Genomic DNA, 120,288 nt, shown 5'->3' with positions numbered 1-120,288 from the left:
TAATCACAGACAGCAGTGTTGGCAGCTACAGCTTATGGCCTGGAGGTGTGGGCACATGCCCTCTACAGGATGACTGGTGAGGACACCTCCCTCAAGTGTTGGGTGCTCAGAGGGGCACTCCCTGACAGTGAAGCAGGTCTTAAGGAAACAGAAGAAGGTAGCTTCTTTCTGACCTAATAACAGTCTGGCTTTGTCTCAGAGGTGTAGGAAGTGTCTCCCCAACATACAGCTATGATGGAACTTAAGACGTAAAGAGGAAGCTTCCTGGGATTATATAGCTGCTGTTTTCATCCAAGGGAATGGGTGGGGAGTTCTACCTGGATGAACTCTTAAGACTGCCACCTTGTGATTCAGCCGTACCTCTGAATTATTTTATCATTCTTCCTCATGACCGAATCCGTGCAGTCGGCATCACTTTGCTGTGGTGCAGAATTGAATGTTAGCTGTGCACTCAGAGGAATCTAATTTTCTCAGCTCTTCACAGAGCTGAGAGGATATGGCTAGGAGCAGGGATACTTCTTTCATCTTAATAAGGTAGAAGGTCAAGCATGTAGATGCAAGTAAGCTGGTAGATTTGGTATTGGAAAGATAGGGCAGTCTCATCTAATTGCATCTATTTTATCAATGAAATATGGGCAAGGTCATCTGCTGAGAGGGAAGTGGAGGGGGTGCTGGAGATTTTAGAAGAGAGAAAGTGTGAAATAGTTATTGAGCAGAGTAGAAAAAAGAATTTACTAGGGAACTACAGAATTATTTGGCAATGTTGAGTTTGGGGGGCATAAATTTGAAGTATACTAGTCAGCAAGATTCTGAGATTTCCTCCATCAATATTTAGCTGCCCAGGTATAGATGTGGAGAAGCTGAATTGTTAGACTTAACCAGAAATGTTTTGTTTGGTTTTGTTTTGCTTTCCAGGAAAGTTCAGTGGAGACGGAGAGGGGCAAGGAAATTTACAGTGTCTACAAGTTTGTAGTTCTGGCTATGAAGGGGAGTGGATGGATTATTTTAAAAATAAAATTAAAAGTAGTACAAATGGTTTAGAGGTCCTTGAGGCAGGAAGGTATTAGGATGTGAGGAGGGGTGTTAGGGTATGAGAAGGAAAGGCAGATGGTAAACAGAGAATGGGTTTTTTTGGCCATGCCTCACAGCTTGCAGGATCTTAGTTCAAACCCAGACCCTGGCAGTGAAAGGGCCGAGTCCTAAACACTGGACCACAAGGGAATACGTACTTTCAGTTTCAGAGGATTTTATCTGGATTGAATTGCTCCAGCTCACTCTTCTTTTCCAACCCTTGGTTTTCCCTTCTTCCTTCTTTCCATCTCTCCTCCCACCAGAGAGAGAGAGGCAATGAAGTCTGCTTTTCATTTCCTGTCTGGACGACTGAGAGGCTGGCTTTCCACCAATCCTCAGATGGATCTCTCTTTTTCTCTCTCTCCATTCTGGAAAAGGGAAGCTGATATTTGGGGGATGATGTGGCCCAGGAGCCCTTGACCTTCCTCCCCGTGGGTATCTCATTCTCTGGCAAATGATCTCTTTGGGGAAAACAAGGCCAGAGTTAGCAGCAACCAGGCTAGGAACGTGGTTTCAGCTGCAACCAGAAAGAGCACAGACAAGAACCAGGGAGAGTGGGAGGCCGTGGTGTGGAGACAGCCTTCAGGGGAAGAACTTTCAACACCAGAGAATCTGGGAAGTGGCCCAGAGACACTGAGCAAATTAGACAACCCTCATCCTGGCTCTCCATCACCATACATGAGACTTGGGGAATCAAAGGGACCCGGGCTCACACAGTGAAGACAATCCCAGGATGCTCCCTTCTTGTTGGTTTGGCCCAGATGGTCACTCCAAGAGACTGGAAGCACCTCAGGAAAGCCCTCTGAGTCTTCCCAGGGAGGGCCAGACCAACCTGCCCCAGGGTCCTTGGAAGGAAAGGACTATCTGAGAACTTTGATAGGCAACTAGACTCCTGGCAGGGAGTGGGCCCTGAGCCTGGTCACCATGACCTACCCTATTGTCCCAGGAAAGTGTGGGAAACTTCCCCTCCACCCAAACCTCCTTTTATACCCCTGGACTTCCAGACTCTGTAACTGATCAAACCCTTATAGACTTTCCCCCCACAGCTATGTATTTACACATATTGTTTCTTCTTCCCAGAATTCTGTCCCCCATTTTTCTCCCTAGAAAATTCAGATTCTTCTTTTTTCAAGACCAGTTGAAAGGTTACCTCCTCCCTGAGGCCTTCATTGAGAAAGTTAGTCGCTCCTTTTTCTCTGTTTCCCCGAATGTAATTTATCCATTCTCATATCACATCACATGTTTATACATGCGTCTGCTCAAAGGCAAGGCTCACTCTCTTTTTTTTAATATTATTTATTTGAACCAATTTGGCACTTTATTCATTTTAGTTGGTGTGGCATTTATTTTACTTATTTATTTTCCCTATTATTATTATTATTATTATTATTATTATTTGGCTGCGTAGTGTCTTAGTTGTGGCATACGGGATCTTTGTTGAGGCATGCGGGGTCTTTTCCTTACAGCAAGCGGTCCACTCGGGTTTCTCCCTAGGTGTGGAGCGGGCTCCAGAGTGCACGGGCTCTGTATTTTGAACCGCGTGGGCCCTCTCGTTGAGGCACGCAAGCTCTGTAGTTGTGGCATGCGGGCTTAGCTGCTCCCGCCCCGGCATGTGGGATCTTAGTTCCCCAGCCAGGGATCGAACCCGTGTCCCTTGCATTGGAAGGCGGATTCTTAACCAGTGGGCCAGCAGGGAGTCCCAAAGCTCACTCTTTTTTTTTTTTTTTTTTGCGGTAGGCAGGCCTCTCACTGCTGTGGCCTCTCCCGCTGCAGCGCACAGGCTCCGGACGCTCAGGCTGAGCGGCCACGGCTCACGAGCCCAGCCGCTCCGCGGCATGTGGGATCTTCCCGGACCGGGGCACGAACCCGTGTCCCCTGCATCGGCAGGCGGACTCTCAACCACTGTGCCACCAGGGAAGCCCCCAAAGCTCACTCTTTAATCATCTTGGTATCCTCCAAATTTAGCAATCTGTTAAATACTCTATAAATATTTGTTGAGTGAGTGACAGTATATTGTACTCAGAACTAGACACCTTGAGGTATATATAAAAAAGACAAAACATAAAATGCAACCCCTTACAAGAAATTTACCTATTAGTTAACAATAAGTTAATTTAATATATTTATTTGATAATAATAGATGTACCATATATGTGTCATTTAATAGTGCTTACTATATCCCAGACACTGAATCACTAAATTAAACATACATACCCAGTTGTTAACTTCTCACAATAACATGTAAGGTAAGAATTGTAAAAAAAAAAAAAAAAAAGAATTGTTACTATCCCTAAATTACAGATGGGTAAAATTAGGCTCAGAGAGATTAAAGAATTTGCTTGAGATCTCAAAGTGACTGTCAGAGCCAAGATTTGAATGCAGGCATTTCTGATTCTAAAACTTGTGCTCTTCACCATTAAACTATGATGCCCATGATAAGTTTTGTATAATACTGTTTCTGTCATCACTATTACAAGATGATGTAACAAAACACAAAATCATATGGCTCAATTGGAAAAGAAACAATTTTTTTAATAAATTTATTTATATTTTTTATTTTATTTATTTGGCTGCATTGGGTCTTCATTGCTGCGTGCAGGTTTTCTCTAGTTGCGGCGAGTGGGGGCCACTCTTCGTTGTGGTGTGCAGGCTTCTCATTGAGGTGTCTTCTCTTGTTGTGGAGCATGGGCTCTAGGCATGCGGGCTTCAGTAGTTGTGGCACGTGGGCTCAGTAGTTGTGGCTCATGGGCTCTAGAGCACAGGCTCAGTAGTTGTGGTGCACGGGCTTAGTTGCTCTGGGGCATGTGGGATCTTCCCGGACCAGGGCTCAAACCCATGTCCCCTGCGTTGGCAGGCGGATTCTTAACCACTGTGCCACCAGGGAAGTCCCAGAAAAGAAAATATTTAAATGAGGTTATTAATTCTCTGGTACATATAATAATTGCAAAAAGGAGTTAGACAAGAGAAATATGTGTAAGTGTTGAGGTAGCCAGAGAAAATGTTGTGGAGACAGAACTTGAACTGAGCTGGGTCTTGGAGAGTAGATCAGAGGAAGGGATCCAACATTAATGTCCTTTGTGTATAAGCACTATGTGTACATTGTCTCATCTGATCCCTAACAAGAAGCTCTGTTCTCCCCAGTTACCAAGGGGAAACCGAGGCTCAAGGAAGCTATATAATTTGCCCAAGTCCATACTGCTAAATGTGAGCTGAGACTCAAACCCAGATCTCTTTTCCACTCTGTACTTCCCCTGGTTGGTAAAAAGGGCCAAGGAGAGCACTCTGGTGCAAGGGGGCAGGAAGAGCAAAGACAGGAGGCTGGAATGAGCAGGATGCCTGTTTAAAGGAGGAAATAAATAGTCAGGCATCAAGCCTTCCATCCTCTAAGGAGCAGAGGGTGGGACTTCCTAGGCAGCTCCGCCCACTGCAGAAGATTGCAACAGGGTGGGGTGGGGGTGGGGGTTTTGGGGTTCCTGGAAGGTGACTGAAGCCCGTAAGGCTGGCACCATGCCCATGGTGTGGCTACAACTGGCCCCGCCCAATAGTGCTGGGGTGGGAGAGCCATGGTCCCACAGCTAGTTCCTGGAAGTGTACCACCCCTCCCCCCCAAACACTGCTGCATCCTGGTCCTGGTTCTCTCCCAGAACCAGGCTGCCTACCGGCTTCAGTTCTGGCCCAGGTATCTCTCCACCAGAGTCTGGCTTCCAGATAGACTGTTCTCAATTCCCAAGCCCCTGAGGCACTCTGGCCTCCAGGTTTCTAAGCTTCTATCTCCTAATAATAACAGACTCACTTTCTTATTGATCTCTTTTTAGCTTCCCCAAAACTCCCTTTATCTTCTCCCAAACTCCATTATCTCCGTTTTCCCCAGTGAGGAAGCAAGGCTCAGAAAGGTTGAGCTGCCCAAAGCCACGTAACCTGTGAATGCAGGGACTCAAGTCGAGGTTTTAAGGTTCAAGATCTGACCCTCCCTCATTCTCCTCTACACCATGCAACCTACTCCTCTCTCTCGATTTAGAATTAAGCTCCAGGGGTTATTTCTTCTGGACTCTTCTGGACTCATTTATCAGCCTTCGTCTGTTTTGGATTCCGTGCGGGGCTCTGCTAGCAGGGCATAACTCATAGTCGCCCAGGTCTGGGAACCTCAGTCCTACCCACTCTCTGGACCCTTTTGGCCTGAAAGTGGGGCTCAATGTCCTCAACTCCTGAGTCAATCCTCTAAGAATTCTTATCTGTGGAAAGGAACCTCTTCAAAGACTTTTTTATTCTATCCTCACCCAAACCAGAACACAAGGAAAAACCAGTGGATGGCTTAGGAGATCTGTCTCCACCATCTGGGCCTCTGTTTTTATCTCCCTTTTCTTACTTTAGTAAGAGGGGCCTCACTATTCCCTGGTCCCAGACCCCCTCCAAAACCTCCCCCAGCCATCCGGGGTAACCGCCGGGCTCTGCAGCCTAGGATAACGTCCAGCCCTCCCTTGCACCCTGTGGCTGCCTCCCTTTCCGTCTGTTGAGAGAGGAAGCCAGGGGGTGGCGGGTGCAACCCTGCAGGGCACTGATAAAAGGGCAGCCCTGCCCCCGCCCCCTGGGGCCACTGCGGTCAGCCCAGCAGGCAAGCAGGCTAGGCAGCCACCTCCCTCCGGGACCTGTGGCCCTCCCCAGGTTCCACCTCTAGCCACCCCGCCCTACTCGGGAAGCTGGTTGCATAACCCAGCGGGGTGTTTGGCAACACTGCTTGTGGCTTGCCCTGATGGTGGTGGTGGTGGTGTGTGCACACGCGCTGGGGTGAGGGTGGGGTGGATTGGCAGGGGGTGATGACAAGTCAGCCTTTTGGGGGTGCCTGAGCAGCATAGATGGAGAATGGTATAACAGTAAAGATATGTGGTCATGTTTTTCTCCATATTCTGTCTCTGCCACCTTTGCTGAAGCAGGAGAATCTTAGGTATCCCATTTTAGGGATAGGAAAATCTTAGGTATCCTGGCTTGCCCAGCCGCAGACACTATCCAACCCATTCAGGCTCCTAATCCCCTGCTCATCTTACATCAAGCGAAAGAGATTTAAGATAGAAGGAGGTTGACTCTGGACCTCAGGGATCTGAGAGGAGGGAGCTAAAGGAATCATCCGCACCCCCGAGGGCTATAAAGAGCGTTCTGGAGGCAGGACAGAGCCTGGGAACCGCAGTAACAGCCTCTTCCTATGGGAGGGGAGTGGAGTGAGGTGGGAGAGACGCTCTGGCCCGTTGCCTAAATGAGGGCTGTCTGTTCACTTAGCTCAGCCTGCACGACCATGCCTGTCCCCGCAAACAAGAAAACTGCTTCAAACACATCTATGACCCTCGCACGGGATGAAATACAACCTCCCTAGTTTAACTTTCAAGGCTTTACTATCTAGCCCCAGTCAAATTTCCCAGGCTTACCTTTTACTACTTGCTACCTCACACCCCATCCTAGGAAACCCCAAATACTCCTCTGTGTTTGATGCTTCTATGTCTTCACACCTTTGTTTGGAATACCCTTCTCCCCTTCTTTTCCTGGTGAACCCTGAGTCATTCTCCACAGCCCAACTCAATTGTCATCTTCTCTGTGAAGCCGGCTATGAATTTCACCAGCAGCAGTTCAGCTCCACAGCACTTTATATAGACCTTTATTACTGGAATTCCCTGCCTAGACTGTTAATGAGGACACAGACTATGTCTTATTCATCTTTGTGTTCCTGGAGTAGGAAACATGGTAGATACACAATAAATATTTGTTGAATGAATGAATGAACGAGCAGACACTCAGTAAATATCCACTCATTCATTGAACAACTTGTGTTATCCATAGTTGTATCTGCAATGCCACAAATAACGTCCTGAACTGGTAGCTTTCATTCAGTAAATGTTTGTCGACTAGCTGTAACCCGATATCATTACTGAATCAGTCACAAGTGTGACTATCTCCACCCCTCATCCCCTCTGAGGGGCCCAAATAAGTATATAAATGAGAAAGCTATCTGAATGCTCATGTATGTGACCCAGATTCATACCCAGGTCATCAAGAGATTCTGAACCCACTTGTAACATGCAATGAAGCCAGGGGTCACCTCCTGCCCTACACAGATCACGCCTGTAGAATTATGATCTCCTGGGATGGGGATGGAATTCAAAACACTGAACCATGGGTTTGGCATGGGTGTTGATCAAAGCCCCACACACAGGCTGCAAGGAGGCTGCAAAGAGGTGGGTATCACACTGCCTCTTGAGTTGCTTGGTTGGGTTATTGGGTTGTGGGGGTGGTCCTGAGAGAGAATCGGGGTGGCTGACATAGTGGTGGAATGGTGGGGACACTTGGAAGACTCCCAGAAGCTATTCTTCACCAACAGGGACAGAATATTTTCATTATTTTAATAGTGAACGCAACCCTCTAAGAGAATGCTGGCTGAATGCCAGCTCTGCCTTAGGGTGGCACCTGCCTGCCTCCCCAGTCTTTAACTGTTTCCAATTTAACTTGAACATCATAAGAAGAAAAAATAGAAAAAAAATGTAAGCTGCAGCTATAAGGAGTGAAGCTAGACATAGGAAGGACTTTCCTTAGAGCTGAAAACCACTAAAAGCTAGGAGGAAGCAAGGCTTTTCTCCTAGTCTCTGCAGAGAGATCTGTTTGGCCTGGGACTTGGGTTGTGAGTTTGAGGCAAATGGATGAATGACTGACTTCTGGGGTGTACTTACTGGTCTGCCCCAGAGCTGCCGTGGGTGCTGGGGGATGGACCTGATATCCTACACACGTGTCCTGGTCTGTCCAGTGTTTGTAGCTGCCATGTGGCTGGGGTGCCTTGCCTGGAAGAAAGAACAGAGGGCATCTAGGGTCCCCTTTAAGGGAGGTGAATAATGTCCCTGCTGGGAGCCTCCCCCACCCCCAACTCCCCTCACACACTGACAACAAACCTGTCCAAGAAAGAGGCCTTTGTCCTAGGACATCTGAGGCTGCAGGGGGAGGGGAGAAGGCTACAGGTGAAAGGACACATCAAAGCAGCCGGCCCCTCCTCCCCCCAAAAGCTCCCCTACCCCTTGCCCAGAGCCCAGGCTTTCCTGAAATTAAAGCAGTGCCCTGAATGCCCACCTGCCTAACAGCTGGGTTGCTAGACATCTGGTCCTTTTCTTCAGCTGCCCTCCACCTTGCCAGGACTCAGTTTCCCTGCCCCTCAGAGAGTCAAGGGGGCAAAGAGAAGGAGGTTACAACTTGTATAAAGTCTAGAGGTCACTCTGCCACGGATCATCAGGTTGGAATCCATCAGATGCATGGGAGAAGCGCAGAGCTGGCTGGACTCCTGGGCTCAAAAGGAGGGCTGGGAGAGGCTTGGAGCCATGCGTGCCCCCGCTGGCTGGGAGCAAGGTGGGGGTGGGGTGCGGGCAGAAACCACACCGGGCTCAAGTTTCCTCTCTTGGCCAGAAGGGGCAGGAGGAGAGGAGGGCCACGGGGAAAGGGGAGGGTTGGAGGAAGGACGGAGAACTCAGGCTGAGGGCTTCAGAGAGGAGGCTGGTGTGCCGGCCCCTGAGGTCCCCTCACTCGGGCCCGAGCCTACACACTGGGCACTCAGCGATGGCCTGGGCGCAGGGCACGGCCCTCCCCGGTTCTCAGAGGTAGCAGGGATCCTCACCCAGAAGGTGTCAGCCCAGGCCCAGCCTCCCCAGAGACAGCACCGGGAGCCACATCTCTCTCCTCACCCTGCTTGGACCCTGCCACAGGTGCCTGAGGGGCAGGGTGGGAGGAGGATTCCAGGGGGACCCAGGGGCAAGCTGGGGAGGTGAAGGAGGCAGCGGGAGAAAATAAGCAACTTGCCGTGCATTCCTCGGAGATCTCAGACCTTTCCAGGCTGCCTCTGGTTCAGGAATTTGACATCTTTGGGAATTTCTCTGGGAGAAGACCTAGATGGCTTTTTGAGCCCTCTGGGATTCTGGGGGTGAAAGGCTATGGATGGGGACCAGACAGTGGTCCCCTGAGGCACGCCTGAGGGGCTGGGGAGTGACACTGAGTAACCCTTCAGCAGGCTGGCTGCCCTGGGGCAGCCAATAGACTCTCAGGTATATGGTACCCTCCTTTCCCCTGCTCCGTCCTATCCCACTGCCCCGTCCAGCCATCTGGGAGGTTTGGGGAATGCTAAGGAATCCGAGACAGTGGATGCCTGGATTGCTGGGAGGTGTCGTTGCAGCAGGATGGGCTGCTAGGGGTAGAGGGTGCTGAGTTCTCGCCTCCCTTTGCCCGTTCTCTTCTCTGGGCCTAGGGCAGTAGCTGGAACTGGAAGGGAGAGGAAGGCATCCCACCCCAGCATAGTTTCTTCTGACTGGAAATCTTGGCAGCTTGGGAGGTAGAGGGCTGGGAAACAGTGGAAGAGAAGAGGTCAGGTATCACATCTGCTGGGGCTGAGATTCTCTAGTCACTGGCCCCCGAAGGACTGGAGTTGGGGGGTCTAGTGACCAAGTGACAGGATGGCAGAAACTTGTCCCTCTCTCCCTTGTTCCATGCACCTGTTCGAGTCATGTATGTCCCCAGGAGACTGAACCTTACTGTGATCAAAACTGGCCCCCCACCTACCCTGTTCGTTCACTCTCCCTCCGCACCTCTCTCCCCAGCCCCTTTTCCCTCCAGGCTATTTCTTTCTCTCACTTCTGTGTACCTCTCCCTCCTTGGGGATTCTTCCTAACCTTTCTGAATAGGCTGCTCATCTGCCTTACCACACCCCAAGTTTTACTGATCCCTCCCCATCCTTTCCCTGCCTCTATTGACACCTGGAGAGGAGGGGTTGTCTAGTAAGCCTCAGTACACGGTCCCAGACAAACAACAACAACAGCGTCCCAGAGGCGAGCCCTTTCTGTGTCTCTCCCCCTTGTCAAGGTGTTATAGAGCCCTGGGCTGCTGATGAGGCCAAATATCTTCCTTTCCCCAGCATCCCTCCCCAAATGGCCCTCATTCTGTATCCTGAAACGTAAAGCTCCCATGTCATTCTGTGTGTACTGTACTCAGGGATTGTGATAAGATCTTTCCGGGTAATCCCATCAGGATGAGAGTAAAGAGGGTGGGTTAGAGTCTCTGGAGATGGTGTCCATCCTACCTGATGTGCAATGTTGGGGAGCAAGATGTCTGTGTGACCTCAAAGTGTGGGCTAAACTGGAAAGTGAGAACCGTCTGTTGTAAAAGAAAAGGGACACAGGGAGGCATGTTCCACTTTCCCAGTATCTCTCCAGCTTCTGTACCCTCTGTGATGTTCTATTTGATCCAATTCTGACTATACCCTCATACCTCTGGCTGCCAGCCCCCTGGCCCGTCTTCAGGAAGGGAGACTCCTAAGACCTGTTGAAGGTAGACTTCCTGACCTTGCCTGTTGTATAGACCACCACCCATCTCTGAGTGTCTAGGGAAAAACAGACTACTCCTTTCTGGCCTGGTGCAAACTTGCCACTGCACCAGGGAGCTGGTTGCATTTGAACCTGAGGCTCTCCTTAACTGCCTCTTTCCTAACCTCCCACCTCCCCCAGTAGCCCTTCTGGATTCTCATTTCCCTGTCCCAGGGAGAGGGGAAGATTAAATTCCTGGTCTTTATGAGGAGGGGCTGATATCTAGTCTCAGAGACTAGGGCAGCCTAGAACCCAGCCTTGCCTGGGTCAAGGGTGTGAAGCTAGGAGAAGTCTGGAGATTACTTGCCAGGTGCTCTTCTGCCTTTGCATTCTTTTAAGTCCATATGGTTGGACCAGTTTAGTAGTTTTCGAAGTAGGGTGGGCCTCTGGCATCAAAAACACCAGGCCACTTGTTAAAATGCTGATTGCGGGGTACCTGCGCCTATGAATTCAATTCGATAGGTCCAGGGTGGCTTTCAGAATTCTGTATTTTCACAAGCACCCCAGGTGAAGGCAGGCCACAGTAAAGTTTGTGACTGCCTGAGCCAGATGCAATCTACTGCAAGGAGGTTCTCCAAGTCTGTCCCCATTTAATAGGAGAGTCTGAGTAAGAAGCGATTTGCCCTAGATCATGCATCTGGAAGGCTAGAGAACCTGGTCTCCTGCCTCCTAGGACAGGATCTTTGTACTGCACCTAAGAGTCAGATCCGGGAAACTATGAGGGACAAAATGGGATGTGTGTGTGTGTGTGTGTGTGTGTGTGAGAAGGACTGTGAGGCAAGAGTCATCGTCCCTGCCCCCTAAACCCCTTCTCCATTCACTTTGCCTTTGGGCAATTTCCGCCAGAACCTGGGTGGGGGAAGGTGGGGTTCCGGTGTTGAAATGGCATCCTGGACAGACATAAACACCCCACCCTCTGCCCACTTGCCGAGGGCCTGTGCCTATACCAACTCCCAGCTCTGGGGATGGCAATATAACAAGGGTTAGGGTTAGGGTTAGGGTTAGGGGGCAGGGGCTAGGGGAGATCCTCCTTTGAAAGGACAATTTAAAGTTCTCACCAATTTTGTGGTGAGTCAAAGAGTGGATCCCATATTAAATAGCTGTGATAGGCCAACCTTGTGGTGATCTAAGGTCATCCAGTCCTATGCTCTGTCCTTCTATAAGTCTCCCTCACCCACCCAGCCTGCCTGCCCTCACTTACATGGAAAAGGTAGGGTGTGGTGTCTGGCCCTAAGAGATCAGGAGGTCCCTGTCACATCTACTTGAAGTCTCTTGCCGAAGGCAGGGAGAACAGATGAGGGTGAGATGGGTGTCAGGGAATAGGGAGGTGGGATGAGGAGAGAGGTTGACAGAGAGGAGAAGATGAAGGTGGGGTGAGGGGTTACTGAGAATGTTGAGCTATCCAAGCAGAGAGGGACCTCCAAGTTCAACTTGTCTCACTCCCTGGTTTTACAAATGAGGAAACAGAGGCTCAGAGAAATGTGATGGCTTGCCCAACATCATGCTGCTGCCCTGTGGCAGAGCTGCAGCTAGAGCCCAGATCCAAAGAAAGGGGGCTGGAGGGAAGTGTGTATTCAAGCCTCTAAAGAAATATTCTTTAGAAGAGAAAAGACACTGAGATTCAGAACTTCTCTGGTGGCGCAGTGGCTAAGAATCCACCTGCCAATGCGGGGGACGTGGGTTGGAGCCCTGATCGGGGAAGATCCCACATGCTGCGGAGCACCTAAGCCCGTGAGCCACAACTACTGAAGCCCGTGCGCCTAGAGCCCATGCTCTGCAACAAGAGAAGCCACTGCAGTGAGAAGCCCGTGCACTGCCAATGAAGAGTAGGCCCCGCTCGCCGCAACTAAAGAAAGCCCGTGCGCAGCAACGAAGACCCAGTGCAGCCAAAAATAAATTTAAAAAAAAAAAAAAAAGAGTCTGAGATTCCACAGAAAGAGTTGATTGATGTCGACCGCCAATAGAGTCTCGGCGAATGGAGGAGACATGGGAGCAGGATTGGGAAGGCGCCTGGAAGGTGGGATGGGCTAGTGGAGTCGGCAACTCTAGGTACCAGACCTGACTCTGCTATTTATCAGCCTGAGTCTCAACTTCTGAATGGAACTTACAGGATCTTTGTGGAAATCAATCTCATAAACGAGTGCTTATAAACCACCAGCTCGGTTCTAGACAAATGCCAAATAAGTCTTTGCTGTGGTTATTATATGACCTCAGGAGAGAAAAGACCCCTGGTTGTGTGGAGTGGGGTATAGCCAGGATGACCCTGTGGGACACAGGGCAGAGGTCCAGTGTCTCCAGAGACCATTCCTCCTCTGCTGCCTGCTGCTGATAAACCTCTTATCTGGCCCAGGCAGGGGAGCCCAGGGCCAGGATAGGAGCAGAGGGCAGGGCTGCTATCAGTCACCAGGCCTGGGCCATATCTTAGAGAAGGGGAGGGGCTGTCTGCTTGGCTCTTCCCACAACACACTCCTTGGGGATCCCCAAGCACTCGCTCTCATCTTGGAAAGAAAAAACTGAGATCCTAAAAGTGAGGGCAGAGGAGGAGAGCAGGAGTGATCCCTGATGTTGCTGCAGGAAACAGGAAAAATAAAAAACACTGGATGATGTGACTTTTGTCCTGGCCAGTGATACAGTTTTGAGGAGTAAGAAGTAGGGGAAAGTGAAGGCATCTTGTCCGAAAAGAAGATAAAAACCTACTGTGCTCCCAAAGGAACTGCCTACAGCCATAGCGGGTGAGATACAGACAACACGGCAGAAAAAGGCTTTCTAGCTTCAGGAGTTTGTCCGATGATGAGTACAGCATGAATGGGGGTGGGGTAGGGCGGGGAATGAGGCATCTCCTTCCCTCAGGTGAAGCTGGAGGGAGCCTCTCCATGGAGGAGGACAAAATTGCTGACCTGTGGCAAGAGAGGCCCTAACTCCTGTTTCTCCTTTGACACAGACTGCTGGGACCATTTGGGCTTTCGGGACCTTGGACCAGGCCCTGGCCCAGTAGGATGCCCCCGTGTCCTCCCCAGCAGAGCAGGAACAGGGTGACACAGTTGCCCACTCTGGAGCTGGGTGAGATGGAATTGACTTGGCAAGAGATCATGTCCATCACTGAGCTGCAGGTGAGTGGGGTTAGGGGGCAGGGGTGGGGGGAGGGAAAAGCAGACAAACAGGGAGTCTGGCTGGGACTGAGGCCGGGGGCTGGAGCAAGCAGAGCCCAGGGTCTCAAGATGGAAATGTTCCAGGCACTGTGAAAGGAAGGGCTGGAGTCAGAGGGCGATCTGGATGGAAGACCAGAGCGTTGAGGGGGAGGGAGTGTGGATGAGCAGGAGATAGGAGTGGTGGGGAAGGAAGGATCTGATTGGGGGTGTAAGCTCTCTTGGCAGTCACTCTGCTTACGTCTCTCTGCCCCACCTCCTGTCCCGCCTTCCCTTCCTCACCTTCTTCTGTTCTGACCTCCTCCAATCCTGCCCATCTTCTTCCCTCACTTCCTCCCCCTGCCCTCAGCAGCCGGGGCGGGGTGGGGGTGGGGTCCCCTTTCCCTCAGGTAGCAGAGCTGTAGTTCTGACCTTGGGAAGGGGGGTCAGACTATGCCGGGGTCCTCTCCTCCTGCTAGTTGGACAAAGGGGTGTCTGTTGGCCTAACAATGATGCCTTTGTCCCCAGCTGGGCTGGAGCAGGGTGGCTCCCCGATGTGGGTTGGGGGCCCTTTTCCAGCACGTTCTCTCCTCCTCTCTGCACCTGGGCAGGGACAGAGGGACTGAAGGGGAGAGGGCAGAGCTTGTGCCGGCTCCCCAAGGTAACTCTCAGCCCCAGACCTGGCTCTGTGCCCACCCCGTTCTCTTCCCTGCCACCATGCCTGGGCCCTCAGGATCTGCCCTAAGCCCTCTTCCCACACAGCAGCTCCCTCTGCTGGGCACCCAGGGCATGGCCAGGGTCTGAACTTGACCCTTTGACCCTAGATAGTGGCAGCAGGAAAAGGGTTCCGAGGGTCATCCTGGAGACACTCCTTGTCTTCCTGAAGGAAATAAAGGGACATGAGCCATTTCAATACAGTAAGCACTTCTCCTGAAGAGGAGGGGATTCCATAATTGTTGCGTGACTTCCCTTCTTGTTTAAGCCACTTTCCTCGTGAACGAACTGTATCACAACTTTGCCAGAAGCTTTCAACGATACTCAGCACCGTTCTCTTCCCTTGTGCTTATCTCACTGGGTCTTTCAGGGGACCCGGCTTGGTTCTGAGAGACAGCTGGTTTCTTCTCTTCCTCAGCCTGTCTCCAAACCTTTTGGTGTCTTTTCTTGCAGGGCCTAAACGCTCCAAGTGAGCCATCCTTCGAGCCGCCAGCCCCATACCCTGGACCCCCGCCGCCTCCAAGTTACTGCCCCTGTTCAATCCACCCGGAGGCTGGCTTTCCCCTTTCTTCACCACCTTATGAGCTCCCAGCACCCACATCTCATGTCCCAGACCCCCCATACGCCTATGGCAACATGACCGTACCAGCCTCCAAGCCGCTGACCCTCTCGGGCCTGCTCAGTGAGCCCCTCCCAGACCCCTTGGCTCTCCTGGACATTGGGCTGTCAGCGGGGCCATCCAAGCCCCAGGAAGACCCAGAATCTGACTCAGGATTATCCCTCAACTACAGTGACGCTGAATCTCTTGAGCTGGAGGGGACGGAGGCTGGTCGGCGTCGCAGCGAGTACGTAGAGATGTACCCAGTGGAGTACCCCTACTCACTAATGCCCAACTCCTTGGCCCACCCCAACTATGCCTTGCCACCTGCCGAGACCCCCTTAGCCTTAGAGCCCTCCTCGGGCCCCGTGCGGGCCAAGCCCACTGCACGGGGGGAGGCGGGGAGTCGGGATGAGCGTCGAGCCCTGGCCATGAAGATCCCCTTCCCTACGGACAAGATCGTCAACTTGCCAGTAGATGACTTCAACGAGCTGTTGGCACGGTACCCGCTGACGGAGAGCCAGCTGGCACTAGTCCGGGACATCCGAAGGCGGGGCAAGAACAAGGTGGCCGCCCAGAACTGTCGCAAAAGAAAGCTGGAGACCATCGTGCAGCTGGAGCGGGAACTGGAGCGGCTGGGCAGTGAGCGGGAGCGCCTCCTCCGGGCCCGAGGCGAGGCCGACCGGACCCTGGAGGTCATGCGCCAACAGCTGACGGAGCTGTATCGTGACATTTTCCAGCACCTGCGGGATGAGGCAGGCAACAGCTACTCCCCTGAAGAGTATGCATTGCACCAGGCTGCTGATGGCGCCATCTTCCTGGTGCCCCGGGGGACCAAGATGGAGGCCACAGACTGAGCTGGCCGGAGGGTTGGGGCTGGTGATGGAGGTTTCCTTCATTCTCTTCTGATAAAGGTGCTCCCCAACCGTGAGGCCCAGAAGGAGCTGAGTTCTGTAGACCAGGAGGGACCACAGTGGGAAACCTGGCATTTGGAAGGTCCAAGGTGTGTTCAGTGAGGCTTGCCCGGAGGCGAGGACGTGAGGGGAGGGCTGGAATCTCTCTTCCGTGATTCCGTTTCCCAGGTCTCCAATCTCTTGTCTGAGCTTTGGTATATAAAGCACTCTACAGAAACAGCTTTCCGCTGTGTCTTCCTTCTCGAGGGAGGGTGATGAAGGGGGTGCCCTCAGAGCTCACTGCCTGCTGGTGGCAGGGAGGTAGTTCTGCTGAGCTTGCTTCTTTCCCCTACGGCTCTGTATGAAGACGTGTGGATACATGACGCTTGGGCCTGAGCAGTGTGATATCTACCACCTTCACTCCCCTTCTCAGAGCCAGGGGCCATGGGTGATTTGTGGAACCACACCTTCTCGGGTGGCCCCCTATTTATAGAGCTGGGATTGTTGCCAGAGCCGAGTAGACCCTCTGTGAGAGGTCCCTGAGTGTTAGGCCACTCCTTTTACAAACTTTGGGGCACTGGAATCCTAGAACGCCCACAGGCCGTTTTCCCCTCCTCATGCCTACTTCTACAGGACTCCCTCAGCCTGGGCCCTGATATGCCAGAGCTCTCTCAGAAGACTGAGTGAGCTGCTCTTGATTGCAATGAGAGAATTTGATTGGACACCCAAGTTTCAGGGGATTTCACACCCAGGTCTGGGTACCAAGTCTGCTCCACAGTGGAGCACAGTATGCATTTCAGTGAAATCTTCCATCTCCCTGGTTACATTAGATAGAAGTTACCCAATACTTGTTTCGGTGTCTCCGCCCCCCTTTCTAGATCCTTGAAGATCTAGGGCCTTTTATTAGTATATTTTTTCTTCGAACACGACTAAGTTTCAGAATTCTTAGCTACATGGATCAAAGTCCAGTCAAACCTCCTCCACACACCTTCATCTCCTTGCTTGGAATTGCGGTGGTTCCCACTCTTCCCAATCACTGAATTATATAAATTACATTTTGCTTCTTTACACTTCTATTCAATTTTACTAGCTCCATTTCAATAGAGAAACCTTACTTCCAAGTTCTGATATTCATTAGTTGAGACAAAAAAGCAGACAGAAGTGATCAAACTGGAATCTTCATGCCTACAGATTCAGGAAAAAAGTGGTCTCTAGGGAATGAAAGCTTCCCAATAGATCTGAAGACAGTCTAACCTGTCAACTTTCCAAAAACCTGAACATGTGGGATCAAGTGGTAATGAGATTAGTTGTTCAATTTGACTAGTTTGCTTAAGGGATATCAGAATGAAGTTTTTCATTCTAACCAAACTCACAAAGATGGTTAATTCAGAGGCAAATTTAAACATTCATTCATTCAACCAATATTTACTGGGCACCCAATAAGCTGAGGTATTATTCTAGGCACTGGATAGTCAACAGGAGACACTTCCCATGGAGTACACCATAGCAGGCAAGACCCTCAGATACACATATTTAACAGTACCTAAGGCCAAAGACGGAAGGGTGGTCACAAGAATTTGAACAAGGTATTAATCTTCCTACAGGTTATTTCCTCATTTGAAAAATAGGGAATTTACTTTTAAGCAAACTGGTAGTCTCAGTTCTATCCCTCCAAACCATTGTTGTATGGACTTCCTTTACCTTCTTACCCTTGGCTCAATATTTTTGAAGCCTGAAATAGACCAATTAAATGTTCATTCACCCAAGATGAGATCCACTATGCCCCTCAGGAACTGAACAGATAAGCAGTTTCAGAAGAGACTCAAACTCAACAGCTGACCTTCACTACAACTCCATTTTCCCTTGCCAGGAGAGCTACAAAAAAGACCTGTTCAAGAGGAGCAGTAGCGAACAGCTCACTTCTGGGTCAAGATTTACTCCTGCAGTGAAATTAAACCAGTTTCTCTGATTTCACTAAACCATGGATGCTGATGGGACAAACTTTAAAAAATAGCAATACACAGCATTAGAATCACTTCCAACAAACCCAGTACTTCCTCCATCTGAATTAACACGTGGCTATGCTTGAAACATGTATAATGCGGTTTTCTTTAAACAGCTTACAGTGACTACATGGAAACACTGGTAAGGAATGAGGGTAAAATTCTTCTGGTTTACCATTAACTCCTGCATTTCCCATTCTCAAACTTGACCTAGTAAAGAACATGCACTATCTCAAGTTATTTACCATAAACATCATGAAGACGACATAGAAAACAAGAACTAAAACCAAGTTAAATGCATTTTATTTTTAAAAAGTCCATTCACAAAACTGAATGATTAATTCAAGCTGCGCAGCAGCTAATGACTACTGCATGGCAGTGAAAATGAAGTGCACAGTGGCTCAGATAAAGGTCCTCATAAGGATGGTCCTGCAAAAAAGAAAAAAGCATATACATAAGCAGGTGAAAGATTCTACAACTACATCCATTCTCTTTACTGAGAATCCAATTGCTTTAATAGCTTTTTGCCAGCTACAGTCTGTTAGATAATAGAACAATAGATCTTACTTTTTTTAGTTCTGAGGCACAGCCTGGCATTTTACTTTAGGAATACTAAGCACTGTTACTTTATAAAAACCTACCTTTTAGCCATGAGCTTGAACTGGAATTTTGTTTTAAGAGTTGCTAAGCCTGTGGTAGCACACTCCTCCCTAGAAAAGTAAACAGCCTTTAAGAACTAGCTTTTCTCAGAGACAAGGTCCATCTCAGGCTAAGCCCTCCCACCCCCCACTAATGGTCCGCCCACCCTCCCACCAGCATTCTGGGGAAGATTCTAATATATTACTTTGAGCCATTGTTTTAATAGGTCAAAAGATAGGAAATATAGAAATTAAAGGGTAAAAATGTATCACTGTAGAAGTAATTAAAGTGCTGACTTCCTTCAGTTGGGAGCCGCCAAGAGTAGGGTGTCAACTTAAGCAATTCATTTCCAGAAAAACCAAGTTCAGCTTAACTGGACTAGTTTTGGCTCAATATATTAAAGAAAATATAAGAGAAAGCTGGATTTTAGAGAGCTATATGGATGTAAGTAAAATCTGTTCTTACCTACCAGCATAGCAATAAAACCTTTTCTCCTGGTTCTGACTGCTAGTCCTAAGAGTCAGGTGTGCCTTACTCTTGTCTGCCTCCTTCCTTGCGATGGTCACTGAAACTTCACTCCCTCCTAGCTTTCATGGAGCGTGCCGTGGCCTGCCCCTGGCTTATCTGTACTCCACATACCACAAGTGTCTACTCTCAGCTGTAGAGTGTCTGACCTCGGAGCCATTCGCGCTATACTTGCTAGCAGTTCCTAGTAGCTGAACATCTCTCCTGGATCTTTAAAGGCATTGTCACGAATCCTGAGGTATCTGCAAACTCCCTCAATAGTTAAGGTTCCACCTGCCATTGCAAACTCAGCCAGTATCAAGCCCATGGAACTATTACCCACACTTTCCCACCCACCTCCACCTCCCACCCAACCCCACCCAACCCCCTCCCCAAACTTCCAAGTAACACACCCATGGGATGGAATACACAGTCCTAGTGATAAACAAATCTCTATTCTACTAAGTACAATGGCACTGAAATTGAGGGTACCAAAGGGAGGGCTCAAAGGAAGCTATGTACAAATAACAATGATTGGATATTAAGTAAACTGTTATAAAGGTTTAGAAGTCATTTTCTATACAATCAACATTTTAGAATGTTTGTGTCATCTTGTGCCGTATTTAAAGGAAAACTGCAGTTAGCATGAATTAAAGTAAATAACATGGCTCCTCACCATACCCAATTTTGATCTCCATACAGATAATTACTAGTGTGTCAATCCAGAAACCTATATATACCCACCCAACCGGAACAAAAACTGCAGTTTTCCTTTAATGTAAACCTGTTTTTGTGTTAAGAGTAAATTCCTTACTGATACTGGTCAGTTTAAAAAGGTCTCCCCAAAACTTCTAATTTGTGGATTTATGGGGTGGCATTAGCCAGCATCTGGTTTCTATTCCCTGGCAGAGTTTTGAACTTGAACTGTGATAGAAGCATTCAACATTATCAGGGGTAGTGGGTAGGGAAGGTCCAAAGCTCTGCCAGTCCCAAATCCATACAGTTGTCATTCCATTCAAGAGGGTATTAAATTGTTTATTTATTACACATGATAATGGATGATACACAAGCTTCATTCCCATCTATATCTGGTACCATAATCCAATTTAGATATATTGCATAGGATGTGCCAACAATCATATATTAATAATCAAAAAACTCCATGACTTGGCTTGGGTGACCCTTTTTCACGGTGAACTCCAAGGTCACAACGCAGTAACTGTCAGTTCAACTACACCAAGGTTTCAGAAGACAGTAGCTTCTCCACCAAAGCAGGTTGTAAATAAATTTTGAATGGAACCTGGCATCACCCTGAAGGAATACTAACTTCACACTGTTGGGGTGGTTTACCAAAATGGCTTCAGAGTAGACTAACTTTACACAGCACATTTAAAAAAAAGACACATTTATTCAGCGTCACGATCAGACTATTACATTTAGCAATCAACAGCATGGGTGCAAAAAAAAAAAAATCTACATTAAAACCCTTTGTTGGAATGCTTTACACTTTCCACAGAACAGAAACTAAAATAACCTGTTATACAATTAGTCACAAATACAGTCCTCGAGTTTTTTTGCCCATACACATGAGTATTGTCTAAAACATGTCTTCTTTGTAGCAGCTAGGCCCTGCCACCACTGTGCTTGGCTGAGTTCACAAATCTGTTGTAACCTGTAGCTTCCCTGTCACTTCTCTGGCTCTCCTCTCCTGCTAAGCTTTGTTTCCTGTTGAACAATATGGAATAAAGTTGTTAATCTAAACATATTAAGACTCAAGGCTACAATCCAATAGCAAGTTGTTTCCCACAAATTTTGCTGATCTGAATATTAACTTAATATCCACAATTTTACTGTAATTATAATGTTAACTATGTTTCACTGCTCAGCTACATTAGGGTTACTGTGTTCATTATCAATTACAAGAAAATTAAGTGAAAACAAAAAAAGCTGTTCACTTACCTGGCAGTAATCAAAACCTTCTGCCACTGCCATAGCTACTGCTGCTGCTGGAACCACCATAGCCACCTAAGAACAAATTTGTTCCCTTAAGCTTTAGGAGTATGAATAATAACGGTAATACTTTTTATATTTGGGGCTTTCATATTTGTATTATATATATAAGTTCAAATTCACAAGTTTGGGCTCACATGATTTTCCTAACTGAACTACAAGTTACCAGTCACTTAAAATTGCCTCAAGATTTTAAATTGTCAGTTTTCCTGCACCTGCCCTGCCTAAAGGTCTAATATTTTCCTCAACGGTACTAGTTTAGCCCTCCCATACCACATATACACCATACCTTGGTTTCGGGGTTTGGCAAAGTATTGGCCTCCACCACCATAGGGGCCAGAACTTCTGCCTCCAAAGTTTCCTCCTTTCATGGGTCCAAAATTTGAAGACTGATTGTTGTAACTGCCAAAATCGTTGTAGCTTCCACCACCTCCAAAATTGCTTCCTAAGAATGGAAAAGAGGACCTTTATCTGTTACTCGGGGAAAATGATAAATTCTGGTGTTCAAAGTAAAAAAGTTGCTTGATTTGCCTTGCTCCCAAAACTGGTGGCTCCAATGTTTATCTTTGTATTTTATCCCTCCTGGGCAAGGCATTCAGTTGAATAATCCAATAATTAAAAAAAATTTACCCAACTCACGACGGTATAGCAAATAATATATCCTCTTGCCTTGAAGACCTTTACCCATTCAGGGGCACAGCAAACACATGCTGGATACGTCCGTCAACTAAGTGCCTAAGACCCCAAGAGTTAAGACACTAAATCCTGCTAGAATCTAATCTAATTCCAACTGAAGACACCACTATCCACTTATCCATCTATCTATTTGGGAGTGAGGCGGCCCCAGCTTAAAGCTAGGAGGAGGTAGCATTGCAAGCCCGTTAATTAAAAAAGTACCATGCAGCGTAACACACAAAAGCATCAAGTCCCCATACTAAAAGGCTAATCTAGCTATTGCACCAGTACTTGGATCACTGGATACCTACCACTACCACCGCCAAAGCCGCCTCCGCCTCCTCCGTTGTTATAGCTGTCACTCCCGCCATAGCCACTGCCCTGGTTTCCATAACCCTGTCCACCACTTCCATAGCCTCTGCTTCCTCCAGAGTAACCAGGGCCGCCTCCTCCATAACCACCTACAAGAATACAATTCTTCTCAATAAGACAAAAGTATTCAACAGTCAAATTCTGTGATAGCATGACAGCTAAAGGCCTGCTCACAACATGCTATTAGGTCAGAATTGAGCTTATCATGCACTAGACTTTTAATCTCTATTAGCCTATTCTAAAGGTTGCCAAAACTTTTAGTCTGTGGTTCCTTAAATAAAACAAAACTTACCATCATTACCGAATCCATTATAGCCATCCCCACTGCCACCATATCCACCACCACCGCGGCTGCCACCAAAGCCACCTGGAGAAAAGCAGAATTAAAACAAACAAAAACCAGGTTTGAAGTATGTGGATCGCATACAAGTCACCCCCTTCTAAGTCTAAATTTTAGGAAGCGTTAAATCGGTAAATTATTTCCGTATGCAAGACTAACTACCGGTTAGTGAGAAGCCAGAACTACATCTGGATTAAAATGTAACTTGGGATAAGACATCTGGGGGTAATTATAATTTTACCATTAACTCTCATTAGTAAACTATAACCACACAAACCTCGACCGCTGAAGTTTCCTCCACGACCAAAGTTGTCATTCCCACCAAAACCACCTCCACGACCACCACCAAAGTTTCCAGAACCACTTCGACCTGAAGAGACGAGTTTTAAGTGTTAGGTTGTACAAATTGGAATTGCTCAAAATTATGTTTAAGGTTTAATTAAGTAACAAACTGACCTCTTTGGCTGGACGAAGCACTAGCCATCTCTTGCTTAGATAGGGCTTTCCTTACTTCACAGTTGTGGCCATTCACAGTGTGGTATTTCTGAACTGAAAAAATTTGGAGATAAAGAAAACACCAACACAGCATTTAGAATACAGCATGGATTTCAAAACCCTTAGCAAATGCCAGCCACCCGATACTTACTGACAATCTTGTCTACAGAGTCATGATCATCAAAGGTTACAAAAGCAAAGCCTCTCTTTTTGCCACTGCCTCGGTCAGTCATGATTTCAATCACTTCAATTTTCCCATACTGTTCAAAATAATCTCTTAGATGATGTTCTTCAGTGTCTTCTTTAATGCCACCAACAAAAATCTTTTTCACAGTTAAGTGGGCACCAGGTCTTTGAGAATCCTAACACGGAAAAAATTAAGTTAACTTATATTAACAAAACCTATCCCGAAGTTAAGAATTTTAAGTTTGTTACACCCCTAAATGTTAAGTCCCCCTAGTGGCAACACTTCCAAATGACTAAAGGAAGGGGGGGGAAAAAAAGATCACTTACTTCTCTTGAGACGGCCCTCTTTGGTTCCACAACTCTTCCATCCACCTTGTGTGGCCTTGCATTCATGGCCGCATCCACCTCCTCCACAGTGGCATATGTGACAAACCCGAAGCCTCTGGAGCGCTTGGTGTTTGGATCTCTCATTACCTTTAATGTTTAATACGTGGTAAGCCCCCAGAAGCTATTGCCTTTTCTACCTTAAGTAAGGCAATAGGAGACTTTATACCAACCCTTTGTATGAAGCCCTTCACTTTCCCACTAACCATCTAAAGCTAATCAATTGGGAGCTTTTTAATCAGTTAAAGCCACACCTTACTTGAAACTATAATCCCATTAACATTCAGACGGTAATACAGCAAGCTAAGCCAAAGAAATCAACGAGTTCTACGGTCCTTTGTCTCTTTCAAGTCTTACCACACAATCTGTGAGCGTTCCCCACTGCTCAAAATGGCTCCTCAGACTCTCATCGGTTGTTTCAAAGCTCAAACCTCCGATGAAGAGCTTCCGCAGCTGTTCGGGCTCTTTGGGTGACTATGAGTAGGGGAAAAAAAAGCGGTAAGTGGGGCTATAACGCAAAACACCTTCCAGCTACAAGAACCAAAACTAAAACTAGATAGCAACGTACGAAACACTTATTGTTCCTTCTGGTCGCAGCAAGCCACGTGCTTCTCCGCACTGGGGGAGGTTTGTTGGGTGCTGGGTGGGCCGGGAGGCGCCGAGCGCATGCGTCCCTCACTCCCTTCGACGCACGCGCAACAAAAGGACTAGGAGGGAGGAGTACATCGCCAACATCGACTATAAATGCTCTTTAAGAAAGTCGCCCACTGAGACAAGGTAAAAAAAACATATTGAATGTACTTAAGAGTTTTGCAAGGTGGACCGAGCCTGCGTGATAGCTAAGGGTTGCAGGACGGCAGCCTCATGGCGAAGAGGACAAAATGGCGACCTCAACTTAGGGAGGGGTAGGCCCTGGCAGAGACCGAAGAACTGCTGAACCGGCTGGGGCAAGCAGCCAAACCAGGCCGAACCCTACTGAACTCAGGAAGGCGCGAAAAAGAAAATTTAGGTGGAGAGAGCGTCCTACTCACCTCTGACTTAGACATAACGGCAGTGGAGGGTGGGGGGAGACGTCAACGATGCTTACTCGGCGGCGTCCACGAGCAGAAAGAAGTAAGCTACCGAACGTATCTGCCAGCCTACCTTCGGCCTCGCTCTTTTATCCCGCCTCCTCGCTTTCAGCATTGGTAGACTCCGCCCCTGAGTAGCTCTGATTGGATATTTGAAATTGCTCCCCCCCTACTATTGGTCTCTGGTACTGCAGTGCTGTGTAACGTCATCCGTTTGGGCTTTCTACGCAGTCTCCACCCCTCGGGGGGGGGTCTATGGGTTCCCGAGTAATATTATTAACTAGTCTGATAGGCTAGTCAACCAATCATTCACGTTTGAATGCACTTAGGTTATTTAGGTAACTTTTTAATTCTCTACGTTACGAATTTTACGTTCAGCTCATCTGTCAAACCATGATTGATACTATGAATCAGAAAAATAGTTAGCATGTAACAATTTTTTTTTTTTGGCAGCGACTGCCTGCTGAGCGCATGTGTAGTAAAATGGCGAGTTTACGCAGGCGCGTTAAGAAGTTCCGCCTGGCGCTTGGAACACGTGAAATGGCGGGCAGGAGACAGCGGCGAACCTAAGGCGCCTGCGTAGTGGCGGGAGTTGGGCCCCTTTTTGCGCAGGCGTAATGGGCGGGGAAAGGGTCCAGTCCCAGGATTGGTCGCGCAGGCGCAGGGAAGGATCCGTTTTGGCGGGCGGTTGGCGTTACGCAGAACGCGGCGGCAGCGGTGGCCTGTGGTCCGGCCTCACCACCGAGGAACAGGGGAGACGTTAGCGTGAGTGATCGGTCTCGATCCCGGGTAAGTGGCGGACAGTCTTGCCTACGCATACGAGGTCTTGAACCGACTCTAGTTGGCCCCGTTATTGTGTGAAATGAATGGACCGCGGGGTGGGGGCTCGTGAAGGGGGAGCGGTGGGTCCACCCAACCAATGGAAGAACAGGGGCGGGATGTTTTATTCCCGTAGTTTCTGTGGAGCTTTGCAGCCGAAGAGTTTGACTGGCGAGTGAATAGGCCAATTGGAGCCTCCTTTAGCAGCCGACTGACCGGTCCTTGGGCCATCGGTATGTGGGAGGCGGGCTTTCTCTTCCTGAGCAGCGGCTCACTGAGCCAATGAGCACGAAGCGCGCGGTAGGTTGGGCTCCTCCAAGAGGCAGCGGTTTGACTCCAATGGGGGATGCGGCAGTCGGGCGGTTAAATGGATGGACCAAATCTGGAGCCAGTAGGCGGACAGCTCACGGAAAGCGCTCGGGCTGGCCGTCCAATCAGCGCTCCAAAGGAGGGAGGTCTTAGATTTGGGGATGCAAGGATGGGGAGTCACTGCCTGCGATGGCGCGAGGGGGTGGGTATTTTATTCACAATGACTTGAACGAAGCCTTTGGGTCTCTAGGCCACACACTTCTCTGGTAGGGAACCTGTAAGTTTGCTCCTATAGTTCTCGAGTTTGGCTTTATTTCCCCATGTAGGTACATCCCACCATCCAGCAATGTTTAGGTTTTGCGGGGGGGCAACAAGGGAGGTCTTTTGACTTTGAGAACTCGCTTCTTTAGGAAGACGGACTTGAAATGTTACAGCGAATAGGATAAATCTCTTTGTATTGTTGTGGAAAGGTACCGAAGAAAAATCAACATAATTGTAATAATGCATATTTTCACGGACAAAGAGATTTGTAAATCCACAGAAAAAGTTTTGGAAAGCTACATACCAAAGCGTGTTACCTCTAGGGATACAGTGGGATGGAGACAGGTCCGATTTCCAATGTTTAAATCTTTTCAGGGATAATAATTTGTGATTCAAGTTAAATTTAAAAGCCAATTGTTTTTGTGTTTTCAGTTATAAGCAAGTACTTCTCAACACCTCCTTACACCTCAAAAAAGTTCTATTTTTCAGTTAAGAACTAAGGTGATCCTCTGTTTAAAAATACAAATTTAAAAAAGGTAGCTTTTTTTGAGTACTTAGTATTGATACCTGCTAGGCATTATGCTAAATGCTTTGCAAGTATTGTCCATGTGCCTTTATCTTAGGCTCTTCTCTGTGGAACTTTTCTCTCCATATATATCTCTTTCTTTACACCATTACAGATCTCCTAAGCCCTTTCTGCTGTTCTATTGAGGATATCTGGATTTGGATAAAAAGGAAGTTGCTTAAGGAGGATGATACTTAGGGTGTTGGAGACAGGAGGACACATTCATCACCTGGGTTATATTTTTGCCTTTTGATTATATTTCCTTCAAAGTATTTTATATGCAGTTCATATCTTGTTAGTAATGCCCATTCGTATCAGTCGAGTGTATTTTAGTAAAACAGAAATTTTCATTGCATATTGGCTATATCAGAGTCTATACTGTACTAATATTTACTGATTTATTTAGTGTCAAGGGAAAAATGTTTAAATACTGTAATAAGTTCAAATACATATGAAGTTCTCTTATGAGTAGAGACCTTTCTGACATTGTACAAAAGGAAGATGATTTTAGATGAGCTTATCGTGAACCAGAGGAGAGATTTTTGTGTTCTCTGGCACTTGCAAAAGGAAAACCTATTTTGTATTTGCTTCTAAACTATTCGTAGGTATGCTAATAATGCAGCTACTTAGTTTATAAGAACTAAAGTGAAATAGATTAAGGGTATCTGTCCCTAATTTATTTAGGTCTGAAAGGAATACAATCTTGATCTACTACAGGGTTTCTCAAGCTCAGCACTATTGATATTTTGAGCCTGATAAATGCATCTCACCTCCCCCCACACCGCCACTTGTGACAATCAAAATGTCACCAAATGTCCTGGGAGGGAGGGGTGCAAAATCTCCACTTGAAAACCATTGACTGAAATGACAGATGGTAGAGTTGATTATCTTGACAAAATCTTTTATTTTGCCAATTGGAATTTAGAGGGAGAAGATGGGTGAAGTGTTCAGGAAGTGTCCTTTGGTAAATGGATCACTAAATCCTCATGATTATGTCTTCAGATATAGCATGATCATTGTTTGATTGGATAAAAGGAAAATTTCATTAAGGTTTTTACCATTTCTTGCAGTTTGAACGTTGATTACATCTTGCGTTTGTTTGGCTTCCTAAAATAATGGCAAATATGTTTTTGAAGGAGGTAGACTTTGCTTCAGGTGCTTATTACATTCTCATTTGACTTAATCCTGTTTCCTTTAAAGTTTCATTATGCAAATAAATGTGCAAAGCACTCTGACATTTTCCTTTTTTTTAATAAAATTTATTTTATTTATTTATTTTTGGCTGTGTTGGGTCTTTGTTGCTGCACGTGGGCTTTCTGTAGTTGCGGTGAGCGGAGGCTACTCTTCCGTTGCAGTGCGTGGGCTTCTCATTGTGGGGGCTTTTCTTGTCGCGGAGCATGAGCTCTAGGCACGCAGGCTTCAGTAGTTGTGGCTCATGGGCTTTAGAGCACAGGCTCAGTAGTTGTGGCGCACGGGCTTAGTTGCTCTGGGCATGTGGGATATTCCCGGACCAGGGATTGAACCCATGTCCCCTGCATAGGCAGGCGGATTCTCAACCACTGCGCCACCAGGGAAGCCCCTCTCTGACATTTTCTCATCTATAGTACTCTATTTCATTTTCTTAAAAACACAGGTCGATTTCTGCTGATCTGATTTTTCAGCTGTGTAGAGACTTGTACACTGGGGGAAAAGAAATACTGACTGAAAAATAGGTAACCAAATCATGCCACCCTAGATTACTCCGAGTAGATTCATCTCATTTCCAGCCCCACCTACTTGGCTGTAATCAGTGACACCTTATTTGATGTTTTTAATGGTATATTTTAATCTGAAAAATTTCAGGACTTGAAGCTAGACTTTTTGGTTTACTGTGGTGTGCAAATAAAAGTTGTTTGTTTTATTGTAACTTCCCTTACAGTGTCACAGTTAATAGGTCTGATAAACATTTCTTTCTGGTGGGTAATTTTTCATTGAAATTCTGAAACTATCACATTGAAAATCCTAAGTTTAGACTTATTTCTTGCCTTTGGAGAACTTGGTTTGGTTGTTAATTTGTTCCTCTCTGTTAACAATATAAAATGCTGAGCCTTTGTTACAAAAATTAAATTTCAGGCACTTGCACTTAGAATTTAGAAGCATCTTATTGCATCCAAACATGAAATATTATTCACTAAAAGGGAAAATAACACATCTTCGCTGGTCTGTCTGAAATACAGTAAGTAGAAAGCTTCTGTCTGGGCAGGAGGTGAGCAAGATGATAACTGGGGAAAGAGAAAGAAAGAACATACCTCTGAAGTGACTGGATTTTTATATTGTCTAGGGAAGTTCTGGTGATTTTCACTGCCCTTGACAGTACCTCTGGAAAAGAGAGAAAGGTATCCAGGGTACAAAGGTTTCCAAGGAAGACTACTATTTTTTGCTTTTATCAAGGTATTTTATTTTACCATATAGCATGATTTATATATCTTATTGAAATAGCCCATTTAACATCCCCTGGTAAAGCATTTTTTCTTGTCCTTTTACTTGGTCTATTTTTATTTCCGTTTACCTTATGTGAAACTGGGCCTAAATGCTCTGGATGTTGATTTAAAAAGCAATAAATTACAGTGTGAGATATCACAACTGACTTAGTATGGCTGATATTTACACATTGTTATCAATGAACTTGGACTCTGGGCAGTTGTCTTTTTTTCCCTGACATAAACTTTGATTTTCCTTCCCTCCTTGTAGAGGATGGCTTTAGCTGATCATCGTACTAATGGGAAGGAGTCCAGGTCATCCTGAGAAGAGTTGGCTTGTGCAGAGTCCAGGACGCAGATTTGTTGGATTTCTGTAAGCCACTCGAAGCCACGTGTTCTTTTCTGATGACAACTTTACACTTGTGTTGGCAGAACACCCACAGTGACAACTGTTGCCCATGTTTAGTCTGTTCGGGAGCTCTACCAGATAGCATGTTTGGGGGAAGACCTACACTGTTCTTGTTGGAAGCTGTGTAAATATTAGATCTTTCTGAATTTATCTTCTCAGATCTGCCATAATTTTAGATAAATTGCATCCTGTGATTGCCTCAACTTACCCTTTGAAATGAAAGATTAAAGGGTTTAGGCATTCTTTGGGTCATTTAAAGCACAATTCTTTTTGTATCAGTAATTGGTTTTATATATGTCTGGTTTATGATTTTTAAAATTTTATTTCCCCTGTGTCTTGGTTTCCTGTGGCTGCAATTACCACAAACCTGGTGGCTTCAAACAACAGGAATTTATTCTCTCACAATTCTGGAGGCCAGAAGTCTGCAATCAAGGTGTTGAGCCCATTCCGGAGGCCCTAGGGGAGAGTCCCTTTCTTGCCTTTCCAGCCTCTGGTGGTTGTCAGTTTTCTTTGGCTTATGGCCTCATCTCTCCCTGCTCTGTCTTCATGTTGCCTTCTCTGCGTGTCTGTCTCAGAACTCCTGCCTCTCTTAAAAAGATACATGTGATTGCACTTAAGGCCCACTGATAATCCAGGATAAATTTCTCCTTTCACATCTTTAAATCACATCTTTTGCCATGTAAAGTAATATTCATAGGTTTGAGGGATTAGGTCATGGATAACTTTTGGAGGGCCATCATTCAGACTGTTATACCCTGGTTCTCTAACTCCTATCCAAATAAATTTTACCTAATTCAAAAAGGAAAGGTTATTTTTAAAAATGAGGGGCAGCTGGGGGGCGGGGGAAGGCTCAGGAGACCCAAGTGAGCCAATTGCCCTCTTCAGTCCTTAGTTTCTTTTTTTTTCTTTTTTTTTCTTTTTTTGGCTGTGTTGGGTCTTTGTTGCTGCACATGGGCTTTCTCTAGTTGTGAGCGGGGGCTACTCTGTTGCGGTGCGTGGGCTTCTCATTGCGGTGGCTTCTCTTTCTGGTGTGCAGGCTTCAGTAGTTGTGGCACATGGGCTTAGACGCTCTGTGGCATGTGGGATCTTCCCGGACCAGGGCTCAAACCCGAGTCCCCTGCATTGGCAGGTGGATTCTTAACCACTGTGCCACCAGGGAAGTCCCAGTCCTTAGTTTCTTATATGGAAGAAATTGGATAGGTGAGAACTAATAGCCTTCTGGACCTAGGACTTTTATGAAGTGACTCCTAAATTGTCTTGGAGTTTATTTTTGAAGTTAATTTTAAATGCAAATCAAGAACTCATTCTTATATTTTGGGCCAATGTAGTCCACTGGTGGTTTTGCCTAGGACTTGAGGGACAGAAGACTTCGTTGGCTGCTTGTCAACTTCTCAGGATGTTAACACAGGATGACAAACTGTACTTGTTAATTGTGTGTGATTTTCTAAAAAGAATGTAATGGACTAGCTGGGCCACTTTTCACTCTTTCTAATGAGGCTGTGGACTGTGTAGTCTGGATTTCCTATCCAGTAAGAATAGTTCATCAAATTTAAACACTTACAATCAATTATACCTCAATTTAAAATTATTTTTAAAGAGAGGGGAGTAAGCAGAATTTTAAGAAAAGAAAATAGCACTGACAGATTTTTCTAACTGAAAATAGGTCATGGACCTAGTTTTAAAATTTTTCACATGCAGTCCTTTTTTTTTTTTAAACCAATTGGCATGCCGGATCTTAGTTTCCTGACCAGGGATCGAACCCGTGCCCCCTGCAGTGGAAGTGCGGATTCTTAACCACTGGACCACCAGGGAAGTCCCAACATGCAGTCTTATTCTTCAGACTTACTAAGTGCCTGTTCCATTGTGTTTCATTGCTAGGAAGGACACCAGAAAGCATAGGATTGAGATGGTGTCACTGAAAGGACTACTTTAAGATCAAGTTTCATAACACACTCATTATTTATTTCTTCCATGGAGAGGAGGAATCAAATTGAATTCAAGTATTTCTCTGATTGTAATCTACAATTCTTAGAATAAAGCAAGTTCATATCTGAGCCAGCAGGCATAATTATGTTGGAATAAAATGCCCTCTGCTAAAGAGATCAGCCAATAGGCTGGGAAATCTATCTTAAGTTTGGTTTCTGAGGCAAATCCTTGTGCCTTGTTTCTCATCCCTAAATTAGTAAGACTCAGTTACTACCTCACAGGGAGTTGTGGAGGGTAATATACTGCTAATTTGTTCAGTATTTCACAATAAATTATGTCTAGGAATCTGATGAAACATAGGCAAACCTCATATGTGTAGTTAGAGACAAGCATAGGTGAAACTTACAGATAGTAAGCAAATTCATTAAAGTTATTTTTAACATCCAACATTTTACCTTCTGTTTCCTGTATATTCTCGAGTGTTTTCTTGTTCTTTTTCCGTAATAGACATGAGGTAGGTAGGGCAAATAGCTAACAGTAGGTTAGATGATAAAAGGATCAACTCATCAAGAGGACACAATAAAAAAAAAAAAGAGGACACAATAATTCTACACAACTAATAATAAGTGTCAAAGTACAAGAAAGAAAAAAACAATAGAACTAAATAATAGACATCTGCAATTATGCTGGAGACTTCAACACCCTCTTTTAATTAAAAAAACAATAGAACGGAAATAGTAGATATCTGCAATTATATTGAAGATTTCAACACCCCTTTTCAGTAATTAATAGAACAAGTAGACAGAAAGTCAGTACGGAATAGACTTGAACAACACTATCAACCAGGCTGATGTAATTGACATTCATAGGATATTCCATCCAACAGTAGCAGAATACACATTTTTTTTCAAGTGCACGGGAACATTTACCAAGACAGACCATCTTCTGTCATAAAACAAATCTCAAAATTAAAAGGATTTGATCATACAAGTATGTTTTCTGGCCATAATGGAATTAAATTAGAAATCAGTAACTGAAAGACATCTGGAAGATCCCCAGATATTTGAACTAAACACACTTCTAAGTAAACCATGGATCAAAGAAGAGATCACACACAGAAAATTAGAAAATACTTTGAACTGAATAAAAATGATAACGTCAAAAAAAAATGATAACGTCAAAATTTGTGGATATAGCCAAGGCAGTGCTTAGATGAAAATTTATAGTATTAAATGCTTTAATTAAAAAGGCAGAAAGATCTAGAGTCTGTTTCTATCTTAAGAACCTAGAAAAAGAAGGGATAAGAGTGATGGTGTTTAAGGGTACAAACTTGTAACAAGTAGTAAATAACCCTAAAGACCTAATGCATGGTATAGTGAATATGGACAATAATGTTGTACTGCAGTTATGTAACATAAATATCACTACATTGTCCACCATATTACAATACACAAATGTATCAAAGTAACATACTCTACACCTTAAACTTACAGTGTTACATGTCAAATTTATTGAATTAAAAAAAGAAGAAGCAAATTAAACCCAAAGTAAGCAGAAGAAAGGAAGTAGTGAAGGTAAAAGCAGTAAGTAGTTGATGAAGTATAAGAAAAACCAGTAGAGAAAAATCAATGAAACTGAAAGTTGGTTTTTTGAGATGATAAATAAAATTAACGAGCAAGTCTGATCAGGGGAAAACGTCACAAATTACTAATATCAGGAATAAGAGAAGGGCTATCACTACTGATCCTGCAGACAGTGGAAGGGTAATAAGGGAGTATTATGAACAACTATGCCAATACATTCAATGTCTAAGGTAAAATGAATGGCTTCCTTGAAAGACAAACTACCAAAGCTCACTTCAGAAAAAATTCAGAACCTCACTAGCCCTATGTGTATCAAGGATAATGGAATTTGTAGTTAACACCCTCCCCACAAAGAAAACTCCAGGTCTAGATGGCTTCACAGTTGAATTTCCCAACTTCTACGGAAGAAATAATATCAAATTCTACACAAACTGTTCCAGAAAATAGAAGAGGAGGAAACACCAACGTGTTCATTATTTTTAACTACGTGTTCATTATTTTTAACTTCATCTACTATTAACTTCCCTGCTTTTTATATATATTTTTAAAATAAATTTATTTATTTATTTATGGCTGTGTTGGGTCTTCGTTGCTGCGCGCGGGCTTTTCTCTTTAGTTGCGGCGAGCGGGGACTACTCTTTGTTGCGGTGCACGGGCTTCTCATTGCGGTGGCTTCTCTTGCTGCAGAGCATGGGTTCTAGGGTGCATGGGATTCAGTAGTTGTGGCTCACAGGCTCTAGAGCGCAGGCTCAGTAGTTGTGGTGCATGGGCTTAGTTGCTCCGCGGCATGTGGGATCTTCCCGGAGCAGGGCTCGAACCTGTGTCCCCTGCATTGGCAGGCGGATTCTTAACCACTGCACCACCAGGGAAGCCCCTGCTTTATATTTTTAAAAGTGTTTAGTTTTTTTACCCCCACAGCAGACCTATGAGATAAGTAGGGCAAATAGCTAGCACCCTTAAAGTTAAGTGAACTGTCCAGTTCAACCTTTCAGTGATCTAGTTGGGATAGGACCCACATCTCCTTATTCCTAGTCCTGATATTGCCACTGTTAACTAGTTACCCCTTTAGTAGCTTTTTTGTAATAACCTTTGGGGATGGTGCTAACCAGTGCTGACTTAACTAAGGAGAATCTTAAAATCCTTAGTCCTTAAGTTGAAGACTGGGCTAGGCTCACTGCTTATGCAATGCTTGACACCTATTTGGCCCTCAATAAATGTCCCATAACCAATTTTAGAGCAAGGATCAGTATTACTGTATCATCCTTTTGGCATCGGATCTAAATTGGGATGATGGTTGGAAGCTAGACAAAAAGAGAGAAACATCTTATTTGGCATAAGCAATGTGTCAGAGTGCTCAGTGGAAGAGCTGGGTGGTCTGAGATTGGCCATCCCTTTAGCTGTTTATCTGATGGCCTTTCTTTGCATTTAACTATCAAGATATCTGAAGTGTAGAGCACACTTTTATGATATTGTGGCATAGTAACTCACACTTAAATGTCAATAGAGACGCTTGCAGAGACGTACAAGGTTCAATAATTTCTGGTGTAGGTTTGTTTCTCCTGTCACCACCCATTATGTATTTTTTTTACAGCTTTTAAATTGCCACAGAGAGAAATTGGTCAGGATCATAATAGATGGCCAAGGAGCTGCCAAGGATACCGTTGTATGGGATGGGAAAAAGTTCAATACTGGCTTGATTTTATTTATCTAAATTGTAGGCTATGACTTCAATATAATTCATGTTGCTAATACACCAAGGTAATGGCAGAGCACAAAACTATGCCATATGTTGAAGGAATGCTCTCTTTTACTCCTGAAGTTTTACAATCTGAGATATGTTTCTTATTCCAATTATATAAAAACTCCTTTTTTTGTCAGGATGTATTAATCAGGTTTTAGCATATTGATTTAAAGTCTAATACCATCTCAACAGTTAAGAGATTTTAGTTTGGTTATGCAAATTAATTTTTATGACTCTTGAATGTCTTTGCAAAACTAAGACTACGTTAGAATGTAAATTGTTTGCCATAGTAGAAGCTCTTCCTTCAAATAGAGGTTTTGTTGAAATGACCTGAAGGGGCCCTTGTAACCCTTAAACTGCTGATGGCCAAAATCTGTACAAGCTAGATAAGTGTGAGTCTTAATTTTATGGCTGTTTAGAAACTGCTCTATGGCCATAATTTTATTTGGTGTGGATACTTCAGTTCTCTTTTAACCCTTCCATATTTTGTGAACATGAATTGCCAAAGTGGTATGTAAAAATCTAAGATTCGTGGTAATCTACTCAAACGTTGCTCTTAGTCATTTTTCTTAAGATTTATGATGAAATTGCTAGGTTCTTCATGAAAGGTGACAAGATCTACTAGTTCATGCTTCATCACATTTAATTAATAGAGAGGAATGGGTGTGAGATTAACACTCACTAGAGACTGTGGTGCTTTGAGATGAATTCAATACATTCCAAGGATAGAGTTGTTGGAAGCACCATCTGGAAGACATTTGCCCATAGTGATACAAATTCTACTTTCTCATGAATCTTGGAACAATTGACTATCTAACCTCTTGCCCAGCGATGGGTTTAGGTGTGCCCTAACTAAATTTAGAGAAGATGGACACTTGGGAGAAGAAATTCAGTAGATTTGAATAAAGGAAAAAGAAAAATCTCATGTAAAATTATTATTTTGTGGAATTGTGATCTGGTAATGAGTTATCAAGAATTTGTGTGTTAGTGGTAAATATACCAATGAACCAGACTTAACACTTTGAGCAGTTCTGAGAATTGCTATAGCACACATTCATTTATATTTTTTAATGGCATTCAGAGCTTGGAGGACAGTACAGTCAAATGAAATTTATAAGGCACCCTTTATCTCCATTTATAATGTAGATGTTTTAATCTAAAAGAACAAAAGGCTCTTTACTCCCTTGCTCGCTGGAGTGGGAGGCTTAGATAATCAACAAATAGGATACTTTGCCCCCAGAATAATTCTGTGACTGGTTGAAGCAGTGCCTTGGCCTGATTTTTGAAGGATCATGAACTGGAGCTTCTGCTAGCCAAGGGAGAACCATTTCCTCTTTCCACACTCCTCTCTATTAATAAAGTTTGTGTTCTCTGTATGTGGCTTGTTAATGACAGGGGTGTTAACGACCACAGTTAATCTTCCTCCTCAACTCTTTCCTAACCCAGTCTCTTAAATAGACATTTAGAAAGCTTTTAACTCCTCTTGAGTTGGGTGCCCATAGGCTTTTGGTGGAGGTGGAGTGATAGTTAGCAGCCCATTTAACAAAACCTGAGACAGCCGGGACAGCTGTAATGTGCCGTCCCTATGCTGTGTTTTTGTTAAAATGTCACATGGCTTATACTTTGGAAATCATAAATCTAGTGGAAGAAAACATCTTTATAGAGGGTATTTTAGTTTTATGCTGTATGTGTTACAAACCTAAAACCATTGGTACTTCTAGATCTATAAAGAGCAAAGAACACAAACCAGATTAAAATGGTTCTGTAAATTTGGTTGCTTTTCATCTGTTTTATTTGCTGCAATAAAGCTATAAAGAGGATGCCTTGAAGACAATGTTGTAGCTGACAGTTTAATCTTCGCATAAGCCACCAGCTTTCCCCAAGGGCCTTAGGGGAGAAATGGGAGTTTCTCAAGCCTAGACCAACTGAAGTCACCCATCAGTGGCATATTAATATATGTGATAGGGACCTTTGCATATGCCCTCGCCCTTTCCTACTCTTTAGAATGACTTTCTTTATAGAAGATTTTGCCTTTTTAGTGGGCTTATAAAATTTATATTGAAACTCTAAAATAAAGAGCTCATTGATTATGCATTTTGACATTTGGTTTGACTAATGTCAGTTTAGTAGGTAGTTCAGTGAGGCAGCTTAGCCGTCGGTTTCATTACTTTTTAAACAATACAAAGAAAACTTAGAGAAAAACTTAGAATATATAATATATATATATATATGCTTTTGCTCGTAAGTCGTGATGAAAATACAGTGTGCTACACCGAGATCTAAGAAAAGCCACCAGGACAGTTGACATTGAAAAGTAGTGACTGGAGGGACTAGAGCAGAGCCTGAACTAGACAGAGTAGACAGATACCAGGGATCTCATGTGGGTGGTTCTCTGTTTCCAGGATTGACTGGTTGATGCAAACAGCTAATCTTTATGTCTCTTGTTCTTCTGGATTGCTCCGGCTCTCAGTAATGCCTTCTCTGTAATTTCTGGGCACTGGCAGTTTTTACCTTTTTTTTTTTTTCTTTTACCCGTATAATGTGTGGGGCTTTTTTTGTCCCTCTCTTTCTGCTTCACCTCCTCACCTCTTCCCCCCCCCCCTTTTTTTTTCTGGAAGATTCATGTGTTAAAGAAGTTTCCTGTCATCGACTTGGAATGTGGGTTCTGACTGTGCCTGACCGCAAAGCTCTTTGATGTTTGTCCAAGGCTGAATTTTCACCAGATCCCTGGTTTAGGTGTTTTTCCCCCAGCACTCAGAGGCCTGTAAGGTGAATTTGCCTTGTATCGTTGATATGAAGAGTTGGTGGGCCTGCTCTTTCTCGTGATCTGATGGGCCATTAAATTGCTGGATTCTGTGGTTGTTGATGCCTTTACCAGAGAGTTCCTGTGTATGTTCAAGAAAAGGCTGAGAGCTGTTATGTCTGAAAGACTCTAGAAACTTGAGAAGCTCACCCCTTCCCATGGAGATTTCCATAAGGATAATAAGGTTGTGCTCAGAGGCTCAGCCTCTCTTTCTCTGTCATGGTATCGGGATTCTACCTTAATCAAGCCATCATCCTGCCAGCCATGTCTCATTTCTCACACTGGAATGCTCCCGTCCAAGCTCAGTGTGAACCACCAGTCTTGATGCTTTATCTGGTCCAGGCTCTAGCCCTTAAATTGTCCGTCTGACTCTGTGTTTCATTTGACCCTAATACACTGGGTCGCACTGTCTAAAAGAGAATTATGTCCCCTCCGGTGTCTGAGTGCATTTCTCATTTACTGCTGCTCCTGAGCAGATCTGTAACTTCAAGGTTAAGATAAGACACATTCCATCAGAACTATGTCGTCATCCTTGCCAGCTTCTGGTCTGTGACTGTCCAGGAGATTTACAAGACAATTGCATGCCATTCTTTACAGAATATTATGGTTGGACTCTGACTCCTGGCATAAGGCCCAATTTGATTTGTCAGCTGTTACAAAACCCATTTCCCAAAGAGAAAGGGATCTTAGCCATGTGCCTTTTAGGCAGTTCTTAAAAGAGTGGGAAGGAGGGAATTGATCTGGCTCTTTATTTCCTGATGTTTTAAGGAGAAGGATGGACACCTGAATGTTTTTGTCCCTTTCCTCCTTGAATTCCCTTGTTTCGCCTGAAAGGTTTCGCTAAAATGTCCTTTATCCCTTTACAGAATTGCTGTTAAGTCTTTTCATTCTGCCATCTCCAATGCTTTCCTGAATTTTAAGGAGTAAGAATTTTGCCCTTGAGAGAAAGGGTTACCTGCATTTTCTCTGAAGGTTTATTAGTTTACCAGCACCTGGTTAACAAAGACACAGTTCCTCCTTTCTTGCTCTCTAACATGTTGAACTGCAGGAGTTACTGCATGTGATATGGTTTAATGGCTTAGGAATTTGGAAGGTCACATATTTCCTGCTGCTGTTGTATTAGGCCCTGTAATATTTTTACAAAAGCTTCTCGTTGGGGGACTTAACAGCCCTTTGGTTTCAACATAAACTCACTCTTTCCCTAGGTGGTAGGCAGTGGGGATTTATTTGGCCCACTTTAGTGATTCTGGGGTTAGAGCTAAAATTTATTTACTCAAGATCACACATGGCAAGTTAATCACAGAATCACAACCCTGATCTAATTCCTTTGGCATTGTTTTCATATCCCTTAACTACAAAAAGTTTTAAAAAGTTAGGAAGAATCGAGAAAGGCAGTTTTTACTCAGATTTCCTGATGGGTCTATTCAAGGTTGAAGAAATCCTCGTAGTTGAAAACTGTCCACTTTGCCCTCACACCCTACAGTTTCTTCTGTTTGATAACCAAAATAATAACCAGTCTTGATGCTTTATCTGGCCCAGGCTCTAGCCCTTAAACTGTAAAAGAACCACCATTCTTTTTTTTCCTCAGTCGGGTTCTTTGCTTTTGATTGTCCCTTTTTCTTAATCTCCTATGGCAGCAGCCTCTATCTCTAAAAGACCCGTATCTGTAAAGCAGAGAGCAGAGTTTTGGAGCTCTCTGAAATGTTCTTAGGGCCAGGAGAAAGGAATTCATGGGACTGCAAGTCTTAATTCTCTTTTCTTTATTTCAGTCTTCCTTTTTTCAAGTATTAGGGATTCTTAATATACAAAGTTTTAGATTACTATACTGTATAATTAATGTTCCAGGTGGGTAATTATTTGAAAATTTGTTTTATAACATTACAAGAACAACTAATGAGAAGTGGTTTTAATAGTAATGGTTGTGACTGGACTGCTCCCTCCCTTCTCTTTTTTAAAACTACTTAAGAATTAAATTTTTTTCTACCTATAATTTCAGCTGAAAGGTTCTTTGGTAGTGCTTCAAGTCGCTACATTCTGTTTCTGTATCCAGTAATTCCCCCCAAAGGGGAAGTTGTATAGCATCTTTGAAATCCTTCCCTTCCCCCTCTCCGGTTAGTCCCTGCACCCCACCCCCACCCCAGCAATCTTAATTAACTGTTCAGTGACAGATGGTAGAAAAGGCCTTGTCTAAAGTGCTTCTGGTGGGCTGGATTAGGGGGTGGGTAGTTTGTACTGATCTTGAAGAAGGAGCTAGCCTTTCCCCGCCTCCCGCCCCCCCCCCAGTTGAGCTATAATCCTGTTAGATCTTAAAATGCTATTGATTAATTCCCAGTGCTCTTAGAGGAATAAGCACAAGTTTTGGGTTTAAAATCCAAGCGCCAATTCCCTAGAGCTCTGAATGCCTTAGCCTTGAGGCCAAGGGAGGTACCTTCCAACTTCTCCACCCAGTCTTCACTGAAAAGAAAAGTTAAGCCTTTTAACTTTTCCGTTTGCCTCTCCCCCCTGCCCCTCCCTTAGTCTAGTAAGGCTGCCAGTTGCCATGGCAACGGACTGGGACAGCTGCGCAGTGGCGCCTAGGCAGCTGGGTGGGGGCGGGGGAGCTGCCAGCCCGCCAAGCCCCAGACCTGGGAGGGGAGGCCCCTTCTGTTAGCCCAGAGGGAAAGAAAGAACTGGGGCGATCCGGTAGGTAAAGGAGAGAACCCCCATTCATCTGCTGCCTCTGGGGCTCCTCTTTTGCATGAAGGTGTAAAGGTAGATTTTCCTCTTTTCTCCCTCAAACTGAAGAGCACATATGTAAATCCTTGTTTTTCCTTGTGAGGCAGGGGAGGCCATAGCCACAATGCTTCACTGCATGCATCTAACCCGGGGCTGGTTTTAACCCTGGCGCTCTGACCTAAGCTGCTCAGCTCCCGGAAATTCCAAGGTGAGTGGGGGCGGGGGTGGGTTACTCTCCTTGGAATATGACATTTCCTGTCTCTAGTGAGGTTGGAGGCTGCTTTTATTTTAAATAAATCAGATTTTTTTTCTTGAAGCTTAGGACTTTCCCCTGAATTCATGGAAAAATTATTTTGAAACCCCTCACCTACATTACCCCATCCTCCCACCCCCTCTTCCAAATAAAGTATGTTAATGAAGACATAGTTTTATTACGAGGCAGTAATGGGTACAAACAGTTTTTTGGGTGGGCAGACCTATTGCTAGTAAGTTTTGGAGATATGGTTTCCAACTATATATTCTGGGAATAATTCCCTAAAATTTGCTAATTTGAAGTAAATTGATAAATGCAACTTTTTATGCTACTCGAACAAAATTCCGAGATCAGTAGCGACCTTCCCTATTCCTGGGGTGGTCTTCTGATCAGGATGGAAATATTTTTAGTGCTGAAAAAAAGCTTTAAAGGTTACAGCAAAATAAAAATAGAGTTCAGCTAAGAAAACAATTCCTGCTACTCTGTAATCCAGACTCTAGGCACCATTTAACATGGTTAAGGAAGAATTCTTAAAAATGATTGTGGGAATTTAAAAAACTAGACTCTCTGTTGAGTACCCCTGGTTGTGCATATTTCTGAGCTTAACTCAATTTCCATTTGTGTTGCCTTGCTTCAGCTTTCCTTGGGCCTATGAATGGTTCCTCTGTGTTTTGAGGCTTCATGTTGATGTGAGTCTGGGACCAGACTTCTTTTTCCTCCTCTTCTTCCTTTGGCCCAAAGTCAACTCCAGTTAAGAGGAGAGGTGTACCTCCTTAATAATTGGATTAGTTGAGCCTTAAGAATTATTGAACAACTCAATGACTAATTTTGATTTTTAGGACTCAAAAATCTTTTTCTCCTTCCTGCCTCCCTCCCATCCCCAAATGAAAGGGGAGGCTTAATGTGTTTGAGATGTCAGCCTTGCTTTTGTGAGCTGATGGATGCTCAGAAGGGACAAGCTCAGTTTGTTTAAGGGAAATGTACTGAGTCACTGAAAATGTGGCGAAAGATGCCTGAGCAGGACTTTTTTTGTGCTGCTAAGAGACTGTTCAGGATGCTCAGAGCAGAGGAAAGTTAGATTTTGGTGGCTTTTCTTATTACTTTTTTTTTTTTCCATTTTTATAAAAAACCTTATTAACCTTGGAGGGAAATGTGTTAATTCTATCACGGTTCTTTTAACTGAAGGTTTTCCATACTTGTCTTTGAGTTTATGACTTGTAAACAGTTATAGAATTAGCTAGGAGTAAAATCCCACACATTACTTGTCTTATGGAATCTGAAATTAGAGGAGTTAGATAATTGTGCCATCTAATAATTTTGATCTTGTCAGCTGAAGAGAAAGTGGGGATCTGCCCATTTTTGATTAAACTCTTAGGCCTCATCTGTAGGATGCTTTAAGATGCAAGAAAAAGGTACATGGCAACTTTGTGTTATACCCCCTGCATCCCATCCAGAACAGACAGTTTTAACTGCTCACATGGATTCTGACCATTTCTGTCCTTCCCATTTGCAGGAACCCGGTGGCCTTAGTCCTTCAGGTGGAACAGCGTGAGACATGGGAAAGAAAACCAAGCGGACAGCTGACAGTTCTTCTTCAGAGGATGAGGAGGAGTACGTCGTGGAGAAGGTGCTAGACAGGCGTGTGGTTAAGGGGCAAGTGGAGTATCTACTGAAGTGGAAAGGCTTTTCCGAGTAAGTGCCTTCTCTCAGGCTTTGGGACTCTGCGCAGGTGGACACAGACACAGGCATTTCCCTGTGAACCATCACCATCTTTTTCTTTCACCACTTGCACTCCTTTCTAAGAGTCAGAAGACACAGCAATAAACTAAGCAAAATCTCCTGCTTCTTGGAGCTGATGTTCTAATGAGAATGCTTTTGAGAGGCAGTATAATGAACTGGTTAGGAGCATAGACTGGGGACCAGATTGCCTGGGTCTAGATTCTTGCTCTACCACTTATGATACGAGCTGGGTGACATTGGTGAAGTTCCTTAATCTTTTTTCTTCCTCAATAAAATAGGGATTAGAAATAGTCTATATCATAGAGACATTGGGGAGATGTGTAGAGCCTGACACATAAGCTCAATGTAAGTATAAACTGCTGCTGTTACTATTCCTTTGGATGTAACTAAGCTAAAGCACATACATTTAAGCAGAAGAAGTCGTAGTTGATCCCATAGCCCATAGCTTTCGATAATGATCCTTGGACCTCAAGATTGTCCTAGGATGAAACACTCATCTTAATGAGAGACTTAAATCTGAGACCTCAGTTTTCCCCCAATATTTATTTTTAAAAATTTCAAATATACATACAGCTAAGGCAAAAGAAATTGAGTGAACACTCAGATACACACCACCTAGTTTCTACAGTTAACATTTTAATATAATCTATCCCTTTATCTCTCAATTTATCTTTTATTATTATAAAACCCTCTTTTTAGGTCAGTGAGCTTTAAGAATGGTACTGAAGTGTTGACTATTCAGAATTAGGCAGTAACTGACTTTATGTTGAAGTGCTAAAGTAGGTTATTCTTTCCTTTGGAATAAGTAGAACTAGACACACAAGCATAGGAGAGGTAGCTTGAAAAGTGAAATACATGAAGCTGTGTAATCATTAGGCATTTTGCCTCAATTTCTCACTAATTCTGTTCTCAGGATGCCTGATAACAAAGAATGGGTTTCTGTGACCCCAGTGAGCTTTTAGGAACTGGTTTAGGCTCCTCAGAGTGGTGCTGTCCAATAAAAATGTAATGCAAGCCACATATGTAATTTCATATTTTATGGTGGCTACATTAAGGAAAAGTGGAATTAATTTTAATAATATATTTTATTAAGCACACTACATCAAAATGCTATTTCAAAATTAATTAATACAAAAGTTATTGATAAAATTTTACATTATTTTTCATGCTTAAGAATTCAAAATCTGATGTATATCTTACATTTTGTAGCACGTCTCAGTTCATAGCAGCCACATTTCAAATGCTCATTAGCCACATGTGGCTAGTAGTTACCATACTGAACATCACAACTTTGAAGTGTGAGACTTAAATATGATAAAAGATTGAATGTTTTGCCAGTACCTTTGGAGAAAGTTATGAACAGGAGCCTTCAGAATATATTTAAGGTTATTTTACTGTGTGAATCAAGTTTCTCATCTGGAGCACTGCTGGTGTTTTAGGTGGGGCAGTTTACGCACTGCACGATGCTTAGCATCTGTAGCACACATACACAGCACTAAATGTGGGTAGCACAGCAATCAGAATGTTCCCTCCATATTTCTAAAGAGGAGTGGTATCACAACATCTTCTAGAGACGTGAACTATAAATTTGAGAGGCCTAGAGCACCATGAGAAAGGAATTAAAATACACCTAAAGACTTTGAGGGTGTTTATTTGGCCCAGTGCATCACCACTGGAAATTGTTGGGCATTTTGAAGAATTTCAAGACTATATAATTCAGCTACTGGTACCTTACATACATAAAAGAGGAAAAGAAAAGGTTTAGGGTAGATGGATTAAACCTTTTTTTTTAGTATTTATTTTTTTTGGCTGTGTCGGGTCTTAGTTGGGGCATGCGGGTCTTTCATTGGGGTGCATGCGCTTCTCTGTAGCTGTGGTGCGTGGGCTCCAGAGCATGTGGGCTCTGTAGTTTGTGGCACGCGGGCTCTCTTGTTGAGGCGTGCGAGCTCAGTAGTTGTGGCGCACGGGCTTAGTTGCCCCGCAGCATGTGGGATCTTAGTTCCCCGACCACCACGGGTCGAACATGCGTCCCTGCATTAGAAGGCGGATTCTTTACCACTGGACCACCAAGGAAGTCCCAGATTAAACATTTGTCCTTACTTTGTCAGAAATATCCAGAGTTTATCATTAAAGACCGGAACAGATTGTGCCCCTTCAGCACTGTCTACAACTAAGTACCTACTGTTTACTAGGCAGTGGTCATATTCTACCTCATGTGTTCTCTTTAATTCTCATAACAGCCTTTAGAGGTATTTTCAGTTTACATATGAGGAAATTAGTTGTTTGCCAAAGATAACAGAACTGGTACGTGCTGAAACAAGGACCCAGCATCAGATTTCTTTGGCGCTAAAACCCAGATTCTTTATAAATTATACGGTGCTATCTTTTGGGTGAAAATTGATTGATGTAGAAACAACAATACCAATATGGTAGGAAAAGGGATAATCTCATTAGAAGACTGGCTTTCCTTGCTAGCAACAGAGATTCTCTCCTACCTCTGCATCTGCTTACTTATTATGCTACAGTGTTGGCATGTCTCTTGATTTTCGTGCCTTAATTTCTCCTGGGATAGTAAACTTACATATACTGTGGATTTAGGAGAAAGTTATTGTATGAGGAAATTGTTTTGGTTTTTTTTTTTTTTTTTTTTTGCTGAAAGAAGAGCTATGAGGAAGAGGCTTTTCCGGTTTTGGCTCAAATGTTTTAGAAATAAATTTTGTTTCATTCTTAAGCTGTTTTTGCAGAAAGTTGAAGTCTAGAGTAAATATCTCAGATTTTCCCATCATTCTGCTACTTAGTTATTATGGCATGTGTTCAAACCATTCCAATTTAAAGCTACCTTATTCAAAAAACAAAAACAATGAAGGATCTAAAATGAATGGTGCATAAACGTAAAAAAATTTTCCTCAGTCAATGAAGGGATTATAGAAACTGCTATGATATATTTACAGATATATCTTAATGTAGCTAATTTTTACTATATAACCAAAAGAACCTCTGCCACTGGCTAGGAGTGAAGAGGATGCCTGGTCTAGTTTTTCCCGTGTAGAGACATTTCTTGCTTTGATTCCATAAACTGCAGATGGTAGTTGGTTTGCTTTTCTAAAACCTATGCTGGGGATACAGAGAACAACTTTGTGAATACCAACTATTTGTTTTCCTCATAGTAGGACTCCCTTGATCCAAGTTTAATTAGACACAATTTTTTTAATTTGGATTGTTTTTGCTTATTAATATAAAAATGTATTTTGAAAAATGTATACCTAGTAACGATAGGTTGAATCCAGAGCATTGAATTAATGCACTCCAAATTCCAGTTTTGAGTCTTTTCCTTTTTATGATTCGTCTGTATTCTAATGATTTAAGCCCTTACTACCTCTTTTCTAATTATTTTAATCTTCTAATAACTTGTTGGAATTTCTTCAAAATATAAGTAACATATTTAAGACAGTATAAACTGGAGTGCATTTAGAATTAGGTTGTCTTCTCTTCAGCATTTGCATAGATGATTATATGTATGAAATCACATTATTTTGCTACTTACAAAGCAGAACTTATATTTGAGTGTTTAACAGCTTTATTGAGGTATAAGTTACATACCATAGGATTTATTTATTGAAAGTATAAAATTCAGTGATTTTTAGTAAATTTACAGAGTATGCAACCATCAGCATGCTCCAGTTTTAGAACATTTCTGTAACCTCCCAGAATTCCCTTGAATCTAAATATTTGTATGTAATCCCAAGCCCTAGCCACAGGGAACCACTGTTCTGCTTTCTGTTTTTAAATTTGTCTTTTTCCTAGAGGTTTCATGTAAATGGAATCAGACAATGTATAGTCTTTTGCATCTGTTTCCTTTCACTTAGCATGTTCTTTATATATATACATATATATATAAATTTATTTATTTTTGGCTGCGTTGGATCTTCGTTGCTATGCGCAGGCTTTCTCTAGTTGCGGTGAGGGGGGGCTACTCTTCCTTGTGGTGCGCAGGCCTCTCATTGCGGTGGCTTCTCTTGTTGCGGAGCACAGGCTCTAGGCGTGCAGGCTTCAGTAGTTGTAGCACGCAGGCTCAGTAGTTGTGGCTCACGGGCTGTAGAGTTCGGGCTCAGTAGTTGTGGCGCACGAGCTTAGTTGCTCCACAGCCTGTGGGATCTTCCCAGACCAGGGCTCTAGCCTGTGTCCCCTGCATTGGCAGGCGTATTCCTAACCACTGCGCCACCAGGGAAGCCCACTTAGCATGTTCTTGAGGTTCTTCCATGTTGTAGCATATATTAATATTATGTTTCTTTTTGTTGCTAAATAGTATTCCATTGTCTGGATATACCACATTTTGTTTATCTATTCACCAATTGATAGACATTTGAATTGTTTTCTGTCTTTGGCTGTTAAAATGCTGCTATAAGTAATTGTGTGCAAGTTTTTTTTTGTGGATATATTTTTTCTCTTGGTTAGATTCCTAGGATCAAATTTGTTATCTCCTTTAAGCCAAGGTTCTTTCCTTTTTGCCTACTTGTCGTCTTTAAAATAAAGGCATTGGATTCCCTCTCCTCCCCGCCCCCCTCATTTCTTTCCTTTTTTCTCCATTCTTTTTGCCCAGGGAGCACAATACTTGGGAACCCGAGAAAAACTTGGATTGCCCTGAGCTAATTTCTGAGTTTATGAAAAAGTATAAGAAGATGAAGGAGGGTGAAAATAACAAACCCAGGGAGAAGTCAGAAGGTAACAAGAGGAAATCCAATTTCTCAAACAGTGCTGATGATATCAAATCCAAAAAAAAGAGAGAGGTAAGCTTTATTTCTCCTTCCCCCCCCCCCCCCCGCAAACTATTATTCTGCCTCCCCCAATCCCCCTCCTTCCAAAACAAGGGCATTATTTTGGTTATTTCTGTTCTAAGGATGGCCTGCAGGGTAAATCGTTGAACAAAAGAGCTTCCAGGGAGACATGTTGATCGACCACAGCGCCCCCTCCTGGATGAGTGAGAAACGTAATATGTGTTCGCTGAATTGCGTTAGGGTGGCAAAAATAAATCCCATAAAACGTTCAGCTACTCTGTGCCTTATCCAAGAATAAGTGGCTAATTATCTTAGAGAGGGAGAGTCTTTGGTGAATTTTTTTAAGGATATAAAGAAGCTTTTAAAAAGCTTCACTTTTCTTTTGTTCCAAAGGTAGCACTTACTTTCAACCCTTTATATTCTTTCTTTTTTTAATTAAGGTGAAATCCACATAAAATACAATTAACCATTTTAAAGTGAACAGTTCAGTGGCATGTATATTCTCTTTTTATCCTATTATATTTTTACATACTCCAAATAAATTTTCATCTTCCTTTTGAATCCTTTTATTGTTCAGTTTGGAAAAGTGTGTTTATGAAATTTTGGTTTGATTCAGTTGCCTTAATTCTTCTGAATTTTAGCTCTCAAGTAACTAGCCATAAGCAGTTATTGCCTCTCTCCTTTTTTCGTCTATATCTTTTCCCTCTGGGCACACATATACACATACCCCACCCCTCAGCTTCCATTCCTTTCATTTATTTCAAGGTTGTGAAGCCTTTTGTGGTGAAGGATGTACTGTACCCTTAAAGTTTAATAAAATAAAAGCGTAAGTCTGCTTCTGAATCTTCTAGCATCACTGCCATAAGCATCCTTATTTATCTTCATTCTCCTTGGATACCCATCTTTCTAGAGCATCAGTTCTCAGCCCTGGCTGCACATTAGGATCATGGCAGGGGACTGGGGGGTTGCTTCAAAAATCTCCAGTGCCCAAGATGCACCCCAGACCAATTAAATTCAGATTTCTGTGGGTCAGACCTAGGCATCAGTATTTTCTAGAGACTTAACACAAGTGATTCCTGGTCTCCCGAGGAAAGAAAATGGGAGACCAGCTTTCCAAAAAGAATTGAAATAAGAGTGAAAGATTGGAGGCTGCCAGTGGAAGTGGACTCTAGGTTTTTGTTTGTCTCCTTATTTGTTTCCCTAGTTAATTTTATGTTTTACAGTCTTATTTTCAAAACTGCCCTATTCTGGTGAGGTGTGTATATCATTGTGATACAGTGTACTGGTAAATAATTTGAGAATGCCTTCCCTTCTCTAAGGAGCTAGGACTTGTTTCTTTCCTTTTTTTTTAGCCCTTTGTATTCTGGCTCTTGTCATTTGATTCATTTTCTAGCTAAGTAAAAAGACCAAAAAATAACGCAGGATAAGACTTCTGTAGCTATTTGTGACATATAGTGTGTATTGGCTCAACCTAAGGCTTCTGTCCTTTTCAAAAGAAGCGACCTGGCTTTGAGACGCTGGCCAGTGCAGAGAGTTTTTTTCCTAGGCCAGGTTCTGTTGCTGCTGACCTTGAGAACCACCCCACGTGTCCCTTACATTGTAATGTTCATCTGGGGGCCCATAGCATTCTCAGCAGTGCTGGCGGCTGTCAGGTAGGCAGCTGGGAAGATAGGTGATTGTGTATCTTAAAGGTGCAGGAGGGGATTTCGTTTCTTTCTTTAGACCACTGCAGAAGAACTTTGTTAGCCGGCGTTATGCCTGATGTAAGATTACTGCCTGTGTAATGATTTTAGCATTTTCCTCACCTCGCTCCTTTTCAGCAGCTTGAACAGTTTTCTTCCCTTCCCTCCCTATGTGGCAAACTGTTTTCAGCCGCCAGCTACGATTTACGACTTGGTTTGTGCACCAGCATTCCAGCTGTGAGCAGCTGTGTGCACATCTGGGAACCTCCTCCCTTTCAGCACCCCCAAAAGAGGCTATGCTTTTGAGTCTGTATGTCCCCTGATTCATGCATGGAATTTCCTTCCCAGTGTGGGTTCTGGTATCTTTGGGGACCACCTGGATGCTGAATGTATCTCTCAGAAGAAAGCAAGGTGAATGTCAGATCAAAGAGATTTTATCATGAAAATCAGAGATTTCGTTCACTTAGGCAGTCTTTCTGAATCTTTTTTTGTGTTGCCACTAGATAAGTGGCATTATCCTCCATAATGAGGTTTTTAAAATTACCTGGTTTGTATAAAATTTCACCATTTTGCTCTCACCAGTGCCATCACACCTGAATCAGACCCTATGCTCCTTATCTAGATTGCAGTTTGACCAAGTTTGGATAATCCCCTACGGAATTATCAGTTTGATTTAAATCACTGTCCAGTTCTGCTCTCTAAAGCTGATGACCTATCTCCATCAGGAGGGGACAGGCACAGATCAGGGCCTCTTCCCCAAGTGTGTGGTTATTACAGTATGTGAGCTCTGAAAGAAGTTTTCTATTTTATGGTAGTGCCTTGAATCATTCTTATCTCTGTTCTTTCATAAATATAGATGACTATGTGAAAAGAAGTATTAAAAATATTGGTCAGTGTTAGGTGAACTAAAAGTCTAGAAAATAAAGATTGAGAGGTGCTATATTTGAAGTTTATAAAATGAAAAAGGACTTAGTTCAGGTGGGCTTGTTTATCATCTCAGAAGCAACAGTTTAGGGGTAGTCTGTTTATCATATCAAGATTAGATTAGGGGATTAGAGAAGTTACTAGATGATGACTCCAGAATATTTTAAGGGATATTACGCAGTTTTAGGGACCACTCCTAACCCTTTGAAGGAATACTTGAAGGACAACTGCATCTTCCTGCAAAAATATCTTTTAGCATCATTGTCACTGGCTGACCCAGTATTGTATTTAAGTTCTAAGAACTTTATGAATTGGGTGACAAAAATGGTGTCCGGTGATATTAACTTAGGTTGTGCTTTGTTGAGCTGAGAAATGGGGAGGTTTTTTACTCTTATCTCCAAGCTGTAACCTTTCTTCATCTTCTGTTTATAGCAGAGCAATGATATCGCTCGGGGCTTTGAGAGAGGATTGGAACCAGAAAAGATCATTGGGGCGACAGATTCCTGTGGCGATTTAATGTTCCTAATGAAATGGTGAGAGACATTGGGCCTCACTCTGCGATTGTGTTTCCTTACCAGTGGCTTGAGTTCGTATGGAAGATAGGGAGGGAAGACTGAGTATTCCCCAACTAAGAATTTTGATCGTCAGTGATCTAAATTGTTAACTGATACCAACTGTCAGTATTAAATGGGAATTATGGTTCAGAATGGATTTAAGACATTGTAAAGCTTTGGTATGAAGCCTAATTATATTAGCCCACATACCAGAGAATGGTAGAATTGAGGTAGGAAGCAATATAAATGTGACCTAACCGTTTATTTACACAGTTCTGAATCATTTACCGTCACACCATGAGCCTGTGGCCATGGGATAGGAGTTGAGTGAGGCTTTCTGCCATCGTTGAAGACCAAGACCACTGAATAATGTCTAAAAGAGAAAAATAATCTTAAAGAAAAGCATTAAAACATCCGGTAGAGGGAATGGCTCTTAAAGGAAAGTGTGGTTACTTCCCTTCAGTTTGGTTTCTTAAAGACTAAGTGATTTATGGTGTGGCCCTCACTACCTCTCTGTTTCCAAGTGTTCTGGGCTTGTGATTTAAGTTTGGTCTCTAAATAGAGGGTTCGTGCTACAGTGCCACAAAGGAAGCTAATTACATTAAAAGTTGTATAGTCAAGAGGTTTAATATTTTATCTGATCGAAATTTTGCTGGTAAATTACCCAGAAGTCTATATTTAAAGAATCACTATACTCTCTCTGAAGTAAGGAGCTGTATTGACTGCTTTTCCCACTCAGCCATATATGGGACTTATGACTTACATTCACATATTAAGTAGCTTTTTCGACCACTGTCCAAATTTGGGTAGCTGCTCTGAGCTGTGTGTTTTCCCCCATCTCTTCTCATCCATAATGCTCACCTCTATGAATTCAACATCTCTGTCTTCTAGAGAAGGAGTTAGTTGTCTTTGCTCACATCTCAGTGGAATTTTAATTTAAAATTTTTTTTTCTTGTTTTGGAATCCTGGTTAGTTAAGGAACTTGCTAGATTTTTTTGTTATACCGGAGAGTAGAGCATGTGTAACTTGGGTACTTGAAATTTGCAGCTAATTCCTACATTTCATTTTAGTGACTAGATTTTACGTTCTTTGATGACTTAAATTTCTGTTTTCTTATTGTTCCAATCCACAGTTCTGACCAAAAGGATGAGTGTTTAAAAAGGCCACAAGATGGGGGTTAGGACCGTTTCACGATCCAGATGATGCAGAAACTGGATTGAGCAATTTGTGCATAATCAATAGGGCTGAATGTAGGCTTGATCGTGTGTGCATTCACATGCTCGTACACACAAATAAAAATTATGGGAGCAGAATTTATATAGTAGTTTAGTCTTCAGCCTTTTGTTGAAGCCTGCTGTTTTCGATCTATTCTAGCTGCAGACTTCTGTTTCTTTCTGATGTAGTGGTTAAATGATATTTACTGACAGTTTGATTCATTTACTTAAATTTCTCCTTGAAAGTGTGGAACTGTTAGGATCCTTTTCCCTTTGAAATCAAGATGGAGAGGAAATCAAGTCAGCTAAATCATAATTTAATAACATAAATCTATGTTTGGACAGACTCTCGCTCTTCCTCTCGTTCTGAAGTCTCATATTCTTTCTCTCCAGGAAAGACACAGATGAAGCAGACCTGGTTCTTGCAAAAGAAGCTAATGTTAAATGTCCACAAATTGTGATAGCATTTTATGAAGAGAGACTGACGTGGCATGCATATCCTGAGGATGCGGAAAACAAAGAGAAAGAAACAGCAAAGAGCTAAAGGAGGGGGTGGTCTCTGCCATTTCTCTTTGTACATAATACATTCACCTCCCTGCCTCCTCTCCCTCTACCCACCCCCTTCTATCCTAAACACATCCATAAAAAATGTGCTTATCACTGTGCTCCACAGGAGAAATGTCGGTATTGGTTCTCTTGTAACATAACTGACGGTCTGATTCATGATAGGTGTCTCTCTGTGAAGACCAGGCATTTGCATACTGTGTGTAATTCTCACCAGTTTTTCCTTTGCCCTGCTCTCTTCCTTCTGCTCCCCTGTGACCTCAAGATGAGTTATAACTTTTTAATCACCTTAGAGTCTTGATCTTTTCAGGGTTGGTCGCTTTTTAGTGGGGGATTTTGCTATAATGATGATGAATTTTGGTTTCTTTCTTTGGCTGTTGGAACATGTTGATGACCAGCTAGGCTTTGTTTTGAGATGTTGGGTTGGAAAAGATGTTGCCCATCTTTTTAAAAAGCCAGTAGCAACTGCCTACGTGTTGGGGCTTCCCCAGCCTCATTCAGCTGTACCCAGGAGAATACAGGGTTCCTCGTGTGGTCTTCTGGGCCACCCTCTGTTGTTCATCCTCACCCATCCTCCCAGAATAGCTCCATCCTTTGGAGGGCTTGAAATTTTACATTCAGATTTGTCAAGGCACTCCTTTTAGCCCCAGGACTTTTGGCCTTGTCTCTCAGCGATCCCTGATTCTGCTTCTGCAAGTTGGTGTAGGCTGTCATAAAATGACAAGATTATTGACTGTGGAGACTTGTAGCTATTAGTACATGAGGATGACAGGGTAGGGTACAATTGTCTTTATGATCACATATGGTATATATGTATTATTTCCTTCCATCCCTCCCATTTGGATTATCTATTTATGTAGGTGTGAGTGACTGCCTGGTGCTTGCTTGTGCCAAGGTGCTAGGCACCCTCCAGCCCTGCCAACTTTTGTGGCCTCCCAAAGCATTCCTGTTACCAAAGAGGCTTCAAACCTGACCCTCACTTCTCAGTGGACCCAAGTTTCCCTCCATGCCATTATTTTCAGTGGGGAATTCTTAGAGGGGAGCCATTGGCCACAGTATCAATTTTAAGTATTCATAGTGTTTATAATCATAAATGTCCTGCTTTGATGACTCCTGGATTTGCCACCAAGAGTCCCCAAAGTATTAACGCTCTTCCCTTTCTCCACCCTCAAACTCTTAGTTGTATCTTTTTTTTTTTTTAAATGCATTTCCATGGAAGACTATCAACCTCAGAGAGTGACAGGCCCCGGCAGTAGCATGTTGACACGACCTCTTCCTACTCAGCAAAATACTTCCCTTTTGGCTTCTTCCTGCTTTACCATTATATTGAGAGATTATTTTTCTGATTATATCCTCTGCCTTTGTTCCCCAAGAAACACCCTGCTTCTCGTTACCCTTTTTTTCTTGTAGTTGAAGGGGGCTAGAGAATCAAGACTAAAAGTAAAGAAATAGCAGGGTTTTGAGCATCCTTGTCCCAGCCCAAAGCTGAGGAGATAAGAATAAATGCTTGAAATAGCCTTAACTCTGGAGTTCACCAGCCATTGAGGTTTTTGTGGTTGCTTTTGATTTTTAAAACGTACATAGCTGTCTGGCCAGGAGCATTCAACCATTTCTAGATTATTCAGAGTAACGAGGGGAATGGAGAGATTGCTCCAGTCCACAGATGAGCCGAATAATATGCAAATCATATACCCATTCATAGCATTTGTTAACATTGCTTCCCTGCTCAGCTGCTGATTGAATTCTGTGTGGTTGTATAAATTATGTCAAAAATTATACTGCACGGTTGAGAAGACAGCTGTTGCTGCAGTGACATGACAGACTGGAACAATGAAGCTTTTGGTTTCAGCCATCCAGGAAAATCCTTCTGAATGGTAATGTGATTGGGTGAGAACGCATAACCCATACCTCAGGTGGGTAGGGGTTTCATCTCCATCTTCCTTAACTCTGAAGGAATTAAAGGCCTAGGTCAAGTGCTGGATAGTTGACAGTTGTTAGTACTTAATCTGATGGGCATCTGAAAGAAAGGATAGTCAGAAAGGAGATTTTTCATACAAGTAACTAAGGATATCAATTAGGGTATACCAGAATAGGACAGAAGTAGGCCAGAGCCACTGAGGAGGTAATCCGGGTCTCTTAAGTTGGCAGGTGGAGAAAATGACAGCTTATCCATGTAGCCAGAGTGTGTCTCCCAGGAGCAGTGGGTATGTAAGCAAAGTACAGTGACCATATTTTTAGAGCCCAAATCTAGCCTGTGGACAAAGAACACAACCGAATTATTTGGTACTAAGACTGGTCTTGAGAAACGTGGGACACATAGTTGCCAGGGTTGTAGGTAATACGTAAGGCATTCATCAAAATCAGATTTCTTTTAACAAAAACCCCCAGTATCGTCTACTACTCATCACCCCTTTAATACTTCAGTCTTCGCTCCATTCATCTTTTTCTGTCCACAGTTTACTGAATCATGGTCTTGTACTGAGTGCTGCCCAAACAACTTGTTCTCTCCCTGCCTACCCACTGCTACTTCTGTAGGAACAGAGGGAGCCAAAGGCCAATACTGATCTCAGCCCTCAGCAGAAAGGAGACGGATGCTTGCCTGTTCTTCTGGCATTTGTTAGTGCTGAGTAGCTGTCCAGGCCCTTGGAGGATTGCAGCCTCAAAGAGAAACCTGCTTTCATGGGGCTTTCTCCTCTCAGAAGAGTCAGTGGCCCTGGGCTAAGCGCTCTTAAACATCTAGGTCTCAGGTGCTCAAAGTATATTTTTCTTATGTTAAGTCCTCTTTCAAAACATCTTTCTAATGCTGAATTTTTTCTTGAAATCAGCATTCAAGGATTTCTCTTTCCAGAGAATGTAGCAGAGCTTTGACCAGCAGAGTCTACCAAGGTCAGCATAGCTGCTTTTCTGAGCCCTGGGCTGGGCGGATCCCCTCACATTAAGATCAGCTGTTAGAGAACGTCAGCCCTGATGGAAGCACCCATTTTTAACCTGGAGAGAGCCGTATCATTTTTCCTCCTGCAGTCCGGTTTTCATCTGCTCAAAGGAGCATTTGGACCTGTGGTGTTCCTTAATGCTCGAAAGTCTATGGTCCTCGGCTGGCCCCCAGCCGTATATCCGTACTACTTTTTTTTGTTGAAGAAAAGTTGGTCTTTTTCCTGTAGTTCCTGCAGTTTTAGATTCTTCTTAACTCTTCGTACTTGTGCTGTAGCCTCCCTGCAATCCAATTTCCTTATCTTTAGGCCAAATCCTTTGGCCTCAGGGAAGGTGCCTGTGATTTTCATCTTGTGGTTTTGTCTGATCTGTGTGTAGCCCAGCTTACCTAAGGTACAGTGAGGGATCCGTGTTTGGGCTGGGGAGTGATTGTTTTTGCCTTTAGGGTTCAAATTTGAGGGCCTAAAATAAGTTCGCAGTGACCTGAGAACTTCAGGAAGGGTTATATCATTAGATTTGAAATGTGGAAATGGTTTCTCACAAATTAGGTCAAAGGAAAAGCTCATTTTGCACCCATGGCTCCATCCTTTTGGTTTAGGTTTTTAGAGTGTTGAGATCTGTACCTTTGTAATTAGACCACCAAGCAAGCATACCTGTGTCAGGTCAGAGAGAGGAAAGGTCTGGACCCAGTGTATTTGTTTCATTTTGGCTTTACCACTAATCATAAAAGTTTTCAAAAATAGAGATGTTACCAGCCTTGCCCCCAAGAGCACATGCTCGGAATTGCCTGCCCCCCAACTAATCATGGTGGATTTCTATTGAGCCATCCACATTCCGGCCACCTTACTGTACATCAACATGCGTTTCATTCAACGGACGTTTTTTGGCCCTGGGGATACCAAGTTCAAACAGATGCAGTCCCTGACCGCAAAGAATCTTCATACAGGTGTGGGATGAACTACTACCAGTTCATTGTAGTAAATGCTACAAATGGGCACACATTTTATATTTGAGGGCAGAGACAACTGACTGGTTGGTATAGTTTGTGGCCCTAAAGTAGGAGGGTGACAACAGGTTCGTGTGTAGAAAAGACGTGATCTTGGGTGAATTGAACTAACTGGCCATAGATGGACCACAACAAAGGGTTGTTTTATTCCAGAAAATAAAGATAACGGGTTTGGTTAGAAATGCTACTACAAGAGAAAGGTGAGTGGAGGTTGAGAACCCCTGGTTTCAGTCCCTATTTGAGGCTCTGCCAAAGTATTTAAAGGTAGTTAATCCTTGCTTGTGGAAGGTATTAACTATGTTGCAGATCCAGTTACGTGTTGTTGCTGTATTGTGGGTTCTGTAAAATGTATTCCTTATGGATACTTCATCAGTGTTGCTCACACCTTTTTCAGTTTCTCATCCCTTTTGAAGGAATTAACATGAGGCTGGCTTGAAGCCTAAAACAGGGACATGCTTTCCAATGACAGAAGATTTGCCAAGAAGAAGAAAAAAAAAGGCTTGGGGCACATCTGGTAACACCTGGGCATCTATTCTGGGCAGTGTAGTTTTATTTAACACCTCAAGATGGGGATTTCTAAGCAGAGACTTGTGGCACTTATGTGGAAACCTCTCCCAGAAATACACATGACCCAGAGTTTCGGATTTAATCAGCCTAGGGAGGTCCAGGGTGAGGCCTGTGAAGAAACAGTCTGGCCTTAAGAAATGTCCTAGTTCTGACCATGTGATCACAGGAAAAATGCTACTTTGCCTGCATAATTGAGAGTTGGATAATTGAAAGTTGACTCAAGTGTGAAGGTTCCTTGGATAGCTTCATAAAAATTCTAGTTTCTTTTTGCTTGCGCTGGATTTCTTGGATTTTAAACTACCTCATCTCGTCTTTTTAGAGTTACTTCAGGCTTGTCGTTGCCACTTTAACATCATGCTTGACTGTGGTGGTTTTCTAAGATGGAATGTTTCCTATTCGTTGAGAGCGTGTTTTCTTGCTTTTTATCCTGGTCCTCATTTCACCTAACATCATCACATGTTGCTCCTCTGTCAGAGAAATATTTTAAGATAGTTTAAAATCTTGGTTCATGGGAAGAAAGAGACCCTCCAATGCTATATTTGTCTCTGAGGTCAGTGAGAGAAGGAGTTAAAACAAGGTGGTGGGGGAAGGGACAGAACCTGCACTGGAGGCAGTCGACAGGGGAAGAACCATTAATTAAAACAATTTCAAAGTCAACTGATTGTGATCATTAATGTCACAATAGATCAAAACCTAATTATCACTGCCTAGGTAAGAGCCATCAGTATTAATCAGAAAATCTAATAGGAAACTATTATCAAGAAATTAGGCCAAATTGAATGCAATGAAGTTCTTGCCATTCTCTCTCCTCTCCTTTTTTTCTTTTTTCTTTTTTTTTTAATTTGGCGATGTCCCCTGGCATTGGCAGGTGTGACCCTCACAGTTGACCCAGGCCCCAGTGGCCAGTTTGTCATGATTTCTGAGAAATTCCAACACAGACTGAACCTGAACTGTCACTGCTGCTTTAATCAGTCTTGAACTTTCTCATCACCTGGTCTCACCCAATGTGATCAGCCATCAATGAAAAAAGGTTTATATTTAGGTCTTGGAACGGTTGGTCCTTCCTGGAACTAGAGCATCCCTGGTGAACATTATACTGTGTGTGTTGATTAATCATTCTTCGAGCTCCTGAGGTACGTAGGGTCCTGTTGCTCTGGCTACTGCAAGTAGGTATGGAGGAAAGGAGGGGCTTCCTGCCTGGAGATCCTTCCAGAAGACCTTAGAAGATAGAGTTTCATCATGTCACGGCCCTTTTAAGGCTCGAGTCACTGTTTTGCAGTTTCCAGGAGCTTTAGGATTTGATTCTAAACCAGGACTGTCTGTGGTTTTAAGTTTTTTTCCCCTTCGTTTTAGGGTAAGGGTCATAGTGATTTCTCCCAGAATCCAGTGTAAATCCAAAGGAGGGGGGAACATGTTTTTTCTTTTGCCTTTCTTTTGTTAAAGATTTATGCCTCTGGCAGGAGGTAAGAATATGACAAGTGTCTTCTGACTAGTTATAGAGATCACTTTATACCCTCTCCCTGAATGGAAGAATAAGTGTCACCATCTATATTCTTAACTGTTTTTGAAGATACTGCAATTCCTGAGGTTGAGCTGAGGCAGAAAGATTGGAAAGATGCTGGCCCTGGGTATTGTGAGGAGGGATGAGTAGCAGCAGGGGGTGTTTGGTGGTGCTAGGGTTCCTAGCTTAGCCTGTAGAGAATGTTGCTGCTGCCACCGCAGTGGCTGGCCTTTCCCCACCAACCTTGGAGCTCAGAGCACTACCCAGACCACCTCTGAGGAAGTTGTTCTTAGCTTTCTGCTTGAGTGTGGTCTTGCTTCACTCTGAATTTTAGGAATTTGGGTTACTCGGTATAGAACTTTGAGAAATTGGTGTGACTTAGTCCTTCACCTCTTAAGGTAAAGTGAGTATTTCTTTACAAAAGAATTCATGCCCTGGGCTTCCCTGGTGGCGCAGTGGTTGGGAGTCTGCCTGCCGATGCAGGGGACGCGGGTTCGTGCCCCGGCCCGGGAGGATCCCACATGCCGCGGAGCGGCTGGGCCCGTGAGCCATGGCTGCTGAGCCTGCGCGTCTGGAGCTTGTGCTCTGCGACGGGAGGGGCCGCAGCAGTGAGAGGCCCGCGTACCACAAAAAAAAAAAAAAAAAAGAATTCATGCCCTTAATGTTTAAACTGTAATTTTATTTTCAAGACACCCATTAACACATGACTTTCAGAAGCAACTTCTTTCTTCAAGGTTCCTTGCGTTGTGCTAGATAAATAATGGGCCATCAGTTAATACTTGTGGGTTGATTGAGTTCATCTGGTTTGCAGGGTGAGGTGTGCTACTGGCTTCCTTTTGCTCCCAAGTGCACTCTTAAGATGTAAAGTGCTCCGGGGATGGACAAGAATTGAGTGGATGCTGACTATGGTGCCAACCTCCTCAACTGATTCATAATGGCTGACCTTGGGCAAGTCACTCCTTTCAATGCCTCAGTTCCCCATCTGTCAAATGGGGATAATAATACTGACCTACCTCACAGGGGTGTTGTGAGGCATTGTAAATCAAAGTTGCTAGAATACTTTAGGGTCCTCGACGGAGGATGCCCTGAGCCGAGGTCTAGGCCTGCCATAGGCTTTTGTCCTCACTGAGCTGTCCCACGGTTGGAACTACTTAGTGACCTTGGCAAATTCTCTGCCCCCCACCCCTCATCAAAGCTGCTAGTTCAGATGTTGACAGTGTTTCCATGAATGTTGAAGTCCTAATAGTGCAGACTTAGGATGTTACGGGGGAAAGCACTTAGTCTATTTTATGTCTTGCATCCACAAAGAGAGCCTGTTTGAGACCCAAGAGCATTGGATTAGGGAATCAGGGATGCTGCTGCTGCTTTCTCTGCTGGTTGGGAATTAAGGTCCCATACCCCATGGGCTTGGGACAGACTTGGGTTGTCTCGGGAGCAGAGCACACACAGTGGGTTTGATTTATATCTTGGCTTGCTGCTCCCTGAACCGATCCCAGGACGGCTGGGTCACTTCACCCCTTCGTGGTATCTGTACCCGAGCCTTTGCCTCCCCATAGGAACCAGCTGGTTCAGTAAGCATAACCACTTCTTCCATCCCCCACCAAAAAAGAGCCACATGTTGGAAAATTTTTTTCTAGAGATAAGCTTAACACTCAGAATCGGGCAGTGATGCTCCTGAAAGCTTCATCCAGTTCACTGTATTCAGCATCTGTCATCTCTTTCTCGGTGTCCACTGTCTGAACCTGACTTTGACCTTTCTTCCCTCTGGTTTGGGAAAGCTTTGGACACTTTGTATTTGCCCAGGTGTGGGCCCAAGAGCCTTGCTCTCCGTCTCAGTTCAGGGGCTCGGCTGGCTCCTCTCCCCAACAGGGCTCTTTCTCCTTTCCCTCTCCTTGGCCCTAGATGTGTAACCCCTGAAAAAGCACAAGGTCCTGGCCCCTTGCTGCGGTCACATTCTGGTTCTCATTGTTTAGTGGACTCTGCTCCTCTGTTGACTGCACTGGCGGCACCAGGCGGTTCTGTGGAGTCCTGGAGGATGGAGAGAGCACGGTCTGCCATCCTGCCAAGTAGCCAGGAGTTGATTTGCCCACGGCCACAGGCCTTCTCACCCCTTCCCACAGGATGGGATCTGAGAGATTCCAGAGGCTGGGTTTCTTTCAGCACTCGGTGCCATCCTGAGTAGCAAAACAGATCACACTTTGTAGCCAGATTTCTGAATGGAAAAATGGGAAATTGAATTCTCTATGGACCTTTTTGGTTTGTGGGGGAGTTTTGGTTGTGTTTCTGGGTTTTATTTCAGCCAAACATGTCTGCTTTTGATTTTTTTTTTTTAGGATAAGTGATATATATATATATATATATATGTTCGCCTTTTAAATGTAAATGTTTAAAAGTAGGCAATTTATGTGTTTCCACAACTGACATCTGATGCAGACCTCATTCTCTCCCCCTCTTCCACTCTCCTCTTTTCCCTCTTTTCATACTCTTGTATTGGTTCTAATAAATGGTTGCTTTTCAAATACGGATACTGAGTGGTGGTTTCCAAAGTCTGGGTCTTACACTCTTTCGTTAATTTGGGCCCCAAATGTCATCCAGTGGCTGCGCATGCGTTTGTGACAGAGCTGGGAGGCTTGGAGAGCAAGGGCTTTTTTCTAAGGATTGTCGGTCTCTGACTTCGCGCAGATAGCCACAGGGTGGCGCAAGCCTGAGGGAATAAGAGAACGTGTATCCTGTTCCCTGCTCCTTCCGGTAACCCCTTCAGACTGTATGCCTTCCTGGTCTTGGAGCTGGTGTCTCCTCGAAATGGCTCAGAGAATAAACATTAACCCTTAGGAACCCAGGGGACCCCTAGAAAAGTCAGCCCCTAGTTATTAGAATTTGTGGAACACCACATGGACAAACAATCTGAATCAGGTTTGAAAATCCCAATACATGTGAATTACGTTTATGAGCTGTTACGCTTTTGATTTGATTTTGATTTCACAAATACCAAAGAAACGGAGGATCTAATGACTGTGGGTCATGGTGGGGGCAGTTGGAGGTTGGATTAGGAAGGAAAAAGAGTGTGTGGATAGTCAAGCATTTATTGCGTGATACAAGCCTGATGCCGTTCTGAATCTAATGGATACGTGGGCAAAAACTCACAGAGGAGTGAGAAGTGAAGACGGAGGGATCCCAGGACCCAGACATCCTCCCGGGAGGCACCTCCGCTCGTTTTCCACCATCTCTTATCTGCAATTCTCCCTCTTGTTTTCCCTTCTTGCTGCTGAGTTATAGGGTCTCCCCAGTCTAATCTCGTAAAGTCTTATGAAGACATCTGTAGGTTGGCTAGTTTAATGGTCCATGACCCCATAAACATGGGACAGGAGAGCCATTTGGTCCACTTCAGAGCCAGACCTTTCTGAACGTTATTTATTTCTTAACTCTGAAGCCTGGGACTGCTCACCCCCTTCCCTTTCCATCTTTTTCTAGTCCTCTCACCATTGTGCCACTTTGCGTTGGGCTCATCAGGAAGCACGACTCTGGGGTTTTGACACCCACTCCCACTCCTAAGCAACTGTGTCTCGGTTTTTGTTTCCCTCTGACGTGTCAGAGGGTATGCCTGCCTGGCCGTCACTCAGATGAGCTCCGCACCGCTCCTCTTCTCCCGGGAACCCTGCCTCTGTGTGCTGGGCCAGGCCCCCGCCGGCCAGTTGTGCCTTCCCTTTTGTCTCCGCTAAAGGGCCGCAGAGCTCATGGAAGTCCAGGCAGGCCCAGACAGCCTAAATGGAGGGCTGCAGTGTGGGAGTCTGCGCTTAGCGCACGGCTTGAAATCGCCCTGCTAGGAGGAAGCAGCCCCCCAGGCAGCCTCCGCCCTTTGGAAGGAAGTGTGAGCTGGGGGCTGAGAGCCCCACTGTTGAGAGCGGCTACACAGAGGGGAGCCCATTACAGCCTGTGGATACGCCGAGCTGATCCCCGAGCCTGGGGTGTGACCTGCGGGGTGGATGGGGGATAAAGCAAAGCTGGGCCAACTGGTGTTCGAGCGTGCCACACGGTACGGTGCCCTCTGCTACTCCAGCAGAGCTGGGGGTAAAGGATGAGTGAGAACCCTCACGGACTCCCCTGCTTAAAGTCGTGGACACGGTGAAGACACGTGAATGGAAGGGTCTGGCTCTCAGCTCCGTGGCTTCTCAGCCTTTGTTTTATCCTCCCCCTTGCTCTCCTGCTTCCCCCACCGCCTCTGCAGCTGTAACATCTTGCTTTCCAGGTGCCAGCTCCCTCCTCTCTCAGCTTCTGTCTTTATTTGTGCGTCTGTATTCTTTTTACGGTTCCTCCCCTTTGTCTGCTCCATCGTGTGTGTTTTTCTCTTTCTTTGTCTTTTTTTTCTTCTCATTTCTGGTCTCCGCACCCCATGTTCTCTCCACCCCCTTCAAAGTCCATAAGCAGCCTCAATTTGGACATTTAATTTCAACCCCATCAAATTATTATCTTTCTTGCAACAACCTGGGACTCTGTACGAGCTCTTTCTACCCCACACCGCCTCTGGAAACAGGTGCATCTCTCCGTACAATGTGATGCCCCCTCCCAGACTGGGGGAGGTGAGGCCGGCTCAGCGGCTTCATGCCCCTTCTCAGCAGAACCTTGTGCGATCATTTGGTTATGAGCCAAGGGGAGAGAAAGAGCTGCCGAGAATTGAGCTTGCTGGTAAATATGGGGGCTGCTGAGATGAAAAGGTTTTTGGGGTTATTATTGCACCCTTTCCTCTCCCTCCCCCTTCCTGCCACTGCTGTCTTCTGGGGAAGGAAGCTGGTGGGGAGCCGAGGTATTGGCCACAGCTGCTGCAGCTTATGAAATTCTGCTTCTACATCTGCAGCAAGGGTGGGAGTGGGGGCAGGTGAGCTCCGTAGGGAAGGGGAGGAGGGCAGGGGCGCCAAGCCCCTTGCCTGTGCTGTGTGGGAACGGCATGGACCCTTCCTTCCTGCTACTTCCAATACCATGCAGCACCTCTCTATGCAGCCTGTTTCCGCCCTAACTTCTCACCCCTGCTGTAACCCTCTGCTCCTTTCTGTTTCAACTCTTCCGGGCAAAAGCCTGGAGAGCCAGCTCTCAGAGACCTGAGCCTGACTGTGCTCCTTTGTCCTCTGTCACACACACCCTTTCTCTAGTTCCTGCCTTACCACTCCAGTCCCGTCTGCAGGAGAAGCTGGGTGGTAGAGGGGATGGAGCTGCTGCTTTGAGCCCTGGGAGAGAGCAGGGCTGGGGCTACCTGTTCCTCAGAGGGGATGGGGAGGGTGCAGGCACATCGGCTCCTAGACCAGGACACAGGATGCTCTCTCTCCATGTGTTCTCTACCCTTCTCTCCTCTCCCCAACTACCTGCCTCTCTCTGACTTTTTCTCCTGTTCATCCTTTCTCTGTTCCTGTTTTTCCCTTTTTTATCATCAGTTCCTTTTCCCTTTTTTCTCTGTTTTTTACTTCCATGTTACTAAGAGTAGAAGTAAGTAAGGGGGCTTGAGGAAAGGGGTTGAGAGGGAAAGAAAAGGACACGGGTTTTTTTTTTCCACTTCCCCTTTGGAGGTGTGGGGATGAAGAATATCGCCCGTTTTTCTCTTTCTGGGGATTGAAGCATCTCTCCACCCTCAGCCCTTCTGATTTTCTCAGCAATGATGTCTAAAACAGGGATTCCTAACCTTGAAAAACAGTCTCTATTTTTATTTGTTTCTTTATGATTTTGTAGATGAGCGAAAACCTTGCCATCCTTACAGTCAGTTCCCCGTGTGATATGTTTCCGTTAGAATGTTTAAGATGATCACTTTGAGAATTTCATAACCGTGTTGAGATGACTGGAGTCTGGGGTGTTGTAACGAGGCAGGAAGTCACTGATTTTTAGTGTCCAGCTCAGCCAATTGGATCCTTATTTCTGTGTGAGTTTGTTGCAGCCTTTCAGCATGGGAGTAAAAACTTTCTTCCTGGCGGACTCCCGTTGCCCCATTCCTCAGCCTAGGGGATCATGGGGCAGGTCAAACCCAGATGGGTTCCCAGTTTCCCTTCCTCACCCTAAAAGGCAGCCCAGTCTGCCTGTAGAGGGAGGCGAGGAACAGTGATCTGATCTCTCATCCCCTCCCTTTACTTCACCCCACGCTTCTTTCAGTCATTGAGAATTTGAGGGTTTGGATCAGAGAAGAGGGTTTCTGGTTTGGATTAAGGAGCTGGGCTAGGAGGGATGGTTGGGGGTGAAATTGCAAGCTTGGATGGAGGAGGTGGGAGAGAGAGAGAGGGAGGGAGGGAGGGAGAGAAGCGGGTACAAGGCTGTCCTTGTGAAAAACTGGGAGACTGGAATGAAATGAGGAAGGATGGGAGATGAGAGGCTTGGAAGAACACGATGTGCAGGGGGCGCATGTGCCATGTGCCAGAACAGATGCGAGGAATGTGGATGCTCACAGAGGGGCCTGCAAGGCCCTCCGAAGCTGCATCTCCTGTGTCCAGGCGTATCGTCTTCTTCGCTCTGACGCAGCTGGCTGGAACTTCACTGCTGAAGAGCTCTGGGCAGTGAATCAATGTAGTGTTTACCCTCATGTGTTCTGAGTTAGAACAGTCTTTGCTCAAGACTGGATGACCACCCTGAAAATCTAGGAAATGTTTTCAGTTACTTCGGAAGGCCCTTCTGCACCCCGAATGACTTCTGTTTCCACACTGGCATGGGAGGTGGAGGGCCTGCAATCCTGGTATTCCTCCCTTCAATCCCCGATCCTGCTTCAGGCGGTCCCAGGAAGGGTCTGAGAGGAGAGTGCGCTGGTGGGGGGGCGGGGGTTGGCCATACAGGGGCCCCATTGGCTGCAGATAGGGGTGCACTAATGTTCATTAGAGATTCAGAACTGAATAGCTATTGCTACCACCTCCAAAGAAGGGATGGGGCAAACAGCTCCAATTTTGCCCCCAAGGAAATGGCGGGTTTGTGTGTGTATGAGAGTTGGAGGGATGTGTTAATTTGAGTATAACTCTCTGAATATATGTTTTTGCTCATCTGAAGGTGTTAAATTCCATGGCGTCCAACTTCAGTCACTCTAACGGCGGGGAAGCAATGGCCTAGGTAATTCCAGGCAGCAGATAACCCCCAAAGCATTTATGAATATGATTGAAATGTGCTTTGGACTGTGCTAGGGACGGGCTTTGGAAGGTGCCTTGTGGGCCAAGAGGAGGAAGTCATTAATCGCGGCAAAGGAAAGCTGCTCTTAGCTCTGCACCAGGACAGCCATACAGATCAGAGGCAGAAAATGGCAGGCACTGAGTCTGTTCAGGTGGAAAGGCAAGGAGGCCAGTAAGGGCCTCAGGGGCAGCATGCTAGTGCAAGGCTAGTAAGCATGTGGGAAGGTCAAGGGCACAGAGAGTGGCAGGATAAAGTGTGGATTGAGAGAGGTTAGGAAGCAATAGAAGCTCACAACTGACCTTGCTCTGGGGCCAAAGCACCAGCCTAGGAACAGCCCGGGCACTGGAAAAAAATCATTAGGTGAGAGTTCTATCAGGCTTTGTCTTTCACAGGCTGTGTGATATTGGTTAAGTTAATTTTCCCTTCTAGGTGTCAGTTTCCTGAGAAGAGTCAGCTGAAATGTTGAACAATTATTTCATTTTTCACTAAATAGTTTATCTTTTCTTATAATCATAACAGAAAGTTGATAAAAGAAAAAAGTGGAAAAAGCATAATCCTATCACGTTAATACAATACATATTTCTATGTTTGTGCGCTGGATCAGATCTTTGTCCATAGGAGACAAATTCCTATTTTTACATTGTGTACCATTTTGTATGTTTTCACTTATCATAAAATAGTTCCATAGCACTATGTATTCTTTCTTTTTCTTTTTTGTTTTTGGTAGCCCAGGTGGGATGCAAGTAGCACTATGTATTCTTAACAATTATTGTTTAAAATTATTATGAGAGAAACTAAGCCTGTGCGCCACAACTACTGAGCCTGCGAGCCACAACTACTGAAGCCCACATGCCACAACTACTGAATCCCGTGCACCTAGAGCCCATGCTCTGCAACAAGAGAAACCAGCACAATGAGAAGCCCGTGCGCTGCAACAAAGAGTAGCCCCCACTCGCCGCAACTAGGGAAAGCCCGCATGCAGCAACGAAGACCCAACTCAGCCAAAAATAAATAAATTAATTAAAAATAAATAAATAAAAATAAAATGATTATGAATGTATTACATATGAATTCTATCAGGACCTGGGGTCTGGAAGGCCCCTTTCTACCTCTCTGGCTGCTTCAACTCAGCTTCGTACCTTCGAACTAGTGGTGGTTCCCGTGTTCCACCCTCAACACTTGTTCTCATCTGTTTCCTCCTCCTGAGATAGCTCAAGCACTCTCATAACTTCAACCATTACTTACGATAAGGCTCGTGAGCCCCAGACCTATAAGTCTGGGCCTCAACTGTTTCTCTGTCCCCTCTGTGTCCACGTGCCTCCTGCTGCCTCCTCCTGAGTATCCTGAAGGCTTCTCAAAGCAAAGAGCTCTGCGGGTGGAGTACATGTCGTCCCTGCCTTCTGACTTCACAGTCCAGGACACGGCTGGTGCTGGAGGATGGTCATCACACACTGACTTTCTGAAAGATGGACAGTGAACAGGATGTGAACATAATTTAACGAATGACATGATATGACATCGAGGTGGGTTGGATTTGTCTCCATCGTCACCAGCAAGTGTGAAACTCACCAAGAACACCAGCGTGGTTTGCAAGACCCTCACTGCCTGGACTGTCTGGCCCCAGCTCCAGTCCTCCTTCCTGCCCTGCTGCTTTCTGCATGGGACTGTCTCGGTCTCAATACCCTTATCAGTGAGGCTGTCCCAGCAGTGAGGTTGCACATTATGTCCCTTGAAGCACCAGAAAATGTTGGTTTCTGAGTTTGGGATCTCCAAAAATGGCTCCTAAATCCTTAGTGCCCTGGTGGTGTCTCAGGCCTGGGAGGGAAGCGCAGAGGACAGAGGTGGGTATTGGAGGGAGACAATGGAGAGCTCCCCTAGGAGAGCAGGGGAAACACTGGGATGGAGAGAGGATAGGCTTTCTAGAGGATGGGAAGAAACTAAGTCGAAACTAAGTCCCAGAGGAAAGAGGAGAGAGGAAATAGAAAAGTGGGTGTATAAAAGGAGAGGAAAAGAAAAGAGTAAAAAGAAAGGTGAGAAGGATGGGGTACGGTGGAGAGTGAAGGAAAGGCACCACATGAGGGAGAGGCACATGAGTTGTGTCCAGCACCTCCTGGACACCATCGCCATAAAAGAAAGTTGATGAGAGTCTTGATGGGGACAACTTCACCAAATGTCCTGTCTGTGGAATGGGGCGGGGGAGGGGTATGTGTATGCAAGACGATGTCAGAAAGATGATGGGTCTTGTCACCAGTTCAAGGAAGTTGAGACCAGACAGGAAATAGGGCTGGTATGAGGGATCCTTCTGACTCTGCCCAGGGGCTGTTGAACAAGATACCCACAGAGCAAAGTAGAGCTTTCCATGCAATGAAGGCATTGACACCTCACAACTCTGAGAGGAGACCAAGCCCTTTGTGAATTGCCTGAGGTGTCGCAGTTGATTAGTGATAGGGTCAGGCCTGGAACCCAGGTCTGTCTTCCCCAGAACTTCATGCTGTGTTTTGTTCCCAGAGCTTTTAGTTGTGCCCTCCTCAGTCCTGGGATGCCTACTTAGGGCAAGATTGGCCATGATCAAGGGGAGGCCGGGCAATTAGGGGGCCTGGGAGCCTGCTGTAAGTTGACCAAGAGAGCATGAAACCACCAAAAAAGACAGGAGGCACCGGGAGAGGGGCGGGGGAGACAGGAGAGGGGATGGTAAGAACAGACAAGAGAGTCAGGGACCAGGACTCAGTTCTGAGGTTAGCCCCGGAGGGTACTTGCTTCTAGCGGTCAGGCAGCCTGATGTGATTTGGGGGTTTGTGCTGCCCCCTGGTAGCCATTAGGGGAACAGCAGTGAGGACGGCCCTCATCAGACAGGCTGGTATGACCTCCACCCTACTTCGCCGAAGGTCTTGCTGTCCCAAGCGTTCCTGCAGAACACACACTGGTGAAATCAGAGGCTCTGGAAACCTCCATCCCTTAAGCTTCTTGGCTTAGATTGTTAGCGGATGTGCTCTCTTCCCCAGGGAAGGGACAAGATGGATCCTCGCGTCATCTGCCTGGAATATCAAGGAATCCAACACTTTTTAACACAGAGTAAGCATTTCATGAACGACTTCATTCAATCATTATGAAGTCTCTATTAAGTGGTCAATATTATTCCTATTATTCCCAGTTAAGGAAACAGCCTCAGTGGGAGGAAGTTACTTGCTGAGGCCTTGCAGCCCTAGAGTTTGACCCTAGGCCCCATGACTCTGAGTCCACTGCTCTTTCACTCCACTGGCTCTCCTCTCAGAATCCTGGTTTCTCACTCCCCACAATCTTTCTGTTGCTTGGAGGTGCTTGGACCAAAAGGGAATGGGGTGGGAGCAGGAACTCTCCTGTGGGCTCACAGATGTCATGTAAAGGATGCTTGGGACCAGCACAGTGTCTCAGCTGTGTCCTACTCCGAGTGCCTGGGGCAATTGCAGCTTCATTCATTCATTCATTCAGTATTTCTGAACATCTCCTGGGCAGGAGGGCCAGGAACTTGGGAACTGGGACACAGCAACGAACATAGTCCCTGTCTTAGCAATCTGGTGGGTGCAACTGACCAAACGTTTATACTGTAAGTGTTAACAGATGTCATCACAAATTGCCAAAGGTGAGAGAAATGAGGGAGGGAACTAATTTCTCCCGGAGGAGGGGACGTTTTAGCACCGATTTAAGGATGTGTTAGTCAAGCAGACAAGAGGGAGGGGCAGTCTAGGTGGAAACGAGGAGCAGGTAAAGGCCAGGCAGAGGAGGAGAGCTTCTGAGGAGTTTAATGACTCTCCTGCAGTTTTGTGTAACTGAAGCACACGCTGTTGTGTGCCTGGGTCTGGCTACGATGCAGAAGACAAGGCTAAAGGTAAAGAAGAGAGATGCCGGTACGATGTGAGGGGCTTTCCTTGGTGAGAGTAAACAATATAAGCTTTATTTTGCAGCCTAGGGAGTCCACAGAGTTTTAAGCTGCCGACCATAATTAGACCTGTTTTTTGGCAAGGTGCCTCGGGAGGCCGGACTACCACCTAGGAGGCTACGCACTAGTCCTGGCAGGAAAATCCGCCCAGAAGCCCCTGGCCCGAGGCATCAGAGCAACGTGAATTCGTTGCTTGACCGGGTCGCGTCACAGAGAGACGGAGAACGGGGATTTGGGGTTTTAGGCCTGGCCTGCGCCTGGGGGAGGCAGACAGATGCCCGGAAGGTGGCGCGAACTGGGGGAGGTGGCTCAGGGAGGCGTGAGAACCCGCTAGCGCCCGAGGCGTGAACAGGCACGGCCGAGATGCACGGAGGGAGCGCCCGCCCAGCGTGGAGCCCGCTCAACCGGAGCCACCCGCCACGAATTTATGGCCCAAAACCGGATGCAGCTGTGCGCAGCTGGGTATGCAAATGTATGCAAATTAACACTGCCCGGACCCGGGTTTGGTCGCCAGGAGCGTCCGTGGGGGGGGAGGGGCGCAGCCTTGTGAGTGCTCTTCCGCTCTCTAAAGGAATTCAGAGAGGGTGTGTGCGGGGTGCATCTTCCCTGCCCTGACGGTCCCCCCTCAGGACCGTGACAATCTATTGTGACGAACGTGGAGTCCCCTCCCTGTCCCCGACGACCTTGTGCCCCCCCACCCCTAGGGCGTGGGCAGAGGGACCGTCCCCGGAGGGGACGCCACCAGAGCATCCTTGCTGGAGAGAGCTTCCTTAGTGCGGAAGCAGCCGCGGGGCAGGGGCTGATAATCCCACACCCGCCTCCTAAATGTTTCTGTCCTCGCCGCCTGGGAAGGGGAAGGTCGGAAGGCATGTTTCCTTTCATCCTTTCATTGCGATGTCCTCTCAACCGCTTCTAGAGAAGTCCTTCCAGAAGTCTAACCACGGTCACACGTGCTCCTGTTTCTGTCTTATCTTTCCTGTGATTTAGTAAGAAAACTATTCCCGAAGTCCCAGTTGTTGAGTTTTTACGGTGTGGAAATGGGATGAAGGATTGCTGGGAACAGCCGCTCTTCCCACGGCAGCCACATGGGGTCTTCCTTGCGCTAAGAATGGAAAATCCAGCGCAAGGCCAGAGCGCTGGGAGGCTGGGGCGCCTGGCGCAGTGTCTTCTCTGCGGCCCCGGAGCACTCAGACCCGCAGGCGTCCGACCAGCCCCGCCCTACCCCGGTGGCTTCACTCGGCTGAAGATAACCTTCAGCTCTCTCACCTCGAGCTCCAGACTGGAGATGGGCACTCTTGGATCTCCCGCTGCTTCCTCTAAGCCTAAGGAGCAGCGGAGGGCTGCAAGTGAGTCGAGGCGAGGAACTCGGGCCGGACACAGAGTAGGCGCTCAATAAATGCTTTCGAGATGAACGAAAGAACGTGGCGGTGTCCTGTTCAGAAGCTGGCGGAGGGACCCTCACAAAACACGAGGGCGCCACAGAGGCAGCGCAACTCCCTACCGGGGAAACTGAGGCCATCTATGGACCCTGGCGAGTGGGACTTGGATAGCAGTACAGCTGGGGAGGTCCTGTACTGAGAGGGGATATTAGAAGGGAGGGGCAACCAATCAGAAAACACCTTGGATTACTTTGACCACGAAAGGCAGGAGAAACGAAGATCGCGACGACCGCTAAAGGGAGGCCTTGTCAGGATGGGGAAATAGGATGTGGAAAAGGGGCTGGAGGCTTGGATTGTTTAGCTAAAAGAAGGAAAGTTAAAGCACCCACTTTAACTTGTTAGGTTTAGCTGCAGCAGGAGGAATGGTGGTCAGACACCAGGAAGGACTTCCCTGTTGGAGTCAGACCTGCGCTGTATGGTGTAAGGGGATGATGATACCCCGTACCCAGGGGCTGGAGGCAAGTTACCCGAAATCATGGAAGCCCGTCAGGGGTTGTTGGCATGCGAGAGGTAATAATAGTTTAAGAGACACAGTTGGCAGAAGCCTAGGTGGAGGCGGCCAACCTTCCCCGACGGAAGAGGCTGCAGGATCCGAAGGGTAGGCGGCGTCCGACCAGGTGCTCTCACTCTGACTACCCACTGGGACAGACTCAGGGTGGTCCTGCGACCCGTCCCCACCTGGGGCTTGCTGGGGGCCCATCCCCAGCCGGATGCGGCGAGCTGTGTCTGGATGAGCTCAGGTTTCGAGTCTCGGACCGCACGCTGGCCGCACAGATCTCCACGAAGGTCTGCACACTGGCTCCCGCTGCACCTCGGCCCCCCGCACCCCCTCCTTTGGCGCGTTCAGAGCACTTCCTTAAATGTCCTCTCTGTACCCTTGGGAAAGGGCTCCTTCGGGAAGCTTGCCCCGCCAGCGCCAGCCGGGCCGGTATTCCGCTTGGCACAAGTTTGTTTGCCTTGTGACCCTTCATCTGCGAACAGTGACCACACCTTGATAAGCACATAGTAGGGACAGCAAATATAGCCTTGGGGTGGAGGCCTGGTTTTAAAATTTTGTTCTTACTAACTGTGTGACCTCGGTTTGAAGCCTCCATTTCCCCATCTGTGAAATGGCGATGTACCCCCTGTCTTGTTCACTTTCCAGGCGGTTGGAAAGAAGAATGGATGAGAAAGTATTATTTTACGTAAATTGTGAGCTATGGGAGTTCAAGCCAGAACTGGTTGTCTCAGATCTAGGATCCAATATTCTAGGGCAGGACCCCAGTTCCCTGAGGGATTCTGGGTGTAACCCAGCGAGCGCGGACCTGTAAACCAGAGATGGGAGACCCCACTGTGGGAGCCGCGAGTCCGGGCCTCCGGGACAGGCCCCCAGCAGAGGGCGCCCCGGCCCGCGCGGCCACCTCAATACTGTCCTCTCCAGATTCGGCCTGTCTCCCGTGCGCCCTCTGCTGGCGACGGGGGGCACCGCCCCTCCCCTATGCCCACCCATTGGGCGGGTTTCTGCTTATCTCTGTTCTCATGGCCACGCCCCCTGCTGAAGCCGGACTGAACTCAGAAGTCTGACCCTTCAGCCAGGCCTGGCTCTAAATTCCCCTGTTCCCCAGCTCTGTGGAGGAGAGTCCGGTTCATCCCCAACCCTCAGCCCAGGTTTCCTGCCCATCTCCGCTCCCATGCTGGTCCGATGGCTGTGGGTGGTGAGGAAAATCGCCGCAGCTCGAGGCTTAAGAGTATCTATATCCAGACTCATGGAGGCTTGAAATCTAACCTGCCTGCTCCCAGCTCCCGGGCCACTGCCTAGTCCTAACCGGCCAGACCTTCGGGATCTCTCAGCCGGGACATGCTTCAGCCTTCTAACTGGACCCCCCTGCCTACCGTCTCTCCTCTGCACCTTCCATTTTCTCTTTCCAAAACACAAATCAGGGCAGGTCACTCTCCTAAACTCTAGTAGCTCCCCACTGCCTGCAAGAAAAGGTCCAGACTCCTGCTCAAGCCACCTCCATCCTTGATGATCTGGCCTCCAGTCTTATCATAGGTTGCCTCCTTGCCTCCCTACTCATAACTCTCCAAGCACATATTGGTCTTCCATGTCTTTGCACATACTTTCCATCTACACTTGGCAAACTCCTACTCATTCCTCAAGGCCCAGTTCAAATGTCCCCTCTTTGGATTGTTTTTCTCTGATACCCCCAGGTGGGAAGTTTCTGTGCTCCTGTGGATTTTATAGACACCTCTTTTTTATGGCACTTATGGGGGGGGAATTATCTATTTACAAGCCTGTTTTCCCCCCAACAGGAACTTGAGCTCCTCTAGGGCAAGGTTTGGTTATTTGTCCTTGCACATACTGGCAGTCTAATATAGGTCTGAACTTACAGTGAACGGCTGACCCGTAGCTCAGCCCCAGACATGGAGAATCCCTGTCTTGTGTCTGCCCCGCTGCCTGAATGTAGCAGAGGTACCCTGCCTGTTTAAAGACTGGCTGGATATGCCAATCGTCTCCCTCCCTCAGCCCTGGGGCTGGATTCTGCCTCCCTTCCCAGCCCCTAGGAGACCAGCTGTCCTCCTTTTCTCTCTGTTATTTGCTCCCCTCCCTATTGGGAGGGGTGTGGTCCAGACCCTGTAGGTTCTAGGAACTCAATTCTAAGTCCTGTGCAGAGATTTATTTCTCAAGAGCCCAGAAACAGATGATAGGGGGAGGCTTCTCCCCTCTGCAGAGTCCTGGAGACACCCCACTGATTCTTGGACCCCACCCCAAGTCAGCCCCCTCCCCATCCCAGGACTCACCTGGTCCTTGCATGTTTAGCCTGGGGCTTGGGGGCAAAATCATAAATTTGGGAGACAAGAGGCGAGATAAAGATCATTTGTTGAAAATGGTGTCATCAGTCATGTGCTGGAGAGAACACATCCAAGATTTCCCCAAAGCTGGGTGTTCAGCTACCCACCCCCAATTCCCGGTTATGGTTTCCTCTCCTCCCCGCAAAAAATGTGCTCCCCCCCACCCCATCAGCTCCTTCCAGGGCTTGAAGTTGCCTGATCAGTTTGTTTCAGCCCTTCCCATCTGCATTCTCAGAAAGCCCTCAGGCTCTCTTCTCTTCTACCTTGGGAGGGTCTCAGGATGGAGATGTCCCATCCCCCATCCTTCCTTACTCACATTAATGATCACATTTCTGAAAGAGCCTGGAGGGGAGATTCCCAAACTCCTAGTTGCAGAGTTTCAGGTTGAGGATGAACAGATAAATAATGGCTTGCCAAATTAATTAATTATTTTATTAGCCTGAGTAATTATTAATCAGGTCATTAATCACCCAGCTGTGCACTATGAATAGTAATTGTGCGGTGGTGGTGGGAGCAGCAGTGGAGCAGGTTATGGCTCTAAGGTCTGCCAGTGTCTGGACCTTCTACTGGTCCTAGGAAGATTTGGGAAGGTTTATAAGGCCCCATCATTCCCCCCACCCTCAGACTCCTGCTTAGAGATTAGGAACCGAATGGGGTCTACCTGGATGCCTTTCCAAGGGCAGGTACCAACTTCATCCTTCTCTTCCTGATTTCCAGAGTTCAGATGGATGCAGGACTTGGCTGCTGGGAATATGCACACAGAGGTGAAAGGAAAATGAAGACAACTTGCACTTATGAGTGTGTGTGTGTGTGTGTGTGTGTGTGTGTGTGTGTGTGTGGAGGGGGGACAGGGTGAAAAGAGAGAGGGACCTGGTGTGGAGAGACAGAGAGACAGAGGCAAGTCCTAAATGTGCCACATGTCCCCACAATCTCAGTCTGACTGGTCAGTTGATATAGAAGAACGAAGCTGGGATGGACTCAGAGTTTTGCCTTTGAACCTGATGCTTTGGAACGGGGTGGATGCCACGGGGTGGAGGAGAAGTAGAGGAGGTAGAGACCAGAGGAGGGAGGAAGGGAAGGTGAGACAGGAGAAGGGAGGAGGGAGGAAGGGAAGGTGAATGGCTGGTTCTTTACCTTTGGAACTCTGCTGGCTCCAGCAGTCCGTGTTTTGTTCTTGCCGGGGTGTCTGATGATTCCCTTTGTACCTTCCTTTCCATACCACCCACCCTACTCAGGACCTGGGGTCTCCTGAGGTTTGGAGGAGGCCTCAGCTTCTGAATCTTTCCCCTTGGCTACTTCCTGGGACTCTGCCCACTGCCCTGTGGGGTTGGAGGGAGGGGAGATGTGAGGACAAACAGAAAAGGTGAAGTGGTGGCAGATGACTCTGGCCCTTGACACCAGGAAATCATTCTGTAAGTCTCACCTCCATCCTTCTTGCTCCATCATCTCACATCCTTGTGTGGTGCCCCGTCAGGTAGCAGTAAGCTTTTGTCGCTCGTGCTGTCCCTTCTCTGGGCCTCCTTCTCCCTGGGCCAGGTGCTCTCGGGTCCCCTTCCCGTCATGGCTCACTTGGGAAGGGGTCAGTGATCATGTTTTTAGCTACCCCAGGCCCCTCTGTCATTGTCCATTTCACCTTCTGTTTATGGTGAATTTCACTCTTTATTTGCCATAGTCCTGCTTTGTTTATGACCTGCTTAGGGTCAGTTTCGGTTCTGCATCTCCAGTTTCTCTCCCATGCACTGTGTTTATTCCTGTTCTTGATGCCCGCCCTCTTTGTAGGCCCTTCCTCAAGACCCTCCTCTGAAAGGGGTGAGGCGGGGGCTCTCGCAGGCCCAGCTCCACCTGTTTGGGGCTCAGGCTGCTGTGAGGATATGAACCCCACACTCTTGAGGCCCCGGCCCAGCCCGGGGAGGGCCTGCCTGCGGGGCATCCCTGTTCAGTGTATCCTCTTAGCAGAGCCGTGGGGGCAGGGCAGGAGGTCAGGCGCAGGGGCAGCTTCTGACAAGACAGAGCCTGTCCTGAGATAAACACAAACACAGGGCCTGGAACCCAGCCTCTTGTTTGGAATTCTTGACAGCTGGGATGGTGGTGGGGTGGGGAGGGGCTCGTTGGCGGGAAAGGAATTGGAGGGGGGAGAGCAGACCTCCTGGAGGGTCTGGGGATGCAGACAAAAGGGACTGCGGCCCTGCAGCCCTTGACATTGCTCAAGGATTCGTTGCTGATGACTTTGAGGAAAGGTCTAACACCTAGAGTCCCCGAAGGTTGACCTCCCTTCTTATGAAATTGCCCAGTGGTGGGTATGGGTGGGTGAGCAGAGGATGGGGAGATCCGTGGATTCGCAGTGCCTGGGGGCCAGGAAGGGAAATGCAGCGCAATCAGCCGAGGTTACAAGTTTTTCCTCTTGTCCGACTTCCTCGTTTCCCTCGGTAAGGGACTGGGGGCGTGGTGAGGGGGGAGGGAGAGTGGAGGAGGCCAAGTTCCTGGCTCTTCTCTCCCAACCCTCCCCGGGAGTTGTTCATCTTCAGCCGGGTTCTGAGTGTTATCTGGAAGACACTCCAGGGAACCAGCTCCAGCTCTGCCGGTGTCTTTATCTTGTCTGCAGACAGACTCAATTAACCTCTTCCCATCCTTGGAGAGTGCGCGAGGGCGTCCTCCTCCCAACCCTAGTGCCCGCCTTTCCTAGCGTCTCTGGGGGCATCATACATCCCTCCCAATCCATGTCCCCCCCCCCACCGGCCCTGTCTTTGTCAGGTGGGCACGTCGCTGGAAAGGAGCTGTCTTACATTTTCTCTCATTCCCTTCCCCTAAACCCTGTCTCCCTGCATCACTGGGAAGCCCTTCTAGAAGACTTTCCTTCCTCCCTCCTCTTCCATTCAGTTTCATCTGCCCAAACTTTTCCCTAGAACACAGACGTTCTAGTCCTTGACTCGTACTGCGAAACCTCTCTGAGCCCTATTGCTCTTGGTCCTTTTCTGGGTTCCACAGAGGTTTTCCCTGATACTTGGAGCACTGGGGAGAACCTCTGCACCTCCCTGGCTCTTCTTTCGTTCCTAAGCCTCAGGTTTCTAGGCCCCAGAGGGGAGAGGAGGCTGCAGTTCTGCCCACTGCCAGCAGAGGGCAAGGGCAACACACCCAAGCCCAGGCAGAGGGTGTGGAGGCTGAAGGGTCTGGGGTGGGGCCCACCGCGGTGAGAGGTGGGACAGAGGCAGCTTGTAGCATAGGGACTGGCTTGAGGGTAGAATTAGTGGAAAATTTCTAGGACCACTAAATGGGGTGGGAATCTCTAGTTCTTTGCCTTATTTACAAATTCTGTAATAGCTAATAATAGCTACAATTTGGGGCAGACACTATATATAATATGTCAAATTCTCAAAATAACCGTGAGGTACTATTATTTTCATTTTACATAATGGTAAACTGAGGCTGGGGAAGGTTAAATCATGTGCCCAAGGTCACACAGGGAGGAACTGGCAGAGCTGGGATTCGGTCCTGGGATTCGGTCCCTGTGGGGTGGCCCATGCCTGGGAGTCTGCATCCTCCCCCCAGACACTCAGTAAGGAGCTTGGAAGGGGCCTGGAAGGGGCCCTTGTGGCGCTCACCCAGTTCCCTCCTTCCGGCGCCCAGCAGGGTTCAAAGGAGGGGTTGGGAGGCTGGGCGGGGGCGGGAGGGGGGACCCCTGCCCCCATGAGCCTCCCTCAGCCTGGCCAGATGCCTTTGGGGCCTGGAGACAAGGGCTGGAGAATGGGGCTGCCATAAACAGTGTCCGGCAGCACCGCAAGGCTGTAAAACCAGCCCGCAGAGGCTGGAATGTGGAGGGATCCAGGAAGGATTTTCCGGCCTGGTTTGACCTGATAGCATCTTTGGGGCCCTGGGGTCAAAGGGGAGCCCGCCTCCCTCCCCTCCCTCTCCCGGCCATCCTGCTGCTCTTTCCTTTCCCCTCCCCGCCTCCTCTCCTGCGTTTCTGTAGCTGTGTCCATGTGTCTTTCCCTCGACTTGCTCCTTCTCAGCTCCTTCCTCTGAGGGTGGTTCAACCTCTGTGAGCCTGTTGGCTGTGTAACCATGTGACTCCTTTGCCTTGATCCCCATCTGTAAAATGGGGAATCGCGCTAGTGCCTATCTCAGAAGCTAGATGAGGTAATATCTGTAAACACTTAGGACAGTGCCTGGCTCATATGAAGTGTTATCTAATTGTCTGTTAATATAATAAATATTAGTGTGTCTGGCATTTATTTCTGTTTCCTATTTCTGTTCCCTGCCGAGGGATCCGAATTAGCCAGTGGGTTTTCTTGTCCTCATCTTTTCTCACAGCCTTCACCTGGATCCTGGAATGGAAGCAACTGAGGGGGAGTTGACTCTAAAGGAAGGGTGCCTGCTGGACGTTCTATCTCCCCTTCCGGCAGGCCCCCAGGGCGGCTCTGCGGGCCAGGCAGCCATACCTTCTCTAGCCAGCAGGGGGCAGCAGACGCTTGACTGTGCTGCCTGGGAAGGGGTGTGCCCAGCTCACCTGGCCCTGCTGAGGGCAGGGGCCAAGGAGGGCCACGAGGAGAGCCCAGAGGTTGTGTGTCTGTGGCACCGCCAGGCTGATTCCAGAGTGTCTCCTTCGTGCCCCTGGTCCTCTGTGTGTGTGTGTGAGAGTGAGGTGGGGAAGGCAGTGTCCTGCTCTGTGGTTACCCGTTTTGTGACATTCCCCGGGGGCAGGTGTATGTTTCTCAATGTACCAGAACCACCGAATCAGAATGTTACAATCAAAAGGGACTCAGAGATTGTGTAATGGTCCAGTCCTCTTCTTCAGATGAGGAGGCTTAAGGCACAGAGAGAGCAAGCTGCTTGTTAAGATTTGCGCAGCAAGTTTGCCGCAGAGCTTTCAGACTCTTACCCCGTTGCTATTACTAGTGGGTGTACCAGCGTGATCTAGGGGCACATACAGTCTCATTCAGAAACGGGGCTTCAGAACAAGTGCCTGCTCGGTCCCCAGGCACGGTGGCTGCCTGCTGGAAGTGGTCCTGTCCTCCCTTTCCTGGCTCCCCTTCCAAGAGGTTCTGCCCCAGCCTCTTCCTCGTGACTCAGCTGGGTGAAGAAAGCTAGGTTTCTGGACATCAGAGCTCTCGCAATAATAACAGTAAAAATATGTCAAGGGACTTTCCTAGCGGTCCAGTGGTTAAGACATTGCGCTCTCAGTGCAGGGGCCCCGGGTTCGATTCCTGATTGGGGCACTAAGATCCTGCATGCCATACAGTGGCCAAAAAAAGAATTGGCGAATAAAAAAATGAAAAAAAATTGTCGAGTAGTTATTGCCACATGCATCAGATCATTCAATTACTTAATCTTTCAATAACTTTACAAGGGAAGCACTCTGACTGCTTTCAATCTACACGTGAGGCAACGGAGGCACAGAAAGGTTGAGTGCCTTGCCTGAGATGACACAGCCAGCAGGTAACCAGGCTGTCCCAAGGAAGCTCCAAGCGCTAAGGCTAATGTATCATATGATGGTGCGAGCCCAAGTTCCAGTAACCTGACTGCTTACTGAGGGCTCACCACGGGCCAAGCACTGTGCCAAACACTTCTCATTCCAGGTGGACTCCAATCCTCGTGATGACCCTGCGAAGTAGGTTTTATCATCACTTTGCAGAGGAGGGAATGGAAGCTCAGTCAGTAAGCAGAGGAGCCAGGCCTGTGTGGGTCCATGAAACGCATGCACTTGGCCATCTGCTGGTGGTGCAGCGCTCTCAAGCTTTATATCACCTGGGGATCTTGTTAAAATGCAGATTCTTGGGAATTCCCTGGCTGTCCAGTGGTTAGGACCCCACGCTTTCACTGCCGAGGGCCCAGGTTCAATCCCTGGTTGGGGAACAAAAGATCCCACAAGCCACTTGGCACGGCCAAAAAAAAAAAAATGCACTTTCTGGTCCAGTCGGTCTGGGGCCAGGCCTGAGATGCTGCAAGTCTATAAGCTCTTTACAGTGGTGCACAGATCGTACGTCGATCACTAAGGGTCTATGGCTAGGCCTGGTCCTGGCATGATGGACTTCCTCTGGACCTCAGTGTCACCATCTGAGAAGAAGAAGAGGCTTGTATGCATCTGGATTCTCAGTTCAGGCTCTTTCTCTCCCTCACCACTGCATTATACCATCTCTAAGCACTTGGCATCACCGTCTCTTGGAGTGGCGGTGGAGGTGATCTTTAAGACCTCCTGGTGTGCCCGCTATTTTTTTTTTAAATCAGTCTTTTTTTAAAAAAATTATTTAATTAATTAATTTAGTTATTTTGGGCTGCGTTGGGTCTTTGTTGTTGCACACAGGCTTTCTCTAGTTGCGGCGAGTGGGGGCCACTCTTTGTTGCTGTGCGCGGGCTTCTCATTGCAGTGGCTTCTCTTGTTGCAGAGCACGGGCTCTAGGCACGCCGGCTTCAGTAGTTGTGGCACGTGGGCTCAGTAGTTGTGGCGCACGGGCTCAGTTGCTCCGCGGCATGTGGGATCTTCTCAGACCAGGACTCAAACCCGTGTCCCCTGCATTGGCAGGTGGATTCTTAGCCACTGCACTACCAGGGAAGCCCAGTCTTCTTAAAAAAATATTTATTTATTTATTTATTATTTATTTTTGGGTGCATAGGGTCTTCGGTGCTGCACACAGGCTTTCTCTAGTTGCGTTGAGCGGGGCCTACTCTTCGTTGTGGTGCGTGGCCTTCTCACTGCAGTGGCTTCTCTCGTTGCGGAGCACGGGCTCTAGGCACGCGGGCTTCCGTAGTTGTGGCACCTGGGCTCAGTAGCTGTGGCTCGCGGGCTCTAGAGCGCAGGCTCGGTAGTTGTGGCGCACGGGCTTAGTTGCTCCGCGGCATGTGGGATCTTCCTGGACCAGGGCTCGAACCCATGTCCCCTGCATTGGCAAGCGGATTCTTAACCACTGCGCCACCAGGGAAGTCCCTCCCTGCTTTTTAACAGCTGGGAAAACTAAGGCCCTTGTGGGGGTGGGTTCTTTCTCAAAGTCACAAAGCACATTCATGGCAGATCCTGAACTAGAACCCATATTCCTGCCTCTGTCAGGTGGCCTGTACTCTTCCTGGAAAGGGTCTTGGGTGCTCTAGGAACCCACAGGGAGGCCCAGCCACTGGACACTGGCAGGGCTGGGGGGGTCCCTTGCAAGGCTGCGTGATGAGTCCTTGTTACGGGTAATGGCATCAAAGGGGAAACTGAGGCAGCTGGAAGCAGATTGCCCTCCTTGCATTGGTGCCGTCATGTCTGTTTTGCTTTTTCTCTCCTCTCTCCCCATCTCTGTCCCTTGTTGTTTTTGCTGTTGCTAAGCCCTGGGTGTCCCTAAGCTCACCCTATCTCTAGTTGACTCTCTCCCACCTGTTCCCAGCCTGCCCGCACGTGGTTACAGGGGTGACTGTGAGTGGCTCTGACCAGTTGGCTGGACCGCCCCACTCTCTGTTTCTCCTGCTCAGTCGGATCTTCCCACGGTCTGTGCCCGCCTGGCCTTCTGCAGCAGGAGACTTTTGGGGTGGACAGACCCCCTGAGGTTGACAGTGCGGGACCTGCCTATCTGAGGGGGGGGGGGCTAGAACAAGAAGGTGTTCCCCTCCTGGCTACGGGTGGACCTCCTGCAGAAGCTGGCTGGACAGGGCTGCTGGCGCCTCACCCCTGCCCCGAGCGGTGGCGTTCAGGTTGGTCTCTCTCTTGGCCTTTGGCTCGGGGGGGGGGGGGGGGGGTGGGTGGAGCACGCATAACCCTTGGTCTTTTCATGCCACCAGCCCTGCCTGGTCTCCCGAGAGGTCTCCTGACCTCACGTGTTTAGCTAGAGGATGAGTAGACCAGCTGCTCCCTGCCCCAGGTGGGGCTGGCTGAGAAAGGACCGGGGGTCGAGGGAGCTGGTCCCACCTCCCTCCAGGACTTAGACTGGAGGCAAGAGATGCCAGCAGCTTTCTTCCTGGCCTTTTCCCAGGGACTCCAAGGAAGTTCCTGACCCCTGGGTGGAGGCCGGGAGGGGCTAACTGATGGAGTCATTCATTCTACAGATGTCTACTGAACACTTCCCATGTGTTAGGTGCTGGGGTGGACATCAGAGACTTGGGCCCAGCTCAGGTCCTGGTGAAGCAAGAGGCCCTGGACACGGACCAGAGAGAGGGACGGAGGCCCCCATGCAACAGGACTGAGAGGCAAGGCCAGGAAGACCTTTCCTGGAGTCTGCAGCCTGAACAGAAGAGAGAAGCTCTCCCTGCCTGCACGTGTGGGGACCGGTGTACAGATGGCGACTTGGACAGTTTGCTCGGCCTCTCCGGGCCTCATTTCGCTCCCCTGGAAAATGACAGCATGAGGCTAAGTCAATGGTTCTCAGGTGCCAACTCAGAATCACCTGTGGGCTGGTTAGAATTCACACTCCTGAGTCCCTCTGACCCAGGAGCTCTGGGTCAGGACCTACATTGTTCCCCTGAGCTCGCCATGGTTTGATGGCCAGGTGATGGGAGTGGAGCTGGAAGGCGGCGGGGCCTCCCAGGGCCCCTCCTGTCTCCTGCTCTGATCCAGTCGCCGGCCTGCACTTGGGAGGAAGCCACCGTGCCAGGCACTGGGCTGCGTTCATTTAGAGCACAGGCAGGTACTGTTGCTCCCATCTTGGTGAGAGGGGAGCAGACGGAAGCCCAGAGTGGTTAAGGGCAACAGTCCTATCATAGGTCCTCATCACTGCAGGGCTGTGGCACTCGTCTCCACTCCGTGTTGGTTTCTCTTCTTTTTTATGGAAGAGATGCTTCCCTTTTCCATCTCCTCACCTCTTCCCTTCCTCTATCTTTCCTCTCTCTCCCTGTCATCTCCAGTTTGTAATAATCTAAAATAACTTCAGACTCATCAGTCCTTTTCTCGGAAGTCCTCCCTGTCATCTGCCCCGAGTCCCCCCTCCAAGGGGAGTTCATAATCCCCATTCCTTCCTCACGAATGGGGAGGAGAGAGAGTCCTAAACATCACCGTCCTGACCGTCACCTGCCCCACCTGACTCCCCCTGGCCTCCTGCGCCCTCCCTCTCGTCCATTGCCAGTGCCCCCTGCCCCCCGCCTCACTTCCTCTTCAGGTTTCAGAAGTGTTTGTTTGGTTCATAACAGGGGCAAAAAGCCAGAGTAATCCTCAGGAAGGAATCCTCTCTGATCCCAGAAGGAAAGATCGAGGTTAGATGCTTGGAAGGACTTCCAACTAGCTAAAGGGAACAGTCCTGAAAGGAGGCCGTGGATCCCTGGGGGAAGCCTGGTCTCTATCCGGGCTTTGACCCTCTCCCTCTCCCCACTCCCTCTTCTTCACACCCCCCAAGCCCCTGTTGGGGTGACTGTGTACCCATCCTCTGACCTCTTGATGGACACTGGTGTGTGTCGGGGGGTAAGTGGTCATGTGCTCCTCAGGGCTCCACTGGTGCTGAAGGGTGGGCTGGGGCACACTTCCACCCTGGCCTTGGCCATCGTCCCTGCTCTGGGACCTGTGCTCTCACCACCCACTGCAGCCTCCCTCGCCTTCTCAGGACGGGAGCGACGGAGAGTCTGCAGGAGCTGCCTCTCAGGAGATCTGTGTGTGTGTGTGTGTTGTTACATCTGTGGAGCCAGGGGTGTGCATGGCCGTGCGTGCATGTGTGTGTATGCCTGGCTGTCCCCCTGTGGTTTTGCATCAGCCCTTGCCCCAGAGCTGTGGAGACCCTTTGGTCTCTGTCCCCACCTTGTCCCTGGGGTTAGCTGGTGGGTGTGATGAGCTCAGGGCTGCAGATTGGGCCTCTCTCCAAAGGTGGGGCACTGGGGGCTGCTTCCCTGGATCAGGGCTCCGGGGTCTCCAGCCCCGCCCTCCTTTGGGGCAGCGGGAGGCAGAGCTGCCTGTCCTGCCTGCATGTGGCCACAAGGGGGCTCTGGGACCAAGTTTTCCTCCTTTCCTCTGGAGCGGCAGCGATTCCCAGCAGGGCAGGCACCCCGAGCTTTTCTGGGAGTGCGGGCCATCCTCCTGCAGCTGCCACTAAAGGGTCTCTGCCAGGCTGGGAGGCCACCGGAGGGGGACACTGCCTTTGCCTTCATAATCCTATTCTGTCAGGAAGTCTTCAGCTGTCTACCCTCCATTTCTATTGCTACTAGGGAGAAGAGATGGGGCTGAGTGAGCTACCCTTCCCCCCTCCTTCTCCTTTTTTTTGCATTACTACTCTTCCCTTTGCCAGGCTTAAAGTAAAGAAGTTATTTTCTTCCATAACGCCTGACCATTAGAGTGCAGATTCTGCTCTGTCACAGCCAAGGACAGGCTAGGCAGCAGCAGGAAATACGTAAGCTAGACATCAGGAGGGACTTCCCAACCAAGAGGGGCATGAGCCACTGGGCTTGGTATCTGAGGGAGGCTAAACACAGGGAAGTTGCCTGTTCATCTGGGGTGAGGCTCTGGTTCTGTGGGGTTGGGGAGAGTCCTCTGTGATCCAACATTCCCAGCTCTACTTCCCTAGTGTGGGTTAGAGAGGATCGCTGGGTACAATGGCTTGCCCCTGGGCATCTCCGAGCCTCAGAGAACCATGGATGTTGCCGGATCCTTGGGCTTTGGGGATGGGAAGAGACCTGTGAGGGGTCATTCAAAGGAAAACACCTGACTCACTCCTTCCACTGGCTGGTGATCACTGGCAGAGGGAAGGATAAAATGACAGAGCAGATTGAACGTCATCAACCTACTAGGCAAAGACTCCATTGATGCGGGATGGGGGGGCCCTTCCTGGAGTGGGAGATGGCCCGCACTTCACACTCCTCCGTGGGGTGTGGAGGTGACTGATACCCTTCTGTCCTCAGCACCTCGACTTTCCAAATGGGGTGTGAAATGTCATCTGCCCCTCTTATTTTTTAAAAAATTTATTTATTTTATTTATTTATTTTTGGCTGTGTTGGGTCTTTGTTGCTGCGCGTGGGCTTTCTCTAGTTGTGGCGAGCAGGGGCTACTCTTTGTTGCAGTGTGCGGGCTTCTCATTGTGGGGGCTTCTCTTGCTGTGGAGAATGGGCTCTAGGTGCACAGGCTTCAACAGTTGCGGCACGCGGGCTCAGTAGTTGTGGCTCACGGGCTTTAGAGCACGGGCTTAGTTGCTCTGCAGCATGTGGGATCTTCCCGGACCAGGGATCGAAACTGTGTCCCCTGTATTGGCAGGCGGACACTCAACCACTGTGCCACCAGAGAAGCCCTGCCCCTCTTTCTTGTGTGTCTTCAATGCCAAGAGGGCCCTGGGGTTGTGGGGAGAGCAGAGTTTTGGAGTCTGACCCCAGAGCATGGAGGCAAATGGCATACCTCTCTGCCTCAGTGCCTCCATCTGTAGGGTGAGAATAAGCACTCCTGCCTCTCAGGCGAGATGTGTGAGACTGTGTGTGAAGGGCCTCAGGGCTCACAGCACAGCAGGTGCTTCTGTCCCCCACCCGCACCCCCACTCCAGGCTCACTTGTTCTTGGAGAAGGAGAGAAGTGCCCGGATGGGGGAAAGGGACCCAAAATGATACTAGGGCCCAAAGCTCGGGGTCTCTGCTGGATGTGCCTGAGGCTCTTCCCCACTTTCCTCACTGCCCTTCTCTGACCCTTCTTCCCTCTGTCCCTTGTCCCACCTCTTTTCTTCCTGTTCCCCCTTTTCCCCTCAGCTCTATTCCTCTGTTCTTCCAACTTCATCTCTCCATGCAGCATTAAATTAGGTGAAAGGGATTATTTAGAAAACCAAGAAGTGCACATCCTGTGCCCCTGGACCATCTCCTGGGACTTCTCTTGCATATGGTTCCGACTTCTTGGGTTTTTTTCTTGACCTCCCCAAGAGGTTGATGCTTCTGTTCATGGGCTGGGCTGGGGAAGGAAGGTGGTAATGAAATCCGGTCCAGTTAAACAATGTGTGCTCTGAGGAAAGAGCTGAACGGGTGTGGTGATCCCTGCCCTTGAAGGACTCTCAGTTAAGGAGTGAGGCTGGGGCGTCAGCAGCAGGTGACAAGTGTTTCCTCAAAGGCTTAAATGTGGTGCTGGGGAGCCATGGAGGAAAATCAGGGAAGGCTTCACCGAGGAGGTGATAGTTGAGCTGGGTTTTGAGGGATGAGCTGGAGTCTTCCTGATTCATAAGGGAGTGGGAAGAAAGACAGACCTTTCAGAGGGATCCACCATGGGCAAAGACATGTTGCTAGGAAGGGGAAAGGAGAATTCAGGAGACTGCTGTAGTAATTCTCAGGGAGCTTTTGGGATACTAAAATCCCAATCCAGGAGAAGTTAAGCAACAAGATCTAATGGTTTGCTCACCGGCCAGACAGGAGGGTTCTTCCAGAACAGGGCGTTGCTCCCCGATAAATGAATGACAAGGAGAGGGTAGCACAAGGGACATTGAGAAGAGTGTGCTGGGCTTGAACTTCCTCCCTGCTTGCTGCCTATACGACCCTGGGGAAATTACTTAACTGATTCTGGGCCTCAGTTGCCTCATCTATAAAATGGGGGTAGTGATGCATCATCTACCTGAAGATGGGTAAGACAATCAGTGGGGTTTCTTGAGGTGCCTTCCAGCACTGAGAACTGTAGTATTATGATCACTCTGGGCTGTGTGACCAGGGAGGTCTTCATGGAAGAGGAGGGCTTAGTGCCTGCTCTTAAAGGATGCTAATATTGAGCTAAACAGACAGGAGTGGGAAGGCTGGGGGAAATGTGGGGACAAAGGTCAGAGGCAGGACAGTGAAAGTCATGTCTGGAAGACAATGTGTGGCTGGCGAACGGGGTTGAGAGGCTAGCTCTAAGGTAGGAGGGAAGTTGCCTGTTGGCAGGGCAGGAATGTGACTTGTGCTGGCAGGGGGTGTTGGAGAAAGACTCACGGGCACCAGCGTGTGAGCCCCACCCTCACTCCTGCCCACACTCTCTCTGCCCCCCGCCCTCCTAGGGACCAGACTGAGCTGGAGGCAGCCTTGAATTGGAGAGACAGGGTCTGCGGGATGACTGGGAATCAGGGACACGCAAACGCGACGCAAACGGCATGTAAATCAGCCGCTCTCCCCTAGACCCACTGCCTTAGGTCTGCTTGGTCTGAGGTTGAGTCATGGGAGGAGGTGGGGGCAGAGGGTCTTTTCACCTTCCCTGCCAGGGCTCCTCCTGCCTCACTGGCTAAGCCTGGCCAGACATGGGGACACATGCTATGCTGTTCTTTCCCTTCTGCAGGCCTGGGAGCTGTCCCCCGCCAAGCTGGAGCCCTTGCCCATCCTGTCCATCCCTGGAGGATTGGCCTGGTTCCTGTGGGAGACTCCCAAAGCCCACAGGAAGTGTCTGAATCTCTCTGAGAGGGCGAGTGAAGGGCAGGTCAGAGAGATGACCTGGGACAGAAGGAGCGACAGGGATGCAGCACGGCTGGGGAGACTGAAGGGTAAGGGACAGGGCATGGAGAGGCCTGAGGAGAACACACATTCCCAGGAAAATGGATAGATGCGGACCCAGTGGGCGAAAAGCCCCAGAGACCCTGACTGACAGAGGCAGACGGAGAGAGCCCTTCTCATGTATCCAGTCTGGGACACGCTGCACCAGTGCCTCTGTTGGCTTCCTCTCACCTGTCTGCCTGTTCCAGGCGGATGGTCCCTTTGTCTGTCTAGCTCTTTGTTTGTCTCTTTTTTTACCTGTCTCTCTCCCAGCTCCCCCTTTTTTCCCCCTCTGCTGTCTGTCTGTCGGTCTGTCTGTCTCTCTATCTGTTGCTGCCCTCTGCCTCGTCCATCTCTCTATGGAGAGAAAACTGTTCACTGGGACTGTGGGACCCCTGGGTCCTTGCCTTCTGGTCTCAGACAGGTTCTCGCCTTTCCTCTTCTTGAATTTGGGTTTCAATTTCCTCCTTTCTAGGGTGGCCCCACCCTCTGCCTCTTATGTTGCTTATAAGACTCAGAGGTGTGGGCCAGTGACTGTATTTACGATTGCTCAGGCACTGGAACAAAAGGTTTAATTCACTTGAGACGTAATACTGCTTTTCAAACTTCTAAGGACAAAGCAAGAAGAAAATAACGATTGCAGCATGAGGCACAGTGGTTAGACATTCAGAAGGACTTCCCAATAGACAGGTATGGGAAATATTATGACAGGTCAGCTAAAAGAGATTAAACAACCACCTTCATAATCTCCTGCGGAGGAGCCCCATGGGAGGGGGTGTTGGGCAACATGGCCTTCCCTAGTCTGTGCAGTCTAAGAAAAGGTCTTCTGCTGTTGTGACGTAGCAGGCACTCACATGAGGACGCTAGGGTACCAACTTACCCTAGGGTCCCACCTGCGCAACTTCCCAGGTGGCCGGGGGAGAGGGTCCGCGGGGAAAGTGGCATAGAGGAAGTGCTATCTATCTATCTCCCCACCTCTACCCTGTTTCCCCACCATCTTCCCAAGCTCAGGACCACCCCGCCCCCCGACAATCCATGAGAGATGGCTGCTGGGGACGGAGTGATGTATGTAATGCAGATAAAATGTCAGCAATTCTAAATGGGTCCGGAGATGCAGCCATGGGCTGGGGGTGGGGGGCGGTTGGGGGGCGGGGAGGGAGAGAGGGCGGAGCAGGGGGGAGAGAGGAAGGGAAAATGAGATGTGGGTCTTCACCAGGATGGCGGCAGGGGCAGACACCCCCTCCTCCCAGCAAAGGCCGGAGGAGGGGTGGGCCCAGGCAGCAGGAGCCCAAATGAGATTTTGAAGAGGGAGCTGGAGGGTGGGGGGTGGAGGAGAGGAGGAGGCGGGCGGGGGCAGCGGGGCCGGAGCTGCTGATGTATAGCGGTTTCATAACTTCCTCAGTATTAAAGGCAGGTTCATGGGGAGGGCAGCACCATTAATCATGAGGCTGAATGGGGCTGGGATTTGCTGAGAGGCGCGCTTGCTGTCTGTTGTGCCCGCCCGGCTCAAGGCGGGAGGGGACAGGCAGGGATGCCCATCCTGAACTGAGGGATAAGACCCGAGGAATCTATTTTGGGTGTTGGGCAAGTGGGTCCTTGAGGGTAAAGGTGGGGGAGCCGGGGACCCTGGTAGGAAGGAGGAAAAGAATGGAGAAGTTTGTGGTAGGGGCCAGGGGCTGGGGGGAATGATGCGGGCAGCGGCTGAGGGGACCCTGGGTGGGGAAAACTGGGGAGGGAGGATTGCGCATTTGAACATGAAATTGATCACATGTAAATACAATGCAAATGACATGCAAATGAGCACAGGATTTCTCTGCGTCCATAGCTCAGGCATTCTCTTCCTTGGACTGAGAATTGGGGCCAATTTGCATCCAGTTCCATGCCCAGTGCCTTGTTTCTTTATTATTAATATTTTCAGAGGGAAAACACAAGGTCTCACTTGCTAAGCGGGAGAGGAAGCCAAGGTGAGGCTGGTCCCTCTGGGCTCCCTGGGAAAGGGCGAGACCACTCCCTCTCCCTGTTGGGAATGGTAGCATCAGGAAAATTGACACGCCTGAGTGACAGTGAGGGAACTGAGTGGTAGGACTCCTGGGCTATGCACCCGAATTTATGGGAGTCTGAGAGGCAGAGGCTCAGCAGTGAGGCAGAAAGATGGAAAGAGACAGATCCCCGCAGCTCAGAGACAGGTACGCGGATAAGATGAGGATGCCTCACATGTCCTGCGAGGTAAGGCATTGGCATCCTCTCTTCTAGGTGAAGAACGAAATGGCCGGCCCAAGGTTCAGAGAGGTGATGAACTTCCTAAGGTCACACTGCTGGTAAGTGCCTGACCCTCAGCTCCGAGGTTCCTTGAAAGCTTGGTGATGTTTCAGCCCACCATAAGAGCATCTCTGAATGAGATAAAACTAGAGAACAGATAGTCATCTTTTCATCAGGTGTTTATTGAGTACTTACTTGGTCCAAGGCAGTGGGCCTGTGCTCAGAAGAGAGAAGACTAAAGATTGATCTCTCAAAATATACAGTCTAGCAAGGTTCATAAGCATTTTAGCAATAAGTGAAACTGAACAGTTGGTGACAAGGGTCACCAGGGAGGTACAAGCAAAGGGAGGATCAGGGAATGCTTGCAGGGGGAGGTGGCATCTGATGTGAGCCTTGGGGAATGGGTAGAATGTATTCAGTGACAGAGATGGGGAGGGAAGAATGTTCCAGGTGAGGGGGCCAAGATGGGCCGTGGCGCAAAGGCAGGAGAGGATGAGGGAGTCAAGCTCTCTGACGTGTGGGAGCACGGAATGTGTGGAGAGGTGTGAGGGAGGTTAAGCTGTGATGGTGAGGGAAGGGGGGGTCAGGACACAAGAGAGCTGGGAGGCCACTCCTGGGATGTGGATGTTACCCAGCTGGAGGTCAGCCGGAAGTAGAGGAGAGGGTAAATCATTCATTCAATCATGAATTCAGTAAATAGAGATTTATTGTACATGAACCATATGCCAGGGCTGCCCTGGTAGCTTGGGATGCCAAGCTCAGGTGAGGTCCCTCCTTTAGGAAGTTGGGTCAGCGGCAGTGTCCTCATCAGTACATGCAGATACGAGAGCATGTCCCTCACGGTGTTAGTGTGAAGATTAGATGGGAGACTCCACATAAGGTTCTTAGGGTGCTGTCTCACCTAGAAGGAACGCTCAGTAAAGGTTTGTTCTTGTTTTCAGCCTTGTCACTACTCTGAAAGGTATGGGATGGAGGACAGAGGCAGGGAGAGGGGTCAGCTGTCCACTGCAAAATGTGGGGAGAGATGGAGTGTGGCAGTGTGGGTGGGAAGGAGGGGGCAGGTAGAAGGCTGCAGGGACCAGAGAAGACAAGTGACAGAGCCAGAGGCAGGGGCAGGGAAAGTGTGGTCTGGAAACACTGTAGGGGGAGGAGCTGGGCTGGGAAGACTCAGCCTTGGTCAGGTCCCTGCTCTGGGGCCAGTTTGCTGGCAGAGCGGGGCAGGGCAGGGGAGGGCCTGGGTGGTAGGTAGGCTGGAGGCTGGGGTTCTTGGGTCCTCTTCCCACTTGGCTACTTGGACCCTCTTCCAGACTCATCTTGACTTCTCAGTTGCTTAATTTGGCTCAATCTGTGGGAGATGCACCTCCCACTCTGCCCGAAGTGTAACTTTCATCCTCCTGCTGCAGGATCTAGCTATCAGACGAGTCCACTTGGCTGTCTGTCTGTCTGCTATCTGTGTGGTCCCTTCAGGATAATTGCTCTGGACAACTCTAACACCACTCAGACAGATTGTCCGGCCTCCTGGCCCCGACATCTCCCACCACTGCATCAAGCCAAAGTACTCAGCCCCCCCAAGCCCCAGGCTCTGGTGAAATCCGATTAGCGAGGAGAGCGCTTCGCTGAGCTGACAGCTTCTCCGATAATTGCTTCCCAAGCAAGCGATGCAAATCAGCCCATCCAGCCAGTCCCCGCTCCTCTCCTGAGGACCCAGGCGTCCAGGCCCCAGGAGAGGGAGAACACCTGAGTTGGAGAGACTTTGGAAGCCGTCGCCTGCCTCCAGCTAAGTAAAGAACACCAATCCATAAAGCTGGTCTGTGCTGCCTCTGGGCTGAGGAGGGGGCAGTGGGGTGGGAAGGCTGGGACGGGGGCCCCACTGGCTCTGCATTTCTGTCTTACCTGAGAAGGCGTCATTCTGCACCTCACTCTCGCCCCTTGGAGAAGAATCCTACGTACCCATTTCCCGGTAAGGTAGATGAAGGCAGAGATAGAGAAGACAGAGACAGGGAGATGCCTGAACCTGTTAAGAAGTAAATGGAATGGGGCTTCCCTGGTGGCGCAGTGGTTGAGAATCCGCCTGCCAACGCAGGGGACACGGGTTCAAGCCCTGGTCAGAGAAGATCCCACATGCTGCGGAGCAACTAAGCCCGTGCACCACAACTACTGAGCCTGTGCTCTGGAGCCCACGTGCCACAACTACTGAAGCCCACACGCCTAGAGCCTGTGCTCCACAACAAGAGAAGCCACCGCAGTGGGAAGCCCGCACACCGCAACAAAGAGTAGCCCCCGTTCGCCACAACTAGAGAAAAGCCCGCGCGCAGTAACGAAGACCCAATGCAGCCAAAAATAGATAAATAAATAAATTTATTTTTTTAAAAAAAGAAAGAAACAAATGCATGAATTCACAGCCTACCTCCCCTCGTTCTCCAGGTGTAGGAAGGAGGTGGGAGCGGGACCTGCAGGACTTACAGATAGCTTTCTCCATTTATGAATCCCCTCCCCACCAGCCTGGGGGAGAGACATCGAGGGTGAAGTCCCCGCGGAGCTCTGGGCTGCGGCTGTGATATGATGTATCTTTGGAGGCGTGGGGAGCCTGATCAAATCCTGAGACTTCTGAGACTTTACCAAGGAGGACGTGTCTTTGGGATGCTTGCTTGCCCCGTGCATTGGGGACTCCCTGCCACTTCCCTAATTCAAGGTCCTTTTAAGAGCTTGTTAATGTCTCTTCCTTAATGCCCTTCCTTCCTACAGCTTCCCCTCGTCCCATCTCCTGCTGACCTTGGAGGCCTGAAACCACTTTCCTCGCAATCCTGAGCTTCCAGCCCCCAAACCTAGCTCACATGGGTCACTGTTTTTGTGGAAATCTCCAGGGACGAGTTGCCCGGTCTTGTCCTCATGCTTGTGTGTCTGATGTGGCTCTATGGCCTGGATCTGGGGTCCTCAGACTAGCGTCTGCCTGAGACCCTGGCACATGGCCATAAGAGCAACACAATTAACCTTTATGGAGCACCAATCCTGGGCCACCCCCTGTACTAAGCACCTTATGTAATTAAGTCACTTAATTATCACAAAAGAAGACTTGGATTACAATGATTATCCCATTTTACAGTTGAGTTAACTGAGGCACAGAGAAGTTAAATAACTTGCCTCAGGTCACCACTAGTAAATGGCAGAGCTGGGATTCAAAGGCAGGTGGTCAGAGTCCAGAGATCACACTCTAAAGGCCTCTGCTACATCGCCTCTCCTCTCCAATGCTCTTTGAATGTTTATTGGGCTGACTGAGAGAGGACAAGTGAGACAGCGCCCACTGTGGTGGAGCAGAGGGACACGGCTACACTGACAGACAAACACCTGAAGCCCTTTGGGGTTCCCAAAGGTGGCAGGAGCCAACAGGGTGATACCTGTTACTTGGGGAGTGGGAAACATGGCCTTCACCTTCTCCAATCCACATATCTATTTTCTGCACTGGAGCCCTGTGCTAGACAGCTCCCCTTCCCTCCCCTAGGAGCCTGGAGGCAGGGGAAGGGCTAAAGATCAGCCTAGAAGCCCAAGTGATCTGGGAGTCTGGGCTAGGACCTCCAGAGGCCGATAGATGGCGCTCGTGGCCCAATACAGCCCAGGCAGCCCAAGGAAACCAAAGGAAAACAAGCCAGCAGGTTAACCCCTTCCCGCCTGGGTTCCAGCCCCAGAAGCAGGCTGGTGGGCAGCTGAGGGCGCTGCCGCAGACCTGGCTGGCCCCTAGGGAGTGACCCAACTCTCTAGGCTCTGTCCAGGTCACCTCCATCTTCCCTGAGAGGGACTCACCAAGCGGGGAGGAGTAGCATGGACTAGAGGCAGAGAAGGCCCCCAGGCCCCTACGGGATCAGCTACAGCCACTCACTGGGGGTTGCCCAAGATTCAGTTTCTCCCATGTTGGGACTCCCTATCTCTGGGGTCTCTGTCTTACAGGGACAGAAACATGTATCCAACACTTCCAGGAAGTGGGAATTGGGGGTGGGGGTCCTGGGGATCTCTGCTTGCCTGTCACTCACTTCACTCATTACTGTCCTGTAAACAGACTTGGAGTGTGGAGGGGCTGCCACGATGATAACCTGATAGTGCTTGGCAGCAAGGGACAAAGGCTGGGGTGGCGGGAGGGTTGTCAAAGGGTTGGTGAGGCTCCTAGAATTTTTTTTTTTTTTTTTTTGGCTGCACCACGCAGCTTGAGGGAACTTAGTTCCCTGACCAGGGATTGAACCTGGGACCACAGCAGTGAAAGCGCCAAGTCCTAACCATTGGACCACTAGGGAATTCCCTCCTAGAATTCCTAAGCAATGAGATAACACCACCGGTGTGGTTCCCCTTCCCTCCTAATTTTTGTTTAGAAACACACAAATGCATAGATCTATGGAGATAGAGGAGCCTGAGCAGGGACCTGGCTAGTTCAGGATATTCTTTTATTTTTTTTCTGCGTTGGGTCTTCATTGCTGCGCGCGTGCTTTCTCTAGTTGCGCGAGCGAGCGGGGGGCTACTCTTCGTTGCAGTGCACGGGCTTCTCATTGTGGTGACTTCTCTTGTTGCAGAGCACGGGCTCTAGGCGCGCGGGCTTCCGTAGTTGCAGCACACGGGCTCAGGAGTTGCGGCGTGCAGGCTCCAGAGCGCAGGCTTCAGTTGTTGTGGCGCATGGGCTTGGCTCCTCCGTGGCATGTGGGATCTTCCCAGACCAGGGATCGAACCTGTGTCCCCTGCATTGGCAGGCAGATTCTTAACCGCTGCGCCACGAGGGAAGTCCCCAGGATATTCTTATTTCACTCATTCCAGAGAAAAAAGCAGAGATAGGGAGGTAGATGTACACAGAGGGAGAGAGAGACACACAGATACACAGCTATACGAGAGACTAGCGATAGAGATACATTTACATAGGCAGAGAGAGTCAAAGACACAGAGAGGGAGAGAATCTAGCACAAATGAAAGCTCAGGAAATAATGGAATTTGTTGAGGTGGATGATTAATTCAGTTTCCGAAGTCTTGCCAGGGTAGGGGTGGTTTCTCACCTGTGGTTCAGAGGCTCACTGCTCACAGTTCCCTGAAGCTCCTCCTGCATCCTTTAAGTTTTTGTCTGCTGGTAGGAGAGCAGGGGAGGCTAGGGAAGGGGGTAGCATCCTTGTTCTCTCACCTCTTCCTGTTCTGGGATTCATTGGTCTCCACCTGCAGGGAGACTGCTTTCCCTGGTCTCAGTCATGGCTGTGCTGGAGTATTCAGGGCAGGGGGATGGGAGGAATCTACAAGATAACAGGCCTTATGGTGTTTACAGTCTAATGAAAATATTATAGTCAAGACACAGAAACAGATCCAGAGACAGGACAAGAACAAAGCCAGGAGTGGGACAGCTTTGGATATTAGTATTGGGTTGGGGAGGTGGGAGGGAATGAACTGTTAGATGAGGCCATGATATTGGTCTAGGAAGGTGTGCTGGACAGAGTATTCGAGGGGGAGGATTGGGAAGGATGGGAGGTCATAGAGCTGGGTAGACAGCAGAGCAGAGTAGGGAGAGAACTGAAATGGTAAAGCCATGGAGACAGGGGTTTGGACAGTAATGGGGGATGCAAGAGTCTCAAAGTCATTACTAAGGAGTTGTTAGAGATGCCAGAAGTGCCTCCGTGGTTGTTCTATATACAGTCCTTGGAGAGCTGCAAAGGAGAGGTCTCTTATACCTGGGGCAGAAGGAGGGCTAGAAATGGTCTGTAGCCGTTGTTAATACCCTCAGGTGAGTTGAGAGACTGCGGATAGTTGAAGCTCCTTGATTGACAATTCCTTTGGGAAAAGTGTTGTGGATGAACTTTTGGAAAGGTGATGCCCTTTACGGCTAGAAAGGATCTCCAAGATCCTTACAGAGCTTGGCTTCTCACTTCTCAAGTCTGCAGAATTTAGCCCCGCTGTAAAGAATAAACTACAATCCCCAGCGTCACTTAGGGCTAATTTAGCACACCTTCCGGGAATTTTAGTATTTCCGGCGGAAGTGGCCGTAGCTACGCCAATCGCCTTCCCTAAACAAAGTAGACTACAATTCCCACAGCCCTCCGCGCCCAGGGGCGGGGGAAAGGAACCGGAAACCGGATGGGGCGCTGGACCAGGTAGGGAAGTGGGAGTCTGGGAACTTGGGGCTTTGGGGGCGGGCTGGGAGCTCCACGGGCTCCCCGTGGGTGGCAGGCGGGGAGTCGGGGTGTCTGTGTTTCGGGGCCCCTCGCTCCGTCAGGGGCTCGCCCGGCGCAGGGAGAGCCGAGCCCATGGAGCCGCCCGGAAGGCCTGCGGAGACGAGGCTTTCCCGTCGGGCGGAGCCCGCGGGCGGAGGTCGAGATTTCTTGTGGAGCTTAGCCGTCAGCCCCCTCGGAACTAGGAGGAGAGCTGAAATGTTGTTTCGGGGTCCATGCTCCATTATTATTATTGTTATCATTATTGGTTTAAGGATTTGTTGATTGTCCCTGTGGATTCCTGGAGTGCCCCCAAGGGACAGGGGAGTGGATAGTGTCTTGGATTCCTTCTGCACTTGCTGTGTTTAGTGTCAGAGAGCCTGGGTGGCCAGACGTATCGGTGGGTCACCCTCCATTTCCTTCGCACTTAATGTAATATGGCACTGTCATTTAGAAAGTATCTGCCTTTCTTAAGTCTGTGGCCCTGGGTGACTTTCGATAGGACATCTAAGTTTCTCCTTTGGTGGGCTTTCATGGTGTTTTGTTCAGGACATTAAAGCTGGAATCACAGTGTATAACAATTGTTTATCTGTCTTGTCACAGTCATTTATGAACCTGGCTTACATTTTATTCATTTTGGACTTCTTCCCCACCAGGAGACTACCACAGTGCCTCTCATGTAAGAGACTCATAAATATTGAAAAGTATAAATAAGTTAACAGCTGGTGGTAGGTTGGATGGAATTATTTCATAGAGAAGAGAGGTAAATGACTTAAGAGAACCCTAGAGATAAAACCAGGACTAGAATTTGAGTCAGTTGACACATAGCCTGCAGCTCTTGCCATCCGGTCAGGCTTTGAAATTCTGGAACACTGAAAATAAGACCTTGTCACTGTTTTGTGTACCCCCAGCCTTGCTGTCTTCAGCATGGGTCCCTAAAGATCAAAGGTAGGCTCAACTTAAGGCCTGAGAGAGGTTCCAGACTTGGAGCAGCCAACCTACTAATGTTGGCACTGTGTGGGGAGATGCAAATCAAGGGCCCCTGAGACTATTGAGTTCTCCGCAGCTCCCTTCTCAGCTTTTGTTTGAGTTCAATTGGCCGTGGGTAGCCACCCAGACAGATCAGTTAAAGACTTCTGAGATCAGTCTAGGGAAGGATTTCCTAAGTTTGGCCCTGATTTTTTTTTAAATTTTTATTTTATATTGGGGTATAGTTGATTTAAGATTTTTTCTCTCTCTTTCTCCCACTTTCTCTAGGCTAGGGTCAGAGAACAGGTTGATGGATCAAGCTGTTGTGTCAACCTTGAGGTCCCATCTCGGGGAAGAGGTTACTCTTGACCTGGGCAAGGGGTTGAGAGGGAGAAGAACCATGGTCCCTGCCCTGTGGGAGGCCCAGATGTGATGGAAACATGCCAGAGCCTGGCAAGCCCTCAGAAGCAAGCAGAGGGCAAAGCAGGCAGCTGAGCCTTGAGTGGACTCAGGATGTAGAAGTGGAGAGGAGTCCATCAGGAAAGGCTCCTGGGTAGAAGGTAGTTTTATTTATTTTTAAATTTATTTTGGCCGTGTTGCACAGCTTGCAGGATCTCAGTTCCCCAATCAGGGATTGAACCTGGTCCATGGCAATGAAAGCCCGGAATCCTAACCACTAGGCCACCAGGAACTCCCAGAAGGTAGTTTTAAACAGGATTGAAAAAAGATGGTATGGATACAGCTGAGCAGGTGTTTGTTGACTGCCTAATAAAAGCTAGGACCTTGGAGCTATGGAGGAAAATTAAACAGGGTCTCCTCTCTGATCTGCCTCAAGTCTAGTCTGAGAGGCCAGGTGTGAATTCATGAAGAAGCAGCTAACCATGGTGACGTGCAGTGGTTCTCAGCCGTCACCAACAATCAGCATCACTTGAAGAAGCCTGTTTAAAATACAGATTCCCAGGCCTCACACCAGCCGTACTTGGGTTGGGCGAGGCTGGGAAGGTACAGCAAATGGTGCAGCATCCTGAAGAGGGACGGCTTTACCAAAGGGATAGTTGGAGCTGCATCTGGAAGGGGATGTATGATTTGGATGTGTGGAGGGGTAAGGGACTCACAGTCCTGCTTCACTCAAGGAGTCTGTGAAAAATTGGGTTTGTAGAAATAGCATGTGCAAGGTTTGGGGAGCTGAGGTAGGAAGGGCGTTTTGAAAGTGTGAATGGAAAGGTCAGTTTGGACCACTGGGTTTGCATGGGAGTGATTAGAAGGAAGATTGGAAGGAATGGCCTCTGTGGGTTACAGAGCTCGCTGGGGTGCTCCCTCTTCCTGCTTCCCCCCTTCCCTCTTCCTCATCCTCTTCCCTTCCCCTTTTACCTCCCCCGGGCCGCCCTTTACACACAATATCTCATTCCATTTCTTATATCAATATTGTTAGGTGGATATTGTTTTTCTTAGTATTTGGGTGAGGAGACCTGAGGCTCTGGCCAGGGTTACCTAGCTTGTAGGAGTCTAGTGTGAGTCTGGTAATCGTCTCACTCACCACTGAGGATTCTTGAACGTGGGCAAGAAGCTGGGCTGTGGTTGCGGGGTTGTAGAATTAGGGTGGCCGATGGAACCGTCTAAAGCGAGATGGGTGTGGGTGGTGATGCGCACAGCCTTGAGTCAGATGGTTTGGGTTCAAATCCCAGCTTCGTTATTTGCCAAGTGCGTGACCCTGGGCACGTTGCTTGATCTTGCTAAGCCTCAGTTCTCTCCCCTGTAACGTGGGAACAGTAATACCCACCTCGTGGGGTTGTCGTGCACATCAGTGAGGGGTACCTGGCACGGAGCAGTTGCTCACCACCTGGAAGCTACTGTAATCCGCTCTGTAATTAGTCTCTGGGCTGTGGCTGTGCACCTGCATCCCACCCTTTAGCACATTGGTTTCCAGGACACAGTCCCTCCTGGCTGGGCTTGTTTTAGGTGCTGCAAGTTTGCCATGTAAATATTTATTGAAAACCTAGGCGTGGCCTAGGAACCAGTGACTCAAAACCTGTGCCTGATGGAAAGGAGGTTTGGAGTGGGGGATGGTTGGTGGTTATGGGTTGTGCTCACCAGGTAATATATAAAGAGAGAGGATACTTGAATCCAGAAGAGGAAGGGCCCTTCATTACCAGGAGCTGAGATGAGCGAGAGCTTGCCTGGAGGCTGGGGGTGACTGACAGTCTCTTCTTTTTTTACTTTTTTTTGCGGTACGCGGGCCTCTCACTGCTGTGGCCTCTCCCATTGTGGAGCACAGGCTCCAGACGCGCAGGCTCAGCGGCCATGGCTCACGGGCCCAGCCGCTCCGCGGCACGTGGGATCTTCCCATACTGGGGCACGAACCCGTGTCCCCTGCATCGGCAGGCGGACTCTCAACCACTGCGCCACCAGGGAAGCCCGACAGTCTCTTCTGAGCCCAGGAAGTGGTAGTAGGGGCCCTGGCCAGCCTGGATCCCTCCCACGCTATGACTGGGGCTGTTGGGGCCTCTGTCCATCTCTTTTCCAGGTGACAGTGTCATGGCTGTGCCCCAGGCTTTCCCGCCAGGGCCCCTCTGTGAGGGGGGTGCTCTGGTGGAGCCCCAGCCCTCCCCTCGAAGCTCGGCTGAGGGCTTCTTGGAGGAGGAGCTCCGGCTTAATGCTGAGCTGAAGCAGCTGCAGTTTTCTGAGCCCGTGGGCGTCATCTACAATCCTGTGGAGTATGCGTGGGAGCCGCATCGCAGCTACGTGACCCGCTACTGCCAGGGGCCCAAGCAAGTGCTCTTCTTGGGCATGAACCCAGGACCCTTTGGCATGGCCCAGACTGGGGTAAAGAGGTCGGCTTCCTCTGTTGGGTGGAGGGGGAGGCTTCAGGGTGGATGCTTGGCTGCGCGGGCTGTGGGGAGCCTGTGCGCGGCTGTGGACGTGTGTGGGCCCCCCCGCCCCACACACTGGCTCCTGTGGTCTCAGACACTCTCCCGGCCTCGCTGCCCCTAGTTAACCAAGCACATTAATGGTAGTTCCGCTTCCCCTGTGAGCTGTCCACTAATTGCCTCTGAGAGCCCTTCCTTCCGCCAGCCCCATCCTTTCCTTACCCTGCCGGATCTCCCCTCTCCCTAGAGCGTGCTTGAGTTCAGGAGAGGGACCAGGACTTATGGGGTCCGTGGGGAGACGGGTTGACTGGGGTGGGTAGGAAAGAGATGCAGGACTTTCCGGCAACCCGGGTTCTGCTTCTCAGCTTGAGGAGAGCTTCGGAACAGAGCAGACTCCAGGGCCTGCCTGCTTCCCTTGCAGACCTCCAGATGAGTGACTGCCCCTCCGTGCGGGTGCTCGGCAGGTGGGGGAGGGGAAGAGGCTTCAGGGCAGGAGGCTCAATTGCTTTTATTGATCCCAACTGGGGGCTGAAAGGTGATCCATGATGATCGATGGAAACGACAGCTTGAGGCTTGGGCTGAGAGGGCACCCAGAGAGCAGTGGTCAGCCCTGTCCTTGTGCCTCCTCTAGCTCTGGCCGCCTTTCTGTCTCGGGCCATCTGTCTGTCCCCCCTGCTACCCATCACGCCCTGTGTGGGACCACATATCCCCCATGTGCTTCCTGTACCTGGTCCCAAAGGCTCGTGGGGTAGAGGCAAACAAATAGATCCTCCTGGACCGCAAGCCACACGAACAATTGGAGAAAGAGGGACAGGCTCAAACCAAGGGCCAGGAATCCTTGTCTCAGGCCCTTGGGTGAAGGTGGTTGGAGTGGGGGGTGAGTGGGGTGCAGCTAGATCCTCTTGGAGGGTGGAGGGGGCTGGTTGGTGCAGAGCCCAGGCGTCAGTTCTCCAGTCTGAAGCCCTGGTGTGTCTCTCCTTCCCCACAGGTGCCCTTTGGGGAGGTGAGTGTAGTCCGGGACTGGTTGGGCATTGGGGGGCCTGTGCAGACCCCTCCCCAAGAGCACCCCAAGCGACCAGTGCTGGGGCTGGAGTGCCCTCAGTCCGAGGTGAGTGGTGCCCGGTTCTGGGGCTTTTTCCGGAACCTCTGTGGACAGCCCGAGGTCTTCTTTCGTCACTGTTTCGTCCACAACCTGTGTCCTCTGCTCCTCCTGGCTCCCAGCGGCCGCAACCTCACCCCCGCCGAGCTGCCGGCCAAGCAGCGAGAACAGCTCCTTGGGGTCTGTGATGCGGCCCTGTGCCGGCAGGTGCAGCTGCTGGGGGTGAGGCTGGTGGTGGGCGTGGGCCGCCTGGCCGAGCAGCGGGCGCGGCGAGCTCTGGCCAGCCTGATGCCCGAGGTCCAGGTGGAGGGGCTCCTGCACCCGTCCCCTCGCAACCCGCAGGCCAACAAGGGCTGGGAGGTGGTGGCCAAGGAGAGACTGAACGAGCTGGGGCTGCTGCCGCTGTTAACGAAGTGAGCGCCCCTGCGGCCTGCACAGGATGTGTTCAAGGTCCCCTGGGTCCTTCGGGGCAAGCAGATGGCCGCGTGCCTCCTGGACTGGAGCGAAAAGGTCCCCCTCGGCTCCCTGGTTGCTAGGACCTGCCGCGGCAGTTTGGACACTACTCCTGCTTGCCCTCCCGATTCCTGCCCGCCTCACCTTCCTTTGAGCGTTGCTTCTTTGGTCTGTGGTACCCAGCTCCACAGAGAGCCAGCACCTGCAAACTGCTCCACCTCAGTGTTTCCCTGGAGCCTCTCTTCGGCGGAGAGTGACCTGAACAGTGACTTCCGAGGTCATATTTGCCGTTTTAGAGAAAAGCTTCTGCCAGGATCCCCACCCGTCCTAGAATGGCTTCCTTCAGCTCACCCCTTGCCTCACAGGGACCAGGACAAAGCGTGGGTCATGGCTGCTGAGAGTGAGCTTCTGATGGGAGACTGAGGCTGCGTCAGAGAGAGACAATTCAGTGTGGCAGCGTGGGAACGGCCAGAAGACCTGGATTTCCATCCCAGCTTTGAGACTTGTGAACTTTATGACTTTGGACAAGTTGCTTGACCTCTCCAAGCCTCGGGATCCTCATCTATAAAATGGGGTCCCTGCCTCATGGGGCTGGTGTGGGGATTAACTGAGGTAACCCTTAAAAGTGCCTTGCGTAATGCCTGGCACGTGGGTGCTCCTTACACCTTTTCTAGCTTTCTTGCCCCCAGGTTGGGGAGGCACTGCACTGCACTACACAGGAAGCCCCTCTGACACAAAGACCCGGGTGGAGGTAGGGGCTGGGCCTCCACCTGTAGCCTGAGTGATGGGCAGATTCTTGCCCCACCAGAGATGGACTAATGAGTTATGACAAACCCAGCCTGTGATTTTTCTGTCTAAGCATTAAAAGCTCCTAAACACTTTTGTGTTGGCTCTTTTTCCCTCCTGCATGTCAGGTGTAGAAGGTGGTGGTTTATGTTTTCCCATCTCTTACCTCTTCCTGTTTGCAAAGGGTTCTCTTGGGTACCGGGGGGTGGTATGAACAGTCTCTAATTGCCTTGCCAAAGCTGTAGGGTCTCTGTTAGGGCCCTGTCCAGTGGTTTGTCTGCTACTTGGGGCACTGTGATGGGTGGATGGGAACCTGGTATCTCCAGCTGACTCATTTCTTACGTCTGCTGAATGGCTGCCCCTTTAGTAAGGGCTGGGAGAGTGAATTCAGTTGGGGGCAGAGACCAGCTTAATAAGGAACACATGGTTGGACTCTAGCTCCTAGGACAGGTCATCTCCAGCTCTCAAATAAGATTATTTATTTATTTATTTATTTATTTATTTTTGCGGTACGTGGGCCTCTCACTGTTGTGTCCTCTCCCGTTGCGGAGCACAGGCTCCGGACGCGCGGGCTCAGCAGCCGTGGCTCACGGGCCCAGCCGCTCCGCGGCATGTGGGATCTTCCCGGACCGGGGCACGAACCCGTGTCCCCTGCATCGGCAGGCGGACTCTCAACCACTGTGCCACCAGGGAAGCCCAATAAATCAGATTTTTAATACGTGTCCCCCCCATTGTATAATAAGTAATTTGAGTGGCCTCCATTCTTGGTTCTTGGGAGGGAGCCTCTAGATCCTCAGAATTTCCCAAGTGCTGGGAGTTTGTCATCCATGGTGGGACCCTCAGACCACACTTGAGGTTATGCTGAAATTTGACTCAGGAGGGCTGACCATTCCCGAAAGACCAACAGTGTGATTAGAGGGCTGGGGCTTCAAGCCAGGTGATATCAGCCTGCCCTCCAGAGAGAGGAGGCAGGACTGAGGCTGAGCTCAGCCGCATGGTCAATGATTTCAATCACTTATGCCTGCATAATGAAACCCTAATAAAGACTCTGGACATGGAAGCTTCAGTGAGCTTCCTGGTTGGTGAACACATGGATGTGTCAGGAGGGTGATGTGTCCTGACTCTGGGAGAAAGGACGTGGAAACTGGGAGCCTGCCAGATCTTGCATTATGTGTCTCTTCATTTGGCTGGTCCTGATTTGTATCCTTTATAATAAAACTGTAATTGTAAGTGGAGTGCTTTCCTAAGTTCTGTGTCATTCTAGCAAGTTATCGAGCCTGAGGAGGGTGTGGGAACCCTTGAATTTGTAGCCAGTTAGGCAGCAGTGCAGGTGGCCTGGGGACCTCCAAACTTGAAGTTGGCATCTACAGTGAGGGCAGTCTTGTTGGGGGCTCTGCCCTTAAACCTGAGGGGTCTGTGCTAACTCCGGGTGGTTGGCGTCAGAATTACATTACAGCTTTGCACCCCCATGTTCCTTAGACTCCTTTCCTCTCTTTCTAAGTAGTTATTGCCCCAGTTAGAGCACTAGAACTGGGCACTGGAATAATTGCACAGAGATAAGAGCCATTGTTCTCTTATGTATTTAGCCAAGGTAGTCAGGGAGAGCTTTCTGGAGGAGGTGGCATTTCAGATGGCTTTAGAGACTGGGAAAGTTTTGGAGAGCTTAGTGAAGAGCATTGTTCAAGGGCTGGCGAGTAGATTAATGTTGACTTGGCCCAGTTGGGAGAACAAGGTGGAGAGCTAAGTTGGGGCCAGCTTGTGAAAGGTCTTGAATGCTAGACTAATCTTTGAGAATTTGCAGTCCAGTGAAGGAAGTGAGATGCACAGAACATGCACTTAAAACACCCAACAGATGGGGGATGGAGGGGCAAGCCATACAGGAGGCAGTGTAGGCGCAGTGGGGTCAGGAATGGGAAGGGAGGGGATTAGTGTGTAGGGAAGATGTCTCAGGGGGATAGAGTTGGTTGGGGTGAAAGCCTAGCATTGGGGTGAGAATCACAAGGTCGTGGAGGTAGCGTTGGGCAGTGCGTAGAGGCTCTTGAATAGTAGTGACCAAGATGATGACTTGAAGGCTTAGGTGTGTCAGAGTCACTGCTGGATCTGGCTTCTAGAGGGTTGTTGCCCTCAATTCTTGGGGTGCATCTTTTCAGGGAGAGGCTGAATAGGGTCCTGGGCCTGCTTTTTCCCAAGGGCACCATGTTAGTCTGCTAGGGCTTCCATAACAAAATGCCACAGACTGGGGGGCTTGAACAATTTATTTTCTCACAGTGCTGGAGGCTAGAAGTCCAAGATGTAGATGTCAGCAGGTTTGATTTCCCCTGAGGCCTCTCTCCTGGGTGTGCAGGTGGCTGCCTTCTCGCTGTGCCCTTCATGGCCTTTTCTCTGTGTGCACCTGCCTGATATCTCTCTTCTTAGAAGGACACCAGTCATATTGCATTAAGGTGCCACCCACCCTTATGACCTCGTTTAACTTGGCTTCAGTAGGAGTTTGGGGGAGTCACAAATCAGTCCATAACAGGCACCTAAAATCATGTCACCGCTTTTTCTTCCCTGACCAATGTCAACCTCTAACGAATGGGTACTCCATGCCTTTCCTCCAGTCTGGGCATGGAGGCTGGTGTGGTGGCTTAGCTGGCTAATAGGCCTTAAAATACCAGACTGGCCCCTACCCCCCAATCCATTTTAGAACAGTTTCTTCAGTACATGTGAGAGTGTCCTTAGGGAGGGGAAGCTCATTGTTTTCTCCTGGGCCAAAGGGCATGGTGATGTCAGCTGCTACCAAACAATATTGTAAGGGAATTCCCTGGCTGACCAGTGGTTAGGACTCAGGTGCTTTCACTGCCCGGGCCGGGGTTCAATCCCTTGTCAGGGAACTAAGATCCTGCAAGCCGCACGGCGTGGCAACACCCCCCACCCCCGCCACACACACACACAATGTTGTGAGAAGTATTTTAAAGCCAAATTGAAGTGATTTGGGATCATCAGGAGTTTTGCAGTCTGATATGTTGGCCACTAGCCATGTGTGGCTGTTTAATTAAAATTAAGCAAAATAAAAAATTCAACTCTAGTCACTTGCCGTATTTCAAGTGCTCAGTAACCACACGTGGCTAGTGGCTACTGACTGGACGATGCAGATGCAGAACATTCCATCCTCTTGGAAGGTTCTGTTGGATAGAACTGTGAATCAGTTCACCTGTAGAGGTTTTAAAAAAGGCAAGCATCCCAGCTCCACTTTAAGAGATGTTAATTAGGGAGGTCTGAAGTATAGCCTCGCATCTATTTTTCTCTTTGTGCTGTGGATATGCAGCCAAGGTGAAGACAGGATTGCCCTGGATGCCCTGAAGGCAAGGAGAGAGCCTCATATTCCCTTCCCCGTATGTAACCCCACACCTGGCACAAAGTTGGTGTCCAGGACGAATGCACATCTGGGTGCCCGCATCTGGGTTTGGAGATCTACCCCAGGGTGCCCATCCAGTAACATGAGTATCTCCAGAGTTTGTTGTGTTTGCCCAGTGATGGTGACGCGAATTCCGGTTCAGAGAAGTGATGGGGTCTTCAAGGTCCCACTCCAACATGTATGTATGCGCACACACACGCACACAATTACACACACTCAACTTGATAGAAACCAAGCTGTGCTTGGGGTGGGAGTGCTTCTGAGACCTGCAGGATGGAGTGTGTTGGGGAGGAAAGGGGCTCTTCCTGTTTTTTTTTCTTACTGAAACAGGATGGCCTAAAGCAAGATTGAGTCTCTTTTTAAAAATAAATTTATTTATTTATTTATTTTTGGCTGTGTTGGGTCTTCGTTGCTGCACGCGGGCTTTCTCTAGTTGCGGCGAGCGGGGGCTACTCTTCGTTGTGGTGCACGGGCTTCTCATTGCGGTGGCTTCTCTTGTCGCGGAGCCGGGCTCTAGGCGTGTGGGCTTCAGTAGTTGTGGCTCGTGGGCTCTAGAGCGCAGGCTCAGTAGTTGTGGCACACGGGTTTAGTTGCTCGGCGGCATGTGGGATCTTCCCAGACCAGGGATTGAACCCATGTCCCCTGCACTGGCAGGCGGATTCTCAACCACTGAGCCACCAGGGAAGACCCAAGATTGAGTCTTGAGTTTGACCACTGTGTGGTCCTTGACTTTCCTTTCCCAGTTTGACAAACATTTATTGATGTCTGCTATGTGCCATTCCCCACGCTAGACACTGTAGGGAGTGACAGAGGTGAATTAGATGATTCTTTGCCTTCATGTTGCTCACTGTCTGGTGCTGGGAGATACAAGCATATAATTATAGTATAAATCAAACAGAAAACGTGCTGTGAGCAAGTTCTAAACACAGTGCTCTGGGCACACTGACTGAGGAAGGGATTAGCCCTCAGTGTGGATAGGAGGCTGTGTGCCACTGAGAGAGGGCAGTGATTGGAAAGTTCTTCTCTCATCACTTGCTCAATCTTGCCACCTCCATGGCATGGGTGTTCGGAAAAGGAGAACACCCAATGGTGTCAGATTGCCCCAAGAATTTCTCAGCCCCAACTGCAAGGTTGCGGGGAGGGGCTCAGGGGCCAGGATTGGCCGGAACCAGGTGTTGGGCGTGGCTCTATGGGAGATGGGAAATGGGGCTTCCTTTTTGATCTCTTGTTCTGTGAACCTCTGGGATGGAAAACAGCAATAGCTGTGTCAGGGGGTGTCCAGGTGCTGAAGCAAAAAAGGCCAGAAACTCAGCCTGGGCATTGCCGGGCAGAGAAGATGAGTGGAATGGAGGGAGGGAATAGAGATTGTGGCCCGGCCCAGACTAGGTCTCAATTCTCCAAATATTCCTGTTTGGGAGGATGTAGGCCAGCTGTTTTCTATTTTTTCCTAATGCCCCAAAGAAGGAAATAATTTCAGTGGGAGCATAAGACATTGAGGTTAGACACATGGATAAACGTCCCAGCTATGACCATCAGGTGATACAGAAATAAATTGCTTTGGGGGAGGCTGAATTGCTTTCTTCTTCAGAGGTCCTTATGCCAGCCTGGCCACAGCCCAAGCTTACCAGTCAAGGTTGAATTATGTATTGGGGGAAACTTTCTCTCCCTTTTTCTTTTCTCTCTCCTTGTTTTGGCCCTCATTCTGTCAAAAACAAAACAAACAAAACAACTGCAATAGAATTTTCCTGCACATCTTCTTGCCTGTTCTTCTGCCCCTAACTCCTCCTCAAGGATCTCAGCCTGATGTCAGTCTCTATGCCCAGCTCACAGAGGGGGTGGCTGAGAGCCCAGAACAGTCCTCCATGGTGGCCTGCGCCAAGCCGGGTTGCCATTTCCATTTTCATTAATTGAAGCATCTTGACCCTGATCATTTCAGGCCAGCAATTCCCTGTCGGCTGGTTGGGAGTGTGTGGGGGACATGCCTCAGCAGGTCATTTTGTCCTTCCATCTACCTTGATGGTGCTGACTCCTGGTCCAGGCTGCAGAAATGGGTCTCTTATTGCAGTTGATAGGGGAGAAGCCCAGTCTCACCCCTTGGGATCTCAAACTTTGTCTTCTGAGGAAGGCCTTCCCCGTGTCTGTCCTCAAGCCTACCTGTTGTGATGTTGGCTCAGTTTTGTTTCTTTGTTCGGTTTTAGGAAACTTGATGACTGATGCAGTGGCCTCTCAGAACCTCATCCGATGATGCCTTCTGCTGTGCACTGGGAGAGGAACAAGTCTTTGAAGAAAGGGTTTGCCTTCCAGCCGTGGAAAGGCACCGCAGTGGAGCGATTGGGGTGTGATGGTGGCTGTGAGTGTGAGAGTGAACGTGTGTTTTACTCCTTACCTAGCTTTAGGAAGGGCTGTGAAAGTCACTGAGTTAGCAAGATCTTGTCCCCCTGTGTGGTCGTGTCACTTCATAAGAACCATTCCAAGGGGTACGGTGATGTGTTCCCTACAGAGCGTGGGTCTCCAGTGTATTACATGCATTTGTGTACTTTTGTGATCCCTGGGGATCTTCCTTGTCTCTGCATTTTGAAAAATCTCCCAGATGGACACTCGTGTAATTCAGTGTGACCCATTTTTGCTGCCGTTGGGCCTCTGTGCGTCTGGAGTCTTTTTATGTAGCCCCTGCCTTTTCACGCATCTTCCGGGGACTTGTGTCTTTCTGAGTGTCCTCTGGCTCCGTTTGGGCGGGGGGAACAGAAGAAGGACCCCAAACGCAGAGGGGAGCCGTCGGGCTGGGGGAGGAGGTAGGGAGGGGGTGCGCTGCAATCTGTGACTCGGAATACAGATTTGTGGTGGAGGCAGCAGCCCCTGCGCGCGGCGTGTGCGGGGCGGGGGCGGGGGCCGCTGTGGCCCCCAGCTCCTCCGCAATCCAATTAAATAACATTTAAATGCATAACCAGCCCGCGCGGCGATGAGTCTGGAGATTGGAGCGGCTGCGGCGGCGGGCCGCGCGGGCAGCGTTTTGTGGAGCTCAGCGATTCTGGCGGCAATTTCCCCGCTCGGCGCGGCTTTTACGAGCCGGCTCCCGGCGCCCGCGCCCGCTCCGCTGCGCCCGCCCCGCGCCCGCCGCTTCCCGCCACTCCCGCCTCCGCTCTTTCTTCTCTCTCGCCTTCTTTGCAGCCTTCTGGTCTGTCCGTGCATCTCTCCATCTCTTTGGGTAGCCTCTGCCGCCGTCCCTCCCCGCCTATAGCGGTCTAGCTCCTGCGTCTCTCTGTCTCTTTCCTCTGGTCTGTCTCTGTCCGTCTGTCTGTCTCTGGGGGTCAGACTCTCTGTTGCACCCCCTGTCTCCAGCTCCTGACGTCTGTCGGCTTTTGCTTCTCTCCCCATTTCTGCTTCTGAGTGTGACCCCCATTTTCTGGCCGATGCCCTCTCGGCATCCGTCTGGATCACCATCTCATCACAGCTTCTGATTCTCTTTGCTTGTTTCCTTGTCTCTCTGACCTCTGCAGCCTCCCACCCCCAAAGCCTTCCCCTCAAGTCTACTTGCCTTCCCCCACGACTTGGAGGCCCGTGGCCGGGCTGTTCTGGCCTCATCACACCAGCCTTCATGCCTCAGCCTGCCTCCAATGTGTGCTAATGGGGCCCTGATGATTGGGAGTAGCAAGGCAGGGCCGAGGAGGGAAAGTAAGCAGAGGTTAAGAAGACGAGGAGCGGGGGACTTCCCTGGTGGCGCAGTGGTTGAGAGTCCGCCTGCCGATGCAGGGGACATGGGTTCGTGCCCTGGTCCGGGAAGATCCCACATGCCATGGAGCGGCTGGGCCTGCGCGTCCGGAGCCTGTGCTCCTCAACGTGAGAGGCCACAACAGTGAGAGGCCCGCGTACCGCAAAAAAAAAAAAAAGAAGGGGGGAACGGTGATGGACTTGATGGGCTCAGGCCCAGCAGGACGGTGGTGGAGATAAGTGTGTCTGCGTGACTGATTGGATGAGACCGTTCTTCCCCACGTCCTCTGGGAGCAGAGCAGAGAGGGTTGTCCCATTCAGCGTCAGGGGAGTGAGATGTTTCCTTTTCAGGAGGTCCACGAGTCCTGGAGGGATGTGGTGCCGTTGGAGCTTGAGGCCCTCCTGAGGGTGGGATGGAGAATGGGGTGCTTCCTGAGGAGCCAGGGTGGAGCAAGTTCCCCATAAGGAGGAAGACAGAAAGCAAGATGAACCATTTTGTTTCTTGTGTGGGCCCAGACTCCATTATCATCTCCTCTTCCTCCTCATGCCCTTTCTTATCCCTGCTCAGGCCCCCAACATACGGAGCCTGCCGTTTACCAGACGCTACGGCCCATGCAGATTTCTGGGGGAAGAGCATTCCTGACAAAGAGAACAGCAAGGGCAAAGGCCCTGGTGCGAGCGTGTCTACTGTTGGAGAACAGCTGGAGCAGAGGGAATAAGGGAGAGAGTGAATGGTGGGACTGAGAGGTAATGGGAACCGGATCACGTGGGGACTAATAACCCCCGTGAGGCTTTGGCTTCAGCTCTGAGTAAGATGCAGAGTCACTGGAAGGTTTGGAGCAGGGCAGAAGGTTTGACATGATCTGCCTTGTATTTGTATAGAAAATTCTTACTGTTCTGTTGAGACTCGATTGAGAAAACAAGGGCGGGGGGGAGGGGGACCAGGCAGGAGCCTATTGCAGTACGAGGTAAGAGATGATGGTGGCCTGGACCAGGGAGGTGGCAGTGAAGGTGGTGACGAGTGGTCAAATTCTGGATGTACTTTTCAGAGAGCCCAGGGATTTGCTGATGGGCTGGTTGGAGGGTGTGAGAGAAAGAGGGGAGTCAGCATGAGACCAAGGGATTTAGCCTGAGTGACCAGAACCATGGAGATTTGGGGAATACTGCAGGAGGAGCTGGTTTGGGGGGAGTCAGTTTGGACATGTCAGGTTTGAGATGCCTGTTAGGCAGCCAAGTGGAGGCATCTGGTAGGCAGAGGGATGTACAGGTCTGGGTTTCGTGGTGAAGTCCAGGCTGTAGATATAAATTTGGGGTCATCAGTGTCATTGAATGAGATCCCCTAAGGAGTGAGAACAGATAGAAAATAAAGGGCATCCAATGACTGAGTCCAAGCATTTCAATATTTAGAAGTTGTGGAGTTGCAAAAACTCCCCCAAAATGCTGAGACATCACAGCAAGGAAAATGTGGGCATGGCATGTGTGGGGCTCTTGGCTTGATCATTTTTCTTCATTCCCAGCTACCCTGGTGGGTGAACTCTCGTTGACCCATATCTAGATGGTTCCGACCCACTCTCTGGGTCTCGGCTTCATTCCCCTCCAGACTGCCCCTCCAGACTCTTGGTCTTAGAGCCAAGGAAAGAGGATTGGGGTGAGAAAGGACTGAAGATCTGAGACCCTGAGAGACAGTGACTTGCCCAAGGTCCCTCTGCCAGAAGGTGGTCAGGGCTCCCAAGACATAGTTGAGTGCTTTTTATACCACCCTACCCTGCCTTTTGGGTCACTTCTCAACAAGCAACAAATCTTTACTGAGTACCTGATTAAACCTGCCATGTGCAGAATATCAATGGAAGACCCTAAGGGATCCAGTGGAAACAGATGATGCGATTCTTGCCCTCGAGAAGCTTGAACTAAGGACCCCTGAATAGTTGTTCCCTTCTTTTCCCATCTCTTCACTCTCATTCCTTATGACTAACCAACAGGGACTCTCTTCTTCCCCACTTTATGCCCTAGGTCTTTCCTTCCCTCCAAACCTTGCCCCAACCCTTTCTTCTGGAACCCTTCCCAGATCACCTTGGATTACCCTAATCTGACGGGTAGCTCAGGCCCATCTTCGTTAACTCTCTTTCCCTCGCTTCTCATACTGAATCCATATGCAAGTTCTGTCAGCCTTATCATCCAAGGAGATCCCAGATCTGACCACATCTCACAATCTCCACTTGTACAATTCTAGCCAAGACACTGGCTTGCCTGCACTGCTGAGCACAGGGGCCCCCGATGGGCCTCCCTAGAGTTCATTCTCGACACCGCAGTCCCTTTCACCTGGGGCCCCACCCTGTCTCCTGAGTCTGTGTGCTTCTTACCATCCCTACGCCATTCCAACCAGTCCCCCTGCCGTGGACACTTCTCCTCTGGGTGTGACCTATCTTCTCCCCTCTCAGCCCCTGGGGTGGAGGGTGCTGGAGGGCTGGGGTTGTCCTTCGTTCATGGACCACTGAGGACCCCTGTTGTGGGAGGCCATCTGCCTGGAGTTGGGATGGGGCACGTCCTGGAGGGGGCACTCAACAGGGAGCTTGGGAAGTAAGACCGAGTGTGTCTCTGCAGTGGCCGGCAGGGGTGGTTCAGAGAGGCTGTTGTGGACTCACTTTTCCTCATTTCCATCCTCCGTTTCTTCCCGCTCAGCATTCTCCCTCGTTCTCATCACTCTTTCCCTTCCATCTCTCTGACTGATTCTCTGTCTTTGTATTAGGGAGTGGGAGGGATCCCTCACCAGCCTCAGGGTCTTGAGAGAGTCTCCAGTGGAATGCACCCCTGTTCCTGATCTAAGCCCCCCAACTCTGGGGAGCTGGGACAACCAGATGGGGAGCACTGATCTCACCCCCTCCAGCCTGTGTACCCGGGGCTGAATCATTCACCATTTCCTCCCCAGTGCCTAGCACCGCACTTTGCACCCAGTAGGTGCTTATTAAATATTTATTGAAAGGATAAATGAATGAACAGCTGAAGCATTCAGCCTCCCTGTTGGTCCCTGGGCCTAGCTTTTCTGGTTCTTTAAATGAGTCCTTTCAAACTTTAATGTATACACAAACCACCTGGGGATCTTGCTAAACTGAAGGATGGGACTGACCAGTCTGGGCTGGGGCCTGAGAGTTGGCATTTCTAGCACATTTTCAGTGATGCTGTTGCTGCCGTTCTCAGATCACATTCTGAGCAGCAGAGCTGTAAGGGGAGGTGTCTCTCGGGCAGAAGGAAGCCGCTGTCTAATTGAAAGAGAGGATGATGACTATTGCGAGGGACTGAGAGAGAGTGACAGAGAGAGGAGCCAGAGGAAGAAAGGAAACCCTCCACCGCTGGTCTAACGGCCCCTAGAGCCCCTCAGCAGTGCCCGTCCCAATGGTCTCAGGAAGCCTAGGAGCACCTGTAACGTCTCCCGCAGCAGCCTCCGTCTCCCCAGGGTCCCACCCTGACTCGGGGTAATGGGGCTCTAGAGACATCAGCCACCTCTGCGTCCCTGATTGGCCTCCTTATTTCTGAGACCACTGTGAGTCCCAGAAAAGAAAGCTCGGCTGGGAGCAGGTTTGGAGTTTTCACTCAGTTCCACGAACGTTCCCCAGACTGCCTCTCAGTACCAGGCACACGGGTGAACAAGAGCCAGGAGGCCCGTCTAGTGGGCAGGGAGACAACTTGCGTGAGTGAAAGAAGGTGGGATTTGCACTTGCCCTGGAGGAGGGTGGGGAGAGCTTTGATGAGCATACGGGAGCTCCAGGAAGTGGTGGAGAGGGCATTCCAGGCAACGTGGGCCGGAAGCAGGATGGTTCAGGACATGTTCCTTGAAGCACATCGGGATCAGCAGCTGGGGAGAGGGGAGGTGATGGAGGAAGCAGAAATTGTAGGAGCTCAGCATGGGTCTGTATTAAGGAGGGCTCTAAATGTTGGTCTGAGGAATCAGCGCTGTGGCGTGAAGGCAGGTTTATTCTGCATGCGTTAGGGAGCCGTGGAAGGGAGGTCCGTGTATTGGAAGAGGTGCTTGGAGGAAAGGCTTTGCCATCTCTTGGTTTACCTGGCCTACCAGGGAGGGACTCTGCTCTGGGAGTTGCCTTGTTCGTCTCTGTTACTCGCTGGAGGCTTGGTCAGGCTCTGAAGGTGACAGTGGTGCCTGGTTTGGGAGGAGCTGAGGGTGGTGGTGTTTTTTCCCCCACTGTGGGAAAGAGCTAATTTTGTTCTGTGGGAAGTTTAATGATCTTCTGTCCTAACTCCAGGTTCTTTTACCCAGGAGTCCCTGGTGAGGACAAACTATGCTTCAGGAAAGGGAGCGGGAGGGGAAAAAGGAGGCCGGTTTTCCATGGTGGCTGAGAGGTGAAGCATGCGTGCTCCGAGCTGGTGGACGCTCGGCCCCACCTACCTGCCCAGGACTGTGCTTCGGTCTTAAGCCACACCAGCCACTCACAACGCCTCGAAGCATTTTAAGACATTGGAGTGGGTGCCCCGGGCGGATCACCAGTGCCATATACTTAGGTACCTCCAGCGCGGCCCAGGCCAGGTGTCAGCCTTCCTAAGAACCAGCTTTTAAGTTTACCACGTATGTATTTCATCCACAGACACGTGTGGGTGTAGGCCCTGTTTTGCTGGCTGCTGGGGAAGGGGTAGCATCTTTGTGATTGTGGAAGGGTGCCCCCCCGCACAGATCTGGGGTTTCCCCTGACAGGGGTCCATGTCTTTCCTCCCTGCATGCCCCTGTCCTCTGTCACTCTCACTGTGCTCACCCTTCCCGCAGGCTGGAAATCGTGCCAACACGGAGGGCAGATTTTGTTTCTGTGGGAGAGCATGGAATATTATTTTCGTCTGATTTATTTTCATTCCTGATGATTCCCATGCTGATGCGCTAACGAGCAGAAGTAGCCAGGAGCAGGCGTCACCAGCGTGGTGTGCAAGGTGGATGGATTAACGGGCTGGCAGGGGCCTCATCCCAACAGGCCACTCAGGAAAGGGCTCAGGGGCAGGAAACTCAGGGCTGCCACTGACACACCCCAGCCTCGGTTTCTCAGTTCTGGGACAGTTGTGTGGGCCCTTCCTCTCCCTGCGCCCCACGGCCTCTGACCTTTGCAGCCCTCACTGCTCTCCACCTCATTCAGCCCAGAGTCCTGTCAGTTCTTCTACGGCAACTGCACCCAGTGCGTCTCAGGTAAAACCTCCTTGAACCTGCAGAGTGAAAAGTCCACGTCCTTGGCGTAGATCACGTCTTTGATCTGTGGCACACAGTGGGTGCTGAGTTCATGACCAGTGAACACGTGAAGGGATTCTGGCGGAGGCGAGGAGGATTTTACCTATTCCCTGGTTTCATTTATTTTCAGTGTTAGAGAGCTGAGGGCTAAGTTTTTGTTTCCTCGGTGGTAATTCTCCAACCTTAGTTTCCTTTTTGGGGGACATTCTCTCACCCCGACTTGTTGATCTTGTCTTACTCTTTCATGTGTGTTTTTTTTTAAACAGGTTTTAAAATTTTATTTTATTTTTGGCTGCATTGGGTCTTTGCTGCGCGGGCTTTCTCTAGTTGTGGCGAGTGGAGGCTACTCTTCATTGCAGTGTGTGGGCTTTTCCTTGCGGTGGCTTCTCTTGTTGCGGAGCATGGGCTCTAGGCACGCAGGCTTCAGTCGTTGTGGCACATGGGCTCAGTCGTTGTGCCTCGCGGGCTTCAGTAGTTGTGGCTCGTGGGCTCTAGAGCGCAGGCTCAGTAGTTGTGGCGCATGGGCTTAGTTGCTCCGCGGCATGTGGGATCTTCCCGGACCAGGGCTTGAACCCGTGTCCCCTGCACTGGCAGGCGGATTCTTAACCACTGCGCCACCAGGGAAGCCCTTTCATGTGTGTTTTTCTGTTTTATGTGTCTTACATGCTAGATCCTCTCAGGTCTTTTGGAGAAGAATGTGGGGGAAAAAACAGCAGCTCTGAAGACATTGTCATGTTCACTTCCACTACCATGTGATTTCCTTTTTGTCCCTCCCTGTCAGGTGGCCCCTCCCAATGAAGGGGCTGTCAGTCATCTGTAATCACACCAGTTCCTGCAGGTCACTGTGAGGGGGGAAGTGCCTGGAGAGTGAACAAAATGCCAAGTTGAAGTTTAATGAGGCAGCATGATTGGAAGAGGGGAATCAAGGGAGGGCAAGAGGAGATGAGAGAATAGAAAAGAGGGTTGAGCAAAGCCGGGAGAGATCAGAGATGAGGCAAAGGGGTAGGGGCAGAGGATCTAGGCCCCAGCTTGTCATCTGTAAAATGGGGATAATAGAGTTGTTGTCAGGAGTAAGAGAATATAGTGCTTAGCAGGTTGGGAGCACTACAGAATCCTTGATGATAATGATAGTAATACATGGGGGTGATATTGCCTACATCACAAGGGGTGCTGGGAGACTCGGGCTTGTAAAACACTTTGTAAACTGCAGACTGCTAATGCTTTAGCTGCTGTTATTATTATTCCATTCGTGCATTGCTTTCGGCCACTGTCTTGTATTTATGCTGATGAAGGGGGAAGCCGCCAGAAGCCGGGGAGGACCCCCAGGTTCTGTTCTGCTTTGGGGACTGTTTCCTTCCTCTCCTCCTCACCGCCTGGGGAGCAGAGCCCACCCCTCTGCTGCCGCATCTGCCCCCGGGCGAGGTGCTGAGAAGGTAGAGGCTGGCAGGAGGGTGCAGGAGGGAGGCCAGGGGGAAGCCAAGCTGAAAATGAAAGCCGAGGAGTGGGCAGCTGAGCAGTGCCTGGAATCATGTTTGCGTAATGAGCTGCACCAGCCCGGCTTGCTGTTTCTCCAGATACTGCTCCTCCTCCTTTGTCTCTCGGCCTGCACTCCCATTGCTTTTCTTCTTTCTTCTCTCCTCACTTCCCTTGCCCCTCAGTACTCCCCACAGGCCTCTTCTCCCCCTCCCACTTCCCCGACTCCTGCTCTGAGGCCCCGTCCGTTTGTCCCCTTGATCTGGACAAGCCCCCCACCCCCAGGGTTCTCCTCTGTCTCCCTCCAACTCCCCCCCATCTCTCCTTGTCCTTCATCTCTGTGCCATTCCCTTTTTTCTTTCCGCCTCCAAGTCTCACATCTTTACCTGCCTGCTTTTATCTTCCCTTTCCATTGTCCGGCCCCTTTTCTCCTTACTGACCCCCTGCCCCCACCCCCAGCCTTCACCCCCTCTCCTCCTTTCTCTCCCTGTCGGCTTCACTGCTTGGGGTTAGGATCCACTGTGTAGCCATCATTCCCTTGATGAAATAACAGTAATAACAAAACAAAAATTTACTGAGCACTTACTATGGACAGCGCACCACTAAACACTTCAATTATGTCTGATCTCATGTAATCCTCTCAATAGCCCTGTGAGGTGAGTGGTATTATCAGCCTCATTTTACAGATGGGGTCAGTCAGGTACAGCGAAGTGAAATATCTTGCTGAAGTTCTCATGGTTAATAGGTGTCGAAACTCGAAGGCCAGCCTGTGTGACCCAGGAGCCTGTGCCCCTACCCACAGGAATCCACTGGGAGAAGCTGTTCGCACTTTCTCCCTGGGGTTAAGAGAGCCCTCTTTCTTTAAACATCATCTTGGCACCCCCAGATTCTTCCAAAGGTCCTTTGGTCCCTTCTCCTTTCTCTGCACAAGACCAGATCTAACCCACCCTGGACAGCTTGTTGTGTGTGACGGTACAACTAACGCTACACTGTCAGGCACTGCTCCAAGCACTGTATGCCTGTCACCTCATTTAATCAGCCCCATTTTACAGATGGAAAAACTGAGGCACAAGGAAGTGAGTAACTTGCCCATTTCACACAGGTAATCAGTGGCAGAGCCAGGATTTGAGCCCAGGCAATTGGGCTTTAGAGAACCTGCCCTCCTAGGTGGTGACATTGCTCCACTCAGCTCCTGGGAAACCCGGTTTTGGTTTCCCAACCACTGTTACTCACCCAGCTGCTCTGAGAAGTCCTCGTGGCCCAGCCCTGGGATGCAGCCTATTTCTGTGGGCACTGCCCGCCGTGGTGTAATCTCTGCCACCAGCACTGACAGCCCTCGAGATCTGGTCAGGCCGCCAGCCCTAATCGGTGCCCGAGGGGATTTATTGGCTGCTGCCCCCAGGGAGCAGGGACAAGTGTTTCCCTCTCCAGCCCTGCTGTGCCTCCTCTGCAGCCCGACAGCTCCCGCGTTCCGGCCCATCGCAGCAGCTGATTTACCTCTGTGGTTGGGGGATTTAGCTGCCGTCCTGGCTCCTACTATAAATTCCCGGGCAGATCACGGAGCTCTGCATCAAAGCGGCCAACAGGGGAGCAAGCGGGAGCAGGTGGCCGCTTTGGCCATGGGGTGCGGAGGACAGGGGCAGGCGGGGAATGCTCCGAGGCTTTCTAGTCCACCCCTGGCCACAAGGCCAGGCCGTGCCATCCTCAGGCCCGTGGGTCCCCCTTAACTTTCAGAGGCATCTCCCAGCCCCCAGCACCCCCAGGTTCTGGCTGATGTCTAATCTTGGTCCTCTTGCTGCATCTGAAGTCTATTTGCCTGTTCGCTCGGGAAGGAGAGAGCCGACTACCACTCCTGGGTTTGATTAGGCTTCAAAGACTCAGGCGTTGCTTGGTGTTCTGGGGCACCATATGACACATATTGGGCTTATGTTCTGCCCTCCAGAAGGAGGCTCAAGCCGAGGCAGGAAGTGGTAGGACTTTCAGTGGGAAGGGGTGAAAGACTCCAGGAGGTAGGTGACCTAGAGCGGGGGCTGAGGGAGACCTCCCCCGAGTAAGTCCGAGTCAAGTTGGGTGAGCCCCAAAGGATAGAGGCATTTCCTAAAAGTGAAGTGGGGAGGCCTGTGGTAGCCACGGTCAGGACGCTGAAACCTTCCACACGGTGGCTGCCCGGGGTCCACGCTGGAACTGGGGCTGGCTGGGCCTGGACGGAGTCAACCCTCTTTCAATGCCCCCTGTTTTTCTGGCTTTCTCTGACCCCTCTTTCTCTGGTTTCTGCAACACCTCCCGGCCACCCCTGCCTGCTCCCCTCTGCTCCTGTCCGTTTGCCTTATCTTTCCTGTGGTGCCGTCTCTCGTACCAGAAAACACTTCTCTCGCCCCACTGGACCAGCCGGCGGTGGTGGGGTTGGTCTGAAGCTCGGGGCTCTGGTTCCGCTCCCCAGAACCTCCCTCAGCCTGGAGCCCGTCCCTGGTGTCCATGCCATTTTGTTCTCCTACCCCTCATCCATCTTCCCCGTCCCCCCTCCTTGCCCCCCTGCCATGGCCGCCTCCGCCTGGGAGATTACAGACACTGAATCAGCAGGCAGCCCCAGCGTTCTGCTGACAGGGGACTTTCTGCCTCTGAGGGCTCTGTGGTGGGATCAGGGCCCCTCCCGGGGCCTGGGGATTCGGGATGGGGGGAAGAAAGGGCCGGGGCGGAGAACAAGCGGATGGAGAGGGAGAGGTGAAGGGCAGAAGGTAAAGAGAGAGGAAGGAGGATGGATAGAGGAGAGGTGGGAAAGAGGAGAGACTAGAAGCAGAAAACACTGGAAAGATGAAAGAACAGTGAGGGAAGTGGAGAGAGAAGCAGAGGGCAGGGGGATGGGAAAGGGGGAGAGAGGGAGAGAGGGAGAGCGTGGAAATTAGGTGGAGGTGAGCCTGTTCGCCAGCCTGCAAGCCCAGGCCCCAGCTCCGCTCTCCCCTCCCCGAGTGCCCACCCAGGCAGGCCCCTTGGAGGCCCAAGTTCATGGGGACCAGGCTGAGGGGTGCGGCCCGGGGCCCCCTGCCTTGTGCCTCCCTCTCTCCCTCTCACGTGGTGGTTGGCAGTTCATCTTGTTTGCGGGGCGGCTGGGCCTGCTCTCGGGGTTTAATGATCTGTGCCATTATTTATAGCTTTGAGCGCCGAGAAACACACTGAATTTATCGCTTGCTTCTATAAATAACCCTGGCAAACGGGTGCCCAGCGAGGAGGGCAGGAGGGGGAGAGAGAAGCAAGGAAAGGAGAGGTGGGGGGTAGGGCGTGGGATGTGTCTGTGGACTCTGTCCCCAAGGTGGGGTGACGCGTGTGCTCAAGGACGGCGGAGGCTGGGTGTGGGTGTGTGTCTGAGGGCAAGTTCACCTAAGTCACACAGCGTGTGACCCTGGGATGAGGGTGACTGCACGTTTCCGAGGGCATGTGTGAGCTGACTGTGTGTTGGTGTTTGTCTCTGGTGCCACGTTGGTGGCAGTGAGGTGAATAAGCACAAGACAGCCCCGAAGAGTGGCTCGTCTATAAATGGATGTGCAATGGGGCTGAGAGGCAGCAGCTCTGGACTAGAATCCGGCTCCTTTCTCTATGGCTGGGTGACAGAAAAAGACGACAAGGGTTCAATGGCACAGGGGGCAGGAAGTGAGGCCTAGGAAGCAGGCTGAGCATAAGTCTGTGTGTCGGGCTGCGCCAGTAGGAGGGAGGAGGCACCTGGTGTCCTAGAGCAGCAGCCAGGGTCACCTGCTCCCAGACCTACAGGGACCCTGGCTTTGGGGCTTTTGGCTACGGCCCTCCTCAGAGGACCCTGCTGGCAAGTCCTGGCTCAGGGTGGGGGTAGGGGACCAGGCAGTGCCAAGTGTCAGAGCTGTGCTTTCTGATACTGCGCCGCCTGCCCCTCCCACGGGCTCCCCCCGCGCCCCCAGGACTGCCCAGAACCAGGCTTGCGGAATGAGAGCCTTGGCCCTGCTCAGCCAGCGGGCAGTGGTCCTGCCCCTTCTCCTCTCCCCCAGCCGCAGTCCCCAGCTCAGCACTTCCACACAGAAATGGCTGCAGCAGCCATTAGCTCAGGGAAGCGCTCTGCATCTCTAATGAGGACATTTGCATATATGACGAAGAACCTTCACACGTGTTGGGGAAGCTGCCCCTCCTCTCTTTCCCCTTCTTCTCTCCCACCAGCTGCCACCCTGACCTGTAGCTCTGGGGGTGGGCGTGAGGGTCCCTGCCCACTTGGCTGGGGGATGTGCTGAGGGGTCCCAGGCACAGACAAATTGCAGGGGGTTCCCCTCTCTGGGTCAGACACAGGCAAGGTGAGAGCCCATTGTGGCAGTGTGCTCGAAGGGACCCAGCTGCTTGTGAACAGGAGCCTGGGCACATGCACAGAGAGAAGGTCAAGGTCAACCCACCCACCTCTGCCCAAGTGCACTGCAGCACATGGTAAGGTAGCCGGCTCAGCACAAGTATGCAAGACACGTCCCAGGCTGCACCCACGCGATGCGCCTGCACACTCACGCCCTGGCACCAACACAGGCAATTGGAGAAAAATGCACCTGTACCAACACTTCCTCCATCCAAGCAGGGGCCCCTCTCTCCTTTCCCCCTCCTTTCCTTGCTCCCTTCAAACCCTATCCACAGTGTTTCTCATAGCGTCACCAGCCCCTGTTCAGGCCAGAAAACTACCGCCTCCCACTCCCACACGCGTTCTCAGATCTATTAAGCACACAAGAGGCCATTTTCCTTAAAAAAAAAAAAAAAGAGAGAGGGGCCCTTGCACCCTAGATAGGTGGTACTGAAGGAGGAGAGAAAATGCCAGGGCAAGGGCAGCTGGGAGGGCTGCAGGTTAGGAACTGGGGGAAGGTGGGGGGCGTCTAGGGAGGAGCAGAGACTGGGAGCTAAAGTCCCCACAAGGTCATTCTCAGGTTATCCCCGACAGCCCTGACTCCCCCCGCTGCAGACCAGCCAATCCCTGGCCCCCACGGCCTCCCCCGCCCTCCTGTTGGTCCTGCTGAGCCACGTGACCCTCCCCTTCTCTGGCAGCTCCCCCCCCCATGATGGATGCAGCGGCTCAGCTGTACCTGTTGGGGGACAGGGACTGCACAGCTCCTAATTACCTCCTTCTTGAGCTTGGGCTGGGGGCAGGGCTGGGCTGTACGAGGGCTCCCTGCTCGCTCGCTCCACTGGGGCTGGGGCTGACCTCCTGCGCTAGAGCCAGGCCTGGAGGCAGGCAGTCCCTGAGCTGCTCTGGGTTGATGGGCGTGCGGGGGGCACTGGGTGGGGGTGTGGAGTGGCGGGGAGCTTCTGGAAGGCTGATAGAGGGAACGAAAGCACATCACAGCTATAACATCAGCGACCTGGGAAGCTGGGATACTTTGAATAAACGACCTTTCTCCAAGTCTGTCCCACCGAGAGTAAGGTTCAAGTTAAATATCGAAGAGAACTTTCTGGCAGTCAGGGACAAGAAACACTTGCACAAAAGTCGGAAATGTGGAGGCAGA

General features: G+C 48.9%; 4 protein-coding genes across 11 annotated transcripts; 3 read left to right on the top strand and 1 right to left on the bottom strand.

Annotated features, from left to right (window-relative positions):
* Positions 1 to 8,771: 8,771 nt before the first annotated feature.
* NFE2 (nuclear factor, erythroid 2) lies at positions 8,772 to 15,739 on the top strand (the record flags this gene model as incomplete). The annotated part of the gene is made up of 3 exons (XM_082665106.1): positions 8,772 to 8,798; positions 13,387 to 13,555; positions 14,738 to 15,739. Exons 2-3 carry the CDS (start codon positions 13,442 to 13,444, stop codon positions 15,737 to 15,739), a joined length of 1,116 nt encoding a protein of 371 aa, XP_082521232.1. The 5' UTR covers positions 8,772 to 8,798; positions 13,387 to 13,441.
* Positions 15,740 to 18,071: 2,332 nt separating this feature from the next.
* HNRNPA1 (heterogeneous nuclear ribonucleoprotein A1) lies at positions 18,072 to 24,528 on the bottom strand. Of its 4 annotated transcripts, XR_014297424.1 has the most exons (12): positions 24,415 to 24,528; positions 23,741 to 23,857; positions 23,327 to 23,473; positions 22,965 to 23,175; positions 22,775 to 22,867; positions 22,596 to 22,688; positions 22,271 to 22,345; positions 21,918 to 22,067; positions 21,221 to 21,376; positions 20,881 to 20,946; positions 18,420 to 18,488; positions 18,072 to 18,207 (listed from the first exon to the last, which is right to left on the bottom strand). XR_014297424.1 is itself a non-coding variant. In XM_082665704.1 (11 exons), exons 1-10 carry the CDS (start codon positions 24,427 to 24,429, stop codon positions 20,891 to 20,893), a joined length of 1,113 nt encoding a protein of 370 aa, XP_082521830.1. In that variant the 5' UTR covers positions 24,430 to 24,528; the 3' UTR covers positions 18,073 to 18,488; positions 20,881 to 20,890. The 4 variants fall into 4 exon arrangements, 3 of the variants coding, with proteins under 3 accessions (XP_082521830.1, XP_082521829.1, XP_082521831.1); XM_082665704.1 differs by having other exon boundaries at positions 18,073 to 18,488; XM_082665703.1 differs by lacking the exons at positions 18,072 to 18,207; positions 18,420 to 18,488 and adding an exon at positions 20,310 to 20,646.
* CBX5 (chromobox 5) lies at positions 23,949 to 60,273 on the top strand. Of its 3 annotated transcripts, XM_082665707.1 has the most exons (6): positions 39,992 to 40,010; positions 40,147 to 40,251; positions 41,810 to 41,988; positions 46,637 to 46,823; positions 49,850 to 49,950; positions 51,579 to 60,273. In XM_082665707.1, the coding sequence occupies exons 3-6, from the start codon at positions 41,852 to 41,854 to the stop codon at positions 51,727 to 51,729; spliced, it is 576 nt and encodes a 191-aa protein (XP_082521833.1). In that variant the 5' UTR covers positions 39,992 to 40,010; positions 40,147 to 40,251; positions 41,810 to 41,851; the 3' UTR covers positions 51,730 to 60,273. The 3 variants fall into 3 exon arrangements, with proteins under 3 accessions (XP_082521834.1, XP_082521832.1, XP_082521833.1); XM_082665708.1 differs by lacking the exons at positions 39,992 to 40,010; positions 40,147 to 40,251 and adding an exon at positions 23,949 to 24,160; XM_082665706.1 differs by lacking the exons at positions 39,992 to 40,010; positions 40,147 to 40,251 and adding an exon at positions 25,117 to 25,242.
* Positions 60,274 to 94,733: 34,460 nt separating this feature from the next.
* SMUG1 (single-strand-selective monofunctional uracil-DNA glycosylase 1) lies at positions 94,734 to 101,082 on the top strand (the record flags this gene model as incomplete). Of its 3 annotated transcripts, none has more annotated exons than XM_082665871.1 (3): positions 94,734 to 94,766; positions 98,317 to 98,615; positions 99,648 to 101,082. In XM_082665871.1, the coding sequence occupies 2 exons, from the start codon at positions 98,328 to 98,330 to the stop codon at positions 100,173 to 100,175; spliced, it is 816 nt and encodes a 271-aa protein (XP_082521997.1). In that variant the 3' UTR covers positions 100,176 to 101,082. The 3 variants fall into 3 exon arrangements, with proteins under 3 accessions (XP_082521997.1, XP_082521998.1, XP_082521999.1); XM_082665872.1 differs by having other exon boundaries at positions 94,736 to 94,766; positions 96,081 to 98,615; XM_082665873.1 differs by lacking the exon at positions 94,734 to 94,766 and adding an exon at positions 95,433 to 95,502.
* Positions 101,083 to 120,288: the final 19,206 nt, after the last annotated feature.

This window comes from Grampus griseus (genome assembly GCF_964374135.1).
Source record: "Grampus griseus genome assembly, chromosome: 11".
NCBI lineage: Eukaryota > Metazoa > Chordata > Mammalia > Artiodactyla > Delphinidae > Grampus > Grampus griseus.
The sequence above is the reverse complement of the archived record's forward strand: the minus strand, read 5'-3'. Positions and strand labels throughout refer to the sequence as shown.

Bases quoted from the DNA above. Each gene is read 5' to 3' on its own strand.
- HNRNPA1 (XM_082665704.1), bottom strand. The intron at 23,474-23,740 runs GTAAGACTTGAA...TAAACATTAAAG, and splicing joins GAACGCTCACAGATTGTGTG to GTAATGAGAGATCCAAACAC. The intron at 23,176-23,326 runs GTAAGTGATCTT...TTTCCGTGTTAG, and splicing joins AGAGGGCCGTCTCAAGAGAA to GATTCTCAAAGACCTGGTGC.
- CBX5 (XM_082665708.1), top strand. From the start codon at position 41,852: ATGGGAAAGAAAACCAAGCGGACAGCTGACAGTTCTTCTTCAGAGGAT. The intron at 46,824-49,849 runs GTAAGCTTTATT...TTCTGTTTATAG, and splicing joins AATCCAAAAAAAAGAGAGAG to CAGAGCAATGATATCGCTCG. The intron at 49,951-51,578 runs GTGAGAGACATT...CTTTCTCTCCAG, and splicing joins TTAATGTTCCTAATGAAATG to GAAAGACACAGATGAAGCAG.